This window comes from Desmodus rotundus, chromosome 13 (assembly GCF_022682495.2).
Source record: "Desmodus rotundus isolate HL8 chromosome 13, HLdesRot8A.1, whole genome shotgun sequence".
In the NCBI taxonomy this organism is placed as follows: Eukaryota; Metazoa; Chordata; class Mammalia; order Chiroptera; family Phyllostomidae; genus Desmodus; species Desmodus rotundus.
In genome coordinates this window covers 50,701,583-50,845,761 of record NC_071399.1, presented here as the reverse complement: position 1 = coordinate 50,845,761, position 144,179 = coordinate 50,701,583, and the positions used below count along the sequence as shown (strand labels likewise).

The window sequence follows — 144,179 nt, the reverse complement described above, 5'->3', positions numbered from 1 at the left end:
CGGCTATGGGCGCGCGGGCGTGCGCACGCGCGCTTTCAAGTGGAAGGGTTTGTGTGTGTGTGTGTGTGTGTGTGTGTGCACGAGAACGCGCGCGCGCGCCCACAGGGTGGGGGGATCGAGAGGGGAGGGGAAGGGAGGCCGAGATGCTCGTAGGGACCGAGGCGAAATTCTTCACACCAGGAAATCAGTCAGCCTGGGGAAGAAGAATCGAACGTGCGTCTAGCCTTGGGAAGCTGCCCGCGGGGCGGCGGCACGGGAGGGGACATCAGCGCCGCGTGCGCGGACTCTCGTTCCAAGCGGGGCTGAGCTGAGCGGAGCGCGCAGCCACGGATGCAGCAGAGGCGGCGCCCGCAGCCCACTGTCGCGCTGCCCCCTCTAGGGAGGGGCTGAGCAGCTCACTCCCGCCCCGGCTGTCCGAACTCTTCCGCTGGGTGAGGGGCAACAGAAATCTGGACCCCACGGTTACCACTGCAATCTTGGAGGCTCCGATACCCGTGAAGGGCCGAGAGGAGGATCCTTGTGCACGTGGCCGACCACTGGCTGGAGCTGGCCTGTGCAAGGGCTGCGGGCGTGGAGTGGTGGTGGAATCCGGCCGAACGCGGCCCACCGCCTGGCCTGGGTAGAGAATGCGGGGCCGGGGAGCACGCGGGAGTAGGTCCTTGGTGGATGCGGTCGGTTTGCACGGTCGGGAAGCTGGGGATGCTTCTCACTCCAGGTGGAATTGGCCTTTTTTCCTTCTTGGCGGCCACTTTTCCTCCAAGTTATCCACATCCCAGGTAAAAGTGCTGGCCTCCTTTGTTCGGATTTAACTAACTGTGCAGGCATCTGAGCAGTGCCTCTTTGAAGTCAGGCTCCTTCAAGAAGAGGCTAGTGCGGTCACCCTGACCACTTGAGCCCCTTAAACTCCCTAGTCCCTCATTCATCCAAGCCACATTATATACCTCAGAAATAAAATTTTCAAGCACATTTACATACCCTTGCTCCTTAGGAATACACTGCCCTAGTAGTATCCTTTTCCATTCCTATTTTAAATACCGAGTGCAATTTTATTCACCCAAGAATTTCTTGAAGGGTCGGTTATAAGGTCTGGGTAATACTTGAAATAGCCTACAGGTTAGGAATCCTCTGAGGAGGGATTATGTTTTGTATATTCTTGCATGCAATTAGCACAGTAGCACGTATTTTGTGTGTTTTCTATAAATGTTGAATAAATGACATTGTTTTCCAGCTTCACATATCCTAGAGGCCAAGACTTGGGTCCTGGGAAACTCATTACTACCCCACCATGCTTGCATGATTTTAACTTATGCCATTTCCCTGTGTGTGCGGCTATTTTCCCCTCTGGAGGCCAGAGCCCCAGTCTAAAGAAAGACAACAGAGACTACTGATCCATTGTGCAACCTTTCCAGAGGGTGCAAGCAGAGAGCACTCTGCAGGGAAGCCAGTGGGATACCCTGGCTATGAGAGGCTAAAATATGGTTTATTTCTGTCCTGGAGGAATCTAATCTTTCAAAACATGAATGTCAGCATTCATTAGCAGTTTATTATGTCCCTTCTAAATTAGAAGGACAGGAAGACAGTTTTAAGAGAAATGCAACTTTCTAAAAGCTTATCAGGTACAAGTTTTTCTCTTGTAAAGAGCCTTACTTGATGGCCATTCACCAAAAGATGCAGGGTCACTCTAGACTACTAATTCTGCTCTAGCACAAAACCCCGCATTTTTCAGCCTTGGCATTTCTACAATCATACTTTTAAAAGCAAAAGTCCTCAATTTTACATCTAATGCTAAATTTCAATTCTTTTGAACTTAGGCTCTTCTATGAGCTGCTTCTGTCTCCACTCATGATATCACAGCTTTGAAATATAACTGAAATAAACTGGAAATTAAAATGGATCTATTTGGGTGCTGCCTGTGTTCTCTAGTAGGGGTCCCTTTAAATGACTTCTCTTTTGTCACTCAATTTACAATCTTCTTAGAAGCCATTTGCTGTGATATGGAATTAATGTGCTTTTTTATTTTGAAATCTTATATATTTAATTTTTTTACTTGAAGCTCTAGAACTTACAAGAGGAGCAAAAAAACTCTAATAACCAAAATGGACTCAACGGCCAACTGTTAAAATGGGTATGCATCACAATCTTTTGGAATAATTTCAAAGCTTTATTTTCCTTAGGAAGTTCCAATTAGGATTTCAACAGCATTCTACGTGCTTTTCTCACTTGGGGGATTGAAAAATGAAACAAAGCCATATCTTCTCTGATGACCACCAAAGGGAGCAGTCTTGTCTTTGTAAAAATAAATGCATTTATTTATAAGAAGCCAACATTTGAAAATAAAAATGTAGGGTTATAGCCATCTTAATTTATGTTAATTTAAAAGATAGACAACAGAAAGAATAGCAATATAAGATATATAGTATTGCTGACCCACTTAAAGGTAAAAGTTTGAAGGCCCAGCTAAGATTAAAATAGTATAAACCATACAAACTCTTCATGTTACTTAAACACTAAATATAATAAAATGTACTGCTAAAAGATTTGTTTTAGTATGTTGTTATCAGTTGAGAATCAGTAGCACAATTATAAAGGTCCTATTTTTCTTCCTAAAAAGGGAGTGCTCCTTAGTGTAACTGCTCTGTTCAATTTCCAGCAGCGCCATAAACTAGTCAAACATTAACTTTCGTAAAAACACAGTATTAGGAAAAAATAGGGTATGTGGAGAAACACTTTAAACTGATCTAACCACAACTAACTATTTTATTTATTTATATATAAAAATATCTAATCTATTTTATTTATTTGTATATAGGTATATTATTTATTTGTATAAATATATATATATTCTACCTCTGAAGCTTTCTACCTCTGAAGACTAGTAAATTTAAGCTGTGAGGTGTACCATGAATTCCAAAGTCAACGCCTCATGCTGGGAGCAAATGGCCCCAAAGTCTTTGAAGTGACAAGGCAGGGACCGTTAACTGAAGTGCTGTTGTAGATTTTAGTGGCTGTGAGCATGCATAAAGATACAGGTAATTTCCCCCATAATTAGGTCTCAGGTAACTTAGGCCATTAGAGTTTTAAGTGATAAAAAAAAATGCCTCAACCTGCACGTGGACACAAAATGCCAACTCAGCGCAGAGTATAACACAAGATCAGGGAGAAGTCTTGAGTTATCCTGTTTGTAAGTCAAGCTTTGATACATAGCTTTATTCCAGATATTACTTAGGGAAACAACTCTGACTGGAGATCAAGCATCTTTAGGGAAATCAAAAATAAAAGAAAAGAGCTTATAGCTTATTCTAAGCAAAAGTAGACAAATTGTCTTAGTTACCAGTGCTGACGGTTGGGGTGCAAGTGGATATATAATACCAATGGTTCTTTATAGTTTATGGACTTAAGGGTTTTCTGAAAGCTGAGGGAAGCTATAGATCATTTCCTCAGGAAACTGAACATATGAATATACAAAAAATTTTGAATATAACTTGAAGGAGTTAAGGGAACCTCTTTTGAAGCTCTGGTCAAGAACCGTGCTTAACGTAGATCCTTCACACATTGACGTCTATGGCCAAAGGGAAACGAGTTGGTAGGTCTACTAATGTCCTCACTTCTATTTTTAACCTAAAGAAGATGCCTAAGCAAATCAGCAAACTTAACAGGTTATTTATGAAGTACCTGCTTCATAATCAGTTCTGTTCCTAATGCTGTGGTTATTACCAATGAAGTATAAAACGCAATCTATCTCAGTCTTGAAGGAGCCTAAAACCTAGCTGTCACTGTTCTAGGAAACGAAACAGTGAACATAAGCATAATTTACCACTTGACCAGGTACAACAAACTTCTATTTGAATTACCAATACTACTTAATGAAGCCATTTGTTAAATAAATAAACCATTCAGTTGAGAATTGATTATTAGTGGCTAATGTATATATGCATATTTTCATATTCATATTCCCTAGTAATAATAACTTCGATTATCACATGCTGTATAAGGTAGAAAGCCACTCTGTTTCTATATTCTGAATTTTAGATTGGGGATAGAAAGAAAAATACTGATAAGAAAAAATGGACCATGTTGTCAATGGCAGCTGTGGATTATCACTGAGGATCCCTGGGCAGAGTGGAATCGATTAGAATATCCCAGTTTATATTCAACTGATTACAGAAATAGTAAACCAGCAGTCTATTCTTAGGTAATTTTAGCATAATATTTTATTATTACTCTTTGAAAATTTTAATGTTGACCCCCTCAGATTTTTTCACTTATTAACACAGAATTATTTTTGTTACTGTAACTTTTAAAAATACAAGTCCTTTACTTAATTCATAACAAAATTATAAAGAGTGGACAAACAATAATTGAAGGAAACAAGAGGTTTTCAGTGCTTAAAGGTAGTGTTACCATCAACTTCCCCCTCACTCATTGGGTGGAATGGCCATAAAGCCAGTCAGATCATTAGAGCTATTGAAAGCCCAAATATTGATGTATTGAACACTTTACACAGCCTGCCTCCTCAAGGGCCCCAGGAAAACCAGGACTGTCAGTCTCACGTTTTTACCTTTCCAGAGGCAGTCGTAGTGTCATATAAAAATAGCACTGGGCACCAAGTCATAAGGGCTGAGTTCGAATCCCAGCCTAGCCAACAATTTGCTGAGACCTTAGTTAACTTCCTTTCCAAGCTTCGGGTTGGCCCTCCTGTGTAATGTAGATAGTAACTTTTAAAATTAACAGTGAAAAAGGGTTCCTCATGCTGTAGAAGGTCAGTAACTCTTTGTGTACTCTTGCCTCTAAATCAAATGTGTGTGGCAGATAATTGGAACACGTACATGAATTGGAAGCTCCTATAGAAATTCTGGAAGTCTTTGTTAGATTATAACTGAAAGAATGTTAAACTGATTTGATGATTCCTGGGAGTCCTTTCCAAGGATATTTTAAGAAAACCACAGATAACCAAAAGTTGCCCAAAACAGACACATGCAGGAAACTGTGGCTTCCATTATTGTGGAGGTGCTGTAATTCTATAAATTCTACTGCTGTTGCAAAACCCAAGCTTTTGTGTTCATTTCTTTTTGATTAGTCCATGTTTTTTTTAAATCACACATATTCTGCCTCCCCAGTGGTGCCTTGCCCTGCTAATTTAGCTATGCAAACATTTATTTTAAAGATTAATACCAACCTTAAAATTTTAAAAAAATACATAGCTCACTGTTTTCTCCCCCCTTGATTGTAAAAGCTGTGTGTTTGCTAATGGGTAGGGGGGGATAGTCAATACAGAAATGTATAAACAAGAAAAACTTTCTGTAACATTACTTCTCAGGGACCAACCACCATTACTATTTTGTTATATACCCTTCCAGACTTTTTTTTAAGCTAATGCTTATTTTTTTAGATGTCACTCAAGTCGAAGTTCAGCCATTTAAATGCTAGCATTTTAATAAAAACAGTTAAAACACTTTCACAACAAGGTCCCTAAGTGATTTGATTTCTTTTTCCTTTCATACTCTTTCTGTCCAAGATGGAATCTTTGCTTAACAAGTCCTTTAAATGGGATTTTAGCTAGTCATCCTTGAAACTTGGCCTTTTTATTTCCCCACTTTCACAACTTCTTACAATGAGTACATTTTAATGACCCTTTTAAACTTAATCTCACCTTCAGCTGATGTGTTCTGGAGTCACAAGCCCTGCTCCTTGGCCTCTGGCCATTCTGTGGATGCTTTGCATTACTTAACCTCCACCCCCAAGATGAGGTCCAGCTCTGACCTTGAATCTGGCACTACATTTCCTGATGGAGCAGAAAAGATTCTTGATTTTCAATAAGTAACCAGAGTGTTTACTGGAGTAACCATCTACTGGTTCTGCAGAAAGTTAGCCTGGAGGTAAATTATTTGAGTTCATGTTTTATGTCAATTGCTGCAGGCAAAATCAGGGAATTTTGTTTTATTTTGCTTTTAAAAGTCCATAAACAGCCCTTCACAATGCAAATGCTGGCGATAATTCCAATAGATTTTCCTACTTTTGCAACTGAGCATGTTCACTATTTTACCCAAGAAGCTATCATTATCAATGAAATGTATAGCAATGTTTATAATGTTGCCAATTTGCTAGTTGTACAGAAGGCTGTTGGTTCCCAGAGTAAAACAACCCCAAACCAGCCTATCTCACTTTGTAAATCTAAGAAACCAGCCTCTCTGATACTGTTTTTAAAACAAAAGCTAAAGAATTGACAGTAGGAAAGAAGGAAAAAATAAAATGAGGTGAGATTAATTATCTATAGTAGTTCTCTGAAGAATATATACCCTACATTGTAAATTGTGAAAGTTTTAAGTAAATAAGGTACCATCTTGTATGTGCAACTTATATAAGAAAATAATGAGATAATAAAATGCAACATATGAAAGATGCTATAATCTTGGAAATTGTTTACAGTACTTGGCATAACAATATGCACTAGAGAGCTTTGGAGACTTGATGGCATGCCTCTAGCATTAATCAAAGAAGAGAGCCATTATATTTAGCAAACCAGAGAATTTCGGCAACAAGAAAGATGTTCTTTTCTTGCCCATAATCGCTTATCTTGATTCTATCCTGTGCTGGATGCTACAAGTTTCTCTATGTAGGTCCACCTTTGGCTGAGAAGTAACCTTGGGCAGAAGGAGTACCAAAGTCTTTATTGAGAGATACCAAGTTTACAGCATTGGATCTGAGGTGAGAGCAGAAACAGAAAATTTGAAACTGGGAGACAGGATGAAACCAGTGGTCCAGACCAAGTTCATGGGTGTTGAGTAGCCATGGAATACCCCACATGCAATATCTGATTTGGTTGAAGCTGAAAGAGATGGCTGCTCTCCACTTCCATTTCTTTTGATTTCATTCTCAAAAATCAGCCTTTAAATTAATATGATAAAACCATATTTGACCAGAATAATGAAGAAAAATGATTAATTTAATGACTTTATGGCAATTCTGCCGAAATACAGTATGTTGTATATCTTTTAACCCAATCTGCATAAATCAGAATCACTGTAATAAATATAAATATTTAATAGTAAAACATAGAGCATAGAAAAGTAAAAATATGGTGAGACTTAAAATAAGATTGAGCTGGACTTTAATCACAAGTCTATTGCTCTCTGAGTGAACTGGATAACTTTTTTTAAACGTTTTTTTATCCTCACTTGTGGACATGCTTATTAATTTTAGAGAGAGAGGGAGAGAAAGAGAGATGTAAGAGAGAAACATTGATTGGCTGCCTCTCACATGCACCTGACCAGGTCCCACCATCTAGGCATGTGCCCTGACTGGGAATCTATATTTATGTAAATACAGTTGACAATTGACCCTTGAACAACACAAGGGTCAAGGGTGCAGTCAAATATCTCTGCGTGACTTAAGTTGGCTCTCCACATATGTGGATTCCCAAACTTAGATAGAAAATACTGTTTTAATATACAGCTGGTTGAATATGTACATGTGAAATCCAGGGATATGGAGAGCCAACTGTATATTTATTGAAAAAAATCCATGTATAGGTAGACTCATACAGTTCAAACTTGTGTTGTTTAAGGGTCTACAATATGTATATTGGTTCTTTTCTCAGAAGGACCCTAATACACCCTGTGCCTCCACCACATGGACTTTGAGTTCACACATCTGCTTTCTCTAATTTCTTTATGATGTCAGTTATCTCTTGTTTCTGTCAGTGTGACTGACTGTAGAGTCTTCTCTCATCAAAAGAATGCATTAGATAGAATTGAGAACATCTATTTTTCACTACAAATCACTCTTTTTATTTACTTTCCATGTCAAGGCCGTATTCTGAATAGATAAAGTATTATTGGAATTCAGTTATTTAAATATATTCATATACAAAGAACAGCCCAACAGAAAAGCCACATATTTGACTTTCCTCCTTCTTGCTCAACTTCCCACCCCCCATATCACACCATATTTACTTCTAAATTAGTTCCCTGTGATTTCAACTAGCATGAAATCACAGGGAACTCCTCAGGGCCAGACCACTCCTACATTTTAGAAACTGCACAACTATAAAGCAAGCCCCAAACCATGAAGATTTCATCAAAGGTATGCATCCTGTGTGACCTAACCTGAAACATTCATTGCGTTTCCTATTATAATAATCACAACACAAGTTTTTTGGAATAAGTGAACTCAAGTTCTTTTTTATATTAAAGATATTCTTATAGTCAAGTTTTCACATGCAAAAGATTCAGTCTATATATTTGTATTTCTTAATCTGTTGCATACAATGGATTTAATTAAAGTATACTTTCCTGACAAAGAAATCGATTATGTCCTAATTGAGTTCCTAAGAAAGACGGTGGAATTGTCCTCTTTGAAACTCTTTGTAAATAGGTCTAGTTAAAAGTATTTATACACAGTACTTTTTAAAGCCAGACATTGATGATCAATAAAATGCTCTTTAGTCAGGTGATTCTCTCATACTGTAATAGAAAATACAGACCAGGGTATTCATACATTTCGATAAGTATTAGTCCATGACAATGATAGAAGATGAAATGATAAGAAAAGGAAATTGGCCTTTAGCAGCTACTTTAGTAAGACATCTCCAGTTTATATTTCCAGAATATAAAATGGAGACAACAGGAGAGAAGAAACAAGATTTTATTTTGACTGTGGCAAAAGATCTTGTGTTAAAGATGTTTTTATTGTGGCGGGGTAAGTTTAGGGGGGAACAAGCCAGATATTCTAGGCTACCTGCTATGGATTGAATGTTTGTGTTCTCCCCAACCCCCCTGAATTCATGTCTTGAAATCCTAACTCCCAATGTGATGGTATTGGTATTAGGAGGTGGGGCCTTTGGGAGGTAATTGGGTCATAAGGGTGGAGCCTTCATGAATGGGACTAGAGGCCATACAAGAAGAGAGTTTCCTTTGTGCGCTGTAAGGATACAAGAAGATGGCCATCTGTAAGCCAGGAAGAGAGCCTTTACCAGACCCTGGATCTGCCAGCACCTTAATCTTGGACTTCCCAGCCTTCAGAACGGTGACAAATAAATGTTTGTTGCTTAATCTACCCAGTCTATTATATTCTGTTATATTAGCCTGAACTAAGATGCTACATAAAAAGTTACTGTAGTTGTTGTTGTTTTCTTTTACCCTAACTTTGGCAAAGGGGCCATGTAGGAATCTGTTCTTAGGCTAGGAGACTATTAAAATTCTAGGAAATCATTAAAGTTTTGTTAACAACAGTGCATAATTATGTGAATGTGTATAGGTTTTACATGTATACCCTTGTCATTAATACAGTTAACTAGAATCTTATTTAATTCTTAAAATGAAAATGTCAATAATGACTTTGGGTTTGGCTTATACTTCTCTAATGCCACTTTCACTCTCTTTTCAGATTTCATGTTATACATGACACAAAATAAATGCCTTGAACTTTTCCATGAATCTCACATCAATCATTTTTTTAGCATACTGACAATACTATAAAAGAAATGTATGCTACACATATGCAGAACCACAACCCACAACTAAACCTTCACCGTGACACTCCTTAAGAAGACGCTATTTGCTCAGAATGACCTTTGAACAAAATCCTTCTAATGACTGCATTATTCTCAACACCAGTGGAATTGACTTCTAAATTCTACAACTGGAATAAGAGGCGGGGTATGAGGGACAATGGTTCCAAATTAAAGTCATGCTGTATATTTACTTTTTAATTTATTTTACAGGTTTATTTTTCAGCCCATGATCATGGTGCTTTGTTTTAGACTGTTCATTTATTCATGTGAATTGAAGATGCAAAACACATCTTAGAGTTAGAAAAACTGGGTTAAAATCATGGGTATCCCACTTCCTATCTTACTTTGAGTAAATTACTTTACCAACTCCTGTCCAGCTTTTTCACCTCTAAATTAGACATAATGGTGAGGCTATTTTCACAAAGTTATTACAAAGATTAAATTAAGTGGCTCACATAAAAATTTTGTAAAATCTAAAGCATTATACAAATGCTAAAATAATTGGGGGTTTTACTACAGTTATTATTACTTAAAATATTAATATTTTAAAGCTAAATATAGTGTCACAGTGATCCACTAGAATAAAATGAAGAATCTGTTTGCAAACTGAGTTGCTGTTCATCTCGTGCCAATGGCAATGGTTCCCCCATCAGGGACTCAGCAAAGTATAGAGCATATGGTAAGGTGTTCTGTACATCTTGTTTGACTCAGCTGCCCCGTGTGCTATTTATTCCCTTCTTTTTACGCAACTTCAGTTCTTTTCAACCCTCCTGTACCTTTCTTCTTGTTTTACATTATATAGGTTACTTTTGCACAATAAACAAATACCCTAAGATCTAAGAAAATTGGTAGGCCTTTTACAAAGATACTAGTGATCATCACACAATATTGTCTATCTTTTTTAAAATAAATTTTTAAATATATAATCTTTATTATATTTTTCCATTACCATTTAGTCCCCTTATACCCCTTTCCCCCAGGCAATCACCACCCTGGTCTATCTTGAGTGTTTTCTCATCTTTTTATCATTCATATCTGCCTAGTTTAAAATCACAGGGCAGGGACTCTGTCTAATTCTATTTGTAAATTAAGGAGAGAGCATTGCTGTTCAATAAATGCCAAGAAACAACAGCATCCATTGAGGTAAATAGGTAAGTTATTATTTCTGTCTATTGCAAGGTAGAAATAAAATGGGTACTTTACAATTTTCAAAGCATTCTCATATTGATTACCTCATTTGTCTATCACAGTGACACTGTTGGGGAGCCACGTAGGGCAGTGTTACTGTTAGCCTCCTTGTATGAAAGCAGATAATGAGACTAGCAGGTTAAATGCCTGTCTGAGGCCCCTCCACAAGCCAGCAGCACAGCTAGAGAGGAATTTGTACCTGCAGAATCTCTGCCCCGTGCTCTTCTCAACTGATGCCACAGGAGTGCCATAGCAGTAACTGTGATGGCTCTGTGAACATGCCAAGAAGCATGTCTCTTTTCTTTCTTTTTTACCTCAGCACTTACCCTGACCCTGGCCCACAGTACATGCTTAAAAAATAGTTGTTTAACCAATTAATTAATAGTATGGATATCCTATTAGAATATTCTATCAGGACTAAAAAATTAATTGCTGAATTCATGGCCTGATATTCTTGCCTTCTAGTCTGCTGCTCTACCCATGAAAACCATTGTATATTGCTGCTTTTTTGTTTCATTTAGTAAAACTTGTGATGCCAATTTTCAACATCACTTTCCAGTCATATCACTGTTCCAAGAAGTCGCTATTTCCATTCAGTAGCTCAGACACATTACCACTTCTCTATTAAACTCAACTATAACCTACAAAATGTAGTAAATGGAAGAGCCTTAAAAAGTTCAAGCTTAACCTTTTCATTAAGAATATGTGTGATGTGTTTACTGCTAAAATCTTCTGGGTTGTCCAGAATTCAGATACTAATATCAGGACACACATGACTTGCAACTGAGAGCCTGCTATTAATGTCCTCTGTTCGTGCTAATGCATGAGAGTTCAGAGATGTTTGTGTGCTATATTGAGCTTTGAAAAGTCTTGGGCACACAAGCTGGATTGTGCAATAAGAGAGATGGGGAATAGTAGAGGGGAATTAAGGGAGGGGTGTGTGAATGGCTATGTGTTTCTCAGTGGCTACTTCCCTTAGATGTGGCAGGAAACAGGCAGTAATCTTACTAGCTGCACAGGATCTGAGCTGAAGGAGTTGCTTACGAGTTAGTTGCTAGGAGTGCCCTACAGCCCTCAATGTTGCCAGAGTCAAATGACAGTGCGTATCTTTGATATGTGCAGTAGTTTAGGAACCAGATCAACATCCTCAACGTCCTTTTTAGGTATGCTATCATTTTGCAGATGTATTTCGCTTTTTTAGTAGCATTTTAGCTAATTATCTTTTCAAAATTGTTCATCAAGGAAGTCAGTGGTTAATCTCAACTGAGTCTTATTCCTTAGAATCGTAATTAATTCATGAGACTACCGCCAACCCTTTGTCACCCACACAGCCTCTGTCAAACACACATATTGTTGAATTATAGCTAACACTGTGTCCTTAGTTTAATTTTTTATTTTCCAGAAAAAAAAATAAAAAACAAAACATCAATCAAGCTATTTCTCTGGGAAGAAAACCTTATTTAAAATGAAAACCTTATGATAACATAGTCTAACAACATTTTGACTATCTGACACTGGATTCATTAATGCATCCAGTATCAACTTATAGTAGTTTAGTTGTATTATCCCTTCAACAAAACCATCTGAGAGTTTAAGTACTTTTCCAACTTTTCAAATCAAGTGAGAGGTCTGAGAGACATGCAGAGAAAATGACAAAGGAATGTGAATCCCAACTCCCTACCCCATGACCATTAAATCTTCTTTATGTTTATTTTACTTAATCTTTAATCTCCATATTGTACTAATTAGGCACATACTAACTGGTATGTCTGAACAGGGCAAAAGAATATACACACTCACATGCAAATTGACACTAGCTAAATGAACAAATTCCAATATCTAAATATCAACCTGTCCTGTTTATAACAGAGCATAGAAAAATGCTTGTTAGGTTTTACTCAAGTAGTGGAATTTGTTTTCATTAATAGGAGTGAACAAATGAAAGGCCTAGAAGTAACATAATTCCTTGCCCTTGGTGCTCTACAGTATATTTCACCATACTTAATAATGTTTTCTACAGTGCTACTTTTGTTAAATTTTAAATATACTAATAGATGCTTATAAAAAGAGATTCTGTTGTTATTTCTCTTACAATTATGTTTGAAAATAATCAACAACTAATTTTTGTTGTTACAAATCCAGATTTTTATGTATGTTGTTTAGGAGTTTACCTATGTTCTGAGTTAATTTTTAACCCGATATTGAGCATCTCCTACATTTCAGACATTGTGATAGAATATACCAAGCACTTTCTGTGGGGCATGCATTAATTAGCCTCACTTTTGATAGATGACAAAGCCTGCTTCAGAAAGGTTAAATAAGTTCCTAAGGTAAGAAAACTAAGAAATGCTAATATCTATCTAACAATCCAGATCTGTCCTTCTCCAAGGCCTATGCTTTTTACAGTATATCATCTGGCCAATCATATTCTAAAACCAACAAGTTTTATATAGATATATATACTTGCAGAAATACGTGCACACAAGCAGAGGAGGAGTCTTTTATTTTATGGAACTATTTTACTCACTGATTTGTGAGAGAGAGAGCTTGATTTCTTGTTCCACTTATTTATGCATCCATTGGTTGATTCTTGTATGTGTCCTGACCGGGGATCAAACCTGCAATCCTGGCATATCAGGACAATGCTCTAACCAACTGAGCTACTGGGCCAGGGCTCAGAGTAGAATTCTTTCCTTTTCAAAATAGTCCTGGCATCCAGGAAACAATTGCATTGGAAAGACATGAATATCAGTAATGAGCTCCTGACATTTTACTGTATACCAGCCTTGGCTTTAACCTTTGGGCCAACTTTGATGAATCATCCTTGCTCTTAGTAAAGTAAATATGGTTTGTGAAGGAGACAATTTCTCATTTTCTGCACTTCTAAACAGTTGTGTCATAGATATAAAAACTAGCAGTAGATTTCATAAGCTAGCTACTTCTATAATGAGAGAAACCCTAATTATTCACTAGGCAAGGACTGCATTTAAGGATACAATAATAGACGGCAGAAATGACAATTGAAATTCTGAATACGTTGGAACCACAGCGTGTTTCAGACCAATTAAAGTTGACAACCAAGTGAAGCAAACACACATGGATAAATATAGAAAATTCAACTTGTTGTTTCAGTGATTTCCCCTCCTCTTCTCTTTACAAGTTTTTTTTTTCCTTCTGAATATTCTAGTTTACTTTGCTTATCTTTTTCTGCTTGGTTTCTGAGTTTCAATCAAATTGAATGCCAAGAGATATCAAATTTTAATTCACAATAGAATATCTTGGCACTCTTATGTAGTTAGTGTTCTGATGTTGGGAAACTATCACTAACGAGAAATACTAGCTTTTGTAGACAATATATAATTTTCATAATCTTAAACCAAGACTGGAAAAATAGATACTGTGTCAAACATTTCAGCAATATGTTTACCTCTCTGTATTAAATTAGTATTGGCAGCTGAGTAGGAGATTACAAGGTATAGCTACTTTAACCTTCAACAGTAAAGAGTGCTTGCTGAATTGACTCCATGTGCCTCTAAAGTTCAAAATGCTTAAAAATGTAAGTTTGATGCTAACGGCCAGAAAATACAATAACACAGCACCACTTATGTTGGAGGAGAGTTAGGACTAAATATATGGCTAATGTAAATTATGGAGTTTATTTTTCTGAAGTCCTTGAGGAAAGATTCGTGTAAGGCATGCCTGACTCTAGGAGATTCATTTGATACAAACATGAATGAGATACCACCACATGAGTACCTACCATGGATCATGCATTGTACTGGATGCTTACATTGTCTAGTAGTCATTGTTAGCACCATTATACACACGATAAAAATGATATTCAGAATGTTAATTACTATAGCCAGGGTCTTATGCTTATTGCAGGGGCTGGAACCCCAAAGCTCATACCAGTGTTCTTATGATTTCAGGGTCCTACTTATGTCAGTTATACATTTGTTCTTTCTCATGTCAAAAGACAAAATATTAGTTCATAAATGTATTATAATGTCTGGGTGGGGAAGATGCTAGAGAACAACTAAGTGTAATCCCAACACAAACACAGTTTCATTTAAGCACAAGTGCATTCTGGTCTGAAGTTGATTTTTAACCTACATCTTTTTTGAAGAGACAGCATCTGTAGTGGTAGGGGGCCAAATGGGGGGTCGGGGGAGAGAATCACAGCTGCCTAGTGGCACTGAAAAAAAGGAGCAAGTTAAATGCTTTCTGCTCTCAGACAAGATTAATAATCCTTAACTACTTTTCTATTTAATAAATTGTGACAGAGTTACTCAATGTGGGTTCAGAAAAGGACATAATGATTGGGCTCCTTGTAAGTAATGTCTTTTAAAAATGGAGGCTGGATTTATATTACTGTCAAAACAAATAGGTTTGGGGATGAGGGGAATGTTTTCTCACTGGACTCACTTGTGAAAAGTAAACAGTGCCATCTACCGGGCATTAATTTTTCTCTGTTACTTGGTTTGCAGATGATCATAACTGCTGTGCATGTTCAATACCTATACACAATATAAATATGAAGGGATCTTTTTGTTACCTGTCGTGAAGACTTCAAGACAGTTTTTTTAAATGGCTGTGTTTATTTCTTTATGAATACATTCTAAGTTGCTTCACTATTTCTATTAATAGAAATATTTATTTAATAAAACAAAATAATTGCCTTCATAGAAATCTCTCTTGATATTTTTTTTAAAAATCACTCTAGAAAGTTAAATTGCCATACATGTGAGCATCACCAAGTGAAAATTGAGGGAAACTTCAACAGGTTTGTGAAATAATTCATCTGTCCAGCTCTGCTAACTACTCTCCTCTCCATCCTTAATCTGATCCACCTCAGAGGCTAACTAATGTATTTCCTTCTTTACAAAGAGGAGGAAGAAAAGAGAAACACTTTTTTATTGAGTAGGCCATGACCTACGTAGAATATGTAAATGCTTACTTCATGCTTCCCACATAATGGAAAAGAGGGCTGGGCTTTCTACCAGTCGGTGTACATCCTTTCACTGCTTTGTGACCTGTGTTCACACCCCCCCCGACATGCTCTCAAATTGTCATCCTGCAACCTCCTACATGAGCATCATCTGGGAACATGTGAATGACACAGGTTCCCTGTAGGCCTGAACCTGAGACATGCTGAATGGTAAACCTCTGCTCTGGGGCTCAGATATCTTCATTTAACAGGCTATTCTCATGGACATTGGAGTTTGGTAATCACTGTCTAGATCCTCGGGATTCTTTATTCTGTAGCTTCTGTGGTGTCTAAGATCAAACTGCAGGTGTGGAGGGCTCCAATGAGCCATCGAGGCCTTCCTGGGAGGACAGCTCTAGAGCCATGTGTGCTTGCACAGCAGCACCATCGGTGGCACGTTGAACAGTTGTACATTCCTGGGACCCCTCTCAGTGATTTTGATCTACTGCGTAGCACCCCAAACCATCGTTGTCTTGTCATTCATATTCAGTCCCTTCCCAGACCAAATCCTTCTGACCTGGTGATTTTAGAAGCCTACCTGCTTAGTTCTATCAAGCTTTCATTGGTTCTCCATGATTTTCTCTTTGTACAGAACTGAACCTGAGGCAATTCCATTTTCTTGTAAGTGAATTTTTTGTTCTGCTCCCAAGAGTCTTCCACGGCCATAAGACGCATCCTCTTCTACTCATTGTTGGCTTACCTTTGCCAGTGGGTCTCAACTCTAGCTACACATTGGAAATATCTGGGCAACTTTGTAAAATGCTGATGCCCAAGGCTCTTAAGCAAGTCTTATTTAATTGGTGTGGAGCAGGGCCAGGATTCTATGTTGTTGTTGTTGTTGTTTTTTTAATCTCTGATAATTCTAATGTGCAAACAAAATTAAAACCCTCCACATTTTTGTGCTCAGCTAAGAAGTTACTATTTTGCCTTTCTCCTCAAATCACAAATTTTGTCTTGAGATTTAACTATTAAAAATTAATATAGGAAAACATAGACATTGAGCCCTGGCTGGTATGGTTTAGTGGATTACATGCGGGCCTGTGAACTAAATGGTTGCTGGTTCAATTCCCAGTCATGGCACATGCCTGGGTTGTGGGCCAGGTCCTGAGTAGGGGGTGCATGAAAGGCAATCACACAATGATTCTCTCCTTCTCTTTCTCCCTCCCTTCCCCTCTCTCCAAAAATAAATAAATAAAATCCTTAAAAAAACATAGACATTAACAAAAAATAAAGAAGACAGTGATAGAGACTACTGAAACTTTAATATAACTGTATGAATACAGTGTAGGGGGGTCTTATACTCTACCCTACTTCTATCACCTTACAGGGGTAACTAGAATCCTCAGATATTTCAAAGGTTTCAAATCTAGGGGTCCCCAAATGTATTTAATAACTACCTAGTTAGTGTATGAATTATGAATTGATATGACATGAAAAACTCTGATAAAACAAGACCTTGGGAGTCTTCACCAATGTTCTGTCTTCTCAAGCATTTCTCCCAACCTTTAAGGCTGGAGAAATTAAGGAGACAAGAGGTGTAATTTGCTTTGAGGAGAGGATTGCTTTGAATGGAATTTAGAAACAGAACTCCCACGCAAATGCACTGCCCAGTAAATGAGGTTGCCAGCTATCACATCGAACCCAATTTACTGCCCACTCATGCACTGTTTCCAGGATTTTAAATGTCAATTGCCATTGAACACAACAGCATGGTGTATTTCTCTTCCCATCACTATGTTTTGCATGGCACATAAGTGTCTAGGGGATATGTGAATGGCTAGTAAATATATGTGTGTAATTGGTTTCATGAAAATAAAATGATTCACATTAGGATAAAATTCCCTCCCTTCATCTATTTGAAATTGCTTTGTTAATTGTATGCCACAATATCAGATCCCTAATATTTCTGTCAGTAATCAATGGGAATGACAATGGCATAAAATATACATGTCTACTACGTATTTTATCAGGAAAAGCTAGCTGATCTAGAATATACAATCAGTTTATACACTGATTTTGAATACATTTAAAAAATGAGAGTTTTTATTTGTCAGTTTCACTAGATGGGCTTTTATGGATATATAGGGAACTCTGAAGATTATTGTAAAAGAACTCATAACCTATTGAGGGATGAGCCTGAGAGAAGTAGTAGCATTGAACTTGGAATTGCCAGGAAACCATGTCAACCTCCCCAAAACACACTCTTTGTTGTAGGCTGAGAACAGCCATTTCTACTGCTGTCCCACCTTCCTTGCTTTTTCTATTCCCTTATAGTGTTAACAGAGTTGCCAGGTTTAGGGTTTTTTAGTCTTTTAAGGATTCAGAGATGTGTAAATGAAAAATCAAAAATATTTGAGAAGTCAGAAAGCCAGAATTAGAGGCAGAATACATAGATGTGTGATTCTTGAAAGACCTCCAATCATGTTGCCTTCTTTTAGTCTGCAGACCGAAGTTTTAGGTTTATTATTTTTCTCGTGTGTCAAAGTTGACCCAACAGCACCTAGTAGTTCTTTAGAGATAAAGTGGAATGCAGTAACACAGTAGCATCATACACCTTTAAGTATGAAATTTTGTTCTTTTAGAATTGTTGGGTAATATTGGGTAAATGCTAGGTAACAGATTTTCCCCCCAACGGAGAGTAAAGGACTTTCTCACTATCTTGAAAATTAACAGAGAAAATCAATAGAATAGAAAATTGTCAAAACATCATGGTCCCCTGCTGCCACAATAAGGACAAGATAAAATCTGGGCAGTAGAAGGTGAACAAAAGCCAAATTTGTGACAATTAGTGACAGCAGTGACTTCAAAATTTTGAAGTACTACTGATCAATTGACAAAAGAAGAGTCAGGGTGAGGAGAAGAAAGGAGGGGAATAAATCTCTTTTTTTTTACATTGCTTTACTATAGAAGACTGTTTTTAAAACCCTTGAATGAGAAACCAGAAGGCACTGCTCATTGGATTTTAGAGTTTCCATGGTTACAAACTGGTTAGGAAGTAAATTGTTCCTTCAGCCTCTTATAAGATAATGGCAATTGACTTCTCCTCTACAAGTATTTTAAGGAAGTCCAAGGAAACTTATTATAATGGGCAAAAAAGTTCTTAGTAGAGGATTTAGTAGAGGATTAGGGCCATGTGCACACAATTTCAAGGGGCTGCGTTTATACAGTAGGCTTACTATTTTAGCATGTATGACTCTCAAGCTACAGATATAACCATATAAGAAATATTCATTTATTTTCTATAACTCAGTTTCTAACTCTGGACTTCTCATCATTCCAGCTTCAAGGAAAATTTATCCTCTGTCTTTCTTGGAAAGGTCTCCATGCCAAATGTGTTGTTGCTTTGGGATTTTACATAACACTAAGGAACTCTGGAGGAGAGTTGGGTTTGAACCAACTCAGGAGGCTCCTGTTAAAGTGAAAGGACTCCAGCAGAAAGAGGAGCAGCTGGGAGGAGGTGGTAAGAGGTCATCTGGAATGTATCTCATTAGAGAATGGTGCCGACTAGAGGTCCCTGACTGGAAAGTGTTTAAATAAGATGCAAATATAACCTAAAAAACAGAGAGAGTTTATATTTGACAGAACTACAAACAGCAGAAGCTAAGTAAATAGGCCTTTGTTTGCTCTTTACCTCTCAGCCTTCCTCCTCCCCATTTCGGTGGTGTTGGGAGCTGGAGTTTAAAAGATATCAGTAGAAATAGCCTGCACTTCCTATTCTTGGTACCCAAACAAAGTCAGAAGTCAGACCTTAGATGATACAAGAGAAGAAGCTTTAACTGAAACAAGAAATTCAAGTCAGATATGCTTCCTTAGAGGTGAAACTGTAGCTATGCTTGAAAATGATCAGAAATGCTATGAATCTGAGATGTTACGGAGTGGTGGAGAGTATACATCCACCAGAACACGTGAAAACAGTGGTTTCCTGATTGTCCTACTGAATTCACACCTATTGTCTCTTTCCACATGTGTTGTCTCTTCCACTCTGATGGCTCTCTGATGCTTCCATGTTCTCCTTTCTGGCCAGTCATAGCCAACTCTTGAAGTCTTTCTGCACCAAGATCTTCTTCTCCTTTGGATAGTTCCTGAAAACTGCATCTAACTGCTGCTCAAGGAGTTCCTGGGAAAGCCCTTCTCTTCCCTCCACTTTTTTCATACTCTGCTTGCTTCTGCAAACATTTTCTCCCTTATGCATCCTCTATAGGCAGTGTTGAGTTCTTCTACAGGCTTAGTTTTATGTTTAGAAAGCTAGAAAAGATAGAGACTACTTTCTTCATCTCAAGTCAATAGCACAGAGCTAGTTATTGACTTGAATATGGAAAGAACTGAGGGAAAATAAGTAGATGAGAAAAATATAAATAATATATCAAATATTATCCAGCTGTTTCTGATTTCTGGTGGAATTTAGTAAGCCTGATCCAATTGAATTCTGCTATTGGATGCAGAAGATGAATGTACTTAAGCTAATCACACCATATTTCATACTTTGATGCACCTGCTTCTTCCCCCTGTGCTTTATAGGGGTCGTACAGGAGAAACTGCAGAGCACGGTGGTTGAGAACACCTGGGTCCAAACCCTGGCTAAGCCATTACGTTACTACGTGACCATACACACATTTCCCCGATGTGAAATGGGAATGATGATACTAATAGCGCCTACCTCATAAGGAAGTTATGAAGATAGAGTTAATGCCTATTAAATGCTTATGAGAAGGTATAAGACATAGCAAGTATGAAAAGAGTGCTTGCTAATGATAATTTGCTTGTTCTCACCATGATTCTAGAATCATGGAGATTCTATAATCTCCATGGCAAATATTTGCTACATGTGCAGCATTCCCTGCTTCAAGCAGCTACCCAGGTGAGGTCATCCTCTTAAGATTTCCCTGCTTCTTCAGAAAACTTACTATCTTAATAATTTAATAATTAGCCTTGTAGTTATTTAATATCTGCCTTCCCTGCTCAGTTATAAGCTTGATTACTTCAGGAACTACATCTGTCTGCGCTGGGTCTCAGCAGTGTGCATTGGTGACTGCTCCATAGGTATTTCAGCTAAATAATCTGTGGAAATGTTAGGCATGGTGGGAGGTTTAGGCCAGAAGGTGTGGCCGCACAGGTCAGACACCCGTCTAGCTGCTCAGTATGAAGAGCCAAGGATTTGGGGAGGGTAAGAAGACCTACACTGTCCGTGCAGCCCATGCAACTGTCCAGGGTTTTCTGATTCAGAGGCAGCTTGATGTTGTGTCTGACCTGCTGTCGTTTTGGGGGTTGTAGGATATATTCTGGAAGGTTTTGTTCAAGCACTTGTCAAAGTAAAACTTACCAGGCCATTTCTTCTTACTTTCAAGAGGCATGATAAAATGGCATCAACTCATTAGCAGCTTTTAGAGCTATAAACAATAAAAACATCTGAACTCAGTTTTTGGCTGTAAGACAAATTCAAAATTATAAATTAGTATCTCTTCATATTTATTTAGTATAGTTTAAGGCTTTAAAAAGAAAAGGTGTAGATTGCTTTTTTAAAGGCCTTGTGGCTTGCTCCCAAGTAATAGTGTCCAGTTTAACTTGGATGAAGGGGTTGGTTGACTGAGGGTTGCTTGCGGGAGAGGGAGTTACTTTAATGATTACAGATAACACTGTTCTTGCTGACTTCATGTTTTGAAATCATTTTGATGGAATTATCTTACACAATAATATTTATATAACACTATTTGAAGAAACATGGCATAGTTGTGATTTCATGTCCAAACACCCCAGAGGAGCCAGAAACAACAGATGAACCAATGGTGACAGTTCTCAGAGATGTTCCTCTTCTGCCCCTCCACCAAGCAGCCTGCACAACTCCGCCCAGCCTGTGAATCTCCGTGTATCTGATTCAAACACTCTCCTTTACTTCTTCCCCAGTTAGACCTGCATGCTGTGGTTGCTCCTGCATACAATGGCTCTACTTTGAAATATCCAATCTCTTCCTTTTCTTTCCATCTAAGTCCTGTCCATCAACCCAAAGATAGTCCATGTTTTTCTTCCTTTTCAAGTGTGTTATATGCGATGGGATTTCCTTATACTTAACCTTTTAACATTGCTGAACTGATGCATCTATTCATGTGGTACTGCCACAAGGTATGAGACAAAGGAGAGAAAAGAACATACTCATATATTGCACATTATATTATGTTACAGAGAGACGCAGTTAGATGTACAATTGTTGAATAAATGATCTAGAACTTTGGAATACTTAATTACATCAAGGTAAATATTTGCATGGTGCCCTAGCAAATATCTGGCACTTCTTAGGTGTTCAATAAATATTAGCATTCTACTTGCAATCTGAGATGTTGAGTTTAGTTTTAAAATAAACCAACAAACCAAATAAATGACATCCCGGCATATTTTGAATTGGGCCTTATCTATTGCAACTTCTGTATTTACCACCACAGTCCACATTGAAAGACAGCTATTCAAAATGATGAAGCAAAAACACCCTAATTGTTAAGAAAGAACAGTTAAAATGTTTTTGTTGTACTAACATTGTCTCATTGTTATTTTTATTTTTTAAAAAATGTCATATTTTTAATTAATTTTTTATTGTTTTCAATTACAGTTGTTCCCCTATTTCCTCCATTACTCTCCCCTGCCCTACATACCTTTCATTCTCAATTCTCCCACTCCATAACGTTTGTCCATGAGGCCTTATACATGTTCCTTGACTTCACCCTTCCTCTTCTTTCCACCACTTCCCCCGTCTCCCTGCCCCTCTGGTCACTGTCAGTTTGTTCTTTACTTCAATGTCTCTGGTTATATTTAGCTTGCTTGTTTTGTTAATTAGGTTACGCTTATAGGTGAGGTCATTGAAAGTTACTTATCTTTCAATGCCTGGCTTCTTTCACTTACCATAATAAACTCCAGTTCCATTCCTGTTGTTGCAAAGGGTAGGACTTCCTTCTTTCTTCCTGTTGTGTAGTGTTCCATTGTGTAAATGTACCACAGTTTTTTGATCCACTCATTTACTGATGGGCACTTGTACTGTTACCAGCAATTGACTATTGTAAATAACGCTGCTTGAACATTGGGGTGCATAGGTTCTTTTGAATTGGTGTTTCAGGATTCTTAGAGTACAGTCCCAGCAGTGGAATTTCAGGGCTAAAAGGCAGTTCCATTTTTAATTTTTTGAGGAAATTCCATACCGTTTTCTACCATGGCTTCATGAGTCAGCATTCCCACCAACAATGTTCTAGGGTTCCCTTTTCTCCACAAACTCGCCAGCACTTGTTGTTTGTTGATTTGTTTATGTTGGCCAGTCTGACCAGTGTGAAGTGGTATCTCATTGTGGCTTTAATTTGCATCTCCCTGGTGGCTAGTGATGCTGAGCATCCTTTCATATGTCTCTGGGTCCTCTGTATGTCTTCCTTGGAGAAGTATATGTTCAAGTCCTTTGCCCATTTTTTAATTGGGTTGCCTGTCTCCCTGGAGTGGAGTCGTGTGAGTTCTTTATATATTTTGGAGATCAAATCCTTGTCTGAGGTATCATTGACAAATATGTTTTCCCCTACAGTCAGTTTCCTTTTAATTTTGCTGATGTTTGCTTTAGCTGTGCAGAAGTTTTTTTTATTTTGATGAGATTCCATTTGTTTACTCTTTCCTTTATATCCCTCACTCTAGAGGACATAGTGGTGCAAATATTGCTGGATGGAATATCTGAAATTTTCCTGCCTATATTCTCCTCTAAGACTTTTATGGTGTCATGACTTATATTTAAATCTTTTATCCATCCTGAGTTTATTTTTGTGTATAATGTAAGTTGGTGTTCAAGTTTCATTTTTCTGCATGTAGCTGTCCAGATCTCCCAACACCATTTGTTGAAGAGGCTATTTTTATTCCATTTTATGCTCCTGCCCCCTTTGTTGAATATTAATTGACTGTAGAGACCTGGGTTTATTTCTGGGCTCTCTGTTCCATTGGTCTATGTATCTGTTCTTGTGCCAGTACCAGGCTGTTTTGATTACTGTGGACTTGTAATATAGTTTTCTATCAGGTATTGTGATCCCTCCTACCTTGTTCTTCTTTATCAAAATTACTGAGGCTATTTGTGGTTATTTATGGTTCCATATAAATTTTTGAGATATTTTGTTCTATATGTGTGAAATATGTCATTAGTATTTTAATAGGAATTATGTTGAATCTATAATTTGTTTTGGGTAGTATGGACATTTTGATTATGTTAATTCTTTCAATCAATGAACATAGTATATACTTCCATTTATTTGTGTCTTCCTCAATTTCTTTCTTCAGTATTCTGTAGTTTTCTAAGTACAGGTCTTTCACCTCCTTGGTTAGATTTCTTCCTAGATATTTGATTTTTCTTGTTGCTATAGCAAATGGAACTTTTTTCCTAAATTCTGTTTCTGATATTTTGTTGTTAGTGTACAAAAATGCCTTCTGTTTCTGAATATTGACTTTGTATTCTGCCATTTTTCTAAATTCACTTATCAGGTTGAGTAGTTTTTTGATGGAGTCTACAGGATTTTCTATGTACCCTCTCATGTCCTCTGCAAACAATGAGTTTTACTTTCCACCTTTCCAATTTGGATGCTTTTACTTTCTTTTTCTTGTCTGGCAGCTGTGGCTAGAACTTCCAATACTATGTTGAATAGAAGTGGTGAAAGAGGACATCTTTGTCTTGTTCCTGATCTTAGTGGGAAAGCATTTAGTTTTTGCTTATTGAGTATGATGTTGGCTATATGTTTCTCCTATGTGGCCTTTATTGTGTTGAGGTATGCTCCTGCTACTCCCACTTTGCTGAGTGTTTTCTCATAAATGGGTGCTGTATCTTACCAAATACTTTTTATGCATCTATTGACATGATCATGTGATTTTTGTCCTTCCCTTTTTTATGTGATATATTACGTTTATGGATTTGCTAATATCATACCATTCTTCCATCCATGGGATGAATCCCACTTGATCATGGTGTATGATCTTTTTAACGTATTGCTGGATGCGGTTTGTCTATATTTTGTTGTGGATTTAGTGTCTATGTTCATCAGCAATATTGGCCTGTAGTTTCCTTTCTTTGTTGTGTCTGTATCTGGTTTTGGGATTAGGATGATGCTGGCTTCATAAAAAGAGTTTGGTCGCCTTCTTTTTTCTTGGATTTTTTAGAATAGTTTGTGAAGGATATGAGTTAGCTCTTCCTTAATTATTTTGTGAACTTCTGTGAAACCATCCAGTTCAGGACTTTTGTGTGCCAGGAATTTTTTGATTACTGTTGCAATTTCACTATCTATTATCTGTCTATTCAGGCTTTCTGCTTCTTCTTGATTCAGCTTTGGAAGACTATATGTTTCTAGAAATTTGTCCATTTCACCCAAGTTTTCAAATTTCTTGGCATGTATTTCTTCATAGTAATTTCTTACAATCCTTTGTATTTCTGTGGTATCTGTTGTAATCTCTTCTCTTTCAATTCTGATTTTATTTGGGTCCTCTCTCTCTTTTTTCTTGATGAGTCTGCTTAAAGGCTTGTCAGTTTTGTTTATCTTTTTAAAGAAACAGCTCCTGGATTTATTGATCCTTTGAACTGTTCTTTTAGTCACCATGTCATTTAATTCTGCTCTAATGTTGGTTATTTCCTTCCTTCTACTTGCTCTGGGCCATGTTTGTCATGGTTTCTCTAGTTCTTGTAGATGTAGGGTAAGGTTGTTTATTTGAAATATTTCTATCTTTTTTTAGGTAGGTTTGTATCACTATGAACTTCCCTCTCAGAACTACCTCAGGACATTCCGATAGGTTTGGGACTGTTGTGTGTTCATTTTCATTTGTTTCCAGAAACTTTTTGATTGGTTCTTTGTTCTCATTGTCAACCCATTTATTGTTTAATATCATCTTATACAGTTTCCATGAATTAGACTATTATTGAGTTTCTTTCTTGAGGTTAGTTTCAAGTTTCAATCTCATGCGGACCAAGAAAATGCTTGATATGGTTTCAATTTTCTTGAATTTGTTGAGGCTTGTTTTGTGTCCTATCATGTGGTCTATCTTTGAAGTAGTTCCACGTGCATTTGAAAAGAATGTGTATTTTGCTTCTTTGGGATGAAAGGGTCTATACATATATCAGTTAAGTCCATTTGATCTAGTGCATCGTTCAGTACAACAATATCCATGTTGATATTTTGTTTGGAAGATCTATCCATTTTTAACAGTGGGATGTTAAAATCCCCTACTTTCAAAGTGTTCCTGTCTATATCTTTCCTGAAGTCCTCCAAGATTTTCCTTACATATTTGGGTCCTCCTATGTTGGATGCATACATGTTCATAATGTTTATGTCTTCTTGATGGATTCTTTCCTTGAGTATTATAAAGTGTCCTTCTGCATCTCTTTTTATCACCTTTGTTTTGAAGTCTATTTTGTATTACATAAGTATTGCTATCTTGGCTTTTTTTTTTCCTGCCCATTTGCTTGGAGTATTATTTTCCAACTTCACTTTCAGTCTGTGTAGATCTTTTTTCCTGAGCGGGTCTCTTGTAGGCAGCATATGTGTAGGTCATGTTTTCTTATCTATTCAGCTACCCTATGTCTTTTGATTGGAGTATTTAATCTATTAACATTTAAGGTTATCATTGATAGGTACTTGTTCATTGCCATTTTTCCCCTTTGTACCTGTGTTCCTCTCTCTCTACTCTTTTTCTGTATCTTCTTAAAGCAGTCCCTTTAGGATATCCTGTCATGCTGGTTTGGTGGAGGTGTATTCTTTGAGCCTTCATTTGTCTAGGAAACTCCTTATTTCACCTTCCATTTTAAATGAAAGCTTTGCTGGATAGAGTGCCTCGGTTGCAGGTCTTTGGTTTTCATTACTTGATACATTTCTTGCCATTCCCTTCTGGCTTGTAATGTTTCTGTTGAGAAGTCAACTGCTAGCCTTATTGGGGCTCCCTTGTATGTTACTTCCTGTTTCTCCCTTGCTGCCTTTAAGATTCTCTCTTTGTCTTGGGATTTTGTCATTTTGATTATGATGTGTCTTGGAGTGGGCCTCTTTGGGTTCATCTTGATTGGGATCCTCTGTGCTTCCTGAACTTGTGTGATTTTTTTCTCTCATCAAGTTAGGGAAGTTTTCCATCATTACTTTTTCAAACAGGTTTTCTATCCCTTGCTTCTCTTCTTCCAGTTCTGGTATCCTTCTTATATAGATATTATTATGTTTCATGTTGTCCTGCCCAATTAACTTCCCTTAACTCCTCTTTGCTCTTTTTGAGTCTTTTTTTCCCTTTTCTTACTTTTTCTGGGAATTTTTTTCCACCTTGTCATCCCGTTCACTGGTTCCATCCTCTTCTTCATCTAGCCTGCTTTTGATTCCTCCTACTGTGTTCTTCAATTCAGAAATTGCATACTTCATTTCCTCCTCATTCTTGTTGATAGTTTTATGTCCTTTTTCATGCTGATATAATTCACAGTAAATTCCTTGTAGCTTTCCTGCAATTATTGGTAATTCTCACTGAGCTCATTGAGCTTCCTTATAAGCATTGTTTTGATCTCAATATCTAATAGTTTAGTCACCTCTATCTCATTTAGCACTCTTTCTGAGGAGCCCTCCTTTCCGTTCAATTGGGGATTGTTTCTTCTTATTCCAGTTTTGGGGAGCATCTTCTTGCTTGCTTCTGCTTCTTAACTTGATCTGTTTTAACTCCCTGAGTTTGTGGTATGAACTTCTGTGGCAGACCTATGTGATTCAGTGGTGCAGTCTCCTTAATCTCCTGAACTTGTTGCTCTTGAGATGCCCTGTATGCCATTTATGTTGGCTCTCTGAATGTACTTGGGTTTTAATTGTTGTTGAATAGTTCTTTGGTGGGTCCTTCCCTCCAGCCGGTTGACTTAAGGTCACTCTGCCCACCACATCTTGTATGCTGTTGTGCAGGCCCTGCCAGACAAAACCCCAAAGCCCAGGAAACAAACCCACACCTACAAAAATAACTACCACATGCTATCCCACTATCAACAGCAAATGAATTAGTATTTATGAAGATATAAAGAGATCAAGACTAGTATAAGAAAGGAGAGTGAATATGAGATGACTGACTGAAAGAAAAATGACTTTGAAAGAGTAGAGGCAGGAGCACTAACAAGAGTTGGTAATTGGAGCAATGTGAAGAGAGAAAATAAAATTTACATCATAAATAAAAAAAGGGAATGAAGAAGGCAAATGGAGTAAGAGAAGGGAAACATATAGTAATGTGTTTAAACAGAAAATGAAATGAAATGAAATGAAATAAAACAAAGTGAAGAGAGAAAGAAAAGGAAAAAGATAATTAATAATAATTCCACTGCTGCAATTATATCCTAAGAGTCCTGAAACACCAATTGAAAAGAACCTATGCATACCAATGTTTATAGCAGCATCAGTAAAAGAGTGGATCAAAAAACTATGGTACATTTACACAATGTAGTACTATGCAGCAGAATGAAAGAAGGAGCTCCTACCCTTCGCAACAGCATGGATGGAACTGGAGAGTATTATGCTAAGTGAAATGAGCCAGATGGTGAAAGACAAATACCATATGATCTCACCTTTAACTGGAACCTATTCAACAAAACAAACAAGCAAACAAAATATAACCAGAGACATTGAAATAAAGAACAAACTGACAGTAAGCAGAGGGAAGGGGGAGGGGAATTATGTGGAAAGAAGGAGAAGTGTCATCAGGAAACATGTGTATGGGACCCATAGACAAAGCCAAAGAGGGGAAGGATTGAGGGTGGGAGGTTGGAATGGGTGTGGCAGGGTAAAGTGGTGGTGGGAAAATGGAGTCAACTGTACTTAAACAACAATAAAAAATGCAAAAAATTTCACATAAAAAATAGGAACTAAATTGGAAAGAAAGATCCACCGCACTACTATCAACAACAAATGAGCTAAAATTAATGTAGGTTGGGTGGGGAAAGAGGGAAAGAAAGAAAGAAAGAAAGAAAGAAAGAAAGAAAGAAAGAAAGAAAGAAAGGAAGGAAGGAAGGAAGGAAGGAAGGAAGGGAGGAAGGAAGGGAGGAAGAAAGAGCTTAAGATATGTCTATGTGAATGGTTAGTGATTTTGAGATGACAGAGGGAGAAGAAATACTAAGAATAAGGACCAAAACCAGGTTAAGACAGGAAAAAAATAAAATTTGAGATGAAATAAAGAGTAGAAGAGGGGAACGGTAAAATATGGGATTTGACATACAAAATTTGTGAAGATCTAGAGATGAAATTGAAAAAATGCAACAACAACTACCCTATCCACAACCAATGAGCAAAGATTGCTAAAGGTGGAGAGAGAACATGTGTATTTTAAGAGTGAGAAAAAGAATGGGAGATGATCATTGACAAGATCATTAGTTTTGAGAGTCTGGATGGGGGAGAAATAGCGAGAATGTGGAATAGAAACAAGTTGTAGCAAGAGAGAAAACAAAGTTTAAAATGAAATTAAGAGGTAAAATGGGTAAGAGAAGGGAGGAGCAAAATACATGAATTGAAATAAACTATAGTATAAAATCTAGTGACAACATGCACAAACTTGAAAGACAAGAAATGAATGGTAAAAAGCTAGTCAGGCAAGAATATATCACAAATCATGGAGAATAACACAACAGATTTTATCTCAGTTGTATTAGTATTTATCACTATTTTTCTTTCTGGATCCTCCTCTGTTGATGACAGATGTGACCCCGTCCTACCTTAGGCAGTGTGTTGAGGACTACAAGGGATCTACTGTGTTTGGCTGACTCCTTCAGTGGTTAATCTAGTCACTCTGCATGCAGCAGTCAGGTTTAAGCACCATAGGGTGGGGCAGAATCCCTCCTGGGGTTGGTGCTATTATTTCCCCTAAAGCTGCTGGTGCTGGTGGTGAGTGGTCTGCCTGAGTTAGATGGCTGCTGCAGTATGGGAGCTGACTCAGCACTGGGATCCTGGGGGCTACTCTCTTAGTTCTCTCCCCAAAGCCTCCCCAGTCTCTGCTCAAGTGTCTGTAGTCCACTCTGCCCGTACCTTTGCCGGACCCCAGGGTAAGTGGCTGCAAATGAAAGTTTATGCATTGGCCCTTTAAACATCTCTTTGTATCTATAGACGTCAGTCTCTGGCAGAGAGCAACCCTGCCACTTTTTACACCTGGATGTTATCTGTGTACTTTTTGGGCTCTGGTGTTCTAGGCTGGGTATCCCATCTTATGGTTTAGACCCAACACTTCTCAGGGGGATCCAACCAGCAGCTTAAATATCTCTCCGACACTTCAACTGCTGCCTTAGGAGCCCAGACAGTCCTCTTGCATTTCCACCACAGTCCCTACCAGTCACATTGTGCTGAAGCTGATTCTTCTGTCTATCCGTGGTGATAAGGCTTCTCTCTCACTATTTTTCAGTTGTTTGTGCTGGGTGATTTCTCCACAGTTTAGTTGTAATTCCAGATTGGTCCTTGGAGGAGGTTAGTGTAACTTCCACTCACTCCTCTGCCATCTTGGAGGATCTAAAATAAATATCATAGTAATGTGATTTAGAAACTAAGATTTTCAGTATAAAAGAAAAAAACCCACCTATGAAATTTAAGATGTTAAGTAAAACTTGACCTAATCTTTGAGTTGAAAATACAGTATGAATTCATAATTTATTTTTAGTCAAAAATATTGATATCTTTTACTTCAGCCCACTGAAAAGCCCTAGAAACAAGACAACCCCAGTATCAATAGACATCCTTCATGCTCAGCTTATTTTCCTTAAATATCATTTCCTAATAAAGTAATAGAAGCTCCATAGTAAAATAGCAGGTTTCAGATCTGAGACAGGAAATGTAGAAGATAAGGCTGAGACAACTTGTCACTCTTGAAATTAAATAAACTATGAAAAACTCAGGGTTGTGACAAGGGATATAAAAGCTAACTTGCAGAAGCTCCGACCGGCCAAAGATGGGCTATTTAAATGTTAATAATAATACTGCCATTGATTATAACATTAAATATATAAAAATGTATGAGTTTATTATAATGCTTTAAAAATACCTTGGAACCCTGGTCAGGGAGCTCAGCTGGTTGGAGCATTGTCCTGTACACTAAAGGGTTGCAGGTTCAATCACAAGTGGGGGCACATAACTAGGTTGTGGGTTCCATCCCTGGTTGGGGTACCTACGGGAGGCAACCAATTGATGTTTCCCTCTCACATCGATGTTTCCTTCTCTCACTATCTCCTTCCCTTCCTTTCTCTCTAAAATCAATAAACATATCTTTGAGTGAGAATTTATTTAAAAGGGTAACTTGAATTATAATTATGAGTGTTAGAGGTTGTTACATGTAGACCCATAGAAGAAAACTAATGTGAACCCTGAGAAGGAATTTACATATGATCCTTGAGAATGAATTACTAAGATGGACTCAGACTCCCTATGGTTAATTGAGCCTAAATTCAAAAATTAGAGACTTAGCAGCCACTTGCTGATGGGGTCTCTAATGTATTCTCTATACCAGGAAGAACCACAGGCTGAACCCTCAGATTCCCACACTATGTCCTGCCTATATTTAGGCAGTCTGTGTCAGCCCTGCAGAGAAGTTCTTGTTCTGCCATTGTCTTCTATCATTCTACAACCAGATTGTGACCAGCATGGACCAATCCAAACTATACAATTTAGAAATCTCATTTATATGAAATGAGCTGTTGTGGAAACTATGGGTAGGAAGATTTTCTATAAAAAAAATGGCTTCTCCTTTGTCTCTGTAGAGCACACTTCCATTTCTACTGGTGGCTGCATCTCCCAGGTTTACAAACTCTTATTTGAATAAAGCTTCTCCTTTTCACTCCAGTGCTTTTTGGATTCATTTACATAGGGCATCACCTCATTATTCAGAAATTAAAATGAAATAATCTAGTATGTATCTTGGTTTTCTTGTATCAACCACATATATATATGGTTAACCAAAAGAGTTGGTGAAGCAAAATTTTTGTTTATATAAGAATCTAGCAAATAAACAAGTTTCTCATTTCTAAAATGGAAACATTTATAATCTATTACATAGTGTCTCAGAATAAAGGGTCAATAAATGTTAGCTTTTATAATTACTCTTTTGAAGAGTATAATTTCTTTCTTCCTTCACCCCAGAATATATTTATTGATTTGAGAGAGAGAGGCAGAGAGAAACATTGATCGGTTGCCTCCAGTTAGCACCCCAACCTGGAATCAAACCCTTAACATACGTATGTGGCTGACCAAGAATCGAACCTGTAACTTTTCGTTGGACAGGATTATGCTCCAACCAAATTACCCATCTGGCCAGGGTTATAATTTCTCTTTTTGAAGATGTTATAGAGAGAACACACATGCTATTGAGAATATTATTAAAATTTATTTTCCTAATTACACAATGTTTGATTTCAAATTATAATATTCACTATCTGAAACCAATTTTTGTTAACAAATAATATATCCCATATTCCACTTCATATGGTTCAAGAGGAGTCAATAACAAAGATTTATTAAATGACATTAAAGAATGGTTCCAAGGCCAGGCAAAAAAATTTAACCATTTGTATGCTAACATAATATCTCAGTTTGGGAATGAGTTCAGTAGGAGTGAGCAACATGATGTGACTACTATAAAAGTTCTTGTAAACTTAAGTCTCATTAAAAAAATAAAACCAAGTCCCACATATAGGATTAAATAAGTAGGTCTTTTCCACAGGTATCAGACCATATCTTGAAGTATCTCTTTCTGTTCTGCATCTTTCCTAGGACTCAAGGCAGAGTACATAAAGGCAGAGTCATGACTAGGAAGGTGAAGGGACTCAAACTAATGTCACATGAGTTGTCATAGAAGAACTGGGGATTTGTAGCCCAGAGAAAAGAGTACTTGGGGTAAGTGTGGTTTAAATGTTCCCAGCCCTTTGAGATAAAGCTCATAGGCACTTTTTAAAAACATAATTAGAACATATTGTTCATAATGTTTTATAATCTACTTTCTTAAACTTATTCAATGAATTCATACTGTTGGTAATAAGCATATTAGTAAGCTCTTTTACCCCACTATTCAATAAGGTATATTTGGCCTTTCATTTTTTATTCACTCCACTCTGGGGTCCACCATATTAAATAGTGCTGCATTTTAAATTCAGATTCAAAGAATGGTTATAATTTCAAGGACTCTGGTATTCTTTGAACTCATTTGCCTAAAAGTAGTATATTAGCATTTACAATAGTTAATATCACAGAATACACTTTGTCCCTTTGGTAAATGGAATGTTAAACCATGTTACTGGATTATTTATTTATTGGCAACTCAGTGCTTTTTCATTTTTCTATGTAGCTTATTTCTAAGACATCCCTGGTTAAAGCAGCCCTAATTGCACTAAACCATATCTGAAATTAAAGCATCTGGGAAACACACTAATGAAAGCTCAAAACTCCCTTTGTACAGGAAAATTAGCACTCTCTAGGGCCTAATAAGCAGGGTTAACAATACCTCTGATGTTAAACTCTGAAAAGTACTCAAAACCCTGTGTCATCAGCTAATCGAATATTATAATTCTAAGAGAAAAAGTAAGGGATATTTAAAGTGATTAAAATACAGGCTATTTTCGGTGGTGTAAAGAATAATAAATAAACACAGGTTTTCTGAAAATAATTTTGCTACAGATGTAATTAGGAAAGATATAAAGTGTGTCATTGGGAAAATTATATTAGAATTATAGTTAAACTCTAATTATGCATAACACATATAGTAATGATAAAAACAAAGTGAAATTGCTTAAAATTATCCTAAATATTCAGTAAATTTATGATTAATGTATATTATATTCAGAGAAATGTTATGATTTCAATTTTTAATAAGGATTTTCTTTCCTATTCCCATTCAGTCCCACTTGTTTAGTTGTATTTTCATGTAATTTATTACAGTTTTCTTTCTTAAAGGATAAAACTTTTTACATAATTTTTCAATACATAAAACTTTTTAACAGCATGGTTCAATCAAAGTATTTATAATTGAAGAATACAAAAGAATATTTCTAAGGCTTTTTAAACACATTTACTCTCATTAGAGCTACCTAAAATATCATGTTATTTTCTAGAACAACATTTTTGTTAAGTTTTGGTTTTTTAAATACGCACATATTTTGGTTTAAAATCATACACGTAGATTTTGGAAGTAGTCATGGAATAACTAATTTTCATATTCTTTTATAAGTGAGAAATGAATTGTATGTTATTTGATATGCTCTCATGTCGATCAAATAATCCCATGCCAGACTGGCTCCTATAAAGCCTAATTTTAAAAGCTTAAAATGATTTTAACTTATTTTAAACAAGAATTCTAAGTTATCTACATTGTAAACAAACATTTATTTTAATTTGGATATCATGATACAGATTTTTTAGTACTTCTAAGCTGTGGCATTGCAGAGAAATTGAGACATTTTAAATGTTTAGCTTTACAATAGCTGTAACCATTGAACTTGGTTCTGAAGGCTGAGTTGGAGACTCTGTAGGAGAGAGAACTTTCAGCAGAGAAAATAATATGTGAAAATACATGCTTACAGAAGAGTCAGAATTTTATTATGGTTGGAGTACAGAGTTTATTGTTAAACAGAACAGGAAAAAATGGGGGTGAACAAGCATTCAAAGTTTTTTTTTTTTCCCTTTAGTAAGGAATCCCATGCTGAGTTTTTAGTCAAAGAAGGTAACTCAAGCAATAGTACTAACAGTAGGATTAGAGTTAGGAGAGACTAAAGATAGGAATGTTAGGGGATACTGAAAATAATGGCTCATTATCTTAGACACTAATTCATTCAACATACATCAGAGAACCTCTTGGGCATTCCAGGTATCGACTAGCTGATGGAGATGCAAAAGGGAATAAAACAGATGACAGCTAGTGGTGGAGGGGTAGGGGTGGGGAGGGTAAGTGGCGAAGGGATTGAGCAAAAAGGAAAAAGGACTCATTGACATGGACAACAGTGACATGATTGCTGGGGGAGGGGGTTATAAGGAAACTAAATGGTAATGCAAAAAATATAATAAAGATTGTATATTAAAAAAAGAAACTTTCAGAGTCTGATGAGTGCAAACTATCATGAGAACCTGCTTCTCAGCCCACCTTAAATCTCACCCCTTCTTTGAAGTTCCCACCGCTGTTTGAAATTAATTGTTCCTTAATTTGTGCTTCCACAGGACTTAGCTTATGCTCCAATTGCAGTTGTAGTTGTAGTTGACTCTACTGACAACAAAAGTGATCTCATGGATGGAAACAATTATGCCATATTTATTTTTGCAGCTATTTAACACAGAGAAGGTGGAATATGAAAATTGTTTCTTTGCTCTCAGCTCACTGTTTGTGGCTCCGACCCGCCCAGTCAGGTCCTATTTTAGACTATCTCACAAAATGAAAGTCAATATTGAAGTTATCTGTCCATTGCTGGGCTCCACTTCCATAAGTGTACAACATTTTGTGGCAGTTTTAATTGTTTATTCAGGGTGGGGCAAAAGTTGGTTTGTTGTTGTGAGTACATGAAACACAGTTTATTCTTGTATTATTATGGATTGATTATTGTATTATTTTTCATACAAACAACTGTAAACATACACTTGTATATGAGCTTCAAATTTTGAAATTGAATGTTTAGAAGTTCAATGTTTACAGATGTTTAGCAACTTTAATGTTTACAAGTGTTTTGAGTTCAAGAACAAAAAGTTATATTTATTTTTGCCTACCATAAAATCATTGTCATAACACCAAAATTTGTTTTTCATAATTGCTACTCATTTTATATTTGAATGTTGCTATAGTAAGGGCATCACAAAGATATTATAAAATATTACTAGGAGTAAATACACTTAAAGTTACTGTAAATCATCTGATACCATGAAGACAATGCTACGACTTTGATATTTCAAAATGTTCTCTTATAGATCCACTTTTTTGTGTGAGTTAATTACTCTAGATCTCCAACAGACTGTTGTTCTAGTGTTCTTGAACTGTAGTTGGGATAGTCAATGATTAGAAGGAAAAATTGCTAATTACAAAAATGGAAAATACGGCAAAATGGCCTGAGAGAACCAGGAAGATTTTGTGAGGTTGTGAGCATGTGCCCCATGATTTAGTCCTGTCCCTGTCTGTCATCTAGTTGGAGTAAGAGCAACCAAAATGTCTTCTCCAAATAGCACCCATATTGCCTGGTTGCATGAGTCTCCTACTAAATCTGTCTAAAAACCACATGCCCTCAACACAGTTGAAAAAATATCCGAAATTTAAATTGGGGTTTCAGAATGAAGATTTATTTAATAAATTTACCATGTAGCAATATGGTAGTTCCTAAGAATACTAATATCAAAAAAGATTAATGCAAAATGGTGATTGATTTATTATATTTGAAGACTAATAGTGTGTGTTTATTGTTGTACTAAAAGATATAATGAAGTTTGTGCCTTTTGGCTTGCTTTTCTAATTTAAACCAAATAGTGTCAAAATTATACTAAATGATACAGTGATTAGATTTCCAAGGTGCTAAGTTTGTTCTTTCCTCCCTCCCTCCCTCCCTTCCTTTCTTTCTTTCTTTTCTTTCTTCCTTTCTTTCTTTCTCTCTCTCTCTTTCCTTCCTCCCTCTCCCTCCCCCTCTTTCTTTCTTCCTCCTGCTGGTAGTGCAATTGATCTGAAATGAAGAACAGAGATATAGTAATAGTCATTTCTGGAAAATAAAGATTTCTTTTTTATTATATTTTTCCATTACTATTTAGTCCCCTTCTACCCCCTTCCCCTGGCAATCACCACATTGTTGTCCATTTCCATGAGTCCTGTTTTTGTTTTGCTTAATTCCTCCACCCCCTATCCTCCCACCCCACTATAGCTGTCATCCTGCTCTCACTAAGTCTGTTTCTATTTTGCTTGTTAGTTCAGTTTCTTCATTAGAGTCCACCTAGGAGTGAAATCATATGGTATTTGTCTTTCTCTGACTAGATTATTTCACCTAGCATAATGTTCTCCATGTCTATCCATACCGTTGCAAAGGGTAAAACTTTCTTCTTTTTTATGGCTGAGTAGTATTCTATTATGTAAATGTCCCATAGTTGTTTTATCCATTCATCTGCTGATAGATACCTGGACTGCTTCCATATCTTGGCAATTATAAATAAGACTGCTATGAACATAGGGGTGCTCATGTTCTTTCGAATTAATGTTTTGGGTTCCTTCAGATATATTTCCAGAAGTGGAATTGCGGGGTCAAACAGCAGATCCATTTTTAATTTTTTGAGGTTATCTCCATACTGCTTTCCACAGTGGCTGCACCAATATGCATTCCCACGAACAGTGCAAAAGGGTTCCCCTTTCTCCACATCCTTGCCAACACTTGTTTGATTTACTGATGATAGCCTTTCTGACAGTTGTGAAATGATATCTCATTGTAGTTTTAATTTGCATTTCTCTGATTATTAGTGATGCTGAGCATCTTTTCATATGTCTATTGGCCATCTGTATGTCTTCTTTGGAGAAGTGTCTGTTCAGGTCCTTTGCCCATTTTTTAATTGAGTTGTTTGTTTTTTCAATTCCTGGTCAGGGCACATGCCTAGGTTGCGGGTTTGGTCCCCCAGCTGGGGTGCATACAAGAGTTGATATTTCTTTTTCTCATATCAATGCTTCTTTCCCTTTCTCTCTCTCCCCCCTTTCCTTTCTCTCTCTAAAAATCAATATGCCAGTCCTTGGGCAGATGAGAATAAAACAAACCAAAACCAAAAAGCCTTGCAGGCACATTGGCACAGAAAAAAAGCCTCTAAGCAATTTCTTCTTCTCCCTGCCAAGGCCTTTTCTCACATCTGACTTGAAGAGGACCACGAGGTTACATAGTGCACAACAATCAGTTCTTGCTCAGGGGGAGCTCTCTCCACATGTCATTTTTTTCAGCATATAAAAAGGATGGTATGGGAACTGCCCAGGAAGGGCTCACAGAGACAAAGCAGCCCAAGTTGACCTGAAATAGGTCACCTGATGTTACCTTATGAGACCTGATGGAAAACGGTCACAGTCTTCAAGGATGTGTCCAGCCAACTTCAGCATCTAAGAAGCCTCTCACGGCAAGGTTTCCCAATCCCTGAGCCCAGGAAATACAGGAAAGAACAAGACAACATCTTTCACTATCTAGTACCTCTTGCCAAGTGAAGTGGTTATGATGCTGTTACTAGATTGTGGGTGCCTGGTAACAGGAGTTCCAAGATCTGCTGTGGTCAGCTATCAAGGAAGTGACTTCACATTTTGAAGTTACTTTTCTGAGCCACCTTCTTGAATCACAGTAATCCAAATAGTTTTCTGGGCTTTTGACTGCTCTCTATTCTCATCCATGGAAGGCCATATTTTTGCTTAGTGTCACCAACACTTCTTATTCCACAGCCACTTGGGAAGGTCTGGGGTAGCCAAGATTCCAGTTTTAAAACAGAAATGTTCAGACTCAACCCTACATGAACTCTTTAATAAGCCACCGCCTTTCATGGCTTGTCAGTCTCCTGACTTCCCAATAGAGATTATTTTAGCATGTACTGTTTTTCTATTCTTTTTTTATTGCTTTTTCTATTACAGTTGTCCCAGTTTTTTCCCTTTCCCCTCCCTCCACCCAGCCCAACCCTCTCTTCCACAGTCAATCCCCTCTCCATTGTCCATGTCCATGAGTCATTCATACATGTTCTTTGACTAATCCCTTTTCCTTCTTTCCACCACTCCTCCCTTGCCGCCACCCCTCCTACAGCTCTCAGTCTGTTCCATGTATCCATTTACACAATGGAAACTATGCAGCATAAATAAAGAAGGAAGTCTCATCTTTTGTGACAGCATGGGTGGAACTAGAGACTATTATGCTAACTGAAATAAGCTTGTCAGCAAAAGACAAATACCATATGACTTCATTTACAACTAGAGAACTAGCATGTACTTTTTAGGGATATCCACAATCGTATGTGAACTAATACCTATAAAACTGAAGGATTGCTGTCACATGTAGGTATTTCCTACTACCTCTATTTTTTTCTTCTTGTTACTTATTGTATATGCTCCTATTAAGATCCTACCTGTCATCCTTATACAAGGGTGGGCAAAAAGTAGGTCTACACTTGTTTGTAGAGAAATAATACAATTATTAATATATAATAATATAAGAAAAAACTTTGTGTTTTGTGTACTCACAACTATACTTACTTTTGCCCACCACTGTAGTTACTACAATATTAATGACTATATTTCATATATTGTACTTTACATCCGCATTACTGTTTTATAACTACCAATCTGTACTTCTCAATTCCTTTAGCTTTTTCACCCAGGTCCCACTCTGGCCATCCGTCGTTCTGTTCTCCTTATCTATGTTTATATTTCTGCTTTGTTTGATCATTTATGTTATTCTTTAGATTCCACATATATATGAAATCATATGGTATTTGTCTTTCTCTGACTGACTTATTTCTTTTAGCATAATACCCATAAGAAGTGCTGTCACAAAATGATAAGACTTTGCTCTTTTTTATGGCTGAGTAACATTCCATTGTGTGTGTGTGTATATCTACATACACCACAGCTTTTTCTGTCCACTCATCTATTGATAGGTACTCAGGTTTCTTCCCTTGCTTGGCCACTGTAAATAATACTGCAGTGAATATAAGGGGTGCATATATTCTTTTGAATTAGTACTTCACATTTCTTCTGATGTATACTTAGAAGTGAAATTGCTGGGTCATAAAGAATTATCATTTTTAATTTTTTGAGGAATCTCCATACTGTTTACCACAGTGGCTGCACCAATCTGCATTCCCATCAACAGTGCACTAGGGTTCCCTTCCCCTCACATTCTCACCAACACTCGGTTGTTTGTTGTTTTATCGATGATAGCCATTCTGACAGGTGTGAAGTGATACCTCATTGTGGTTTTAACTTGCATCTCTGTGATAATTAGTGATGTTGAGCATCTTTTCATATGTCTATTGGCCATCTGTATGTTCTTCTTGGAGAAGTGTCTATTCAGGTCTTTTAGCCATTTTTTAAATTGGATTGTTTCTCTTTTGGTGTAAGTTATCTAAGTTCTCTATAAATGTTAGATATTAACACCTAATTAGATGTATCCTTGGCAAATATGCTCACCCATTCAGTGGGGTGTCTTTTCATTATGTTTATGGTTTCCTTTGTTGTGTAAAAACTTTTTAGTGGGTAATCCCATTTGTTTATTTTTTCTCTTGTTTTTCTTACCAGAGAAGATATGTCAGGAAAAAAATTCCCAGGAGAATTGCCTGAGATTTTACTGCTTGTATTTTATTCTAGAATATTTATGGTATTGAGTCTTACATTTAAGTCTTTAATCCATTTTGAGTTTTTTTCTTATTTATGGTGTAAGAAAGTGGTCTAGCTCTGACTCCACTCCAAGAACACAAAGAATCCAATTAAAAAATGGGCAAAGAACTTCAAAAGACACTTCTGTTGAAGGACATACAGAGGGCCCAGAGACACATGAAAGATGCTTAGCATCAGTAACCATCCGAGAGATGCAAATTAAAACCACAATGAGATACCACTTTAAACCAGTGAGAATGGCCATCATAAACAAATCAACAAACAAGTGTTGGAGAGGATGTGGAGAAAAGGGAACCCTAGTGCACTGTTGGTGGGAATGCAGACTGGTGCAGCCACTATGGAAAACATTATGGAATTTCCTCAGAAAACTAAACATGGAAGTGTCTTTTGACCCAGCAATTCCACTGCTTGGATTATATCCTAAGAACTCTGTAACACCAATTCAAAAGAACCTACGCACCCCAATATTCATAACAGCACAATTTACAATAACCAAGTGCTGGAAGCAACCTAAGTGTCCATCAGTAAATAAATGAATCAAAAAACTGTGGTACACTTACACGATGGAATATTACACAGCAGAAAGAAAGAAGGAGCTCCTACCCTAAATGACAGCATGGATGGAACTAGAGAGCATTATGCTAAGTGAAATAAGTCAGGCAGTGAAAGACAAATACCATATGATCTCACCTATAAGTGGAATCTAATCAACAAAACAAACAAGCAAGCAAAATATAACCAGAGAAAGTGAAATTAAGAACAAACTGACAGTAACCAGAGGAGAGGTTGGAGGGGATAATAGAGGGAAAAGGGGGAAGGGTTTTCAGGAACATGTATAAAGGACCCATGGACAGGACTAAAGGGAGGGAGGAGTGAGGGTGGGGAGTGGGGATGTCTTGGGGGTAGTGGTGGAGGGAAAATTGAGACAACTGTACTTGAACAACAATAAAAAGATAAAAGAGTGAAACGCAAAAAAAAAAAAAAAACTGAAAGAAGGAAAGAAAGTAGTCTAGGTTCATCTTTTTGCATGAGTCTAACAAATTTTTACTATACCATTTATTGAATAAACTGTCTACCTTATTGTATGTTCTTGACTCCATTGTCAAATATTAATTGACCATATAGGCATGGGCTCTCTATTCTATTCCATTGATCTATACGTCTGTTTTTAAGCTAGTACCATGCTGTTTTAATTACTATGTCCTTGTAATATAGTTTGATATCAGGTAGCATGATTTCTCCCACTTTGTTCTTCTTTCTCAAGATTGCTGTGGCTATTCATGGTCTTTTGTATTTCTATACATAACTTGGTATTACTGGTTCTAGTTCTGTAAAATATGTCATTAGTATTTTGATAGAAATTGCATTGAATTTATAGATTGCTTTGTGTGGTATGGACATTTTAACACTCTTAGTTCTTCTCATCTGTGAGCATGGTATGTGCATTCACCTATTTGTATCTTCTTTAATTTCCTTCTTTAGTGTCTTATAACTTTTTGAGTACAAGTTTTTTACCTGCTTGGTTAAGTTTATTCCTAGGTATTTTATTTTCTTTTTTGATGCAATTATAAATGGAATTGTCTTCTCAGTTTCCCTTTCTGATAGTTCATTATTGGTGTGTACAAGTGCAACCAATTTCTGAATATTTATTTTGTATCTTACTACTTTACTGAATTCATTTTCAGTTCTAGTTGTTTTTTGGTGGAATCTTTAGGGTTCTCCACATAAAGTATCATGTCATCTGCAAGTGATGACTGTTTTACTTCTTCCTTAATTTGAATGACTTTTCTTTCTTTTTTTTTTTTTTGTCTGATTGCTGTGGTTAGGATTTCCAGTACTATGTTGAAAAAGAGTGGTGAAAGTGGATATCCTTTTCTTGTTACTGATCTTAAGGAAAATGCTTTTAGTTTTTTTCCCATTGAGTATGATGTTAGCTGTGGGTTTGTCATATATGACTCTATTATATTATGTTCCCTCTATTTCAACTTTGTTGAAAGTTTTAATAGAATATGTGTGCTATATTTTGTCAAAAGATTTTCTTCATCTACTGATATGATCCTATGATTTTTAGCCTTCACTTCATTTATATGGTGTATAATCGTATATCATGTTAATTGATTTGTGGATATTGCACCATTTTTTGCATCCCAGGAATAAATCCTACTTGATCATGGTGTATGATCCTTTACTGTATTGCTGAATTTGATTTACTAATATTTTTGAGGATTTTTGCATCTTTGTTAATCAGGGATATTGGCCTATAATTTTCTTTTGTTGTAGTGTCTTCATCTGGTTTAGGAATTAGGATAATGCTGGTTTCATAAAATGAGCTTGGGAATCTTTCCTCCTCTCGAATTTCATGGCATTGTTTGAGAAGAATAGGTTTTAGTTTTTCTTTGAATGTGTAATAAAGTTTACCTGCAAAGTCATTCACTCCAGGACTTTTGTTTGTTGGAAGTTTTTTGATTACTGCTTCATTTCATTAGTTGTACTTATTGTATTCAGATTTTCTGTTTTTCTTCATTCACTTTTGGTAGATTGTATGTTCTAGTGATTATTCATTTTTTCCAGATTTTCCTATTTGTTGGCACATAGTTGTGTGTAATATTTTCTTATAATTTTTTGTATTTCTGTGGTTATTATTTCTTGTTATTAAAGTTGTTATTTCTTTTTCATTTCTGATTTTATTTATTTGGGTTCCCTCTTTTTTTTTCTTTATGAGTCTGGTTAAATGTTTGTCAATCTTGTTTATCTATCCAAAGAACCAGCTCTTAGTTTCATTGATTTTTTGTATTTTTAGACTGTGTTACATTTAGTTCAGCTCTGATTTTTATTATTTCCTCCCTAATACTCACTTGGGGTTTTCTAGTTCCTTTAACTATAAGTTTAGATTGTTCATTTGAATTTTTTTGTTTCTCAAAGTAGACTTTTAATGGCATGAATTTCAATCTTAGAATTGCTTTTGCTATTCCTCCTAGATTTTGGGCAGTTGTGTTCTCATTTTCATTTGTTTCAAAGTATTTTTTTGATTTCTTCCTTGGTCTCCTTGTTAACCAATTCATTGTTTAATAACATGTTATTTAGCCTTTATGTCTTTGTACATTTTTCAGTTTTCTTCTTGTGAGTAATTCTTAGTTCCATACCATTATGGTCAGAGATGTTTGATATTATTTGAATCTTCTTAAATTTATTTAGAACTGTTCTGTGTCCTAATATGTGGTCTATTGTAGAAAATGTTCCAAGTGCACTTGGAAGCAGTTAAATGCTGCTGCATTGGGAAATGCTCTGAAGATATTAGTTAAACTCATCTAATCTAGCATGTCATTTAAGAATGCTATTCCTTTTTGATTTTCTGTTTATATTATATATCCATTCATGTCAATGGAGTACTAAAATCTGCTACTATGATTTTATTTCTGTCACTCTCTCCCTTTATGTCTATAAAGAATTGCTTTATATATTTAGGTGCCTCTATATTGTGTGCATAAATGTTTACAAAGTTTATATTCTCTTGGATCAACCTATTTATCATTATGTAGTACCCTTTGTTGTCTCTTATTATTACTTCGTTTTAAAGTCTACTTTATCCAACATGAGTATTATACATCAGATTTTTTATTTTCATGAAATATTTTTTTCCAACCCTCTATATTTAGTCTGTGTGTCTTTTGTTCTGAATTGGGTCTCTTGTAGACAGCTTATATATGTGGGTCATATTTTCTTATCTATTCAGCTATCCTATGTCTTTTGATTGGAGCATTTAAATCATGTATATTTAAAGTGATTATTTATAGGTATGTATTTATTTCCATTTTATTTTCTATAACTGTGCTCCACTTTTTTCTTTCTATATCTTAAAGAAGACCCTTTAACATTTCTTACAATATTGTTTTGGTGGTAATAAATTTCTTTAGCCACTTCTTGTCTGGAAAGCTCTCTATTTCTTCTTTAATTTTAAATGCTAGTCTTGCTGGGTAAAGTAGTCTTGGTTGTAGGTCCTTCCTTTTCATCACTTTGAACATTTTGTGCTAATCCCTTCTGGCCTGTAATGTTTCTATTGAAAAATCAGCTGACAGTCTTATGGGAGCTCTCTTGTAGGCAACTGTCTTTCTCTCTCTGCTTTTAAGATTTTTACTTTGTCTTTAACCTTTGCTCTATTAATATGATGTGTCTTGGTGTGGGCCTCTTTGGGTTCATCTTGTTGGGATTATCTTCATTTCCTGGTCTTGTGTGTCATTTTCCTTCACCAGGTTGGGGAATTATTCAGTCATTATTTCTTCCAATAGTTTCTTGATCCTTTGCTCGCTCTAGTCTCCTTTTGGTAGCCCTATAATGCAAATGTTATTATGCTTCATGTTGTCCCAAAGGACTCTAATACTCTTCTCATTTTTTAAATTCCCTTTTCTTTTTGCTGCTCTGATAGGGTCTAGTCTATTCTGCTACCTTATCTTCCAAATCACTGATTCAATCTTCTACTTTATGCAACCTACTCTTTATTCCTCCTAGTGTATTCTACATTTCACAAACTGTGTTCTTCCTAACCAGTTATTTTTCTATGGTTTGTATGTCCTTTTTCATGCTGTTGAAGTTCTCACTAAATTCTTTAGTGAGAAAAGACATCCTATTAGGCATCCTAAATGGCATCCTATTAGCCATTGTTTTGAACTCTATAAACTGGCAGATTGGTTACCTCCATTTCATTTAGCTCAAAAAGAGGAGAAAACTGGAGAGTTCTCCTGTTCTTTCATTTGGGGTATGTTTCTTTTTCTTCCCATTTTGGCTGCCTATTTGTGTTTGTTTCTGTGTACTAGATAATCTGCTATGTCTCCCAGTCTTATTAGGGTGGCCTTGTGTTGTAGATCTTTGGGACTCAGTGGCACAGTATCTTTAATTACCTAGCTGTGAGTTCCAGGAATTTCCCTTGTGTGGGTTATGTGAGCCTTCCTTTTGTAATTGGGTCTTGACTGCTATTTGCCTATTTGTGAGTGGAGTCAATGCTCAGGCCAGTTGACTGTGAGGATCGACCCTGACCACAATGTATGAACTGCTGTGCAGGGGCTGACCATAGAAAACACAATTTGCTTCAGCAGTGTCTAGTGCCTGCTGATATCTCCCTTTCTATGTGTCACTTGTGGAGCTAATTAGAACTGGTTCTGACACTGTCTGAAGCTTGCCTCTTGGTGTGTTTGTTGTGGGTGTCATGAGAAGGACTATGGTGAAGGTCAATGTCAGACATGGTGGCTGCATGTGGGCAACCTTTTTGGAACTACAAAGCAGTCTGCAGTTTGTGGCTGCCTTTTCTGGGCCTGGGTATATGTGCGAAGGACAAAGTTGCTCACTAAGGCTTTCTTCCACCAGGTCCAACCCTAGGATAGGTCAGCAAAAGGCTCAAGATACCCTGATGTCCACCTCTGCCTTCCTCTATCTGCTGGCTGCCTGTTAGTATCAATCACTGAAAGAGCCTCTGATGGTACTGGAGTTGCATGAGGTAGGTTCTTAATGAGTCAGCAAGTAGAGGTAAGTGTTCGCCAGGCTGATACAGGTTCAAACTCTGTGCCAGTGCTAGGTCTGGGGCCACTCAGCAAAAATCCCAGAGTAGCCCTGACCATTTTGTCTCAGTGGGTTGGGTATCATCCTACAAGGTGAAAGGTCATTGGCTCAATTCCCAGGCAGGGCACATGCCTGGGTTGAGGGCCGGGTCCCCACTTGGGCATGTGCAGGAGGCAATCGATCGATGTCTGTCTTGCACATCGATGTTTCTCTCCCTCTCTATTCCCTCCTCTCTAAAAATAAATACAATCTTTAAAAAAGTCCCAGTGGATTCTAAAGTTAGCTGCCACCTGCCAAGTGGCCTCAGATTTTTGAGGTGAAGCGGGATCTCAGGGAGTCATCAGAGTGAGGCCAGCAGAGTTTATCAAGCCCCAAAAGACCAAGATTTGGATGTGTGAAGGAAGGGCTCTGCATTAGTCAGGTGTGCAAGAAAAAATGGCCCCTGTCTTAGAGCCACACAACTCAGCCTCTCCTGAATTCTGCCAGGACCTCCGGAAAGCCTGAGTTAGGCAGGGTGGGGCCACCACGAGTTGGGAGGGTGGGACTGCTAGGAGTTGGAGGGTGAAACTACTGGAACTCCTGTGATGACAAGGTACTGGTCAGGCTTATGGTAAGTTGGGGAGAATGGCCCCTTCTCCACAGCCACAGGACTCACTCAGTGGCACTCCCTGAATCTGCCTGGACCTCTATATCTTGGACCCAGGCAGCTGACTCCTCTACAGAGTGTGAGCTTCACAGGGTGGGGACACAGTAATTTTGGAGAGTGGGTCTCTTGTATTCTTCCAGGCTGATGCCTTATGTAGGGTAGTACTCCACCCAAGAAAGATGGTACCTGCAGTGTGGGAGAGGGACTCAGCACAAGGACTCTGCAGTTGTCTCTTTAGCTCTCTTCCTGTCACCACAAACCCAGCCTCTCGTCACATGACTATTCCAGTTGCCCTTTCTCTGCCAGAGCCCAGGATAAATGGCTGCAAATGAGATTTTGTGCACTGTCCCTTTAAAAAGTCACCTGAGTCCCCAGCAGATACCTGTCTGGCCGTGGTGGACAGAATCCCTGCAGATTTTTCACAGCCAGATATTATGTGAGCACATCTTCCTGGCTCTGGTGCTCTGGGCTGGGGAGACTAGCTTGGGGTTTAGATGCCATGCTTTTCAGAGTGAAATCCCCACAGCTATGATAGCTCCCTGGACTCTCAGCTGCTGCCCAGGGAAACAGGGCCAGCCCTTTTCATGTCTCTGCCTTTCCTACCAGTGTCAACGTGGCTTCTTCTGTAAATCCTTTGTTATATGACTTCTGTTCAGCTAGTCTTCAGTTGGTTATTTGGGTTGACTTTTCTATATTTTAGTAGTAATTCCAGTTTGGTCCCAGGGGGTGATGTTAACTTCCACCTACACCACCACTGTCGTGGATCCCTATATCTTATTTAAAAATAAACTTTCAAAAGTATAACTCAAGTGTTAACTTTTGTGTAAAAATATTTTAAAACCTATTATAAACTTAAAGTTTTAAAATCTTAAGTTTTTCTTTTATGAGCTGTAAATAAAATTATAAAGTATAACCATAACAAATCTTTTAAATGTACAAATTATATTTAAATATTTTTATATAATACACATTTGGTTTGGCCTTGTATTCAGCTGAGTATAGAGGGTTTATTCCACAATTTAGTTTTAACTGTTTTTATTCATAGCTGTGTTTCTGAGTCATGGACCAAAGCTGATTGTGTTGTAGCATAAGCCATTTAAAGTATTAGCCATAATAAGCCATGTTAATGCATAATAAGACTATTAATATTAGACATGATAAGATTATTAATATCAGGTTTTGTATCAGCTTTAATTTTACTGAATCTCAGGCACATAGAAATATGATAAAGTAAACTTGTAATATCATTTTAATGTTGATTTGAAATCATTAAATTTTAAAACTATGCATTTAGTAAAGTACAGCATAAAGAATATGGTCAATAATATTGAGATAACTACATAAAGTATAAGATTGTCTAATCACTATGCTGTACACCTAAAACTAATATAAAATAATACTTAATGTAAACTGTAATTAAAAAAGGAAATTTATTTTCTTAAAAAATAAAAACCATGTATTTAGTAATTAATATTTTATTTTTGCTCCTAAAAAATGTGACTCAATGGAGCCATGAGAAGGAGCACTTTTATCTTAAAAGGCACAAGTTAAATTCTTATTTGTTGTCATGGACACACTATGTGCCTTTCAGTGAAAAAAATACATGTTTGTATTGTTTAATTAAGTTAGGCTTACACAATGTTATTTTAGTCACAGACAAGTAATAGAGAATTTAAAGACAGAAATGGGAACAAAAAATTATGTTTTGCAACACTAAAAATATGTTATCTAATAACGAAGAAAAATGATTGCTACCTTCTGGATGAAAGAGAAAACTAAGAAATATATCTGAGGCATTGAACGTATAACAACATTATTGTAAATGTCAATATTTATGGGCTGCTGTGAAAGCAGTAGTAAAAAAACAAGTTCTTATAAAGTTTAAAACAGACAACCATTTAAATATCTTAACAATCTAAATTATTGTAAATTCAAGGGTTTCTTCTAAATTTTTACTTTATGTGATAGTGAAGGCAACAGTTTTTAAACAGGCATTTATGAGTACAATACATCATATACATGAAAAATATTCAGAGTCATCCGTTATTCTGTAAGCATTCCTATTGCCTAACTACTATCAATTGTAAGGTTGGAAGGCACTTTATCAACAATGACTGATTTCAAAAAAGGGAAAATATATCTGTCATTAAGGCAGACCTCTGAGTGTGGAAGCCTATTGGTATTGGTATAGTATATAAACATAGAATCACTGTGTTGTATACCTGAAATAAATATAATATTTTATGTCAATTATAAATTAATAAAAATAAATAAAATTCCAAAATAAAAATATGGTTGATTTCCCAACATTCTGTCCTGTAATTTTTGTGGGAATACTCTGTGTTCTACTCTGTCCGATGGCCATGTTAATCTTTCATTGCAATGCATTTTCTTAGATCAGCTGCAGCTTTTTCTAGTTGTTGAATGTCCCATTGCCATTGCCTTTTGTTTGACTGAAGCTTGTTCACCTGACAATGCAAACGCTTAAGAATTGCACTGTATCTCTTATGTTGTACCTATAAAAAGAAGAACACACATCAACAGGGCTTGAGAAGGATAAATAGTAAATAGCCAGAAAAAAAGTTTTTGATTAACCTAAAGAGGTAAGCACTTGATTAGGAATTATTCACAGTAAAGGATAATAATAAAATAAACAGTATTATAACTATTTGACACATTACATGTTACTGTGCTTTAACATATAATTAAATTCTCATAACACCTTATTATGGGGATACTATGACACCCATTTTTGTATTAGGAAACAAAAGAGTAAAGGGATTAAGTAATTTGACCAAAGTTTCACATCTAGCAAGTGATGATGTTTGGGATTTTAACCCAAGTGAAGCATCTGTGACAGAGTGCCTTTTACTTATCAAGCAGTTACCAGTTAAGAGCAATGATTTTATTTCTGTATCTAGTGGTTCAATGAAACATAGACCCATTGACCTAAAAGGTCTAGGACATGTCCATTTCCCTGTCATTAAATAGATCAGTGTTTGAGCCAGACACTGAAGCACAGTGAAAAGTGCAAGGCACATGGTGTGAGGGCACATGAAAGTAAAAAAGTCAACATTCCTAAGATTAGTCCTTTGTATAGTACTGAGACTATACAAAGAACTTTTTAAAAAGCTTTATTGAGGTCTAATTCATATACCATACAATCCATCCTTTAAATGTACCATTTAATGGTTTTTATTATAGTCACAAGGTTGTGCAGCCATAACCACAATCAATTTCAGAACATTTTCATTAGCCGAAAATGAAACCTAGTACCCATTGGTAGTGACTCCCCATTTCCCCAGCCCCACCCTTAGCACTAGGCAACTATTAATCTACTTTCTCTTTATATGTTTAGATTTGCCTATTCTGTTAATTTCATAAAGTGTATCATATGTGATCTTTTGTGACTGGCTTCTTTCACTTGATTTTAAGGGTCATCCATGCTTTAGCATGTATCAATATTCCATTCCCTTTTATTGCCAAGTAATATTTCATTGTATGATATACATTTTATTTATCCATTTTATCAGTTGATGAACAGTTGAGTTGCTTCCACTTTTTGGTTATTATGGATAATGCTGCCATAAACATTCATGTACAAATTTTATTGTGGACATGTTTTCACTTCTTGGGGGTATAAGAGGCCTGCCCAGAAAGTATCCACCCACATAATGTGAAAAATGGAGACATTTATTGAAGAAGATACCAGATACAGGAAACATTGTACATAGGACAATAATGCCTCAGTCCCCTTCAAAGTAGGTACCTTGGGACCTCACACAGTTCTTCTAATTGCAATCAGCTGCCCTGTCATATTTTCCTGAATCTCATCAGTGGTCTCATCTCTCCCTTTTTAAAGGTGATTTTAGTTTTGAGAAAAGTCAGAAGTCACAGGGCACCAAATCTGGGCTGTAAGGGGGCTGAGTCAAATGGGTGACTTGATGTTTCACCAAAAAAGTCTGCATGAGATGTGATGCATGGGTGGGCTCATTGTCATGATGAAGCTTCCAATCACCCATAGCTGCAGTCTTCTGAATCATCCAAATGGTTCCCATGGAGGAATGTTCAAGCTTAATGCAAAATTTGATGCAGATTTGTTGCTCTACTTGCTCAGTCATTTCTAATGCAATGTCCACACAGTACACATGCTCACTCAACAGTGTCTACTGTCCCCAGTGACTAATACAGTGAAGTCATCATTGTTTATGCATATGCATTCCAGTCTACTCTCCTTAGCTGCCAGGTTACATCAACGTCACACAAACCAGTCTTGTTATATTACAATGGATGGACTTTTCCTGGACAGACCTGTATACGTAGGAGTGAAATTACTGACTCATATGGTAATTCTATATTTAACCATTTGAGTAACTGACAGACTGTTTTCCATTTCTATATCCCCATGATCAATGTGTGAGGGTTTGAATTTCTTCACATCCTTGAAAATATTATTACCACCTGTCTTCACATCATAGTGGGTGTGAAGTAGTATTTCATTGTAGTAAAACACTCACTTTTAAATGAACTGGTAGAATAATAGTGCTGAAGTTACCTCTTCATTCTTATATCTATTTGAGGGAATGCTCTAGCAAGTCAAGAAGGTAGTCCTAAGTCAATTCAAATAAAGATCAATTTGTCAAAACACCATGTCACCAAATTTATCAAAGTAACATGTCAAAAATAATTTTGTAGCCTAAGAGGAATGTAGGGAGACAAGACTCTAGGTTTCTTGGGCCTTAAGATTCTGTCCCCGACCTGTCTCCCCTTTTACCTACCCCTCAGCTGTCATTGGGACCCAGATTATACCACACTTTGAATGTCATCTTTCTCCCCCCAGCAAAATGTCTCATTTTTCTTTCTCAGCTCCTCCCTTTGTTAAAGGCTTCCTTACCTTTATTATGGCATAAATCATTTTGACAGTATGGTAAAGACTATGGACTCCTATGAATGATGTTTTTAAGTGCACAGAATGTGGGGGGAAGGGAGGTATAAGGGGAATAAATGGTAATGGAATACAATAAAAATTTAAAACATAAATCCATAAAATAAAATACAGAGGATTACAAAGAAGATAAATTATACTGAAGCACAGTTCTGCAGCAGAGCAGGGTAACTGGGATGAAGATACTAAGCATTTCAACATAGTGTTATAAAAACAAAGTGAAAACTTGTCAATTAACACCACATAAATTGCTATAAACTTTGTACATCTTCATAAGTTTTCAATTTTTGGTAATTCTGCAAGTTCTGAAAATTCATTCAAATTGGTGATCTTGGCTTGCTGATGATATCTTGGCAAAATACAAAATGACTTTTAAAAGATTAAAAATAAATATGGGATAAATTGAAATATATTAAATGATAAAGCTGTATTCGATTTTTTATACATTGAATATATTCAAGAGGGTGTATATCCATTTATATATGTATATATTACATATACATATATGTTATAATGATTGGAACAAATTTTTGGTTAATCAATAAATTTGGTTAGTGGTATATTAACCTGCTTCTGAAATTATTCTTCAAAAGTTAAAGTATGAAATGAATATACAACAGATCAGAACAGAGATGTGCAAGTTCCCCAGCGCTGGTGCTAAGTATCTTACTTATATATCTTGTTTATGTCTCTCTCTCCAACTAGAATGCAAATTCCATGAGGGCAGGGATTTTTATCAATTTATTTTGTTCACCATCTATAGTTAGAAATAAAAAGGATAATTGACACGTTGTTCAAACTCAATAAATGTGTTGAATAAATTAATGAGACAATTTTTTAAAATCAAAGGGCTGCAACCCTGTTTTGAGAAAAACATTATGTAAAATATATTGCTTAATCTTTATTGTTCACAATTCTTCATGTATGTAACAAACACTCACACAAGGTCATTGTTTTACCATGGAGAATATACCTCACTTAAAAGACTTAGTGCTCACTTGTTGCCATTTGTTTTGTCATATGAATATGACATGAATATGTCATGTAACCTCTTTTTCTTCAGCTGTTTAAACACTATGGTTAAATATCTTAATGAAAGTATAACTATACAGATTTTTTTAAGTGCAGGTCAATGACTTTTGACAAATTTATACACCCCACGTTGTGTGTGTGACAGTAGTTCACTCTCTTTATTGCTGACTAATATTCCATCATATGAGCGTACCACAATTTGCTTATCCATTCTGCTTTTGAGGGACATTTGTGATGTTTCTATCTTGGGATTATTATTAACAAGGCTTCTACATTCATATGCAAGTTTTTTTCAAAGACATGTCATGTTTCTTAAGTAAACAGCCAGTGAGGGAACTGCTGGTCAGGTGTATGCTAACATTTAAAAAAACTGCCAAGCCGCTTTCCAAAACAGTCACACTATTTTACAATCTCAACAAAAATGCACAAGAATTTTGGCTGCTCCACACACTTGGCAACATTTGGTAATATCATTTGTTGTATTTTTAAAAATTCTATTGAGTGCGAAATGTTACCTTTTCATTTATTATGGCTTTCTTCTTCATTTCTTTGATTGTTAAACATGCCAAGCATCTTTTCATGTACTTATTGGCCATCTTATGTCTTCTTCTATGAAATTTCTATTTACATATTTTACCCACTTTTAGAAATGATTGTAGGAGTTCATTATATACAAGTCCTGCGTATAAGTTCTTTCTAAGATATACATGTTGCAAATACTTTTACTCCTTCTATAATTTTGTCTTTTAATTTTCTTAAAATTTTTTTCAATTACAGTTTACATTGATTATTATTTATATTAGTTTCTTTATAGCATAGTGGTTACACAATTATAATTTAATGAAGTGATCCTCCTTATAAGTCTAGTATCCACCTGATACCATACATAGTTATTACAGTATTATTGACTATATTCCCTGTCCTGTACTTTGCAGCCCTGTGATTATTTTGTATCTACCAATTTGTATTTCTTAATCCTTTCACCTTTTTCACCCAGCTGTCCCATCCTTCCCCATCTGGAAACCTTCAGTTTGTTCTCTGTATCTATGAGTCTGTTTCTGTTTTGTTTATTTATTTTGTTTTTAGGATCCACAAATAAGTAAATCATATGGTATTTTTCTTTCTTTGACTTATTTCACTTAGCATAATATCCTTTAGGTCCACCCATGTTATTGTAAATGGTAAAGTTTCATTCTTTTTCTGGTGGAGTAATATTCTATTGTATATACAGTATGCACTACTCTTCTTTATCCATTTATCTATTGATGGGCACTTCGTTGTCTTTTCATTTGCTTGATGGTGTCTTTTGAAGAATAAAAGTCTCAAAGTTTGAAATCCAACATGTCATTCTTTCCCTTTATTGTTAGTACATTCTGCATCCTAAGAAATCTTTGCTTGACCTAACATAATGAAGATATTCCCTTATGGTTTCTTCTAAAAGTTTAAGTTTTAGCTTTTCTGTTTAGATGTCTGATCCATTTCAAAGAGTTGTGTGTGTGTTGTGAAGTAGGCAGAGGGGTCCATTGTTTCCATACAGATATTTGGTTGTTCCAGCATCACTATGATAAGACTTTCCTTCCTCATTGAATTATCTTGAAATCTTTGTAAAACTGTCAAAGTGTGATTGATTTTTAAACTTTATTCTGTTCCATTGGTCCATTTATCTTTCACCAATACACACTTTCTTGATAACACTAGCTTCATAATAAATCTTACTATAAGGCAGGGTAAATATTACAACTTTATTCTTCTTTTTCAAGATTGTTTTGGCTAAGTAGACCCTCTGCATTTGCATATAAATTTTAAATGTTTGTCAGTATCTACAAAAAATACCTACTGCTATGTTTTTTATAATCATTTTTATTGTTACTCTATTACAGTTGTCCCAATTTTACCCCCTTTGCCCTCCTCCACCCATCCCACCCCCTGCTCCTACAGTCAATTCCCACACTGTTGTCCATGTCTGTGGGTCATTCATGTTCTTTGTCTAGTATCTTCCCCTTCTTTCCACCATTATTCCCCTCTCCCCTCCCCTCTGTTCACTTGATCTCACCTAAAAGAGGAATCTAATGAATAAACTAATGAACAAAATAGAACCACAGGCATGGAACCATGGAACCTACTGGGATTTTTATGAAATGGTGTTGAAACTATATCATTCTATGGGAAAATTAACATTTTAAAAATATTGAGTTTTATAGAATATGAATATAGTATATCACTCCATTTATTTAGTATTATTTAATTTTTAGTAATATTTTTATTATAGAAGTAAAAGTTTACATATTTTTTCATAAATTTTTTGGCAAGGATTCCTTGTTTTTAGTGTTAATAAAAAGCATTTTGCTTTATTTATTTCACTTTCCAGTTGTTTATTGCTACCACATAGAAACTATATAGAAATATAATTGATTTTTGTATTTTGACTTTTTATCATTAGACCTTTCTTACTAAATTCACTTAGTGGCTTATTAGGGTTTTTTATGTTCCTTAAGACTATAGAAAAATATTTTCGTCTTGTCTTATAGCACTGAGTACAACTTTCAATATAATGTTTTAGAGGAGATGGGATAAGAAATCTTTGCTTTGTTCCCAACCCTAGGGAAAAAGCATTCAGTATTTCACCAATAAATATGATGTTGTTAGATATAAGTTTTTTATATCTGCCCTTCATCAGGCTGAGAATGTTCCCTTCTATTCTTAATTTGCTCAGAGCTGTTAGTATGAATTAGTGTTGAATTTTTCTAATGCTGTTTCTGCAACTATTACATTAATTATACCTTTTTATGTCCTTCATTCTGTTAACGTGGCCAATAACATTGTATGCTTTTTGAAAGTTGAACCAACCTCGCATTCCTGGTATAAATTCTGCTTAGTAACAAGGAATTAGACTTTTTATATACAGCTGAATTCAATGTAAAAATATTTTGTTAGGCAATTTTTATTTATGTTCTTGATAGACATTAGACTGTAATTTGCTAATGTTCCTGTTCACTTTTTTGTACCAGGGTTATGATGGCCTCGTAACATGAGTTGGAATGAGTATCATCTTCCACTTTCTGAAATAGTTTGTACAGGCTGGGTATTATTTCTTCTTTAAATGTGTGATAGAATTCACCAGTGAAGCAGTGCTAGTCTGAAGTTTTCCTTATGAAGATGGTTTTAATTATGAATTCAATTTCAATGATTCCTACCCCACACCATTTATAAAGCTTAATTTGAAATGGATCATAGGCTTAAACATAAAAATAATTTTTTTCTTGTGTTAGTTATATGTGTTTTTCGAGGAGTATGTCCATTTCACCTAAGTCATAAAATTTACTGACATAAAGTTATTCATAATAGGCCTTTATCACCCCCTTAAGTCCACAGACCTCATTATCCTTTCTTTTCTTGATCATTGTTGCCATGGTTTATCTATTTTACTAGCCTTTTCAACTTTTGCTTTGTTGATTTTCTCTGTTTTTGTTTTCTATTTCATTGATTTCTGCTAGTTATTATTTCATTTCTTCCACTTGCTTTTGGCTGAATTCATTCTTCTTTTTCTAGTCCCTTATGGTGGAAGCTTAGATAATTGCTTTTAAACCTATTTTCTTTTCTAATATAGGCACTTAAATGTGTACATTTTTCTTTAAATACTATTTTTGCTATATCCCACAATTTTTCATGTGTGTGCTTTCATTATCATTCATTTTCAAATACTTTAAAATCAGTCTTGTGATTTCTCCTTTGACTTATGGGTTATTTAGAATTGTAATGCCCAATTTTTTAAATTTTATGTATTATCTGGCTATATTTATTTTTCTTGTTTAAAATTAATTTTCAGTTACAATTGGCATACAGTATTATTTAGTTTCAGAGTGAACACTAATTTAAAGTATGGCCTCTGGGAGATAATCATGTGTCAATGTAGGTCCAACATTAGTTGAAACAAATATATCACTCTGGTGGGAGATGTTGACAGTGGCAGAGGCTTGGTGGAGGCTGTTGGGGAGCAGGAGGCATATAGAACTCTCTGTACTTTCCATTTAATTTTGCTGTGAACTTAAATAATAGTCAATTTATTATTCTAACCATTGTTTTTGACTTTTTTTTTCTGGCTGCTTTTAAGATTATTTTTTCTTTATATTTGGTTTTCAGTAGCTTGACAATTTCCTTATATGTGCCCCCCTCCCCCTATATCTTGCTTAGGGTTTGCAAAGTTGTGTCTATGAGTTATTTTTGTCAAGTTTGGAGAAATTTTGTACAATATTTCTTTAAATACTTTTCTAGACATTCTATATACGAGGAGGGACCCCCCCCCCAAAAAAGGAATTATCTTCTGAAGGGCAGGCCCCTTATAGTACAGGCTTCCTCCACTAGATGAGTGTTCTAGGAACCCATGTGTATCAGTGTGCCATTTGGCATTGTTGTGAGAGTCTGTTCAGCTTCGGGGAATTTTTTTTGAAGACTCTTTCAGTATGTTTGTACATTTCATGATGGGTGATTTACAAGACCATTTGCCCACACCACGCTAAGAGTTTAGCAGTTTTCAACCCAAAATGCCATGACCCTCATGCTCCCCGCTCCCTCCAAGCAACTTTATTTTGTTTCCCTGGATGATAAAAGTCCTCAAAGACAAATGTTTTGCAGATGTGGGAGAGGTGGAACAAAAAAATGGCAGAAGCACTAAAAGGCATCAAAATTGATGAGTACAAAAACTTTTTTGAGCAGTGGAAAAGAGTCTTGATAGATGTATTATATCAAGTGGAGAGTACTTTGAAGATGACTGAAGTTTCAATATGAAAGAATAAATATACACATTTTTATAAATAAATTCCTGGTTTTTAGAGCCCCCCCTTGTAAAATAAACATAAGAAGCTTCTGAGAAGTGGAACAAAAAAGGAAAGCTGTCCTGGGACCTCAGGACCCAAGGCATGATGCAGTGATAGATTCCCTGGGTGATTTTGCCTCAGGTATCCCAGAGTTGATACTGGAGAAGATAGCTACCTGGAAATGCCCACTGCTGCAGACAAATTAGCTCCAAGAAAAGCCTACTCTCTCTGGCCAAAGAACTAGGAAAAGGGTAGCCTAGCAAGATAGAAAAGTTTTAGATGGTAACTTCTAAAGTGAAGCACTACAGAAAAAAGAAAAAAAAAAAACAAAACTATGGCACCATCACCACACAAACCAGCAAAGGATGAGAGAAATGTCTAAACGTCCGCCATTGCTAGGCTATAACTATGTGCCTCAATTCCTGTGGGGGTGGTGTCAGAGAAGGCTAAATGGGGAGCCAAGACATTTCACTGCTACTGGGCAATAACAAACCACACACTGTTGGGTCAGTGGAGCCCATTTGGGAAGACTGGCCTTCTACCCCCATCTAGTGATTATAAGGCATCCTTTCCGTCTCACTGAAAGAATGTCAGAGGAGATCTAATGGAGAGTCAGGATTTTCACCACCATTTAGTACTACCAAGGGCGTATCTACATGGTATTAGTGGAGGCCACATTGGGGGCAGTAATGAGGTGCCCCTGCCCTTCCCACCCAGAGGGTTATTAGCACTGGTCTAGTGGGCAGCCAGAACTCCCACACCTGGCCAGCAGTAACAAGAAGTCCCTCCTCCATCCATGAGGGTCAATAGAGACTTAGTAGAAAATCTGAATTTCCACTACCACCTACAAGTAACAATCCAGACTTAAAAATAATGTTAGGTAGGGTAGGTAGTAAACTAAGGCAGGGAGGAGGAGGGAAACATGCCTCAACCATTGACTCAGCAGTCCTGAGCCTGGTCTGACAAGTTTCCCAGGCTTTCCAAACATGGCAAGCAGGGATAGTGTAGGAGGAGGGGAGCCTTGAGACTCTGTGCTGGGAAAGGGGTCCTCTGTACCAATTTCACTAAGACAAACAGCTTTTACTAGTTGAGAAAGAAAGCCTTTGAGGTTGTACATTATCCCCAGAGTTTAGAAGGGGAAGGAGGAAGGAGAACCTAAAAGTTGATTAAGGTATATAATCCTTGAATCCCAATAGTCAGGGCACTCAGATTAGCTGAGCCCATTTGTAGCCTCAGCTCAAATGTATAGAACAAACTGACTAACAAACTTACTAACAACTTTATTTCCTCTGTATGTGGGACTAGCCAGGTGCTTGTTTGCAGCTTTGTACTTGACTGTGTTTCATAAATGAACTTAGTATCTCATTTCTACTGTATGTGTTATCTCTTGCTTGACTTCATCTCTCATGAGTGAAGCAAGAACCAAGGAACAAGCTCAGTGGGGGATGAGCGGTTCCTGACTTGGGTCTCTTCCCAGTAACAATAATACCCAACATGTCCAGATTTCAACAGAAAATCATTCATGAAACCAAGAACCAGGTTCAATAGCGAAATGCAGGGGAACAGGAAAGAATCAGTGAATGGAAGAACACTAGAAATTACTCACTTTAAGCAACAAAAAATAGACTGGAAAAAAAACGAACAGAGCCTAAGGTACCTGTGAGACTAAAACAAAAAAGATCTACTGTTTGTGTCATTAGAGTCCTGGAAGGAGCAAAGAAAGAGGGCAGAGCTAAAAAAGTATTGAGATAAATATAAGAGCTGAAAATTTCCCAAATTTGTCAAAAGACATAAACCTACAGAATCAAATAGCTAAGAGTATTCCAAACAGGACTAATCTAAAGAAATTCATGCCAAAACACATCACAGTAAAAGTTCTGAAAATGGAAGATGGGAAATCTTGAAAGCAGCAAGAAACAGATACCATATCTTTAGGGAGAAAAACAATTCGAATGCCTGGAGATTTCTGATTAGAAATCATGGAGGCCAGAAAGAAGTGGCAACACATTTTTGAACTGTAGAAAGAACTGTCAACCCAGAATTCTATATCCAGCAAAAACATCCTTCAGGAATGGAGAGGAAATGGACATTCTCAGATTAAAAAAACTAAAAGATTTTGCCAACAGCAGATCTACCCTAAAAGAATAAATTTAGAAGTTTTCTAAAGAGAAGGAACTGATAAAAGAAGGAATCTTAAAACATCAGAAAGGAAAAGAATGTGGTAGACCAAATATATAGGAAAACACAATAGATAAATGGAGCAGTCATAGCTAAAGTGTATGAAGCTTCTTTTTAAGGCAGTAAACACATTTCTAAAATTGACTGGTGATGGTTACATTACCTGTGAATATACTAAAAACCATTAAATTATGTACTTTAAATGGGTATAATGTATTGTAAGTGAATTATATCTCAATAAAGCTGTTTTTAAAAATCAGAATAGTGGTAGCCTGAGTAAAGGGACACAAGATAACTTTCTGCTCATGATGCAAAAGTTTTATATCTTAGTCTAGCTTATGGTAACATGGGTTTACATATACATTAGTCAAAATTAATCAAGCCAAACCCTTACAATTTGTGTCCTTGCTCTTATGACTACTTTAACTCAATAAAGTATATTAGCATAAAAATTATTAAGTAATCTCAAATTTCTTTGCAAAGTGCTTTTACCAACTTATACTCATATCAATAGTATATTAGAATTCAGGTGCTCCACATCTTACCAATTGTAATATTGAGAATCTGACAGGATAAATATGGGACTACATTGTGTTTAAATTATCAATCCCTTATTGATAATGAGATTACTTATATTTTCCATTGTTTTTTGGATATCCTTATTTTTAAAAAAATTGATACCATTTACTCAGTGTTCTGCTGGCTCTCTGGCATTTTATTATCTCTAAATAATACATATATATGTTACACATACATTCTCTAAAAATGGGTCTTGTCTTCTTTATTGTTATGGTGCATTTCAATAATTGAGAAATTTATGATACAAAGTGATATTTAATTATGCAGTTTGTGTGTTTGTCTTTTAAAGGAAATAACTCTCTGACACAAATGATTAAGTTTGTCTCCTATATTGTCTTCGGTCCTCCTAGAAGTATGCTATGAGGTATAAATCCAATTTTATTTTAACATTTTCTTGAGTTTTCTTTATTTATATGGCTAACCTATTTTGTTTGCATCCTATTTGATGGGTTATCTCTTGATAATTTTTTTATGTTTCACTAATCATTTTTCTGTATCTATTCCACTTATATACTTTCTTACTATGTATAGTTTTTGTTTTTGTTTTTTAATTTTTATTGTTACAGAGGGCCCAGAGACATATGAAAAGATGCTCAGCATCACTAGCCACCAGAGAGATGCAAAATAAAACCACAATGAGGTACCTTCTCACACCAGTCAGAGTGGCCAACATAAACAAATCCACAAACAAATGTTGCAGAGGATGCAGAGAAAAGGGAACCCTAGTGCACTGTTGGTGGGAATGCAGACTGGTGCGGCCACTGTGGAAAACAGTATGGAATTTCCTCAGAAAACTAAAAATATGTATAGTTTTATAATAAATTTTTATGTCTAGAAGGGTAAAAAATACTTATTTAGATTACTAGTAAAATGTAAGATAAAATGATGGTATTTCATAAAGAGAATGTTTTATAAACATAAGGGCTTTAATTTTCAAATTCTTCAGATGCTTTTTAATTGTATCAAATTAATCACATGCAAGTTAAAGATGTGACTTTTTAATTTCCAAATTAATGTCTTACGGGTTAAAACTATTTCTTTGCCCTTAGCAACATATTCTTTTCCATTTTCATTTCCATTCATCTAAACAATAATGGCTATAGGAGTCTACTAATGGTATTCAAATATATTCTCATTTTTAATTTTTCATATAATTTTTTAATTGGACTCAATAACTACAAATGTGAAGGGGTAATAGTAATGACTTCCATTGTCTTACCCTATTTTGAGGAGCTTCTGATGTCTGTCTTGAAATGGTCATCATTTTTGATTCAATAGCCTGTTTTCTAGCCATTAATCAGTCACCAGGTTGTTGGTAGAATGAGACCTTGTAGAATTTTTGGCCAGATTTAAATATGAGTGATTGCTTGCTTTGTCTAAGTATATTCATATTTGAATATCTTTGAATGGGAAAGTTATCTCTAATTATCTATTAATGATTTGGACTTATCCTATCCTTTATATAGTTCTTTATTGTTCCTAGCTGTTTGGAGGATTGAGAGTTAACTGTAGAAAGTCTGAATATAGTATAAGTTTAAGAAACGATCCCATCAAGCACTGAAATCCAGGTAACTAAGACTTACCTCTATTTCTTTTCTTAATTTTTCATGTGTCTTATTTTCTACCTGAAGAAAACAAGTATTTTCGATGATAGATTTTTTTATAGTTGTAATTTCATCCTTTAGCTTTGTAATGTCTTCCTGTATGTTTATAAAATTTAAAATATAAAGTCAAACAATGAACAATAAATATAAATCCAAGATTTTCAGTGTTTTTATAATTTAAGAAGACTAGTCATGATATTTAATTTTGATAAATAGAATTAGAATATTACTCTACAGGTACAAATAATTTAAAAAACCTATTATGTATTATCCAAACAAACCATAGATTTAAAAATTTAGAACTAAAATCCAAATGAAAATAAGACATAAAGGATAGTGGCATCATGGTAATTGTCTCTAGCAAGACATAATAAATATTTTAAGTTTGTCTCTTCCACTCTCTTCAAAGAATAGTAAAAGAAATAGATGTGTAAACTGCAATTATTAATTCATATTGTTTGCATAACAGTATTAAGCATTCTAAATTGACTAGTCTTGGTCTGAATCCAATCACTGAGAAACTAGGGTTTCAATATTTCTGTGAGTCACACTTTCTGCAACAAATGGATTAACTGTTCACCATGATTTTATTTGACTATGTATTTTTATTAAACCACATGGAGGCTGGGGATGTCTTCTTTACACACTTGCACATCTGGCACAGTTGTTACATAACTCATGCACTTATTCAAGTTTTTTAAAGTAATGAAAATATTAGTTTCTGCATCTAGTTAGAGCAGCCATGATATTTTATTAAGTTAATGATAAATTTATCACTTAATAAATGTAAATTTAAAAAGAATAGAAAAATGTTTAATAAGTAATATTTCAAACCTGTACTTGTTTCTTCCAGTTTCCTTCTGGATTCTGGAGATCTTGCCTTAGTTCCTCTTTCATTGTCTTTAGTTTTTTAACAAGATCTTGTTTTTCATGGAGTTCAGTCATAAATGACCATTTGCTTTCTTCCTCCCTCAAACTGTCCTTATGCACTTTTATTTTTGCATAGTATTCATTATATCTTATCAGGTGTTCCTCAAAATTATCTTGGGCTGCTTCTATGTCAAATTTAAGTTTTACATTTTCTGTATGTAAGAATTTGATTTGCGTTTCCAGGTTTTCACACTGAAGTTTGCTATTCTGTATGGCAGCATCTTGCCGATAAATAAGCCTTTCTGTTTCTTTAGTTTCTGCAGAAACAGATGCTATTTGTTTTTCCAGCTCATGAAGTTCATTCTGTAAAATATTTCAACATTATTATCAATTCATGGTATTCAACATGGGAGAAAAAGTCATTTTTCAATCCATTGTTCATGCAGGAAATCACAACATGAGAAAATATTTACCAGCTATAAAAAAAATGGATGTAAAATGGAAGGAAACATTCAATAACATAACAAAATTATGTTATAATTTCAGTGGGAGCCCAGTTATATATTTCTCATTTTTAATAGTTTATTTTTATTGTATTTTTCCATTACCATTTATCCCCCCCTGTGTACAAGAGTCCTTTTTCTTTTTGCCAGATCCTTCCACCCCATAACACCATCCCCCAGAGCTGTCAGCATGCTCTCTATTTATGAGTCTCTATTTTGCTCGTTCAGTTTGTTCATTAGATTCCACATGTAGGTGAGATCATATGGTATTTGTCTTTCTCTGACTGGATTATTTCACTTAGCATAATATTCTCCAGGTCCATCTATGTTGTTGCAAAGGATAAAATTTTCTTTTTTATGATATTTCTCATTTTTTACTGTTCATATAATTTTAAATATTAAAATTCTATCATTTGTCTTAACATCTTATATGTAAAAGATACTTTACAATCATTTAAATAATATATTTACATCAAAATACACACTGAAGAGAGACAACATGATAAAATGATAAAGCCCTAGGTTAAAAAATTCAAAAGACCTATGTTCTAGAGCCCTTACTGTTATTCACAAGTTGTTACCATCACACACAGCAAACTTAATTACCCTACCCAAACCTAATTTTTCTTCATTTGTAAAATGAGTATAAAAATGCTTACCTTACCTCTCTGGGCATTTGGCAGTTCTAACAAACACTTCCTTTTTAAAATCTTAAAAAGATTTTTTTCAAATACAGTTTACATTCAGTATTATTTTATATTAGTTTCAGGTGACACAATCATGTACTTTACAAAGTGTTTCCTTGATGTTTTCAGTACCCAACTGGTGCCATATATAGTTATTCCAATATTATTGACTATATTTTATATGCTGTACTTTACATCCCATGACATTTTGTAACAACATTTACATTACATTACATTTTGTAACTACCAATCTGTACTTCTCAATTTCTTGATCTTTTTTCACCTAGCCCTCCAAACTACCCCCCCACCCTGGCAATTATCAGTCTGTTCTCTGTGTCTATGAGTCTGTTTCTTGCTTCCACACTGCTACTCTTCTCTGATTCTCCCCTGATATCTCTGAGCATTCCTTTTCAGTCACAATGGTTCCTTCAAATGCAGGTCTTCCTTAGAGTGCGGTCATCATAATTTCCTCCTTTCATTATCCATACTTGAGCTACATATATGCTGATGATTCACAGAACTTAAGTAACTTTGAGTCCTACACCAAGCTGCTACTAGCCATTTCAAATTCATCATGTCCAAAAATCAAACTAATCCTCCCCTCATTTCCATCCCATTCTTCCCTGTAACAATTATGTATTGTCAGAATGGTAAAACCTCAGTGACTTAAAAAATAAGTGTTTATTGCTCATATGACTGGAAACAGCTGAAGGTGGTGAGACATTGACCTTAGTTGGATTTGCTCAAATGTCTGGAGGTTGGATGGCGTTTAGATAATTTAGTTTGGCTGACTTGGCCAGCTGGGGCGTCTTGCCTTTGCATCACATGTATCTTATCTTCTACTGGGCCAGGCCAGGCATGTTCTTCTCATGATGATATCAGATGCAGAAAAACTGAAGCCCAATATGGAAGAGGTTTTTCAAGCTTCTGTTTTAATAACATCTGCTAATATCCCAGCTGGTCACATGATGAAATTCACAGTCAAAGGTTAGATGTATGCCCATCCACTATGGGAGAGAATAACAATGATACATGGCAAACACAATGATGAAGAATGGGACCAAAATGCAAATTACCATACCCCTATTTTCACAAGTTAACTAATGGTACTATTTGCGGGGCCATACTTATGTCCCTGCTTCTCCTTATTATCTAAATCTGACTGACATTAAAACAACTCTTCAGGCCACCTTCCATCTTTTTTTTTCTATCTAGTATGGTTTTACTCTGAACACTTTTATAATTTGGGAGGGAGTTACTGCACTAAAAAGCAGACCCAGTCTATCCTTTTCCTGGCACAGACAAGAGAGGGAAGCACACTGAAAAATACAACATGCTGATGAATCTCAGTATTTATCTCCACTTCTGATATTTCAAATACCCACTTGACATTTCTGTTTCTATAACTAATAGACATATTAACTATACATGTTCAGAAAAGAACATTTAATTTACACACTCAACACATTCTTTCCCCAGTCTTCTTAATTTCAATAAACTGTACCACTTTCCACCTGAATACTCAAAAATCTAGAAGTCATTCTTGATTCTTCCCTTTACCTTACCCCCAACACCTATTTACAAGTAAATCTTGATGGTTTGGCCTCCAAAATAAAATCCCAAGTTCACTGCTGACCATTTTTTTAGCAGACCTTAGCTTCTAACCAATCTTCCTGTTTTCATTCTTCCCCCTGTACCTCAACTAAGCTCCATTAAAAATCAAATCACATGAATTATTTCCCTGATTAAGATCCTCTAATGGTTTTCCATTTCATTAATAATCAAATTCAAATTGTTACTGTGGTTTACAAGGTCATATATGCTCTAGCCTCTATCTACATTTCCACATTTCTTATATTTTTCTCCCCATCTTCCAGCCCCCTTTCCGTTTATTAAATATGCCTAGCTCCCTCCCACCTAAGGGCATTTGTACTTGTTGTCTCTACTTTAGAATTCCCTACCCCTAGCTATTACCTGTTAGTGTCTTTGTCTTTCACAATTCAGCTTTATTATTAATCCTCAGAATAGTCTACCCTGAATCAAAATATAAATTAACCACCCACACTCTTCCCCAAGTTACTCTCTACACATTATTCTATTGTATTTGTTTTTTAACATATCAATTGAATTAATTTTTGTTTATTTCTTTATTGCTTGCCTCCCCTTAGTAGAAAGTAAGCTCCATGGGTATAATGACCTTGTCTATATCTTCTTTATCACAATCTTCCCAGTGTTTAAAATAGTACCTGGCACAAAGCAGTGCTCAGTAAATATTATTACATGAGTGACTAGTGATGCAAATGGGATTGTCAGGAAAGGGACACATGCCATGCCAAACAGATCAAGCTGTTGACCCTATTGATTAATATGAGAAGTCATGGCATTTCCACTGATTTGGTCATCATTTCTTCTCTTTCCTGGACTAATGTAATTGACTGCTTACTTTTCTCCCCAGCTTGAGACAGTTCCTCCTACAATCCATTCCCCCTTCAATCTCTTCCACTAGAATTACATTCTTTGTTGTTGTTGCTGTTCTTCCCCTTCACATTTCCTCCGGCCTCTCTCTTTTTCCTTCCTTCTCTCCCTCTCTTCCTTCTTCTTCCTCTTCCTCCTTTCCCTCCCTCTCTTCCTCTCCTTTTTTATTTACAGATTTAATCAAGTATACTTGATGTAAATAAACTGAAGATATTTAAACTTTACAGTTTGATGAATTCTGACATACATTTATACTCATGAAACCATCATAATGAACATAATCCACAAAAGTTTCTTCCTGCTGCTTTACAATCCATCCTTCCCTCCTCATCTCTGTTTCCAGATAACAATTCACCTGCTTTCAGTCACTAAACATTAGCTTACATTTTTGAGAATTTAATATAAACAGAATTATACAAACTATACTTGTTAAAATCTCACTCCTTTCACTATGCGTAACTGAGATTCACCTATGTCGTTGGATATCTCAGTAGCTCTTCCTTTTTATTGCTGAGTAGTTTTCCTCATGTGAATATATCACATTTTGCCTAACCATTCATCTGATGGGCATTTGGGTTGTTTCCAGACTTCCAATGGGCATACACTTTCATTTTTCTTATGTAAACAAATACCTAGAAATTGAATAACTGGGTAATATGGTAGATATATTTTAACCTCTTAAAAAACTGTAAACTGTTATTCCAGGTGGTTATACCATTTTACATTCCAAATAACAGCATCTGAGAGTTCTGTTCTTTCATATCTGTACCAACACTTGGTATGATCAGTCTCGTTTTTTTATAATTTATTTTTATCTTATTTTTTTCATCACCATTTATTCCCCATATACCCTCTTCCACCTCCATCCACCCCCTCTCCCCTGAAATCACCACACTGTTGTCCATGTTCATGAGTTCTTTCCCACTTTCTTCTTTTTGGCTTAATCTTTCCACCCCTAGTTTCCCTTCAGAGCTGTCAGCCTGCTCTCTATCTATCAGTCTGTCTCTATTTTCTTGTTAGTGTAGTCTATTCATTAGATCCCACATATGAGTGAAATCATATGGTACTTGTCTTTCTCTGGCTTACTTCACTTAGCATGATGTTCTCCAGGTCCATTCATGCTGACACAAAGGGTAAAATTTTCTTCTTCTTTATGATCAAGTAGTATTCCATTGTGTTAATATGCCATAGCTGTTTTATCCACTCATTTACTGATGGCCACTTCCATATCTTGGCTATTATAAATAACAATGCAATGAATATAGGGGTTCATATATTCTTTTGAATTAGTGTTTTGGGTTTCTTTGGATAAATTCCCACAGGAAAGTGGAATCGCTGGGTCATAAGGCAATTCCATTTTAATTTTTTGAGGTAATTCCATACTGCTTCCCACAGTGGCTGCATGAACCTGCATTCCCACCAACAGTACACAAGGGATCCCCTTTCTCCACATCCTTTCCAATCCTTGTTGTTTGTTGATTTATTGATGATAGCCATTCTGATAGGTGTGAGGTGATATCTCATTGTGGCTTTAATTTGTATTTCTCTGATTAGTGATATTGAATGTTTTTTCATATGTCTATTGGCCATTCGTATGTCCTCTTTAGAGAAATGTCTATTCAGGTCTTTTGCCCATTTTTTAATTGGATTGTTTGGTTTTTTGGTGTTGAGATTTATAAGTTCTTTATAAATTTTTGGATATCAACCCCTTATCATATGTTTAGGAGAATATGTTTTCCCATTCAGTGGGTTTTCTTTTCATTTTGTTGATGGTTTCCTTTGTTGTATGTAGAAATACAATTAATTTTGATAATTAATCTTATATCTTATAAGCTTTCTAAACTAATTTATTATTCCTAACAGCTTTTTAAAAAATAGATTCCTTGGGATTTTCTAAAGATTAATCATGCTTGTGAGTAAAAACAGTTTTACTTCCTCCTTTCCAATCTGGATGCCTTTTATTTCCTTTCCCTGCATGACTGCACCAGCTTGAACCACCAGTACTAAAGAATACACAGAAGTGGTAAGAGCACACAATCTTGCTTTGTTCCTGATCTTATGAGAAAAACATTGTCTTTCACCATTGTAAAGTTGGCTGTAGGATTTATGTAGATGCATTTTTTTAGATGGAGGAATTTCTCTTATCCCTAATTTGCTGAGAGTTTTTATCATAAATGGCTGTTGTACTATAAGTGCTTTTTACACATTTAGAATTTCCTTCTAAAACATAAATTTAATCACTTGCTCTCTTGCTTAAAGACTATCAAAACCTTCCCATAACCTTTAAAGTAAAGCCCAAGTTTCATTACGTGGCATACATCTCTCACACTTCTAAAATACACTCTATGCTATACCACCACTGAACTACTTATAGTTTTGTGAATGTACCAATGCTATTTCAGGTCTCTGTGAATTTTCTCAGGTTATTTTTGCTGGAATACTGTGCTCCTCACCTCTCAACCCTTAAACCTGTCCCGCACACCCAATCATTAAAGTGAACTCCGACCTTTAAAACTCAACTGAAGATAACTTTCTCTGTGATCACAACTTCAGTGTTAAATTCATGCCTCTATTAGTGCACTGACACCCTACATATAATTATTTGTTTTACTTCTTTGTCTCCCTCTTCAAACAATAATGAACAACTTAAAAAGTAGACCATGTTCAGCAATATGCTTAATAGAAAGAAGGCCCTCAATATAAGTGAAATAACATCTGTGAAACTCTTTGAAGACTGAGAAGTACTGTAGAAAATTTCTTTATAGAAACTGAAGACATTATTTTTATATTATACTCTATTGTAAACATGAATTCCTTTCTAACAGTGACTAATGCAATGAAAATATGTATAAGAAATACATATTACCATTATAGTATAATTATTATCAGATCTCTGTTGATGCATTAATATATTCTTAAAGCCAATATCAAAATCCAGTCCTGCCCTGGCTGGTGTGGCTCAATGGACTGAGTGCCAGCCTGCGAACCAAAGTGTTGCTGGTTCAATCCCCAGTCAGGACACATGCCTGGGTTACAGGCCAGGTCCCCAGTAGGGGGTACACAAGAGGCAATCACACAGTGATGTTTCCGTCCCTCTCTTTATCCCACCCTTCCCCTCCATCTAAAAATAAATAAAACCTTAAAAAAAAAAAAGAAAAACTCAGTCCTATACTGTCCACTGGGGCTCCAGCAAGGATACCTTACATAATATTTTCAAGTATTGATTCATTAATGATCATGAAAAACTTATAGACAGTTCCTATTATTACCTCCATTTAAAAAATGAAAAGACAGAAGCATGGAGAAATTAAATCACAGAGCTGGAAGTAGTAAATCTTGTCTTTCAAGCTAGGTAAGTCAGCTGTAAAACCTCTTCTTTTCATTTCTATGATATATTTAATAAAAAACCTTTACAAACCACATAGTAAATGTACTGTTTCAATTTTGCTTTTTAAAGCTATATTAATATATTATGCTAAATATATATTAACATATTAAGCTATATTAACATATTATTCATATATATATTATGCTATGTGCAAAAACCAAATATGGCTTCCAGATCCCCTATAGTGGAATTATAAATATATTATGAAATGTAAGAAACACAGAAATGTTCCTTACCTATTTGAAATGTACACTGACAGCTAGTAATTCACAAGCTATAGCTTTTAAAATACTGGCTTAAAAACTTAACCTTCCCTAAATTTCAGCATTGTAGGAAAACCTATCAAATAGAAGTGACTTTAAAATAATTCTGTGTGACACATTGGGTATTATATGCTCATACCACAGTTGCAATGACATTATTGATTATTTGTATATTGGGTGTGTAGAATGTTCCACAAAACTGGAGTACTCATATGGATTTCACTCAGGGATAGCAGAATAATTAAGAAAGAGGTAAATATAAAAATATGGGTATTAAATTGAGTCCCAAAATTAAATACCCTCAATAACTTTCTTATTACCAATTAAATCTAATTTTGAAGAAAATACTCATTTAGAAGACAGTATAAAAATAAGTTACCTGTAAATGATACAGTATTTTTTTGTGTTTTTCTATTTCTGATGTTTGTGATTGTTGTTGCTTTGCAACTTGTTCTACAGCATCAGTTAATGAAGATGTGTCTTGTTTAGCCAGAGCTAGAGAAAGGAATAACATACATAATAAAAATTTAAAAGCAAACAAGTCATGTTTCTTTACTCAGTCATAAAAAATGTGACATTTTTTCATAAATAAATTTAGGGTTGGTAATTTTCCCTTTCTGGCTATAAACAAAACCAAATCAAATGCCATAATACTAGAGAATTCAAAATAGCATACTGCAATGTTAATACCTGTTTTGTTATGAAACAGTATAAATATTTTGACTATACCAATTGTTTTTATCCAGACCACCAGCACATATACTATAACAATACTACCACCATAACAACAATATAGCAATTATAATTGATGAATTTTCATTACAGACCTGCATTTTCAGGTTGTTATGCCTTTTCTAAACATTGAATAAGTTTCTTCCTGGAGAAATTTAGCAGCTTCCCAATATTCTAATTTTCTTATTTATTTTTTATTATTTCTAGTATTTTATTTATTTTCTAATTTATAATTTTAACACAATTATCCTATCATGTACTTTTTTTGTTACTGATTATCTTTTCATTATTTATTTCTAAAGATTGCTTTGTCACCTTCTTCAGGAGCTTGTTGATTCTTCCTTTCTTTGTTGCCTGACATTCTTCTGTGCCTTTTCCCCCTTATTATTTCACCTTCTTTACTCCTACAAAATAATCAGTGTTGATAATATTTCAGTTTTCATTTTTCTTTTCATACACCCTGGTGATCCCAAAAGAAAATTAATCGCCAAATACCTCATAGGAATGGCAATGACATTTCATCATTAGTTTCAAGACTTAAATTACAGTAGTTAAGTAAAAGAGTTTTGGAGGAAAGTAGAACTGTATTTGAATCTTGGTTCTCCTGCTTTTTAGCTGTTATAATCTTGAGCAAGTTTCTTAACTTCTTTGTTCACCAGTGTACTCATTTGTAAAACCTCACAGGACTATTGTAATAATTAAAGTAATATATATAACACAGTTGGCACAGTAACTGACATACTTAATGAGTAATTAATTACTATGGATTAGTAGCTGGTAATTCCACTACTGCAATGAAATGGATTCTAAAACTATAGCCAGAATCAGGCAGAAACAGTACCAAATTGGATTAGCAATTTCTGCCTTGGGTATAGGTTGTAGAAAATACAGCCCTCCTGTCAGTGCTATTCTGGCCTGAGTAAGCCCTATGCAACTTTAAAATCATATGTTAACCTCTACTATATCTAGGAGTAACTGATAAGATGAAGGGGTAGATATTTTTCTCCTTTCAAAGATGGAGAAAGAGTTTCTTCCTCTACCAACACAGCAATTGAAAGCTAAATTGGCATAGTTAAAGACAATAGTATTTTTAGGAACAAGAGTATGTGAATTTTCTTGTCCATTCCTATGCATAAGAGATCATATAAATTTGCGTGATTAATAAAAAAAATTTAATGTTGTTAAATACTTCTCAAATTGTCACCTCCTATTTAACATTTGAACATATGAATTTTTTAGATTTAAATGACATTCTTTAAAAAAATCTTAGTCAAATTTTATAGAACTTCTGAATATTTCCAATCATAAAAAAGTCACAATAAACTTTGCATGCCAAAACAAGTGAAATATTACCATAACAGTAAGGCATGTATAAGGAAGCTTCTATAATGAAATCTACAAAACCACTAAATATCTTTCCTAAAGATTCGTAAGTATATGCAAAATACTTATATACTAGTTACATGTGTTTCCCAAAAACAAAACCGTAAAAGGCTGAAACCTGATATATAAGCAAAAAGAAAAGAACAACAAAGTTAAATTGTTTCCTAAGGCAGGAGACTCAAATCTATCCAGAAATATATTACCAAAAGAAAGAAATCTTGAGAACTTTACTCAGCACAGGGTCATAACCACCCCTGAAAATTTATGATTCTTTCTCATTTCTTCATGTCCCTTCCTTCCTCCAAATCTCACTTCAAATTTGCCTCCTTTATGATGTCTTCCCTGATACTGAGCCCATTCATTCTGTTCATGCCATTAACCTATGACCTTTCTGCTTAACATACAAACTACCTCAGATTAATGCTAATAAATCCAAATCTCATTTTTCTCTCTAGCTTTTTTGTATGAGTTTTATGATTATGATTCTATCCTTAATTCTACCTAATGATCTTGAAAATGAATATTTATACTTTCAGTTAGTTCTCTCAGTTGATTACAATGGTAAACAATTAGACTTCCAGTCACGATGGCAGTGTAAGTAAATGTAGTGCTCACCTCCTCCAACCACCATGTTAAATTTACATCTAAACTACAGTACAACTATCATTCAGAACCACCTGAAATCTAGCTGAATGGAAGTCCCACAACTAGGGATTTAAAGAAGCAGCACAGCAAGACTGGAAAAAGGGGCAGAGATGCAGAATGAGTTGGTCCCACAACCACATGAGGTAGATTAAAATTGGGAGGGATATTTTGGCTGTGGAGGACCCCCTGAGGAGTGAGGGACCCCAGCTGTACACCATGCCCCCCAGCCCCATCCTCCAGCCTGAGGTTCCAGTGGCAGGAAGATAAGTCTCCATAATTTCTGGCTGTAAATACCAGTGGGGATTGAGGCTGAGGCAGGCAGAGAGCTTCTAGAGTCTCAGACAGTTCCTCTTAAAAGGGCTCATACATGGACTTACTTGGACGCACTCCTTCCGAGATCCAATGCTGGGGCAGCAGCTTGAAAGGCACCAGGGACATATGGGGAGAAATTGAACTGTCTGGCATCAGGGTGAGAGCTGGGAGGCAGCTTCTGTCAGACAGAAGTACCAGCAGAAGCCCTTTTTCCTTTACTGAGTCCTTCTGCTGTCCACAGAGCCAGACAGGTAGGCACCGTATCTGAGTTTGCATCAGCTAGGCTCACACTACTCTCCTCACCATGGTGGTTTCCTGAGATCCCACCTAACCCAACCTAAAGGCCCTCCTAAACTGTTTCTAGTAGCTTTTCCGCATGAATGGTCTGTCTTGGCTTATGCTTCAAAATTCCCTAAAATCTCTCAAACAAGTAGCATCTGGCCTCAGTGCACCTCACAATAAATGGCCCCATGGCCAGCATTAGTACCAACAAGCCTTGATTCACACAGTGTGGCCTTGCCTGGGTACCTCCAAGCTTCCATCTGCAGGTTGCTTTGTAGCTCATGCCAAGTGGCCCCAGAGAGAATATAGGTGGCAGCTGACCTTGGCCTGCAAAACCCTGGGGACCCCAGAGTCAGTGCTCCCAGCAGACAGCTTCAGATCACATTGAAGCACCACCCAATCACCTCCAGAAGTGACATTCAAGAAGTGGACTCAGCAGGCACCAGAGCCCTGTCCTGCTCTGTGGGATGGGCCCTTGCACTGCTGATCCTCCACAGTGGTCAGAGGTCAGTAGTCAGTGGTCACAGCCAGTCCTTGCAGCTAATCCAGCCTTGGGGTAAATCCTTCCCATTGATATGCCAACAGCAATCAAAGCTCAGCTACAACGGGAAGGTATACACAGCTCACATGGCGGGGGTAGTGCACCTGGAATGCCCAACTGGGGTGATCGTGAAGGCTGTGCCATTGGCCCTTCAGAACATTTACAATAGTAGGCTACTCTACCAAGCCCAGGAGATGTAGCAGCTCTACCAAATAAACACAGGGAGGTGGCCAAAATGAGGAGGCAAAGAAAGATGAAAATAAAAGAACAGAACAAAACTCCAGAAAAAGAACTAAACAAAACAGAGATAAGCAATGTACTAGATGCAAAGTTCAAAACAGATTATAAGGATGCTCAATGAACTTAGTGAGATCTTCAACAACATAAAAAAGGACATGAAAACCATAAAAAAGAACCAGTCAGAAATGTAGAATATACTAACTGAAATGAAGAATAATTTACAGTGAATCAACAGTACAGTAGATGAAATTAAGAGTCAAGTCAGTGATTTGAAATATAAGGAAGCAAAAAATATCTAATTAGAGCAGCAAAAAAGAAGAAAGAATCCCCCCAAAATGAGGATAATGTAAAGGAGCCTCTGGGACAACTTCAAGCATACTAACATTTGCATCATTAAAGTGTCAGAATGAGAAAAGACACAGTAAGAAATTGAAAACCTGCCCTGACCAGTTGGCTCAGATGGTTGGGCATCATCCCACAAAGTAAAAGGTCACCAGTTCCATTCTCGATCAGGGTACATGCCTGGGTTTCAGGTTTGGTTCCAAGTTGGGGTGTATATGAAAAGCAACCAATTGAGTTTCTCTCCCTTTCTTTCATTCTCCCTTGCCCTCTCTCTAAAAATAAATAAATAAAATCTTTTAAAAAATAAATTAAAAACCTATTTGATAAAATAATGACAGAAAACATCCCCAACCTGGTGAAGGAAATAGTCATCTAAGTCCAGGAAGCACAAAGACTCCCAAGCAAGATAAACCCAAAGAGGCCCACACTAAGACACATCATAATTAAAATGCAAAATGTTAAAGACAGAGAAAATCTTAACAACGGCAAGAGAAAAGCAGTTATCTACAAGGGAGTTCTCATAAGGCTGTCAGCTGATTTTTCAACAAACCTTTGCAAGCCAAAAGGGATTGACATGAAAGTTTCAAAGTGATGAAAAGCAGGGGCCTACAACCAAGATTACTCTACCTAGCAAAGCTATCATTTAGAATTGAAGGACATATGAAGAGCTTCCCAGACAAGAAAACACTCAAGGAGTTCATTACCACCAAAATAGTATTACATGAAATGGTAAAGGGTCTTCTTTAAAAGAAAGGGAAAAAAGATAAAAAATATGAACAATAAAATGGTGTTAAATGCATATCTATCAACAATTGAATAGGAAAAAAAACAAAATAAGCAAACAAGCAGAATAGAAACATTCTCATAGATACAGAGAACATTTCGATGGTTGCCAGACAGAAGGGGGCTTATGGGGATGAGTGAAAAAGGTGAAAGGATTAAGAAGTACATATTGGCAGTTACAGAATACTCATGGGGTTATAAAGTACAGCAGAGGGAATACGGTCAATAATATTCTAATAATTATGTATTATGTCAGATAGGTACAAGATTTATTAGGAAGACAACTTAGTAAGTTATATAATGTCTAATCGCTAGGCTGTACACCTGAAACTAATATAATAATGTACTGTATTTTTTAGACTATAAGACACACTTCCCCCCCAAACTTGAGAGGAAAATGAGGGTGCATCGTATAGTCCAAATGTAGCTTACCTGGCTCGCTATGGGACAGGAGGGGACTGGCAGTGGAGCGGATTTTTTTTTCCCCTATTTTCCTCTTCTAAAACCTAGGTACATCTTATGGTCCACTCGTCTTATAGTCCGAAAAATACAGTATGTCAATACAATTGAAAAACATAAATGACTTAAATTTTTAACAAAGATAAACAATTATACAGCTCTTACTTTGTGTCAGACATTGTTCTAAGTGCTTTAGATAAAAAAAAACAACAACAAAAGCAAATCTTAAATAGTGGTTATTTTGTGCGCATGTATAAGAACTTCACCTCATATCAGACAAAATAGAATTCAAAAGAAGGGCCATAAAGAGAGACCCAGAAGGTCACTTCATAATACTCAAAGGAAGAATCCACCAAGAAGACATAAACATTGTAAATATATATGCACCCAACATAGGAGCACCCGAATACATATAGAAAATCTTGGAGGACTTCAAGAAAGATATTGACAGCAACATAATTATAGTAGGGGACTTTAACACCCCACTGTCAAAAATGGACAGGTCTTCCAAACAAAATATCAAGAATATCAAAATATTGTGTCACTTAACAATACCCTAGATGAAATGGACTTAACTGATATATATAGAGTTTTTCATCCCAAAGAAGCAAAATACGCAAAAGACAGAAACATTTCAAACAAACAACCTAACCCTACGCCTACAAGAACTTGGGGAAAAAAAACAAAGATAGCCCTGAGCAAGTAGAAGGAAGGAAATAACCAAGATCAGAGCAGAGTTAAATGACATAAAGCCTAAAAGCACAATCCTAAGGATCAATGAATCCAGGAGCTCGTTCTTTGAAAAGATAAAATTGACAAGCCTTGAAGCAGGCTCATCAAGAAAAAAAGAGAGAGGATCCAAATAAGCACAATCAGAAATGAAAGAGAAGAGATAACAACTGATACCAAAGAAATACAAAGGATTGTAAGAAATTATGCGAAGAACTATATGCCAAGAAATTCAAAAACCTAGGTGAAATGGACACATTTCTAGAAAAATATAATTTTAAATAGGTTTCCGGGAAGATGGTGGCGAGATAGGCGGGAGTGGAGTCCACTTCCCCTCAACACCAGTGAAATACCTAGCTGATCTGAGGAGCAGAGCGAACAGCCAACGGTATTCCAGCATATATGAAGATCGAAGACCAAAGATAGAGGACATTGAAAGATCTGACGGTAAGAAGAGTGCTTAAGGATAATAAGGTCCCCGGGACCAGCGCGGGGACCAGGGCGGCTGAAGCCCCGGCCCGGGCGCAGGGTCTGCTGCAGGATTCTTGGGAGAGAACCAGGTTGAGCTGTGTGAGCAGCCAGGTACTTATTTGGACCAGGGGGGCTTGAATAGGAAGAATTTCTCAAAAAGAAAAAGAAAACACAGGCACTTAGCGGCTAATTAGAGAACTCTGGGCAGCCCCTTCCCCCTCAGCCCCTGGACTGTGAACGCCGGATAAGCAGTCCCTGCACTCACCTGAAGCCAGGTTGCCAAGACCCAGATTAGTGGACTGGGGACCCACACCTGAAACCTTGGGTGGGTGCGCACTGGGAGCAGAGGCTAGCTGCCCCACCCACAGGCCCAAAGTGGCTGGAACGGCTGGGAGCACACAACTCAGTCCCAGAGCAGAACCGCCGGCTCCACAGGACTCAGGCCCAAAGCAGTAGATGGACTGATCAAGGGCCTGGCTGCCTGCGAGGGACCACACCTGCAACTCCTACCTAGCCCCTGCTCACAGAGCCCTGCAGGGCCTACTGGCTCTCTAGGACTAAGGCCGAACACCCAGCAGAGGGGAGCTGCAGGGCTGGGGGAGACTGCATTCCCTGGAAAGACTTGATCCAGTAGGTGGCTGAACTACCCCATAGCAGCACTGAGAGTCCCTAGCATCTAAGACAGCAAAGAGCAAGAAGGGGGAGTGAGTTGCCCCTAATTGGTGCAACTCAAGGACAGCACAACTGGTGAACTAAAGGCCTAGTGGGGAGCAGAAGGACTCTGAGAAACTGGACTGGAGGCTGAACAACAGCGAAGAGTGTGGCTCAGGAAGGGAGAAAAGTGAAACCAATCCTTCCAACCACCCCCTCCTGTTCTACAGACAGGAAGACCAGCAGAACTAACCTGACTGGTTTAAAGCCAGCAGAAGACTTTTTTTTTTCTTTCCTCCTTTCCCCCTGAATTCCTTCTTCCTTTCTGTCCTTCTGTCTTTTTTTATTCTTTCTTCCTTACATCCTTTACCTTTTTTATTACTTCTTCCTGCCTTCTTTTATTTATTCTTTTGTTTTAATTTTTGTTAAAATTCCTTATCTTGCCTCCGATCTTTCTTTATTCCTTCTTCCTGCCTTCTTTTCATTTTCTATTCTCTTTTTCCCTCCTTCCCTTCATCTTTTTTTTTCTTTTTTCCCTCCTTTCTCTTTTTCCCACAGGTGAGACAACAAAACCTGGAGTGCTAAAAAGACCAGAGTTAGACCGTATTACACACATAAACATCAGCTCAAGACCAGTGAGCACAGGAGATTAAGGAGACAGCACGACTGAATCCCATTGGCATTCTACCAAAGAAGTTCATACCATAAACCCAGGGAGTCAGTATACATCAATTTAAGAAGCAGAGGCTAACAAGAAGAGTCTCACAAACAATGGGAAGACAAAGAAACAATTCCCAAATGAAAGGAAAGGAGGAAGCCCCAGAAAGAATGCTAACTGAAAAAGAAGCAACTTAACTATCAGATACTGAGTTCAAAGCAATGGTTATCAGGAAGCTCACTGAGCTCTCTGAGCTCAAAAAGAACTACCATAAACTACAGGGAAACTACAATGAACTCACTGCAAACTATATCAACATGAAAAAGGAAATAGAAATGATCAACAAGGGCCAAGAGGAAATGAAGAACACAATTTCTGAATTGAAGAACACAGTAGAAGGAATGAAAAGCAGACTTGATGAACCAGAGGATCGGATCAGCGAGCTGGAGGACAAAGTAGAAAAAAACACCCAGAAGGAGCAAGAAAAGGAAAAGAGGCTCAAAAAGAATGAAGAGGTAATAAGGGAAATACAGGACAACAGAAATGTAACAATATCCGTATAATAGGAATACCAGAAGGAGAAGAAGAAGAGCAAGGGATAGAAAACCTGTTTGAAAAATAATGATGGAAAATTTCCCTAATCTGATGAGAGAAAAAGTCACACAAATCCAGGAAACACAGAGAGTCCCAAGCAAGAGGAACCCAAAGAGGCCCACTGCAAGCCACATCATAATTTAAATGGCAAAATTCCAAGACAAAGAGAGGATCTGAAAGGCACCAAGGGAGAAACAGGAAGTAACATACAGGGGAGCCCCAATAAAGTTAGCAACTGACTTCTCAATGGAAACGCTCCAAACCAGAAGAGACTGGCAAAAAATATTCCAAGTAATGAGAACCAAGAGCCTGCAACCCACACTACTTTACCCAGCAAGGCTCTGAATCAAGATAGAAGGCCAAATAAAGAGTTTCCCAGACAAAAGAAGTCTAAAAGAATACACTTCCACCAAACCAGCTCTGCAAGAGATGCTAAAGGCACTGCTTTAAGGAAAGGAAGGAAAAGAGAAAGAGAGAGGAACACAGGTAGGAAAAAATGGCAATGAATAACTACCTATCGATAATAACCTTAAACGTAAATGGATTAAATGCTCCAATCAAAAGACATACAATAGCTGAATGGATAAGAAAACATGACCTACACATATGCTGCCTACAAGAGACCCATCTCAGGACAAAAGATTTATACAGACTGAAAGTGAAGGGCTGGAAACAAATTTTCCAAGCAAACAGACAGGAAACAAAAAGCAAGGGTAGCAATACTCATATCAGACAAAATAGACTTCCAAAGAAGGGCCATAAAGAGAGACCCAGAAGGTCACTTCATAATATTCAAAGGAAGAATCCACCAAGAAGACATAAACATTGTAAATATATATGCACCCAACATAGGAGCACCCAAATACATAAAGAAAATCTTGGAGGACTTCAAGAAAGATATTGACAGCAACACAATTATAGTAGGGGACTCTAACACCCCACTGTCAAAAATGGACAGGTCTTCCAAACAAAATATCAACAAGGATATTGTGTCACTTAACAATACCCTAGAGGAAATGGACTTCACTGATATATATAGAGAGCTTTTCATCCCAAAGAAGCAAAATACACATTTTTTTCAAGTGTACATGGAACTTTTCCAAAGATAGTCCACATGATAGGACGTAAAGCAAGCCTCAACATTCAAGAAAATTGAAATCATACCAAGCATTTTCATTGACCACAAGGGACTGAAACTAGAAACCAACCCCAAAGGAAAAAACCCAAAACACTCAAAATCATGGAGACTGAATAGCTGCTATTAAACAATGAATGGGTCAAGAACGAGATTAGGGAAGATATTAAAAAGTTTCTAGAAACAAATGAAAATGAACTCACAACAACCAAAAACCGATGGGACACAGCAAAGGCAGTCCTGAAAGGGAAGTTCATAGCAATACAGGCCTACCTTAAAAAGACAGAAACATTTCAAACAAACAACCTAACCCTACGCCTACAAGAACTTGAGCAACAACAACAAAGACAGCCCAGAGCAAGTAGAAGGAAGGAAATAACCAAATCAGAGCAGAGTTAAATGACATAGTGACTAAAAGCACAATTCCAAGGATCAATACATCCAGGAGCTGGTTATTTGAAAAGATAAAAAAAAAAAATCGACAAGCCTTTAAGTAGGCTCATCAAGAAAAAAAGAGAGAGGATCCAAATAAACACAATTAGAAATGAAAGAGGAGAGATTACAACTGATACCACAGAAATACAAAGGATTATAAGAAATTACTATGAAGAACTGTATGCCAAGAAATTTGAAAACATAGGTGAAATGGACACATTTCTAGAAAAATATAATCTTCCAAAACTGAATGAAGAAGAAGCAGAAAACCTGAACAGACCAAGAGCAGAGGAAATTGAAGCAGTCATCAAAAAACTCCCAACACACAAAAGCCCTGGACCAGATTGTTTCACAGGAGAATTCTACAAAGCATTTAAGGAAGAGCTAACCCCTATCCTTCACAGACTATTCGAAAAAATCCAAACTGATGGAAGACTCCCAAACTCTTTTTATGAAGCCAGCATCATCCTAATCCCAAAGCCAGATAAAGACACAATGAATAAAGAAAATTTCAGGCCAATATCGCTGATGAACATAGACGCTAAAATTCTCAACAAAATATTGGCAAACCGCATCCAGCAATACATTAAGAAGATCATCCACCATGACCAAGTGGGATTCATCCCAGGGATGCAAGGATGGTACAATATTCCCAAATCAATAAACATAATACATCACATCAACAACAGCAAAGACAAAAATCACATGATCATATCAATAGATGCAGAAAAAGCATTTGATAAGATACAGCACCCATTTCTGATAAAAACACTCAGCAAAGTGGGAATAAAGGGAGCATTCCTCAACATAATAAAGGCCATATATGAGAAACCTACAGTCAACATCATACTCAGTGGACAAAAACTTAGAGCTTTCCCACTAAGATCAGGAACAAGACAAGGATGCCCTCTCTCACCACTCCTATTCAACATAGTACTGGAAGTCCTAGCCACAGCAATCAGACAAGAAAAAGAAATAAAAGGCATCCAAATTGGAAAGGAGGAAATGAAACTCTCACTGTTTGCAGATGACATGATAGTGTACATGGAAAATCCTACAGACTCCACCAAAAAACTACTCGACCTAATAAATGAATTTGGCAAAACAGTGGGGTACTAACTCAATATTCAGAAGTCAAAGGCATTCCTGTATACCAACAACGATACTGCAGAAAGAGAAATCAGGAAAAAAATCCCATTTGATATAGCAACAAGAAAAATAAAGTACCTAGGAATCAACCTAACCAAAGAGGTAAAAGACCTGTACTCAGAAAACTACACAACACTGAAGAAAGAAATTAAGGAAGACACAAACAAATGGAAGCATGTACCATGCTCATGGATTGGAAGAATTAACATCATCAAAATGGCCATACTACACAAAGCAATCTATAGATTCAATGCAATCCCTATTACAGTACCCATGACATATATCACAGATATAGAACAAACATTTCAGTAATTTATATGGAACCATAAACGACCCCAAATAGCTGCAGCAATTTTGAGAAAGAAGAACAAAGCAGGAGGGATCACAGTACCTGATATCCAACTGTATTACAAGGCCACTGTCATCAAAACAGCCTGGTACTGGCATAAAAACAGGCACATAGACCAATGGAACTGAACAGAGAGCCCAGAAATAAACTCAAGTCTATACGGTCAATTAATATTTGACAAAGGAGGCAGGAGCATAAAATGGAGCAAAAACAGCCTCTTCAACAGATGGTGTTGGGAGATCTGGGCAGCTACATGCAAAAAAATGAAACTCGATCACCAACTTATGCCATACACAAAAATAAACTCAAGATGGATAAAAGACTTAAATATAAGTTGTAACACCATAAAAGTCCTGGAGGAAAACATTGGCAGGAAAATCTCAGACATTCCACGCAGCAACATCCTCACAGACATGTCCCCTAAAGCAAGGGACATATAGGAAAGAATAAACAAATGGGACCTCATCAAAATAAAAAGCTTCTGCATGGCTAAAGAAAACAGCACCAAATTACAAAGAGAACCAAGAGTATGGGAAAACATATTTGCCAATGATACCTCAGACAAGGGCCTGATCTCCAAAATATACAAAGAACTCACAGGACTCCACTCCAGGAAGACAAACAAACCAATTAAAAATGGGCAAAGGACTTGAACAGACACTTCTCCAAGGAAGACATACAGGGGGCCCAGAGACATAGGAAAAGATGCTCAGCATCACTAGCCATCAGAGAGATGCAAATTAAAACCACAATGAGCTACCATCTCACACTAGTCAGAGTGGCCAACATAAACAAATCAACAAACAAATATTGGAGAGGAAGTGGAGAAAAGGGAACCCTAGTGCACTGTTGGTGGGAATGCAGACTGGTGGGGCCACTGTGGAAAACACTATGGAATTTCCTCAGAAAATAAAAACTGGAAGTGCCCTTTGACCCAGCAATTCCGCTGCTGGGATTATACCCTAAGAACCCTGAAACACCAATCCAAAAGAACCTATGCACCCCAATGTTCATAGCAGCACAATTTACAATAGCCAAGTACTGGAAGCAACCTAAGTGCCCATCAGCAAATGAGCGGATCCAAAAACAGTGGTACATTTACACAATTGAATTCTATGCAGCAGAGAGAAAGAAGGAGTTTATACCCTTGCAACAGCATGGATGGAACTGGAGAGCATTATTCTAAGTGAATTAAGCCAGACGGTGAGGGACAAATACCATATGATGTCACCTTTAACTGGAATATAATTAACATAATAAAAAAGCAAACAAAATATAACCAGAGACATTGAAGTTAAGAACAATCTAAAGATAGCCTGGGGGGAGTGGGGAGGGGAAAGTGAGGAGAGGGGATTACAGGAACTACTATAATAGACACAGGGACAAAATCAAGGGGGAGGGTAGAGGTGGGGGAGGGAGGTGGGTTCAGCTGCGGTGGGGTGGAGGGATGGGAAGAAAATGCAGATGACTGTAATTGAATAACAATAAAAATTTTTAAAAAGAACTTCACAAATATTAACTTTCAAATAATAACTCATTTAATCCTATGAGTTAGATAGTATTATTATAATTTTTATTTTACAGAGAAGTACAGTAATCACAAAGAAATCAAGAAATTTACCCAAAGTCACACAGCTTTTAGAGATTTTATTTGAATTCAGGTATTTTTGTCTCCAAGTTTTATGTTCTTGACCAGATGTTAGACTACCAAGAGTATAAATTTTTTAAAGAAAGAGTAATATCTTATATACCACTCTAGAATCTAACTACTTTTATATTCTTATATTACTAGAATATCACTTTAATTAACCCTCTCCTTTTCATTCCCACATTTCTTTTTAGGGTAACTATTTCAGTAAAGTCTACCAATGAAACTGCTTCAGTTCCCATAGATCTCCAGTGGCCTCAACACCACAATTTGTATGACTGAAGAGGCGACTCCATTGAGTCATATTCTTGTTAAGTTCCTTATATTCTGGTGGGTCCCGTTTCTCTCTCCTCCAAATCATAGTGTCATCACCACAATCTGCCTAAAACACTGTGGGCATTATTCCTATTATACCCCGCATCTCTGTTAACCTTACTCGCTAGAAGTCTAACCGCAGGTCATTCCTCATCATGAAGACCATCCTAATTAAGCTCAAAATGTCCCTTGATTTGATATGTTACCCACTCCCCAATTATTTCATATCCTTCCATTGTGACCCCTGGAGTTCTTAGTCCATTTGCAGCAAAATCAGCTACATCTTCAAGTTCTTCAGTGGACTCTTCCTTCACCCTTTTTTCCCAGTTATAACTGAAATTCTCAAAGATAGGGCTTTCTTATCCTCAAGCCATTAAGTCTGGAGGTGAGGCATTTTTCCTGTTCTCCATTACTACTGCCAAACTATGATCCTCTACTTTTCCTAAACTACTGTTTCTTTGAAGTTCATGCCATAAGGCTACTATATAAGCTTTACCCTTCCTTGCTGTTATCAGTTGGCTTCCAGATCTCTACTCCTCACTGTTATATTGTAGCATCTAATTTATTGTGTCTCTATTGCTACTCCTCTTCTATTTCTTTGGGATTTCAACATCCACACAATGGTACTTCTCATATCTTGTCCTCTTAGTTCTCTAAAGTATTCTCTCATCCATCCTCCCCACACATCCACAGATTATACCTCATTCATAATCTCAAATTCAAACTCTTCAGTTTCAGCTCATTCCTCCTAGTATTTTGGCCATAAGAGCTGTTCAATCACATTGACTCTTCTACATGTTCACACTCTCTTGGCTTATCATATATTCAATTCACTCCTTACCTAGCTTAGATTCCTTCACATTCATCCTCACTTCTATTATAGCACTCTCACTGTCCTACTTCCCTAGAAAAATCCTAGCCAACTGCTTTACACATCCTCTAGTAGCTGAAATGCCTAAAAAGAGAAGAAAAAACCTATTCTGTGGTCTCATTTTAAATTAAAAACTATTTGTGTCAAGTGGACCACTGATGCTGGCCATTAGAACTCACCAAGTTTCACAGGTATTTATTTCATTCCTTCTCCTCTGTCTTAAAACTTCCCACATCTTTCCCATTCCTCTTTTATTTGATAACCCAGCTACTTATGTAACTCAGATAGTAGGAAAAATCAGAAAGGATGGTAAACCTCCCCATCTACCAGTCTTTCTGCACCTGTACCTATAGCTGGTCTACTCTTTTCTTGCAATGAGTAAAGTGTCCTCGTTCCTATCTAAGGCAAATCCTCCAATTTTGTACTCCTTTCTGTTCTACTCAAGAACATTACTACTTCAAACATTACAGCAACAGAATTTCTTTCTTAACTTAATCAAAGATATTATCCTGAACAACTCATCATAAATTCAACAATAATAATCACCCTTGCTTTACCCTATAACCTCCTTCAGCTATTTTTTGGTCTTCAGAGCCAAGAGGCTTGCTATCCTTGTAACATTTAAAGTTCTATATTGTACATCTGAAACTAATATAATATTGTATGCCAACTATAATTAAAAATAAATGTAAAAGAGATAGGCAAAGTTATGTTGCAATAATAACCTCAAAATCTCATTGGCTTAAAATAATGAAAGTTTATTTCTTATGGTGCTCTATGGCAAAATAAGGTTGGCAGGGAAGTACTTCCCATCTAAGGGAACTAAGGCTGATGGAGACTCAATCTTTCTTTAACATTTTTTATTGTTGATCAAATACAGTTGTTTCCATTTTCTCCCCACCACTCCCATCCACTACAGCCATCCCCACTTCCCACCCTTGATCCTACCCCCCTTTGGTTTTGTCCATGTGTCCTTTACAGATGCTCCTGAAAACCCTTCCCCCTTTTCCTTCCATTATCCCTTCCCCCCTCCTCTCTGGTTACTATCAGTATGTTTTTAACTTCAATGTCTCTGGTTATATTTTGCGTGCTTGTTTTGTTGATTAGGTTCCACTTAGAGGTGAGGTCATATGGTATTTGTCTTTCACTGCCTGGCTTATTTCATTTAGCATAATGCTCTCCAGTTCTATCCATGCTGTCACAAATGGTAGGAGCTTTCTTTCTTTCTTTCTTTCTTTTCTTTCTTTTTTTCTTTCTCTCTCTCTCTCTCTTTCTTTCTTTCTTTCCTTCCTTCCTTTTTCTTTCTTCTTCTTTCTTTTTCTCCTTCCTTCCTTCCTTCCTTCCTTTCTTTCTTTCTTTCTTCCTTCCTTCCTTTCTTCCTTCCTTTCTTTCTTCTTTTTTTTCTGCATAGTATTCCATTGTATAAATGTACCACAGTTTTTGGATCCATTCATTTACTGATGGGCATTTAGGTTGCTTTCAGCCCTTGGCTATTGCAAATTGTGCTGCTATGAACACTGGGGTGCATAGGTTCTTTTGGATTGGTGTTTCAGGGTTCTTAGGGTATAATCCCAGCAGTGGATTTGTTGGGTCAAAATACACTTTCATTTCTAGTTTTCTGAGGAAATTCCATACTGTTTTCCATAGTGTCTACACCAGTCTGCATTCCCACCAACAGTGCACTAGGGTTCCCTTTTCTCCACATCCTCTCCAACACTTGTTTGTTGATTTGTTTATGATGGCCATTCTCACTGGTATAAAGTGGTATCTCATTGTGGTTTTAATTTGCATCTCTCAGATGGTTACTGATGCTGAGCATCTTTTCATATGTCTCTGGGCCCTCTGTATGTCCTCCTTAGATAAGTGTCTATTGAAGTTCTTTGTCCATTTTGTAATTGGTTTGTTTGTCTTCCTGGAGTGGAGTCATGTGAGTTCTTTATATATTTTGGAGATCAAACCCTTGTCTGAGGTATCCTTGGCAAATATGTTTCCCGCACCATTGGTTCTCTTCATTTTAATACTGTTTTCTTTAGCCGTGTAGAAGCTTTTTATATTGATGATATCCCATTTGCTTATTCTTTCCTTTATGTCCATTGCTCTAGGGGACATATCAGTGAAAATACTGCTGCATGGAATATCTGAGATTTTCCTCCTATGTTCTCCTCTAGGATTGTTATGGTGTCGTGACTTATATCTCAGTCTTTCATCCACCTTGAATTTAAAGGTTTTGTTTATTTATTTTTTATAGAGGGGAAGGGAGGGAGAAAGAGAGGGAGAGAAACATCAGTGTGCAGTTGCCTCTTGAGCAACCCCCACTGGGGACCTGACCCACAACCCAGGTGTGTGCCTTGACTAGGGATGGAATCAGTGACCTTTTGGTTTGCAGTCCCATACTCAGTCCACTGAGTCACACCAGCCAGGGCTTATCCACCTTGAATTTATTTTTGTGTATGGTGTAAGTTGGTGATCGAGGCTTTTTTTTTTTTTTCGCATGTAGCTGTCCAGATCTCCTAACACCATTTGTTGAAGATGCTATTTTTACTCCATTTTATGCTCCTGCCCCCTTTGTTGAATATTAATTGACCATAGACACTTGGGTTTACTTCTGGGTCTCTAATCTGTTCCATTGATCTATGTGTCTGTTCTTATGCCAGTACCAGGCTGTTTTGATTACAGTGGACTTATAATACAGTTTGATATCAGGTATTGTGATTCTCTCCTACTTTGTTCTTCTTCCTCAAAATTGCTGTGGCTATTCAGGGTTGTTTATGGTTCCATATAAATTTTGAAATGTTTTTTCTGTATCTGTGAAATATGTCATGGGTACTGTAATAGGGATTGCGTTGAATCTGTAAGTTGTTTTGCGCAGTATGGAAATTTTGGTGGTGTTAATTCTTCCAATCCATGAACATGGTACATGCTTCCATTTGTTTGTGTCTTCCTTAATTTCTTTCTTCAGTGTTGTATAGTTTTCTGAGTATAGGTCTTTTACCTCCTTGGCTAGGTTTCTTTCTAGGAGCTTTATTTTTCTTGTTGCTCTATCAAATCGGATATTTTTCCTGATTTCTGTTTCTGCTATTTTATTGTTGGTATATAAAAATGCCTTTGACTTCTGAATATTGAGTTAGTACCCCACTGTTTTGCCAAATTCACTTATTAGGTTGAGTAGTTTTTTGATGGAGTCCATAGGATTTTCTATGTACACTATCATGTCATCTGCAAACAATGACAGTTTTGCGTCTTCCTTTCCAATTTGGATGCCTTTTATTTCTTTTTCTTGATGGAGGCTCCATCTTTTTATGAGCTTCCACAATCAACATGGTAGAAGAAAGGAAACATGGCAAATTATGCTTTCAAAGCCTTCTGTTCAGCAATGACACACATAATCCCTACTTACACTCCATTGGCCAAAATCAGTTTTTGGTCACACCCAAGTTTAGATAATAAGGAAGTGATTTCCAGTACATACCAAGAGGAGTGGAATCAGAATACCAGTGAACAGTCTAATAACAACCACAACCCTATTGCTGCTCTTTTTCTATAGAGAGCCATATGCCTATCTCTGCCAGCTAGATTCAAGATGCTAGAATATTCACATTTTAGGCATTACAGCCTAAAACAAGTTCACTTGCAAGAGATTACAGATATGAGAGAACATCCTTATCCTATGTGTCCTGTTATCAACAAGGCCTTCATCGTATCTTTTCTAGGTTCTTCAGGAGTAGAACACAGACATATAATAATCCTTGTTTGCAGGAAAATAGCAGTTGGATGTAAGCTAGTATATGGGTTTTCCCCTGGAGACCTTGGTAGGTGTCGGAGTAAGCAAATATGACTATGTCCAAAAAAGCATACTCTTAACCACTGTACTTGACCATTAAAAAAATAGACTGTGCCCTGGCTGGTGTGGCTCAGTGGCTGAGTGTTGGCATGTGAATCAAAGTGTCACCAGTTTGATTCCCCGTCTAGGTAGGGCACATACCTCGGGTGCAGGCCAGGTCCCTGGTAGGGGCCACATGAGAGACGACCATGTATTGATGTTTCTCTCTCTCTCCCCCTCCTCCTCTCTAAAAAATAAATAAAATCTTTTTTTAAAAAAGATTGTTTTTTCTTCTAAGCCTTGTAACTTCTCTAATAAAAAGTGAAACTCATAGTTTTCATTCTTTCAATAAGAATTATTTGAAGACATCCTTGAAAGATCCTAACCACAATATTATAAACTCATTAGTAGCAATAAAATGCAAGCTTATGGGGAAAATATCACATATATCTAAGCTTACTTTTATTTTAGATGTCAACTACTACGTGGGTCACTGTCTACAACCCACCTCTCTGGAATCATGTCACATAATATTCCAAGTAAACAAATATGGTCAAGGAATCATGAAGGTGTATTAATTTAGAAAGCCATGAATATACGTCAATCTCATTTGGAAAGCACTTGCTTTATATTTCAATTTATCTCCCAATTTAAATAATAAAGTGTTTTATTATTCTCACTCACTCATGAGGTATTACATAAAGCCACACAGATGTGAGGAGAAATTAGAATTGTTAAGTAAATTAAGTTACTGTCTAGTCCATATCAGTCAAGCTCTCAAACTGGCTCTCTATCCCCACATCCTTTAAAAACTCACCCAATGGCCATTAAAGACTGTGAGTTGCCCCTCTTTGCATCTCCTTTTACTAAATTTGGTTTCCTGATTTTTTTCACTCTTCATTCCTTGTTTCATTTCTTGGCCATCGCTACAAACTTCTCAAGCTGGGCATTTGGCTGACCCCTGACTTCCCTTCATAACTATAATTTGCTTCTACCCTGAAGATTACCTGCTTCCAAGTACACTGGGTATATAGTATACATAATGCCCAGTGGGTCTAAGGTTGCATAATAGTCACAGGTTGGTGGACTGACATTCCTAACAGGTTTCACTTATCCCTCCTCATCACCATCTAGAACCAATCATAATCTTATCAGAAATTACTTCTTGCCTAGACTGGAACGCCATACCAATGACAAGACACTGCTAAGGTCATTCAGTCTCATGCTTTCATTTTAAATGGTGACTTTATGCTTTGTAGATTCTCTTTGCAAAGCTGCCAGCTGAAAATGTGATCAAAATGCTAAATTTACTGAGTACCAAAATAGATAGCCAGACTTCCTCATGAGAGATTTTTGGAGCTCTCCTCACTCTTAGTTTAAAAAAAGTTCTTTTCAAAGTATCTATGACCTCCACATTGCTACATTCAGTGAACAAGTTCAGTTCTTATCTTTTTTGACCTATCTGCATCATTTGACATATCTGATCATGCCCTCCTTCTTGAAACACCATACTTTTTGGTTTCTTTTGCTGGTTCCTCCTCACCTTTTTCATCTGTGTTAGAGTGTTCTGGTGTTCAGTCCTTAGGCCTCTTATTTTCCATATACTCACTCTGCAGGGGATGCTATCCAGTCCCATAGCTTTCAAATCCATTCATAGGCTTACAACTCCTAAGTTTACATGTCTAACTTGAACATCCTTCTTGAGCTCTAAACTGATACCATATTGCCTGATGTCTGCATTTGGATTTCTTGTAGGCATTTAACTTAACATGTGCCAAACTGAACTCTTGATTTCTCTGTCCACTGGTATCCATCATGTTCACAGAACCTGCTTCTTCACAGTCTTCTCCATCTCAATAAATTATTAGTTCATTTTTCTTGTTCAGGCCCAAACCCTGAAGACATTAACAGGGAGGTCTCTAATAGGGTGTAGGGCCAGGGGCAACTGAACCAGACTTGCTTAAGATAATCATAAATGAGACTTCATTGTTGGTTGTTCACAGGTCCTCTGGGAAATCCTCCCAAAGTATGTGGCTTACCACTACTGTCCCAATTGTTTTACCCAAAGGACCAGCCTGCATCTTGACTCTTTTCTTTCTCATACAAGATGCATGCAATTCTTTTAGCAAAGCTCATTGGTTCCACCTTTAAATTACATTGCAATCCAATCACTCCTTACCACTTCTAAATACTACCTTAGTAGAGAAGCCTTCCCTGGTAAGTCTCTCAAAAACCATGACCTTCCCTCCTGTATACTCCATTTCCTTAACCTTTTTCTAAATAGCATTTATTACCACTTGCATCTTATACATTTATTTCTTTTCTACCTTCTTTTTCTAATATAAGCTCCATAACGGCAGAGACCTAGAACAGTGCCTGACACATAATAAGTTTCTAATTGTACTCTATCTACACTCCAATTCAGTTCTACTGATAATGCTCCTAAAATCCTGTTCTGATCATGTCAACACTGCAACCAATCCTTCAACTCTCTCTTAGATGGCATCTTCTGTAAGATGTCTTTCTTGATCTCGCTGAGTATATGTGATTTCTCTCTTTCTCTCATACAGTTGTTTCTATATCTTTATTATATCATGATTTATAAGAGTAGAGTTCCCAAAATAATATACAGTTTATTCTTGAATCTAGGTTGTGCCACATACTAGTTTATTAGGTTAAATTCTTTACAACCCAGACCTCGGATTCCTTATCTGTAAGTTGGGAACAACAAGAGTACTTGGCCTTGTTAGGATTATTGTGAGTACTAAATGAAATAATACATGTTGTAAAGCATTTAGAAAAGAAGTTCTGCCATATAACACATTTTTATTATTATTTCCATTATTTTATACTATATTTCTTCATTAGACTGTAAGCTCCAGAAAGGCAAATACAAAGTCTTACTCATTTTTGTTTTCTATAGTATTTGATAAACAAACTTAAAAAAGGAAGAAAATTAAGTTTATACTATAAAAAATAAAGTAACTGGTCCTTCTTGATCTATATTCCTAAAGCTACATAAATTGAAGAACTCCTGGGATGATCTTTGTTTAAACCTCCTATTCATGTAAAAATATCTCCTTTAAAATTGGGAAAGTTTTAGGGTTTTTTTCTGGATTTCCATTGTATAATAGACAAAGTATAAAAATGAAAACAAACTGCTTCCATCTACTGATCATTCATTATAATTGCATAAAACAAAACGAGTTGAGAGACTAGATGTTATCAATTTTCATTTGAACCAGATATGTGGATACATATTAAATGCAAGGCATAATGGAAAATATAAAAATGAATTAAGTGACTGATTCTAAAACAAATAAACTTATAATACCTAAAGTACTTGATAGTAAATATCCAAGTATTAAATATAAAACAAAACTGTTAAAAAAAACCACTTTCAACTAAAAACGCTTTACAGAAAACAATGCAATGGAAATACTATAATAAATCACCATTCTTCTATACTAACTATAGTTAACATTTATTGGGTATTATCTAACCAGTACTCTTTTAAGTGCTTTTACATGGATTATCTTTTTTTCCTCTCTGAGCAACCCTACAGACTAGATTTTATTTTTACATATATTTTGTAGATGAGAAAACTATGACTTGGAGAAATTAGGAAATATGCCAAAGGTCATATATCAAACAAATAGGAAGGATGGAATTTGAAGCAATTAGGATCCAAATTACTATTTACTAGGTACTTAATATGTAATAAAATACTATGGTAAGCATGATTTGTGCATGATCTCATTTGAATTCCAAAGACAAGCCCCTGTACTTGGCCCTTGGGAGGAGATTTTAAAAAGGCCATGGTTCCAGCTTTTGGTAACTCATCTGATACCTCCCTCCAAGTTAATGAGCAAAATAAAGCAAGTCTGTCAAACTCCACTGGGAATTTTGAGAGCTTTTGGCTTAGAAGAATTAAGAGGAGGAAACTGTATGTGTGCACCATGTCACATAAGCACCATTTTCCATTTTTAATGGAAAAAGCTGGTGTGTGAACTTACAAGGTAGTTTAAGTAATTAAGTTCATAATTTCATCCTATCCCCCCAGAGTAGATATTTCAGTTAAAAAAAGCAAGGAAAGAAAAATATAGATAATTTTCACATAAGTGTGAAATTGTTTTGTTTCGTTTTCTAAGGGGGAGGGGAAATTTAATATTAAAGCTGACATTCGATTGGGTAAGCTAAAAAATTAACCTGGGGAAAGATGAGATACAAGTTTTTCCTGGTATCAAGGGAATTTATTATTATGGTGTATATTTATAATAAGCATGATAAAATCAGATTTGGGCGGTTCAATTTTAACAAATAAATTAAAGAGGCATAATGAGGAAAATGTGACATACTACACAAATGAGTAATAATCAAAAATACATACTTCAAGGTAAAAAAGACTGTCTTTTCAACCAATGTTTTCATTAAGCTGTAACATCATCAGAATCACCCAAAAGGAATTAAGTAATTAAATCATTTAAAACTTGCATACCTATTATATATCAATGTTTTAAACCTGCTGAAACTACGGATTGTTCTCTTTTTTGGCTAGGAAATGAGATTAAAGTGTCAGAATGCTAAAAACAGAAAGAAACCAGAGAATTTGTAATATTCCTTAACTTCCTATCATGTACAACATTCATATATTATCCATGCTGCCTATAGCTTTCTCCTAAAGGTGGGATGTCTCTGAATGTACAGATAATACCGGACTACCAAAATATCTCATTTTGGGATGTATACATACAAGGATTAGTGTGTAGCTTGAATCCAAGCTTTTAGAGACCATTCAGGCATCTGTTTGAAAAAATATATAGGCCTTTGGTGAAATATAGTCATAACCTATCTGTTTTTGTCATTCAGGACAGTAAAGGGAAAGGTCTTTTAAAAAAACTCTATAAATAAATAAACATGATTCTAAATAAATAAATAAATAAATAAATAAAATAAGAGGAGCATGTAATGGGTTCAAGGGTGATCCCCCCCAAAAAAAATAGGTCTATGTCCTAACTCCCAGAACCTGTGAATGTGATCTTATTTGGAAAGGGTCTTTGTAGATTAAGGTAAGGATCTCAAGATGAGATTTTTCTGGATTTAGAGTGGGCACTCTTTTCATTGACAGGTGAGAGACTGAATATGCAGTGACCAGACCACCCATAAAAGTAGAACTCTGATCCATAATCTGAACCGAACAACCCAGAAAACCATCATCCACCCACATATTATCTACAGTAACCAAACCAGGAACCATCTGTAAAGTTAATCTGTAAATCAGACTTTTAGGATTTTAGACTACTATCTCTAATAACAATTGAGGAAAACAAACAATAAACCCTGTAACAATTGGTCCAAAATGGCCAGTATTTGATTAATAACTGACAACTTCCCTAAGTTTTGTCCCCACTTACACCTTGGGACCAACCAGAGAAACAAATGTGCATAACATGTCATCCTACTTCTAGTTAGACCACCTACAACTTCCCCATGCCAACAGCCTCCAATCAGGGCACACCTGAAGATTTCCCTTTTTTCCATGATAGAGCTTTCCCATTCCTATGCCTGCCTTGGTGGCTGACTCCCTTGCTCTAGCTAGCTCAGCATAAATAGTCTTTGTTCTCATATGGTTGTCCTTTATTTCCACACAGACATTCTTATTTGAGAAAGATAGAGGGAGATCTGAGACTCAGACACAGAGGAGTAGACCATGTAAGGATGAAGCCGGAGAGCCCCAAGTCATCGAACCACCAGAAGCTGGAAGACGCATGGAAACCTTTGAAGGGAACATGGTTCTGACAAAACCTTGATTTGAGACTTCTGCCTCCATAGCCATGAGAGAATACATCTTTGTCATTTTAAGCCATACAATTTGTGCTAATTTGTTATGGCAACTTTAGAAAAACAACAGAGCTTTTAAACAAAAATATTTGCATGTTATATATCCTTTTCTGGAAGTACCTGTAAGCCTTAATGTAAATGGCTTAAAAGCAACTGTTCAGATTTTTTAAATTCCTCTTGTGTTCCTGAGAAGATTTACATAGTGATATGAGAAAGTGTGGGATTTTCCCAATGGTTCCCCTTAACAGGCACTATCTCTGCCCTCAAAATGCTCTAAGTCACTGTGAGGAGATAAACACATAGTCAAATACTTAAAACGTAGGAAGTATAATAAATACAGAATAAGTCTAATTACACTTAACTTCTAACCAATTAACTCATTCTATTTCTTTTATAAATCATAAGATGCTAATTCCCATATCATGCTGAATACTGGTTAGGAAGCTACTTTCTAGTGACTCTGCCCACTTCTGATCCTACCAGTTGATTTGTACAATCTACCAATGAGTCATATATGTATGTTCCTGAGCCTGCTTATATCAATTGTACTTGTTACTATGCTTTCATAACTTAATTGAATGTTATGTAAACCCATGAAATAGTGTGGAAATACAACAAAATCTTGGAATAGCTTAACTGATGGTTTGGAGATATAGTTTATGTAAGAGATACAATGTAAAACTCTTACCAGCAGGTCATATACAAAAGAATGGCCTTGGAATTTCTCAATCCAGTGGCAAATGAGAAAACAGTTGTTTTAGGTTAAAACAAAATATTTAATGTACTTATGTTATACTTTTTCGTGACTCTCTGGCTTAACTGACTTTTCGTTTTAACAGATGTATTTAAATTATATGCGAACAAGTTTACCCTTATATTTCCATGTTTAATCCATTTTTAAAAATTTATTATTTGGCTATGGGTCCAGGTAGCTCTATGAAAGGGCTTCTTCTGTATGAACAAAATGCTAAAAAAGAAGCAATTAATTGTACTTGACGAGGAGATGGGAATTCAAGGAAGGTTATGTTTGAGCTTGAAGAGTCTTGAAGAAGAAAGTTAAATAATATATGAAGATAAGGTTGTTCTAACTTGAAGAAATAGCATTATGTAAAGGATGAAATCATGTGGCCCTCCCAAGGAACAGCCTTGAGTTTGAGTGGCTTGGGAATAGGGAACTTGCTTTTGCAAACCTAAACAGGCATTTGACTCATCTGTAGAGATTAAAACAAAACAAAGCAAAACATGCCCAGGCTTGACTCCTAGAGATTCTTTTTCAAATGTATTTGTGGAGTGGTGCCTCTGGATTTATTTTTTTTCTAAAATTCTACTTGTCATTCTGAAGTGCAGAGAACCACTGGAGTTGAGTGACTGGATATGAGGTAAGAGAGTGTTACAAGGTGAGTGTTAGGACAAGATGGTGAAAGAAAATGGTATATCAATAATATAGAATGGCAAACTCTCCCTTCCCTGACAGCTTTCCTACATTGAAATATTTACTTTTTACTGCCATTACTGTAACATGAAAGAAAGTGAATTCCCATGATTGTCTATTAAGACAGGGATAAATGTGTTAAACTGGCTTTCTAACTAAAATACCTCTATTTTCCTTAAGGTGATATTTAACATAAAACAAGCTGAGAGCAGAGAGTGCACCTTCTGATCAAGTATACCATCTACCACTCAGGGATCTTAACAAATGTCCAACAAAAATAATGAAAATACAAATTTTGACAAAAACATCTACTAGGAATACTAAACAGTAGGCTCATATTCTGAGTTGGTGATCCCATTGTCTAATCAAATAGAATAGAAGCACTAGCCTCCTTGAAGTGCTGTTCTAAACTCCCAGATAGTCAAGAAAACTATTTCTCCTTCAGGTAAAGGTTCTTCAGCCTTTACCATCTGAGCAACTATAAAAGGGAACTCTTCCTGCTATCATGACCAATTTCACTAAAAATATCCTTTCTCCTACTGGTGGAAGGTGGAATATATTCTCCCTTTACCTTAGTATTGACCTTTTACATAATGTCCATTTAATTTTTTTAAGTGAATGTTACACTCTTTGAGGGCTGATAAAGGACACTAATTTGCACCTTTATCACCATTTTAATGTGACTTCTAATTTTTTACTATTGGCATATATTCTTAAAAGGGCATACGGGACATCTGTCAACGCAAGTGAAGGAACTGTACGGTGTTGGTACAGTCAGCAAGACAGGCAGAATCAGGAGAAAAAAAGGGAAGGAAGGTTCGACCAACTCGTCTTTGGAAATAAAAACGGTGGAAAAAGAAAACCTTGGATGTAACGAACTGCCAAGTGCTAAGGCAATGCGGTTCTCAGGCCTGTGCTCTGGTGACTGCACCAAGCGTCCCAACCACACTGCCGGGACAGCGAACCGTCCCCCGGAAGGTCGAGCGGCCCGGCTTCCCCTCGCAGGAGGGAGTCAGCGCCTTGTGCCAGGGTGTCTCCGCCGCCCGCGCCCCTCCTGGCCTCGCCTGCCCGCACGCCTCCCCCGCACCCCCCCCCCGCTGACCGCCAGCTTAGGCGCGACGCCCCTCTGGACTCTGGTTCCTGTTCCTCTTCCCACCACTGGGCCGCCGGGAACGGGCTCCCAGGGCCGCCCCGACCCGGAAATGCTGAGGCGGCCGCGGCGCTCCGCTCTTCCCGGGATTCTCTGGTGCTGGGGTCCGCATTCGCGGGTGAGCGTCCGACGCCCCTCAGCTCCTTCCCCGTCACTCTGGCCTTACGCGGACTGCAGGGCCCTAGCTAGGCCCTGCCCACGTCTTCTGCGTGGAGGTGGGCGAGGTGGAGGAGGTGGGCGGGGCGGACCTGCGTCCCGGCCGCCCACCGAGGCTCAGGGGCCAGGGTTTGGACTCCAGGTGACGGGCTGGCGGCTTCCGGGTTTCTCCGGGACTCAGAGATGGGGGGGAGTGGAGCAAATCCAACAGCTGGCCGCCGACAGAGTCCAAAGGCGAAGGTAGGGCACTCGGAGGCGAGGACACGTGTGCCGCCTGAGGTGTGCGTGAGACCGTGGAAAGTCCCTAAGGGGTGGGGCGAGGCCGGGGGAGGTGCCTGGGCAGGTGGAGATCCGCGCCCAGCGCCGGCCCGGCCGTGACAGACGCGTTCCGTGGAACTTCACGGTCATCCTCACTTCTCTTAATGTTTTTCTAAACTGACCAGATGAATTCGGGCGGGAGTCCTGGATGGTAGGGAGTGGAGGTTGGGAGTGGCGCCCCAAGGAAGTCTTGTGCAAAAGGGGGCCCCGGAAGCGAGTCACCAGACGCCGACCGACTGCCTGGTGGGAGGACCGGGTGAGCTGAGAAATCCTCGCGACGGGAAGGAGTAGGAAAGCAGGTAGGAGGCACGTCTCCTGCAAATCGCAGTCGGTTTGGGGTGACTGCCATACCTGGAGTATTGTGTAAATACTGGAGAGAAGTGTGTAGGTCATCTCCTCTTTTACCTCTTAAAAACACGATTTTAAAGTGCAGCTCCGTTTAACCTACTGATTTTAAGGCTCCGTACTTCTTATGAAGGGATGTGACCTAACCTATCAGAATTAATAATATATAACTTAAATTGATACCATGTGATTAATGAACCGGACTTTAAGTCACCAAGGAATTCCCTATATGAAAACAAAAACAAAAAAATCAGAGGAACTGTTGTTTTGCTGGGAAGATGTACATGTACTTTCAGAAAATAAATGAACAGATGGCTTTGCTTTAATTGTCATGATTCTTCTATGACAGTGAACTAGCTCTTCTGGGAGAGGTCTAGAGTAACTGTTTTGCTTACGTATTTAGATCAATGCAATTCTTTTTTTTACCCCAGCCACAAATATCTGTTGTAACTATAAGAAGATCAATATAATTTTACATTCTTATTTATGCTAATATTTCTTTACAGGTGATTGAGGGGTGCACAAAAGCCTTCTCTGAAGAGCTGTGTACCCTTAAGGAAGGATGGCAGAAGCAGTGTTGATCGACCTTTTTGGTTTGAAATTGAACTCTCAGAAAAACGATCATCAGACATTAATGAAGACATTGAATGCTCTTTGGTACCACCATGCTGCCAAGGCCAAGTTCCTTTGCATAATGTGTTGCAGCAACATCAACTGTGAAAAGAACAGTGACCATGATAATTATGAATTAGAAACAAGCAATGGATTATCCGCTCTCTTGAGAGAATTTGAGACTGTTAGCAATTCCAGTATGGCTGTGTCTTTGTATACCATTAAACAAAAAATTGATGAAAAAAATCTGAGCAGTATTAAGATAATTGTACCCATGCACCGGAAGACGTTAATGAAGGCTTTCATTGATCAACTCTTCACTGATGTTTACAATTTTGAGTTTGAAGATTTAGAGATAACTTTGAAGGGAGGTCTTTCGAAACAGGCTTCTTTGGTAAACATCATCACAGCTCAAGAACTAGAAGCAATACAGAATGAAATAGAAACATATTTGAGAAGTCTGCCAGCACTGAAAGGAGAATTAACCATAATCACATCTCCTTTGATTTCAGGTATATTACATGCCATCTGTTGTTTTCATCATGCATGTGAAAAACCAGTCGTTCTTTAAAAGTTGTTCACTTCTTTTTTTCCTTCTTATGTAGACTGTGTGGGCTTATGTGCTCATTAGCATCAGTTGCAACATGGGAATGTCATGGATGGTCTTGTAGTGTTAGGGATGTCAAGGGATATCAACGGGTAGCCCCTTCAAAGCCCCCTGCATAAATAAATTTGTTTTATTTAAATTCAGCTTTAAGACAAATTCCCAGGCCTCCTTTAAAATGAGATTTATAACCCTAAGCATTTCCTATTTAGCAATTCTGAAGCCTCAACTCACTGGCGTCATTACAGAACAGTGAAATTTAAAACAATCTTCTTGAATAAATGATATTTACTATGAACTATATGCTATTGGGAATAACAAAAACAAATAGGACAGAAAATACCCTTTGAAGAGCAAAACTCCATAGGAAAGGTAGAACAAAGCAGTAGGTAATGAGAACACATGGAGGTGCAAAGTTCTATAGAATTAGGTGCCAGATAAATGCAGGTTGAGGTGATCAGGTAAAGTCTTACAAACAGATAGGGTTTGTGATGCTTTTTATAATGCTTTGTGTAGTATATTTTTACTCTTCACTATTTATCTTCAACAGATATTTTCATACATGGATTTACTACAAGGACAGGTGGGATATCTTACCTACCAACTCTCAGCTCTTTAAATCTCTTCAGTAGTTCCAAAAGGAGAGATCCTAAGGTAGTTGTTCAAGAAAATCTGCGTAGGTTGGGGTGTGCTGCAGGATTTAATGTGAAGAACTTTTACCGAATAAAGGTAAAATTATGTTTCATATTTTGGAAGATATAAAGTATATTCTTAACTCTGCTAATGACTAACGGACCTTAAGCAAGCTATTTAACTTTTTTCATCTGGTGTTTTATCTAAAACTTTAGGATGATGATTATAGTTGTTTTTCTTTGACCCATATGCCATAGCCTAAAAAATCAAGAATATATGTAAATATATATATATTCATTCACCTGGAGTTCCTCACATCTAAAAGTACAGTTAAATCTCAGAGAGTATAGTACCACTGCCCTTTTTGACATAGAAGGAAGATTCCTGAATTGTGGAAAAGAAAGGCCATTATTTTCTAAGTTAACACCAGGAGGATCTTAGGGTACAATTGATGAGATAGTACTTTGTTTGTTACAGAATTCTAACTTCACTTGAGTCCAGGAAAAGTAAAAATATCATTGACTTAGTAATTACTTTCTTTCAATGAATTAGTTCATTGTGGAAAGTACTTCATATAGAGACTTACCCATCTCTAGTAGGAGGTGTTCATGATGGGCAGTGTTGAATTTTTAAATGTTAAATTCTGCTTTCTTTAAATAAAATATGCAGAAATTATAATACCAAAAGTGAAATGATAAGTAAATTTGGTACTTTATCTTATATAGAAGTGATATATTTAATGAACTCTAGTAATCTTAAACTGGTTATATAATTTTGTACAAAATGAATATTTTCAGAAAAGCTTATGGTGTGAGAAATCCTACTTTCAAAACATTTTTATTACACATCTTTGCTATTAGACTGATCATGCCAATGACGTCTGGGTTATGGGAAGGAAGGAGCCTGAATCTTATGATGGAATCACCACAAATCAGAGAGGAGTCACAATAGCAGCTCTTGGTGCTGATTGTATACCAATAATTTTTGCAGATCCTGTCAAAAAAGCATGTGGGGTTGCTCACTCTGGTAAGTAAACTTAATTAAGTTTTTAGGATTTTGCCATTTTGTAGCACAAGGAAAATTACAATTTCTTTCTGGTAAGCATGGCAAACAAACAGTTAATTACATGGTGATAAGTATAAAGATAGGGTTAAATTCAGCATACTACTATTATAGAGCAGATAAAAGGAGTACCTAAATCAAATTATGTGAATCAGAGTAGAACTCCCCCAGAAAAAGTGGTATCTAAGCTGATTCCTGAGGAATTTATAGGGGTAGGCTAGGTGCCAGTGTTTCTTAGCAGGAGTGCTAGTAATTTGGGGCAAGATAATCTTACATGGCAGAGATTGCTTGGGTTTTGAAATTCCTATTTGTTGTGATTTTTAAAATTTAAAAAAGCCTTCATGCTTTTCAAACACTCCCCAGGGTGTGGTGCTGCTACTGAGAAGCCTAGAAGTCTAGGCAATCAGGAAGAGGAAGGTTAGGCATGTTGCAGAAAGGTGTTCATTAAGGTGTAACAGCATGTGTAAAGGTATGGAGGTAAGAAAAAGTGAGAGATGTTTGGAAAATTGCATTTAGTTTAATATATTAAGAACAAAGAAGGGTTTTTAGATTATATATTAAGGTTATGGAATTTTGTTTTTCTGGAAGTATTTTAAAATACTATTTTAGATTATCCAGTGGTTATATGTCTAGGTGAAATGAGGGATGATCTTTTGGATTTCCTCCTACTTGTAAATTTATGACTACTTTTCTTTTTAGGCCATAGATAAATAAGAAAGTGGCTAACGTAATGGAATTAGACAAATAGAGATAGAAGTTGTCTAATTCAGGATTGCTATTTGACATTGCCAAAACTTATTTAAAATTTGAATCTTAGTTCCTAGATATAAAAAGGGAATGTTATTTGTTACTTCTTAGATATTGAAATAATTTTTAAAATATCAAAGATAAAGCTATCAAAATGAAACTATTAAAAAACAACAAAGTTAGACGTCTCACACTTCCTGATTTCAAAACTTATTATAAAGCTACAGTTCCCAACAACATAGAATAGAGAGCCCAAAAATAAACTCATGCATATATGGTCAAATGATTTTTATCCAGGTATCTATGGAGAAAGAACAATCTCTTTAACAAATGATGCTGGGAAAAGTGGATATTTCCATGCAAAAAAAAATAGATGGTGGACCACTATCTTATATCACATATAAAAGTTAACTTAAAAATGGATCAAAGAGGTAAATGAAAGAGCTAAAGCTATAAACTCGTAGAAGAAAACAAGTATAAATTCTTGTGATCTTGGACCAGGCAATGGTTTTTTAGATATGGCAATAAAAGTGCATGCAACAAAATTACAAATAAACTGGATTTTATCAAAATTAAAAATTGTATCATAGCTCACAGAATGGGAAAAATATTTGCAATTCATATCTGACACGGGGTTAATATACATAATATATAAAGAACTCCTACGACTCAACAACAACATTAAAAACCAAATAACCTGTTTAAAAAATAAGCAAAGTACTTGAATAGACATTTCTCCAAAGACAATATGCAAATGACTAACAAGCATGTGAAAAGATGCTTAGTATCACTAATAATTAGGAAAATACAAATCAGAGCCACATGAGATATCACCACACACCTATTAGGGAAGGGATTAACCAAAGAACATATATATATGACCTGTGGACATGGATAACAGAGTGGGGATTGCCTGAAGGAGTGGAGTAGGGCCTGGGTGGAGGGGGGTAAAGGGAGGAAATTGGGACAACTGTAATAACATAAACAATAAAATACAATTAAAAAAAAGTTTTGGTGAGGATGTAGAGAAATTGGAACCTTGATGCACTATTGGTGGGAATGTAAAATGGTGCACTAATGGAAAATGGTATGGTGTTTCTTCAAAAATTTAAAATTCAAATTACCATATTATCCAGCAGTTCCATTTCTGAGTATGTATCCAAATTAATTGAAAACAGGATCTCAGTAAGATACTTGCACATTCATCCTATTAGTAGCATTATTTACAATAGCCAAGATGTTGAAGTAAGTCAAGTGTCCATTGATGGATTAGTGGATAAGCAATGTGTGGTATATGCATAATATGTAATGTTATTCAGCTTTTAAAAAGAAGGAAATCCTGACACATGCTACAATATGAATGAACCTTAAGGACATTATGGTAAGTGAAATAAGCCAGTCACAAAAAGAAAAATACTACATGATTCCACTTACATGAGGTAACTGGAGTAGTCAAATTCATAGAAACAGGAAGTAGAATGGTAGTTACTAGGTATCAGGGGGAGGTTGAAAGGGAGATTTATTGTTTAAAACTTGTATAGAGTTTCAATTTTGCAAGGTGAAAAAGTTGTAGAGATTTGTGCAACAATGTAGACTTAACCTAATAATCGTACACTTTAAAATGGTAATTTTATTTTTTTTCACAATTTTTAAAGATGTGAGGGAAAAGTGAGGGGGAGAGGAAGTGAAGACTAAGAAGGCATAATGCCAGTGGAAACTAAAAGTATAGGACATTTTTAAAAGGAAATGGAAGGGGTACCCTCCCCCAATCAATGTCTCTTCTACGTATACCTCATTTAAAAACCAGTATTTTAATTAGTTAATTGATCATTTAGCTTAATTAATTTTATAATTCATTTACTATTTCTGAACTTGAAAAAATATAAACTGACTGTGTTTATTTTTAACTTAGATAAAAAGTAAGGTGAAATTTTGTTATGTTTTAACTGTCCTTATCTCTCTTTCTTCCTGTTTATCAGGTTGGAGAGGTACTTTGTTAGGTGTTGCTATGGCTACTGTGAATGCTATGATAACAGAATATGGATGTAGTTTGGAAGATATTATTGTCATACTGGGACCTTCAGTAGGACCTTGCTGTTTTACTCTTCCAAAGGAATCAGCAAAGGCATTTCATAATCTTGATCCTGAATGTGTGCGGCTATTTGACTCATCAGATCCCTATGTTGACATTCGTAAAGCCACCAGGTATGTGTGGTTTTATTCCAGAACTGCAAGTTTCTTATTGCTTCTGAAATTCAAATTAATTTAGAGAACAACTAGTAAGCCAAAGAAAAATTCAGGTGGCAGATATTTAAATAGCAGACATACACATATATACAAAAACTCATTTTAAATATGAAATATGTTCTTATCTAAGTTTAAATAATAGTCATTTTCCTAGCTGCTGTATCTAATTGATTTAAAAGTGAAGGTTAAACTTGATATAGAAAAATTGACATGTGCTTTATAGCTAATCCTCAGCTAAATTCTCTTAAATATGATAAACTAGGAAGCTGATATTTTAAAATCATTGGTATTTTTTAAATATAGGAATATATTTCTTAGCAAAAATATTAGATAATATAAACACATAGTCACTTTCAAGATTTTTATGGTCCCTTACAGTTTTGAGTTTATGAAGTTTTGCTGTTACTAGCTGTTAAAAATTATTTGTGCTTTCAACAAAGGAAAATTAATGATTGATTTGAATCATGTATATATTTCACTCAGCAAAACCTTGCCTAGATTCTGCCTCATTTAGACATTAGTAGAAAGGATTGAAATGGATTCTTAAATGTTACTTTTGGTTATATTTTGCTTGCTTGTTTGTGTTGTTGATTAGGTTCTACTTATAGGTGAGATCATATGGTATTTGTCTTTCACTATCTGGCTTATTTCACTTAGCATCATGCTCTCTAGATCTATCTAAGCTGTTGCTTGAACAATAAAAAAAAGAAAGAAAAACATAAATGTTATTTTTAGAATAAGTATCACTAATTTATAGTCATATTTTATATCATAAAGTCTTTATGGAGAAGCAACTTTTCTGGAAAAATTTGGAGAAAGAAGATGGGAGGGTCAAATGACTAAAAAGCATGTTCTGTACGAATCAAATGAATGTTGTCTACAAATATCCTGGTAACTTTACAGTTTCTTCTAAAATAAGTACTTGATTTCAATTATAAAATTCTATATCCAGATCATGTCTACATATAATATGAAAGTTTGGATAGTTCATATAGGAGATAAATAGTGATAAAATCTATAATTTCCTGATATGTCCAAGTTCTGTAACTAAATAACAACTTGCATTGTTCCAAGCATATCTTTCTACAAATTCTTTCACACCAATATCCATATTTATTTCATATTGCTTTAGCTGTTGGTAAAATAAACTTGTTACCTTTTGAAAAATCTTTGTCCTAAGGATTCTTCTGGAAAAGGGAGGAATTCTACCACAGAATATTCAGGACCAGAAGCAAGATCTCAACCTCTGTACATCCTGCCATCCTGACAAGTACTTCTCCCATGTCCGAGATGGTCTTAATTTTGGTACACAGATTGGCTTCATATCAATTAGAGAATGAGGTAAAGTAAGTCCCTCTCCCCAGTATTCCTCTCCCTCTCGCCTCTCTCCTTCTCCTTCTTACCACCATTTCCTCCCCTTATTTTTAAAAATAATTATATTTAACTTTACTCCTTTATTACTATAGAAAGAATTAAATTTCTACTTTTTAGTGAAGCAACAGTGGTGGATAAGTTAATTTTCAGTGACATACTCTAATATAAATACCGTTGCTTTTCCTAATTAATGAAAAACAATAAGGCAGGCATATGTTAAAAGTATTAAAATAAAATAATTTATTCTTTAAAAAATATTCTGTATGTATGACCTTTATATCTTTCATGTAGTTGACATCTGTACATTTCCTATCATAATAATCCCTTTGTGTGTGTTTGCTCTTGTATTTTTTTTAATTTCGTTATTGTTGCTCAATTACAGTTGTCTCCAATTTTCCCCCATTACTCTCTCCTGCCCTGCCCACATGCTCCTCCACATACATCCTCCCCGCAACACTGTCCTTGTCCATGGGTCCTTTATACTTGTTCCTTGACTTGACCCTTCCTCTTCTTTCCCCCATTACCCCTCTCCCCCCTTGCCTCTGGTAACTGTCAGTTTGTTCTTTATTTCCATGCCTCTGGTTCTGTTTTGTTCGCTTGTTTGTTTTGTTGATTAAGTTCTACTTATAGGTGAGATCATGTGGTATTTGTCTTTCACTGCCTGACTTATTTCACTTAGCATAATACTTTCCAGTTCCATCCATGGAAAAATGGTAAGAGTTCTTTCTTTCTTTCTGCTGTGTAACATATCATTGTGAAATGTACCATAGATTTTTGATTCACTTGTTTCCTAATGCACACTTAGGCTGTTTCCATTACTTGGCCTTATGGTTGCTATGAACATTGGGGTACATAGGTTCTTTTGAATTAATTTTTCAGGACTATTAGCATATAATCCCAGCACTGGAATTGCAGGGTCAAAAAACAGTTCATCTTTAGTTTTTTCAGGAAATTCCATGCTGTTTTCCACAATGGCTGCACCAGTCTGCATTCCTACCAACAATGTACTAGGATTACCTTTTCTCCACAACCTCTCCAGCACTTGTTTGTTGATTTGTTAATGATGGCCATACTGACCAGTGTGAACCAGTATCTCACTGTGGCTTTAATTTGCATCTCTCTGATGGCTAGTGATATTGAGCATCCTTTGATATGTCTCTGGGCCCTCCATATTTCTTCTTTGTCTTCTTTGGAGAAGTGTTTGTTCAGATCCTTTGCCCATTTTTAATTGGATTGTTTGTCTTTGTGGTGCGGAGTCATACAAGTTCCTTATGTATTTTGTAGATAAAGTCCTTGTCCGAGGTATCATTGTCAAGTATGTTCTCCTATACTGTCTGTTCCCTTTTCATTTTGCTGATGCTTTCTTTAGCCGTACAGAAGCCTTTTAGTTTCATGTAGTCCCATTTGTTTCTTCTTTCCTTTATATCCCTTGCTCTAGGGGACATATCAGTGAAAATATTGCTGCGTGGAATATCTTAGATTTTCCTGCCTATGTTTTCCTCTAGGACTTTTATGGTGTTATGACTTATATTTAAGTCTATTATCCACCTTGAATTTATTTTTGTGTACGGCATAAGTTGGTGATCAAGTTTCATTTTTTGGCACGTAGCTGTCCAGATCTCCCAACACCATTTGTTGAAGAGGCTATTTTTGCTCCATTTTATGCTCCTGCCTCCTTTGTCAAATATTAATTGACCATAGAGACTTGGGTTTATTTCTGGGCTCTCTATTCTGTTCCATTGATCTATGTGTCTCTTTTCATGCCAGTACCAGGCTGTTTTGATTACAGCAGCCTTGTAATATAGTTTGATAGCGGGACTTGTGGTCCCTCCTACTTTGTTCTTCTTTCTCAAAATTACTGAGGCTATACAGGGTCATTTATGACTCCTTAGAAGTTTTTGAAATATTTTTTCTATATCTGTGAAATGTTATTGGTATTTTAATAAGGATTGCATTAAATCTATAAATTGCTTTGGGTAGTATGAACATTTTAATGATTTTAATACTTTCACTCCATATATGCTTCCCTTTATTTGTGTCTTCCTTAATTTCTTTCTTCATTGTTGTGTAGTTTTCTGAGCACTTTTATCTCCTTGGTTAGGTTTCTTCCTAGGTACTTTATTTTTCTTGTTGCTATATCAAATGGGATATTTCTTCTGATTTCTGTTTCTGCTATTTCATTGTTGGTGTACAAAAATGCCTTCTGTTTCTGAATATTGACTTTGTATTCTGCGGTTTGCCAAAGTCACTTATTAGGTTGAGTAGTTTTTTGGTGGGATCTATAGGATTTTCTATGTACACTCTCATGTCATCTGCAAACAAAAAGAGTTTTGCTTCTTCCTTCCCGATTTGGTTGTCTTTTATTTCTTTTTCTTGTTTGATTACTGTGGCTAGGACTGCCAGTACATTGTTGAATAGAAGTGGTGAAAGTGGACATCCTTGTCTTGTTCCTGATCTTAGTGGGAAAGCTCTAAGTTTTTGCCCACTGAGTATGATGTTGGCTGTAGGTTTCCCATATATGGCTTTTATTGTATTGAGGAATGTCCCTCTATTCCCACTTTGCTGAGTGTTTTTATCAAAAACTATGGTATATTTACACAATGGAATTCTACGCAGCAGAGAGAAAGAAGGAGCTTATACCCTTTGCAACAGCATGGATGAAACTGGAGAGCATTATGCTAAGTGAAATAAGCCAGGCGCTGAGGGACAAATACCATATGATCTCACCTTTAACTGGAACATAGTCAACAAAAGAAAAAAGCAAACAAAATATAACCAGAGACATTGAAGTTAAGAACAATCTAACAATAGCCAGGGTGGGGGGGGCGGGGACAGTGGGAAGAGGGGATTGCAGGAACTACTATAAAGGACACATGGACAAAACCAAGGGGGATGGTGGAGGTGGGGGAGGGAGGTGGGTTCAGCTGGGGTGGGGTGGAGGGATGGGGAGAAAAGACATACAACTGTAATTGAATAACAATAAAAATTTTTTAAAAAATAAATAAATGGGTACTGTACCTTATCAAATGCCTTTTCTGCATCTATTGATATGATCATGTGATTTTTGTCTTTACTGTTGTTGATGTGATGTATTATGTTTATTGATTTGCGAATATTGTACCATCCTTGCATCCCTGGGATGAATCCCATTTGGTCTTGGTGTATGATCTTTTTAATGTATTGCTGGATGCGGTTTGCCAATATTTTGTTGAGAATTTTAGCGTCTGTGTTAATCAGCGATATTGGCTTCTAGTTTTCTTTCTTTGTTGTATCTTTATCTGGTTTGGGGATTAGGATGATGCTGGCTTCATAAAAAGAGTTTGGGAGTCGTCCCTCTTCTTGGATTTTTTACAATAGTCTGAGAAGGGTAGGGGTTAGCTCTTCGTTAAGTGTTTTGTAAAATTCTACTGTGAAACCATCCAATCCAGGCCTTTCATGTGCCAGGAGTTTTTTTGATTTCTGTTTCACTAGCTGTTATTGGTCTGTTCAGACTTTCCACTTCCTCTTGATTCAGTGTTGGAAGATTACATGTTTCTAGAAATTTGTCCATTTCACCAAGTTTTCAAATTTCTTGGCATATATTTCTTCATAGTAATTTCTTACAATTCTTTGTATTTCTGTGGTATCTGTTGTAATCTCTCCTCTTTCATTTTTGATTTTATTTATTTGGATCCTCTCTCTTTTCTTCTTGATGAGCCTGCTTCAAGGCTTGTCAGTTTTGTTTATCATTTTAAAGAACCAGCTCCTGTATTTATTGACCCTTTGAATTATTCTTTTAGTCTCCATGACATTTAATTCTGCTCTGATCTTGGTTATTTCCTTCCTTCTACTTGTTGAGGAATATGTTTGTTGTTGTTCTTCTAGTTCTTACAGATGTAGAGTTAGGTGGTTTATTTGAAATGTTTCTATCTTTTTTAGGTAGGCCTGTATCACTATGAACTTCCCTCTCAGGACTGCCTCAGGACAGTCCCATAGGTTTTGGGCTGTTATGAGTTCATTTTCATTTGTTTCCAGAAACTTCTCGATTTCTTCCTTGATCTCATTGTGACCCCATTCATTGTTTAATAACATGTTATACAGTCTCCATGAATTAGACTGTTTTTGAGTTTTTCCCTTGAGGTTGGTTTCTAGTTTCAAGCCATTTTGGTCCAAGATAATGCTTGATATAATTTCAGTTTTCTTGAATTTGTTGAGCCTTGTTTTGTGACCCATCATATGGTCTGTCTTTAAAATGCTGCATGTGCATTTGAAAAGAATGTGTATTTTGCTTCATTGAGATAAAAGTTTTTGTATATATCAATTAAGTTCATTTGATCTGTTGTGTCATTCAATTCAACAATATCCTTGTTAGTATTTTGTTTGCAAGATCTATGCATTGTTGACAGTGGGGTGTTAGAATCCCTTGCTGTAAGTACGCTGCTGTCAATATCTTTTTTGAAGTCCTCCAAGATTTTCCTTATGTATTTGGGTGCTCCTATGTTGGATGCATATATGTTTACAATGTTTATGTCTTCTTGATGGATTCTTCCCTTGAGTTTATGAAGTGTCCTTCTGTGTCTCTTTTTGTGTCCTTGTTTTTTGAAGTCTCTTATGTCTGATATAAGTATTGCTACCCTGGCTTTTTTTCCCTATTTACTTGGAATATTTTTTTCCAACCCTTCACCTTCAGTCTGTGTAGGTCTTTTGTTCTGAGATGGGTTTCTTGTAGGCAGCATATGTGTGGGTCATGTTTTCTTATCCATTCAAATATCCTATGTCTTTTTTTGATCATAATATCCCTTTTTAAAAGATTAATTTTGTTGGGGCAATATTGGTTAATAACATTATATAAGTTTCAGGTATACAACATTATAATACATGAAATGTATATTCCATTGTATGTTCATCACCCAAAGTCTGGTTTCCTCTGTCTCCAAGAAAAAATTTGACACCCTTTACCCTAATTTACACTATCCCTACCCCCTTCCCCTTTGGTAACCAGCCATACTGTTTGTTGTGTGTGCCCAGAAGTGAGCTTGTCAGGTCATAATTTCTTATACCTTTCTTAAAAGTTTGTTTTTGAGATGAAATCTTTGCATAAATATTCTAAATTCTAGAATAATAAATCCTTAGCCTTAGACTGGCTAAGTTTTCAAACTAGAATTCCAGTTGATTATCCTCAGCAGGAATTGGCCAGTTTTCTTTAAAGGATCAGATAGTAAATATTTTAGGCTTTGTGAGACATACAGTTTCTGTCTCAACTACTCAACTTTGCAGAACAAAAGCAGACAGGAATGATACAGAAACAAATGGGTATGGCTGGGTTTCAATAAAACTTTTTCAAAAACAAACGAGGGGCTGAGTTTGGCCTACAGTCTATCATGTGCTGACACCTGATCTACAGTCTACAGAGCAAATTGAATGCAATTTTATTAAATTATTTATTAGAGATTTTTTAGAGATATATAAAAATATTTTGTTACAGTGATTCAATACTGACCCTTTAGCATATATCTAATTTTCCTTAAGGTTACTTTTAACTGAATTAATATTCTCTTTAGTCTTCAAAATGTCTCTAACCCTTTAACATACAAAGACTTTAACAGACTAAATTATTCTTACCTTGATACTCTAATAGCATTAGTAAGGATCTCATATTTGATTTCTATTTATTTTCACAGGTACTTGACTGGATTTTTGCCTGCCTCCTTCCAAACTGACTACAAGAGAGAAATTTAGTTGTTTGATTTACTTAATACTGAAAGGATAATGTGGAGAATTCATGTTTAGGGTAAATTTTCACTATTAACTGACAAAAAGAATCAGTGTGATCTGGCTTTTACATTTTATATAGATGAGGATTATTCTTAAAGTTTCTTTTATTTGTTACATAAATCAAACTAGGTCTGCTCAGCTCAGTATTTATTGTGTACCCTCTACTTATAGTCATTTTGTGAAGCTTGTTTGAAATAAAAATGAGTAAGACTTTTTCCCTTTGAGTGTAATACAAGGGAGGAGATTAATTCTAATGCTTAAATTTAATTTTAATAGCAGTAGAAGAGTACAGAAGAAGAAAGGGTTAATACTATCTAGAAGCAGGATATATGGAGAAGATATTATAGAGAAAATGACAGATCACATGGGCCTGAAAGATGTACAAGTTTTTGAGAAATGAAAAACATTCATAACACATTGAGGGAACACTGTGAACTAGAACATGAAACCTAACATTTATAGCATGTTCTAGAGAGAGGAGGGTGTGGACAGGAGTTTCTGGAAAAACAAGTTGGAAACAGATTATTTGAGGTCTCAAATGCCATGTCAAAGAGTTTGGAGTTTATTTTCCAGGCAAAGAGTAGGCATGAGATGTAGGGGAGTGTTTTCATGTCTTTGACATCACATTGAGAAAGGTTGATAACTTTCCAATTTTTTACTGTGTATTATTTTGTTTGTAGTTTACAAATTTACAGAGTATTAGACAGTCACATTTCACTTTATATATGAAAATATTCAAAACCCAAATAAAATTTGTTTTGATTATCTATGGTGAAAAGTTGTCTTCTATTTACTGTGTGAAAAGTATTGATTCAGTAACTCAGAAACAAAATGACTAGATTGTTAAGCAATCATATTGTATGGGCCTCTACAGGATCTCTGTCATTTTTAAGCATTTGTATATAGGTTCCTGGGACTTTCAGGCTGCAACCACAATGATAATTTTTAATAAGTTTTGTTTTTAATCTAAATACTGTTACTTAGCTGCACATAGAAAATATCAGTTGTAATTTTATTAAGAAGAGAAATTAAGTTTGTACATCAAACAAAGGTTCATGACATGATTTTTTGGAGATACTAATTATAAAACTAAAACTCAGTTAATTGTAATTTTAAATCATGAAGAAGAATATCGTAGGGACTAAATGTACTATACTCCATTGCTTTATAAAACACATAGAAAAAAGATCTGTCTGCTAGGAGGTAGCATTTCTTCAAATAGCTCTGCTCTTTTTTTAATATAAAGTTGAACCAATCTGTATCTCTATTTACTTACATGGGGAAAAAGGAGAGCATTTAATGTTAATGAATGTGTTGCTCTTTAGATGTAACATATTGTAGTTCAAGTAGATAAAAGCATTCAGGAAGCCTCACCCACCTGAATCTCACTTCTACAGAATCCCCAGTAACTGCTTTTCTGTAAGTTGATTTGGGTGGGAGGGGTGGGTAGAGAAACTTACTCTGTATTACATGACAAAAACATAAATAATACCCATGGATTCAGAAGCTGGAAGATCTGATGGCAGTACCATCTGAATTACATCATTTTATATCTCAAAGTGGTATTTTTTTTCACTAAGTTGTCCTAAAGTTAAATTTTCAGTGTATCCGTTTTCATTTTTTATGTGAACTCTTTGAGAATGCCACTAGTATGGAAGTCCAGCACTTTTTTTAAAATTTATTTTTTATTGTATTTTTTCCATTACCATTTAGTCCCCTTATACTCCCTCTCTGCCCCCCCGCAATTACCGCAGTGTTGTCCATGTCTGTGAGCCAAGTCCAGCACTTTAAAGAAAGCACTGCTCAGTTATCTGTGTGTGTGTGTATCTCTGTATGTGTGCTAAATAATGTACAAGAAATATGTATCTTCTATGTGTGATATATAGCCTCTTGCTCTAGCTAATGTAAATTCAGATAAACACATTAGATGCAGTAGAATTACAGATTTCTCTCTAAAATTTTTGTAAGTTGTACATTAAAGAATGGGAGATGTGGTCCATATGCTTACCATATGTGTTTATGGGAACTCTGGCCCAGAGCGTGTATATTTCCACTGTAGGCAGCATTTCTAAACTTTTAATTTCAAAGACGATGCAGCTGCTGGAAGTAATGGCATTGTTCTGTACTAGGTTATTGCTTAATTAAGGAAAAGGAAAATTGCCAGTATTTTTTTCCTGACACATTTAGTTTGGACTTGATGATTACATGTTAATTGCGTTGAGACAAACTCTCTACATTCTCCTTAGATGTATTTTCTTTGTGGAGAAAGAAATGCTTATATGACATTCCCAATGTCTTTGTGCCAAGTGCCTGAGGTAAACTATGTCCTCTCTATATCTGGAGCAGTCAGGCACTTTTATTTAATTCTCAGAAAGCTGGGGTGTCCAGTTACTGTATTTTATTAAACAATTAAAATTTCCAGCAGACTCTATAGCTCAAAATACCACATTCCTTTCTAACAACAACAAAAGAAGAGTACTCTCATTTCATGAGAAACATTTGTGGAAAATAAGTTTGTTCATGGTGACAATTGAATTGTGAGTTTTTAATATCCTTGGTTTTCTTAATTCTTAGTTTTGCATCGCACATTGCTTTAGCTTAACATCTTGCCAGTATTTCCCTATTTTAATTTTCTTAAGCATATGTTTTAGAGTCGTATTTTCTTATCTACCTCCCATCATTTTTGTTTTTATAATTGATATTTTATATTCACAAGGTAATTTGATTCTTTTGAGTTGTCTACTTTTAAATGTGTATTTAGACTTGGCTAGAGAGTTACCTGTTAGAAAGACCCATGTTAGACATATGTTAGACCCATATGTCCTATGGGTCTCTCAAAACAACATCCTCCAAACTCAACTCTTCATTTTTTTCTCCAAAACCTGTTCCCCTCCGGTATGCTATCTCAGAGAATGAAATTATTCATGCAGCTGCCCCTCCAGAAACTCTAGAGTGCTTCTGAATGCCTTCATTTCCTTCACCCCTTCCCTTCCCACACTTCCCCACAATACAGATATTGACTGTAAATCTACAATCTGTTAGAGTTGTTATAGAAAAGAAGGGTTAGAGATAGGTTGGGTTAGTGGGAGATTTCTTCAACTTTTACTCTCCACATATACACTTGCAGACAAAGTGCTGTCCAGCTGACCATATGTCTTTATCTCAATTTCCACAGACATTCAGATTGTCATCTCTCACCTTGTTAGAGCAGCTTTCTAACTAGTCCTCCCTCATCAAATCCCTTTTTATACTGCCATTAGTGATTGCTCCAAAATACAAATCTGGTCATATAACATACCTAGAAATTATTTTATGGCTTTTTTACCATCTCCAAGATAAAGACCTACTCACTAAAGTGTATAACTGCTAGCCATGATTTCACCCCCGGTTACTTCTTCAATTTCCACCACTCCTCACTCTACACCATATATTCCAGCCATTCTATACTTTTTTTATTTCCTAGAATATGTCATTAAGCTAAGTCAGACCACAGAGAGGTTGGTTTGTGTTTAAAGACTGACTAGAACTCTGAGTTCAAGGCTACTTTCACTTAGGCTTTCCACTAAAGTAGCAAACAAGCAATTCCAAGGATATATGCAATATATACATCTAAGTGAATGGATACAACACTGTAGTGTCCTAGTTCCTCATGGAGATAAACCGAAGTTCCATTGTCAATGTGAAATATACACAGTGAGTAGTATGTCACAGCATATATGAAGCCCAATAGCTTTTGTTCCATCAGGCGGGGTGAGGGGCCATGTTAACGTTGAGAGGTCTATTTTCTACCACATAAGGCAAGTTCTACTACATCTAAAAACATGAACAATTTTTTTTCTGTGTCATTGGCTCCATGGTAGGTCCTGCCATGGTCCTCCACAGCCATATTTACTCTTGCCTCCAGGTTTTGTACCTAATGCTGGTTCTCTATGCACAGCAATTCTTAACCCTACTTCTCTTGAATAACACTTAACCTTTACGCCTTGGATCCAGGGTCACCTCTTCAGAATATTTCCTCAGTTGGTTGTCTCAGTAGCATCCCATGCATTATTTTGTATAGTCCTTAGTGTACTGATTTTTAAATCTCACCTTTAACTGGAACATAATCAACAGAAAAAAAAAAAGCAAACAAAATGTACCAGAGACATTGAAGTTAAGAACAATCTAACAATAGCCAGGGAGGAGTGGGGAGGGGACAGTGGGGAAAGGGGATTACAGGAACTACTATAAAGGACACATGGACAAAATCAAGGGGGAGGGTGGAGTTGGGGGAGGGAGGGGGGTTCAGCTGGGGTGGGGTGGAGAAAAGGCATACAACTGTAATTGAATAACAATAAAAATTAAAAAAGAAAACTGCCAAAAAAAAGAATAAGCAAATAAAATGTGTATATTTGAATGGCAAAAAAAAAAATGTTGGTCAGTTTACTGTCTACTACTAAACATGAGCTCCATCAAAGGAAGGGCCATGTCTTAACTATCTTCATATTTTTAGTTTATAGCAAGGATACTAATGCAATGTAATCATATATCTATAGAAGAAAAAATGAAGTCAGGACGTGGGGAAAGAAGTGATCCAATACAAAGTCTAGAAGGATAAAGTTAACAAACCACTTTTGGGTTTGTGTGTGTGTGTTGTCAATTTTTACCAGGTACTTTTATAGTTTCAATATTTTGTTGAATTTATGTAAATAATAATGACACATTGAAGTAATTCTGAGAAACTTTTTAATAGAGATATGTTTTAAGAGAGTCCGCCATGTTACTTTCCTATTATTAGACTTTCCATTATTAGACTTTCCTATTTCCAACTTGTGACAAGTTTTAGAATATTAACAAGTTTAATCTGATCTAAATTTAAAGCTTCTCCTCTCTCCAGCTTGGACTAGACAGACATTGAGGAATAAGGCTTGATTTGTCTCTATTTTCCCCATCATGCTCAACTTTTCCACCTGCTGTAGCCAGAGTTGTTATAGAAAAGAAGAGTTAGAGATAGGTTGGGTTAGTGGGAGACTTCTTCAACTTTTACCCTCCACATATACACTTTCAGACAAAGTGCTGTCCAGCTGACCCTTTAGCTCTCCTGATTTGATGGTACACTCTACACATGTATGACCCATGGAATGAACTAAGGTGGGGAATGATGGTGGGAGTGGAGTGCAGGGCAGAGGGGAATAAGGAGGGGTGAATGGGACAACTGTAATAGCATAATCAATAAAATATATTTAAAAAATAAAAACTCTTATTGAAAACCAAGCAGACTAACAAGATAGCAAAACAAAAACTAAACAAAAATACCCACGGATAGCATCTTTAACAAAAGTTGGTGACATGAAATTCTTCAAAATCCAAGAATCAAGGTGAATGTGACCACAACACCAACAGGAGCATGACCTATGCAAGATGAAAGACATGCTTTAAAAGTTACTAAAAGTAAAAGTGGTTACAAAATAAAACCAGAATGTCTAGGAAATAATGACAATAAAAATTAAAATCCATGGGATACAGATGAAAAAGTATTACAAGAAACATTTACTGCTTACTTACATTAAATGACCTTTACTGTTACTTATGTGGGTTGGCCAAAAATTTCTTTCACTTTTTTCCATAAGATGGCTCTAGCAGTGTGCTTAGTTTTCTTTAACTTCTTTTGAAACAATTTCAGGTTGCAATTTTAGATTGTATTGTGACAGCTGTCATATCAGCATGCATTTTAAAAAAACATCAAAATTGGTGAATTTTTGTAGCCATTTTAATATTGTAGAAGAAAATATGCAACATTTTCAACATATTATGCCTTATTATTTCAAAAAATGTAAAAATGCAACTGAAATGCAAAAAACAATTTGTGCAGAGTATGGAGCATGTGCTGTGATTAAGCAAATGTGTCAAAAGTGGTTTCTGAAGTTTCATGCTGAATATTTCTGTCTGGACAATGTTTCATAGTTGGGTAGACCAGTTGAAGTTGATAGCAATCAAATCGAGACATTAATTGAGAACAATCAACGTCACACCACACAGGAGGTAGCTGACATACTCAAAACATCCAATCAATAAAGTTATTGGTGAAAATGAATATGTCTTTTATTTTATGAAATAAAAATATGAACTTTTTGGTCAACCCAATACATTTTCTATTAAGGGTATTAAATACCTTTATCAAAAAAATTCAAAATAAAGTTTATTTATGAATATAAATAAAAAATGTTTATTTATGAAATGAAATACAAAAATATAAGAATAGTAACTAAAAGTAAGCAGAATAAATTGATAAAAATAAAGGGATTCATGAGCTAGAAAAGAGAAAAACAAAAAACTAATTAAAAAACTGGTTAAAGAGATCAATAATAATAAACAAACCATTAGTTAACCAAACTGGAGCAAGTACAAGAACACAAAATATAAAGAGGGAAGTAATTTGAAACAGAGAAAAAGAAAATGAAAGCAAGAGAGACTACTTTGTATAATTCTATACAAATACACTTAAAAACCCTGGACCATTGTCAAATCTGCTCTTGTCTACTCCTTTCCCTCAATAATTCCTTCAGTTCTGATTCATTTCTCCAAGGAATTACACCAAACTTTTGAAGATCTGATAAACCCTATGCGACTTAAATTGTTCCAGAGTATAGAAAAATAAAAAAATTTCCCAATTCTTTTTATAAAATATTCATATATTAATCCTAAAACCTAATAAAAATTATTTAAGAAATAAAATTACAAGTCAATCTCACTTCTGTATATCAAGGCAAAAAACATGTGAATTCACTTACATGTGGAATATAATTAACAAAAGAAACAGAAACAGATTCATAGATACACAGACTGTCAGAAGGGAGGAGGTTGGGAGACTGGGTGAAAAAGGTGAAGGAATTACAAAAACAAAACAAAAGAAAACAAAAAAGCTCATAGACACAGACAACGGTATGGTGATTACCAGAGGAAAGTGGGGTCGGGGGAGGTAGAAAAGGGTAAAGGCGGAATGAATGTGATGGAAGGAGACTTAACTTGGAGTGGTGAACACACAATACAGCATACAGCTGATGTATTATAGAATTGTACACCTGACACCTATATAATTTTATTAACCAATGTCACCCCCAATAAAGTCAATAAAAATAGAATAAATATTAAATTGAATAAAAAACATTTAGGAAATATGGTATAAGCTAATGGGATTCATTCTGGGAATGCCAGAAGTGTTAATTCAATATTAGAAAATTTATTTATATAATTTCTAAATTCATCATCCCAATAATTATAAAAAGAAAAATCATGTGACTATCTCCATAGATATCTAAAAGGCTTGACAAAATTCAACACATTCTTGACAAAAGAAAGCGGGGGAGTGGTGAAAATAAGGAGGGGGAAAGTAAGAAAGAAAAAGAGAAGAAAACCTCAATAAGCATCAATGGATATTGCCTTAACATGATTAACATGTAATCATAGTGAGGCAACCAAACATTGTTGCTTCTCAATGTGCTACAATAGGAAGTAAACAAAATCACCTTGAAATATTCCTTCTACAAATATAGAGTCTGAATCTAATCCAGCTCCAGAGCTAACTATCAATTTATAAGAAATATGGGAGAGGGAGGATTAAATTTAGGATACCATAAATTCGGAGTGAAAAAAAAAAAGTGATTCACTTTTCCCAACTGGGTAAGAGTTTTTGAAAGGTTGGGAAGGGGACTATTCAAGTTAAAAGAGACTTAGGAGACATTGCAATTCCAGGCAATGGGTGGACCTAGTTTGGATTACAATGAGAACAAACCAACTATAAAAACATGTTTTTGAGACATTTGGGGAAATATGAATATGGAATAGATATTAAATAATACCAAGGAATTTTTGTTAATGTTTTAGATTTTAATGACAATGAAGTTCTGGAAAAAATATCCATATTGATCTATATTGAACTACATAGGGATAAATTAATGTGTTATCTGTGAATTGCTACCAAATGCTTGGATGATGATAATAATAATGATAATAATAATAATAATAATAATAGGGACAGGTGATGCAAATGTGGCAAAATCTTGATAATTGTTGAATCTGCATGTTGGTTATCTGGAGAGTCCGTTGTACTATGTGTGGTTTCGGAGACTATAGCTCTACATGCAATCCTGGCCGCCTCGGATGAGAATAAGTCATCCCAGACACAATCTGTTATTCTGGCGGGAAGGGGGGTGGCCATTCCCTCTAATGGAGAATGCCCCAAGCCCTTCTCCAAAACAGCCTTTATTGGGCTCTGTATGTGCAGGGATATACAGCATACACACATAGTTTATCAAGCAACGTCCAAAGGCTACAGTTGTAGAAAACAAATATTATCTATAGATAACAGTTGAAGAAACACAGAGATTGTCTCAGGTCAGGGTCTGTGAGACATGCTGACACCAGATGGTTTAAAGGTGTATTTCATGAAGCAAATAGTTCACTCCTTATGCTTTGAATTTAATCCTCTGGTTTACACCAACAGGACTATATCAAAGCAAAGCAAGCTTCATAGGGTACAATGTATACTACAGGCCTGATCTTCCACAGGAGATCTCCCACACTTAGCTGCAAAATATCAGAAGATTCTTATGGCACCCCAGGGAGTCAAGATTTGAATCTCTAAACTCTGTTTTGACAACCCTCTTCCTGTTCTAAGTTAAGTATGTCTGACCTGTCTTATTGGAAGTTCATGGACATAAGTTTCATTAGCATTAATGAGGCTTTAGTATTTAATGTGGTATATGCACACTCAACATTTTTCTCTGATTGCTGAAAGCCACTGCTATTATTTATCAGAATATTTTTAAATGTGTATTAAAATCTACTCTGGCATTTTAAATAAGTGGTGTGATTTAGGTTTGGATTACATAACTGGCTTTCACGGAAGGTAAGCAGAGTTTTAACACTATCATTTTACTGCCTTCCTTTTCTTTTCTTTTGCAAATGCTTTGTGCTTCATACATATTTGTCCACTGGGTGGCAATATGTACTCAGGAATGTTTACTGTTTCTCTTTCCCTCAATCTAGCTGAATCCAAAATATATATTTTTTAATCTAGAATATAGCCATTTATCAAATCTTAAGGAACAGTATTGTCTGAATTCAAGCTGCTACCTAGAAGTGACTAAGGAGATTTTAATAATGTTAATACTTCCTACCATTTAGTCAACCACACTCTCTCCCAACTTGTTCACACATCATATATTTGCAAAATAGATGATCCCTCTTGGTCTCATTCCTCACCATTTTAGAGTTTTTCATACCTCACCCCTTAAACATATACCCTTTTAAAATTCCACTAAATTATTTTCCAACTCTAATATCCTATCTCTTATTTCAGTGGCTCTTGCCTTTTTTTAAAATTTTGTTTCTTAAATACCGTACCTCCTTCACAGTGAAATCAAGAGACATACCATTAAGCTCCTGCGTAATACCATATGCATTCTTCTGGTTTTGTATTACATCCTACAGAACTAGAGTAGATTTTGGATGTCCATATGATCTTGGGAACTCATATAGTTCCTTTTTACTTAAATTAATTCTGTCCCAAATGCAGAATGAATTAACAAGCAATTAACTAGCTCTATGTAAGATTTATCTTCAATTAAGAGGGAAAAAAAATCCAAGAAATGAAATTGAATATCACACATGATTATAACATGAAAAAACCCATAAAATATATATACATATTTTAAAAATTGGTCCTGACTGGTGTGGCTCAGTGGGTTGGGGGCATCACCACACAAACTGAAAGCTTGCCAGTTTGAATCACAGTCAGGGCACAAGCCTGGGCTGCAGGCTGTCCAGAGGTGTGTGAGAGGCAACCTATTGATGTTTTTCTCTTACACTGATATTTCTCACCCTCCCATTCTCTGTCTCTTCCCCTTACTTTAAAAATGAATAAATATAATCTTTTAAAAAATTGAAAACAAAATAGTAGTAGTAGTACTTGTGTTAGATGATGAAATTATGAAAGCTTGCTTACATTTCCCCTTTCAGCTTTTTTTGTATTTTCTCTATATTTTCTTTGTTATTTTTTGGTTTCATACATTACTTTTTGTTCATTTACAGTTGTCTGCATTTTCTCCCATCCAGTCCCTCCCACCCCATCCAAACCCATCTCCCTCCCTTGCTTCCACCCTCCCCCTTGGTTTTGTTTATGTGTCCTTTATAGTAGTTCCTAAAAACCCTTCTCCCCACAATCCCCTCCCCCCTCCACTCTGACTATTGTTAGATTGTTCTTAATTTCAGTGTCTCTAGTTATATTTTGATTGCTTTTTTCTTTTGTTGATTATGTTCCAGTTAAAGGTGAGATCATATGGTATTTGTCCCTCACCGCCTGGCTTATTTCGCTTAGCATAATGCTCTCAAGTTCCATCCATGAAGTGGATGCTGCATAGAATTCCATTGTGTAAATGTACCATAGTTTTTTGATCCACTCATTTGCTGATGGGCACTTAGGTTGCTTCCAGCACTTGGCTACTCTGAATTGTGCTGCTCTGAACATTGGGGTGCATAGGATCTTTTGGATTGGTGTTTCAGGGCCCTAGGGTATATGTATTTTCTCTATATTTTCTTTAATGATATATGCTTTTTTCAAGTGAAAGGTATATGTAACTGCATAAACTGTCTTTTATCTTTCTTCTTCCTAGATTGAAACATTCCTATTTCTTTACTATATCCTTCTGCTATCTAATTTTCTAAAAAGTACTTAATAATACCTTGACATTTACTTGAATCTCCACATGGTGCCGAGTGTGATGGGACGGTAGGATTATGCTTTAAAAAATGACAATAATTCTGTATTTTAGAATAGCATTTAAAGAGAATTGCAATTACCCTATGCAGCCCACACCCAATTTTCCCTATTACTAACATCTTACATTAATTTCGTATATTTGTTACAATTAATAAACTGATAGTTACATTATAGTGAACTGAAGTCTATACTTCATTCAGATTTCCTTTGTTTTCACCTAATGTCCTTTATCTGTTCCAGGATTCCACCCAGAACACCACACCACACGTAGTCGTCATGTCTCCCTAGGCTCCTTTGGACACTGACAGTTTCTCAAATTTTCCTTATTTTTATGACTTTAGCAGCTTTGATGAGTACTGGTCAGATATTTTATGGAATGCCCTTCAACTGGGATTTCTCTGATATTTTTTTCTAATTATTAGACTTGGGTTATAGATTTTGGGAGGGAGACCGCAGAAGTCAACGTGGCTTAGCACTGGTGATCACCTTGCTGAAGTCGGGTTCATCAGGTCTCTCCGCGGAAAGGTGACTCTTTCCATCCCTCTTCCCTGCACACCTCCGGGAGGGCAGAGTATCCACATAAATTAGTTGAAATGTTTCTGCACAGGATATTTGTCTACTTTCCTCCATTTTTCACTTATTTAATACTTCATCTCAGTATAGACTCATGGATATTTATTTTACACTTTGGATTATAATCCACATTGGCCATCTGGGACTTTTCTGTTGGGCTCTTTTGTCCCTTTGACATAACTCTATCATTACGAGTTTCTTTTTTTAAAGCACCTCCTCACTTTCTGGCACTAAATGTCCTCCATAATCATCTTGTATAATTCCTGCCTCTGTCCTAGAATTGGCACTTAACTCTTGAGTATAAATATCAATATTAAAAAGTATTGAATGTCTATTGCAGGCAAGGCCTTGTACTAGGAATACATTTTTTTAAAAGTTTCTTTTTATCTTGATCTTGTATTTTAGCTGAGATAGTTAGACAAATACATGATATCATAATTCCATATATTAAGCCTTATATTATACTAAAAATCATAGTAGTATTTGTTCCCTCTTAGATTCCCACCCAGGAGTACGGCCTGGATTTGAGGGAGGGGTCAAGTATGCTACAAGGGATCCTGGGGCTGGGTCAAACCAGGAGGAATGGCATCTGGAAAGCCATTATTAGAAACATGTAGTTGAGGAGGGGAGATGACAATTGGAAGGCAACCTAGTTCAGAACCAGAAAGATTCCTCCAGCTCTGAGTTCAAATTCAACTGCGAAAAGTCCCCCCTGGTAAACCGTCTTATGCTGTTGAGACAGGATAGTGAGAAGCTAGGAAAATTCCTTGGCAAGTGGAACAGGACAACTGAAAACAGGTAGCTGAGCACAATGGTTGAGCAATGTACAGCCAGGTGCAGGCGGTCACCAGGGCAGAAGGCCCTGAGTGCCTGGCAGGGGGCAAAAGAGGGAAAACAAGGACCTGGCCCCCAGGGTTATCTCTCTTCCCCTGGCCTTTCCTTCCTGGAGAGAACATGTGGGCCTCAGCTGTGTTTCAGCTCCAGGCCCAGAAAAGCAGCAAAACAGGTGGGTGATGCCAGAACCAACTGCAATGACTGAGGACCCCCTGCTCTGCCGCTGACCAGTCAGTGCAGACCATGACCCTGAAAGGGCACACCTGGAAAACTGATGAATATTCAGCTAAAATCCTCCCCTGAGACCTCCCCTAAGATTCCTGCCTGCAAGGGAGATAAAAGCCTCAAGACCAAGGAGCCAGTGTCACTGCTCTCCTTCTGGGGAGCAGCCCATCCGTTTCCTTTCCCTTCTCCCACTTCTTTCCTCACAAACAGGCGTCTCCTAAACTCTAAGGCAATGGGCAGCAGGCAGCTTGTCCCAGGCTGATCCCCTGAACCTGTCCCACAAATCCCTTTTTTCTGACTTCCCAGTGAGCTAAGGCAGCCCAGCCTGGGCTCTCCTGTTGCTTCTCCTATGTTAAGCCTTTCCTTGTTTCACTGTCTGCAGCTTTAATAAATGTATCCTCATAGTCATCTGGGCTCGTGAAATCTTTCCTACACCAAGTCAAGAACCCACACACTATAGCCGGTCAGGGCCAGACCCCTGTCTGGTAACACTGACTCTCCAAACAGTATTGGTCCCAGCTAATAATTTTTCAGAAAAATCATGTTTTTACATGTATTCAAAAAATCATGATCTTATAACTTTAAGGGATTTTGATGTAGCATCAGACTTAACTATCTCTTCCCCCCCTCCCTCTGCACAAATAAAAAGAAGCCTCAGTCAGTAATGTTAGTGCTGGGCATGACGTTAGAGATCACCTACTTAGAGATTCTACATCCATCAGTACAGAGACCCAGAGATCTGGTGACTTTCTTAAGATCACCCCACAGTTAATAGTGTGGAACTAGATTCCTACTCTTGGGGAGTGGGAGAGAATTCCCTCACTCTACCCTTCTTTAGTTCTTCTAGCTGAACTAGTTATAAAATAATAAAATTGACATAGGTCCAGATTAACAGGAGAAAAAAATTTTAATATGTGCACATGGGAGAGCCATGATAAGATGCTTAATTATAAGTTGAGGCTTGAAGAATTGATCACACTAAGCACCTCTTAATAGATTTTAGACAAATAATAAACTTGTGAGAAACTGACAAGACAAAGAAAGTGCTCACTAGAAAGGAATCTAAGCAGGCTTGGGTATACATTGGGAATCTAAACAAAGTTTGGGCTTGGGTAGTAGATAAGTAAAGACGTTGTAAACCCTGAGCAGTGTGGCTCTGTTGGTTGGGCATCATCCACAGAGCAAAAGGTCACTAGTTCGGTTCCCCATCAGGGCACATGCCTGGGTTGTGGATTCTATCCCTGGTCAGGGCATGTACAAGAGGCAACTGATCGGTGTTTCTCGCCCTGTCTTTCTCCCTTTCTCCCTTTCTCGCTAAAAACAAATAAATAAATCTTTAAAAAAGGCATTATAAGGTTTTTTAGTGCATTTTTTTAAACTCTGGGTTTTATAACTCTTGTGATAAGGTTGTCTCTCAGTCCTTTAGGAGTGGGGAGGGCATCTACTATCATGGAGACTTTTTTCCTGTTTTTAGTGAGACAGGAGAGTGAAAGAGCACTTCCTGCTCTTGCTGCTGCTTCTCAGGTGATTTTAGTTTAGAATCATCAAAATGCCATTGTGGGGCATCCTGGGGCAACCTGCCCTGGGCCCCAGCTCTACTACTCTCTTGACGAGAGCACTTACGAGAGCACTTCCACCACAGAGCTTTGCTTTATTTAATCATTGATTTACACATTCAACTAATTAATTAACTAATTCAGAAAAAAGTTTTGAATATCTGCTTCATGCCTGGCACAATGCTAGGAATCGAAAATAGAAATTGGGAGAGTTAAGCCACTTAAAGAATTGAACCTAAAATTGGATTAACTGCCACCAGGGGGCATAAGCCCTCAGCATGGCAAGGACAGCATGGGGAACCATTCAGTGTTGGCTATTAGACATTTTTTCAAAATCAGGTTGCAGAAGCTAGTCTGAATGTTCAATCCAAGCTTATAATTTTCTGTGAAAGTGCTACCAGTAGTCCGGCATCCCAGGCAGAAGTCTTTGGGTTATTTTTCTGTTTCATTTCATGTTTTACTTATCGAGTCACGTCCCTCACCTTTAGCCCCTTCATTAAAAAAACAAAACAAAAAAAACCCCTCCAATTTAGCCATGTCAGGGAAAAAAAAAAAAAACACCCTGAGATGTTCTCAGCCAACTGCAAGTTTGCTGTTGCTTCTGAGTCTGCTCCTGCTATTCTCTTCCCCTGAGGTTCCTCTCTTTTAAATGCTTTCATCTATGACTCACCAGTGTTCAGCAATAATGTGAATTGTCATTATGGTGATGGCAATATGTGAAATGCCAAACTATGTGCTATCTCCCCAAACCAGAGTCTGCTCTGTCCCTTTCTACCCTTCTGAGAGTAGAGAAGATGCACGTGGTAAAATGAGTATATGAACAAGTATATGGAAGGCATTTACCAGACTTAGTGGTGACCAAAGTATCAACCTTGGAGAGTGGTCAAGAAAGTAATTGGTCCTTGCGTTAGGTATGAAAGAAACTCAAATAGTTGAAGTAGACACAGAGTCAGAGGTGGTTTCACATGGTGAGATGAAATGACATGGTACTTCAAAGTCTGACGGTTTTAGCATGGGAAGAAGGCATGATGCACATAGGCAAATGGCCAAAGCTCCTATTAAAATAAAAGGCAGGGACCAGATTATGAGAGCCCTTGATAACATGCAACAAAGTTAAGACTTTATCTTTTAGGCATTAAAAGTCACTATGATATTTGAAAGGGGAACAACTTGAGTAGATTTGCATGTTAGAAAGATCATCCCAAGCTGTATGTGCCATGGATTGGAGAGAGGGGAGACCAGATACAAGGCGATCAGTTAGGAAATGACCAAGGAGCCTGGGTGGAGATGCTAAGTCCTGAAGCAAGGTAAAAAACAATGCTGAAGGAGAGACAGAGATGGATCTGCTCCTAATACCCTTGGAATTTTCTAAATGATGAGAGTCATAAAGGTGTCTTCCGTTATGTTAATCAGGTGACTTTTGTAAAGTTCCTAGGAAACCTAAAGATGGGGACTGGCTGTCAGGAGAACCACCCCTGTGACCAGAGGGCTAGAACTTCCAGTTCCACAGTCCCCCATCTGACCTTTTCAATTTATTAAATATATAATTAATGTGATCTAATTTTTATATCTTGTAAGACTTTTCTCAGAAGTTCAGCAATTATTAAAAGGCTTAAGACATGAGTCTTGCAAGTAAAGAATTTGTAGTCTAATCCAGGAAAAGAACTCAACACCCATTAAAGAGCCATTTTATTGGTAAATGATGTGTTACAAGGGTTCATAGGTATCCAGAAAGTGACTGTCATTTTGGGTAGGAGGAAGTAGAAAGGGCTGCCCTGAGGAGAAGCTAAATGGTAGCACAGCTCTGAAGAATGAACGGTGTCTGAAAAGTCAGGCAGTGGATGAAGGAAGCTGCATTAGGAAAGACAGCAAGTTGGAGATGACCTCAATGTGTGCAAGGAAGACTGAGGACAATGACCAGTCTAGATTAGTCTTTTGACTCAGCCAGGTGGGTTGTATGACTCCTGTTACTGCTCCCCTTACTCATCTCCTGTTCAGAATTCACTTTGTGATAATATTTCTGAGATACAGTAAGTTCTAGATGTGTGGTGTCTAGAATGTTCTCCATTCCTTTCCTGGCTTTTTTCAGTTTGCATCTCATTCTTAACTTTAGCTTTTCTGACCTTAGTCCTACATGTTTTGGGTAAATTTTAGTTTTCCCGAATCAACTTAGTTTCTATTTTTGGTCACATTCCCATTTGCCTGTGAGGTCCACATGCAGCCTTTTGAGGCAATGAAATTGAAATTCCCATTAGAGCTAACTGTATAATAGTGAGAAGTTCTTCTAGCATATTTTCAAGAGCTATGGACAAAATATACACATGGTACTGAAAAATCTATAATGTAATAAAGATATATAAGAGTGCTGCCTCCTACATAGTAGGAATTCAATATTTTTCTAAATGAATGAATTTTACATAATAACCTATTAATAAAGAAAATACACCTTTTGTGTTACTCACTTTTTACAAGCAATTTTTACTGCCAGAGCAAGAGGTACCACAGGCGGTTCAGGGGATGTGTTAGGTGCTGCTTCTTGGGATATGCTTTCCCCTGACTTCCCCTCCATCAAGTCAAACTTTGATTCCTGAGATCCCTGGTGAGGTGGGTGAGGGTCAGGGACCTGGTGTGTTTACCCACCTCTTTTCAGGGGGCCCTAGCTCAGGAATCTGTGTGAAGTGTATCAAAAGCACTAGTCCAAGTGGCTGATGTCTACATCAGTTATTTGTATACAAATAGGAGCTCTGAACACTTTGACCACAGTTTGTTCTTTAACATTGGTGAGCATTTCTTTTAAAATTTGTTTATACTGTGTGTTGAAAGAGCTACTGATGTCACTGACAGAGTAAAAGTAAAATTAAATTTCAACCAGCCTCACTCTGATGATTGATCATAAATTCTAAATTAGCAAAGTTCAAATTAATAAGATTTCATTATCAATGTTTATATACTTTCCTATGTATCCATATAGGGTTTACGTGCATGTGAATTAAGAGGCATAGAAATTTAGAACTGGAAGGAAACATTTTAAAATTCTATTTAAAGCCTGCATTTTGCAGAGAAGAAATCTGTGACTGATAAATTGTTCTTTTTCTTGTACCCAAGAGACTAGTTCTATATTTAAACACAATCCAGAAATAACCATCTTTACAGATATAATTTGCTGTGATTCCATGGCTCCACTGAGCATGTTAAATGTTATGTAATGCTCTTACTTCTATTAGTTGTCTTATCATCTTCTGTAAGTCTATGGGAACTTTGAAGACAGGTTTTGTTTTGTTTGTCTTTGTATCACCCACAGTACATGTCCCAGCCCATCCCCACATCTGACAGGGGTTGACCATGAGTCCCTCTGCAGGAAGCCATGATCCACACTGAGACAAAGAAAAGAGGCATCAAGCTCTTCCACAAGCAATGATTTGGAACAAAAGGAAAAAATAAACATACAACAGGAACAGAATAATACAATAAGAATTCAGAAAAGTGAAGAGAGTCTTTCAAACCCCTGGGACAACCTGAAATGCTCCAATATCTCAATTATAGCGGTGCCAGAAGGAGAAGAACAACAGCAAGAAATTGAAAACTTATTTGAAAAAATAATGAAGGAAAACTTCTCCAATGTGGTGAAGGAAATAGACTTCCAGGAAGTCCAGGAAGCTCACAGAGTCCCAAAGAAGTTGGATTCAAGGAAGCCCACACCAAGGCATATCATAATTACATTAGCCAAGGTGAAAGATAAGGAGAGAATCCTAAAAGAAGCCAGAGGAAAGGAGACAGTTACTTACAAAGGAGTGACCATTAAGCTATCAGCTGATTTCTCAGAAGAAACTTTACAGGCCAGGAGGGCCTGGAAAGAAGTATTCCAAGTCATGAAAGCCAAGGACCTACATTCAAGATTACTGTATCCAGCAAAGCCATCATTTAGAATGGAAGGGCAGATAAAGTGCTTCCCAGATAAGGTCAAGTTAAAGGTGTTCATCATCACCAAGCCCTTATTATATGAAATGTTCAAGGGACTTATCTAAGAAAAAAGAAGATAAAAAACTATGAACAGTAAAATGACAACAAACTCACAACTACCAACAAATGAACCTAAAAGAAAAGACAAACAATGAAAACAAAAACTAAGCAAACAAGTGGAACAGGAATAGAATCAGAGAAATGGACATCACATAGAGGGATTTCAGTGGGGACAGGGAAGAGAGGAATACGGGGGGAAAGTACAGGGAAGAAGAAGCATGGTTAGTAGGCATAAAATAGACTGGGAGAGATAAAAATGGTGTAGGAAACGGAGGACTCAAAGAAATTATATGAAGAACCCATGGACATGAACTAAGGGGAGGGGGGTAAGGGGAGAAAAAATTGGGAATAAAAAAATTGGGAAAACTGTAATAGCATAATCAATAAAAAATACTTTACAAAAAAGAAAACAACAACGACAACAAAAAACAATAGCAACTTCTTTTCCGTAGCACTTCTGCTAGTGGAGCTTTAGTTTTCTTGAGGAAAGCCTCAGAGAAAAACAAAATGGGAAACGTATGACCTTATGAATAGAAAATACAACCTTTCCTGTTTGGGTTTTACTCTTTATAGTACTTCAGTTCTAAGGTCTATAAATAGGAGTAGAAACTGACTTAAAGTCCAATCTACTTTTTTGAAAAAAAAATGTTTTCCACAGGATAAAATACTTGGATAAGAAACAAGATTTTCAGGACATCAGAGTTGTGGTCAGAAGGAAGAGCACCTTCAGTGAGTATAAAACCTTAATTAAAATAGATGTGACTGATTTCTGTTGTGTAAGAGATTATAACATTATTGAGTACTTTCATATACCAGCCACTGTGCTGACTGCTTTATACTCATAACCTCATTTAAAGTTTACAGCAACTGTATGATATGGAAAGTAAGAGATTTCTTAACTAACTGCTACTTAATTGACTTATAAATTTCACCACTTATCTCTATCTCCTCTGTAAAAAACTGGCTGACGCCCACACCATGTTGAACAATTGAGGCTGGTACATTTCTTTCAAATATTTCTTTCTACTTATCATATATGCAATCTGCAGGCACAATTTACATTGGTATTTATATCTTCCTGGGAACTTTTTAAAAATGCAAATTACGAGACCACACCTAGACTCCCATGGCTAGAAGTAGTGCTCATTGCTGTCTCTCCTTCAACTCACATCATGGTCCCATGGAGATTTCCCTATACCGTGTTGCCTGAGGAAAAAGGAATTTGGTCCTGGTTTACAGATATTTCTGCCCAAAAGCCTGTGCCAGGCATTCACAGGGGACCTAAACAACAATGGAAAAGGGAAACCTTCTTACTAAACAAAATTTCAAACAGTATATTTCATGGTAAACTTTGCCTGGGGAAAAATAACTTGTTTAGGAAATTGCCTTCAATTTTAATCATATGCCACTGAAAACATCACACAAATAACACATTTACATTAGTAAGTACTCTGCTGAGTTCAATTAAACAATTGATTCATTCAATAATTTGAAAGTATAGTCCACTTTGAGAATTAATAGCATAGCAAATGACATATATTCTTTAAGGGAACACAATCTCTATTAATTAGTTATGCCACAATAATGCTGTCTAGCAAGCCACCCAAAACTTAGTGGTATACAGTAGTATGTACGAGATATTTCTGGCTTATGCATCTAAAGGTCAATTAATATTTGGCTGACTTGTCTGGCTTTGGGACACATTGACACCACGTGTCTCTTATTCTCCTTTGACTAGTGCCTATTCAACACAGGCTCTTCATAAGGTAAAAGGCAGAAAGAAGTTCAAGAGAGTAAGCCCAATTGTACAAGCACAATTCAAACCTCTGCTCAGGTCATGTCTGACATCCTGTTAGCCGAAGCAAGGCACACTGCCAAAGCCTAAATTCAAGAGGTGAGGAAATACGTTCTTCTCTTTGAGAAGAAGAATGAGGGTGAGTGTTTGTCAAAGATCTGATCTACTATACCCTCTGAATTTAAAACCAGTAGTTTTTTCTTTACAAAAATGTTTCTCAGTATGTTTTCAAAGAACTACAGCTGTGCAAATAGTTGATTCAGAACTCTAAACAGAACTCTAAACAAATCAAAATTTAATGTGGTGATTGCAACAAAGCATTTGTAACACTAAGTTTGGTGTAATTATTCCTATCTTATAAGAAACCGAGACTCAGAGGGATTAAATTATTTATTCAATATTATACAACATAACTGAATCCAACATTTAGGGGGCGTGAGATTAAAATACTGAACTTTTCCTGTTATTCTATACAACCTTCCTCAGAAAATGAGCACAGAGGTGATGCAGTCCAATACATCACTGAATGGTGGAATCCTTATATCCTTAAGGCAGCAAAAGGCCAATACCTTGGTGAATTGAGGCCCATGATAATGCATGTATAATGGATTACATATTATTTCCTCTGTTTATAATTCTGCCCTTGTTACTGACTTAAATTGCCCATCAAAATACAACCTTTATAATATTAAGTAGTAAGGGAGATTTGCATACCTATCCTGGGCTAATACAGATCTGAGATGTCAAAGGATACCTTAGTCAGTTTTAAAAATATCTGAGTCTCAGGTCATAGCCTTTTAGTTGACTGAATTTTTGTTATGTAAACTATTTTGATAAAAAGGAAAAAACTGAATGGACCATTGGGTTCTTTGGTCCTGAAAAGTGGAAAGGACTGTGGGCAATAATAAGGAATTCTGAGGGCTCGAGTATGTATGTAATTCTGACTTTCACCTCTGTTAGTCACTATGAAGTTATTACTATAATATTCTACATAAATATTTCCAATATAAAATGGCTCTTCATAATTGTTCAGAAGAATCTCCATGAGCTAATGTTTGCAGAACCTTCACCATAACCCTATTATGGCAAATTATAGGTACAATATTGTTCCCATGTTTAAAATGATAAAATAGAGAAGTAAAAAATAGGCATTTCACTTGGGTAAATTAACAAGTCACTAGAAGAGTCAAGGAAATGCCAGGAGTCTAGCCTAGACAGTAGATTTTTGATTCTTGAAACAAAACTTTTAGGGAATGTTAAGGGAACAAAAAACAAATTTGAATACTAAAGCTTAATTTTGTGCAGCCTGTCAGAGAGAGATTTAACAAACACATTTAATGCTTAGGCAAGAACTAGAATAATTACAAATATTCAAAGGATTAGGAAGTTTGGTGAATCAGAACAATTTTTCTATGCCTTAATTTTACACTGGAGGATTTTGTTGTAGCTGTTGTTCTTTTCTTGTAGTATTGTGTCTGCTTTTTGGGTTCTGAATTTTGGTTCACTTCAGTTATACTTAGCATAATACTGAATGCCAGGATTTTGTTACTTCAGTTTTTCCTCTTTTTTCCCCCCCAACTCCCAAGCTTGTCAACTTGTCAGCACCAGAAGGATTCCTTCCATGGATGCTCAGTATTGAAAATCTGTCTTAATTTTGAGAGTTTCTTACACAAAGGTCAAGTCAAAGCTGCAGGCATTGCTTCTCTTCCTTGATAACTGAGCATTGGAGCTGAGTTGGACCTGTTTTTGAGGTAGCCTTAACTATTAAAGCTATTAGAAAGTACACTCAATAGATCCGTGATGGAATCTGGAAAATAATGACAAGGGAAAATATATATATATATCACTCTTAACTTCAGGTTTAGGTACTCAGAGAACATCTTATTTACAGTGAGCAGATATCCTTAGAGAGACAGTTTCAGGAGCTATTCCCACTTGTTTGCATTTGCTATAGAAATAAGGGCTCAAGTGCCTCTAACTCCTGAAAGAATATTTGTTTACACAGAAGGGAGGTGAGGTGATGGCATGAGGTTGTAAAATGACTTGTCTATGAAGATATATGAGCAGGCCACTTGTATAAGGAACAATATCTATTAGAAATTAATGTTATTTTCTTCTTATTTTTCTTTTTTGTCTTATTTATAAAGAGATTTATGGATGGAAAAATTTATTGGCCCTTTTCCTTTGGATCAGAAAGTAAGCATTCTCTTATCCTGGGATAAATTATTTGGGAAAGGGTAAATTAAAGAATTAAAACAATTTGAGATGGAAACACTCAGACTATTTCTATGCCAATAATGGATATTTACTTCATGGCTATGTTTGAAATTTTCCTCAGCCTGCTTCTAAGGGCTAGAATTGATCAAGTCAAGCATTTTCATGCATCAATTTCATACTTCAGCATCTGAATTTCACACAGTTGTGTCTAGCCAGAAGAACATAATTTGGCCCTTTACAAAAAATGTTGAAATAACAAAAGTTTCCAAGAACATTTCTGTTTTGTTTTTATTTTTGTAAAACTAAACTGCTTCAATTGTCAATTGCCAAATTAAATGACTGTAACCTTAATCATTCCCATGGTTTGAAAGGTTATTGTTGTAAAATTTTTTTTAAAAAGTCCTACCAAAATTTTATGTAACTTGCCCTAACAATTTTGGGAAATTAGATCCTTTCTTCTTTAAAATTCCTGCCATTTTTCTCCCCCATACACAAAATTGAATTACTTGTGTACCCTTTTAGTTTTCAGTCAAACTATTCGATTTCTTTCGAGCTGTTAATTCAATCATTACATCCTCTATTATAGGTATGACTCAACTAAATTTATTATTAAGACTTGTTTCTTTTATCTCTTTCCTTCCTTTGTTTTGGGGTTGGATTGGTATGCTAGTGCACTTGTTTTCTGGGAGGGAACCTTGTTGTTCTTTCAGAAAAAAGATTTTATTTACTTATTCTTAGAGAGAGTGTAAGGGAGGGAGAAAGAGAGGAGGAGAAACATCAATGTGTGAGAGAAACATGGATCCTGTTGTCTCCTGAACACCCCCTGACCGGGGACCAGACCCACAACCCAGGCATGTCTCATGACCAGGAATCAAACCAGTGACTTCGCTTTGAGGAATGATGCCCAACCATCTGAGCCAGACCAGTCAGGGCAACCTTGTTGTTCTCATGTTGAAGTTTCTTAATTTATTTCAATATCTCTAGATATAATTTAATTTTTTATGGTGGTTAGACTTTTGTTTCCTTTGAATCAATACCTATTCTGTGCCATTTTCTTTTTGTACTTTTTTCTACTCATTGTTCAGATGGTGTGGGGAACTGTTCCAAGCGTGGGAAATGTGGCTCAGCCCCCACTGGGAAAAGCCAGTAGGGAGCGAGGTTGGCGGGCAGGACCCACGTCCATGGATAAGTTCTCCAGTGGGAAATCAGGCCTGCATTGTACCTAGACTGCTATGCGACTTGCTCTTGCTAAAACTCCCTCACGCTGAGGCAAGCAAATGTTTACTGAGTATCTTTATCTTCCCAAAATCTGGGTTAGACCTTCCAAGTATGGAACCTAGCCTTTTGGACCACTTCTCCCTTTACATTGCAAATATCCTCCTTTGAGGTATTCAACGACACCCTCTCCTTTGTCTGCAAAAGATAACCACCCAAAACAAACCTTTGCATAGTAAAGGAGGACCTTCTTTGATGTAAGGGGCCTAGAAAAACAATAAAAGCCTGTCAAGGCAAGAGTTGGGGCGCTCCCCTCTTGAGGGAGTGGCCGAGCAGTCCCCTTTCCCCCACAGGATTTCTGTAGTCCCTGTGTATATGTATTTGAATATAGCAACCACAATGGATCCTGCTGGCCAGGATCCACGTCAAGATGGTATTGTTCTTCTATCTTAAGGAAAATATTTTTCAGGTGTGATTGAGGCTTCTTTTGTCCTATATTCGGTACAGATATGATTACTTGATGAAGTATACAAATGAAAGCTAGAAGTGAGGTGGATGAGCTGATTTTTCAAAGTACCCTTAGAATGCCAGTATCAGAGCCAGAACTTAATTGCTTCCTCTTTGATTACAGATCATAGACTTGTGTATTGGTTCTGTTGTCTCTCTGAGGGAGAACAGTGGCTGAGAAACAAAACAAACTAGTTTATTCCAGGACAGATTTGGCTCTGGGAGCTCTATCTCTTTCTCTTAAGTATCCTCTGAAAGTCCATTGGCACTCTGATGGAGAGACATTATTATTCTTCATCACTCATCCATTAATTAGTTAATCAATATGTATCTACTATGCCAGTTATGGTGGTAATACAGAGATAAATACAAATAAAAGTTTACATTTATTGAGAAACCTCTTCTAAGAATGTATTATATCCTTTTTCTAATTCTCAGAACCATCTTTCAAGAGAAGAATTGTTGTTTCCATTTTACAGGTGTATAAACTGAGACTCAGATAGATAAAATGACTTGCCCAAAGTTAAACAATCAGTAAATAGGTGAACTGAGATTTTAACTCGGGTCTGTGTGGCTACAAACTCCTTCGCTTTCCATTATGGCACATATGATGCTGCTCATCAACTCCTCCTTTTATGAATAAGACTTGATCTCTGCCTATAAAATATTTACATGTACACAAAACATCACATGTTAGATGAATGCATTTATATGAAATGTCCAGAATAGGCAAATATATAAAAACAGAAAGGAAATTAATGTTTTTCTATAGCTGAGGGCAAGGGGGTGGAAAATGATTGCTAATGAGTATAGGATTTCTTTTAGGGCTGATGAAAATGTTCAAAAGTCATGGCTATGACTGCACAACTCCATAAATATATTTAAAATTATTCAATTGTGCCCTGGATGGTGTAGCTCACTGGATTGAGCACGGGCTGCCAACCAAAGGGTTGCCAGTTCAATCCCCACTCTGGGCACATGCCTGGGTTGCAAGTCAGGTCCCCAGTGGGGGCCACGTGAGCCAATGTGTGTGGGAAACACACATTGATGTTTCTTTCCCTCTTTTTCTCCCTCCTTTCCCCTCTCTCTAAAAATAAATAAAATTTAAAAAAATTATTCAATCGCACACTTGTGAATTAATCTCAATAAAACTATTTTTTAAATAAGGTTAACAGTGTAGTTAACCTTATTTAAATTAGATTATATAAATTATATTGTATAAATTCAATTATATAATTTTCCTTAGACAGATCTATAAACAGTTAACATGATACCAGACAACATGAAAACAGATATGAACAATACACTCTGGAAACTCAGGGGAAAGTGCAGTTTTTAATTCCAGGGGACTGGAAGATGCCTTTGTGAAACAGATGGCATTGAGTTGAGTCTTAGAGCCAACTTAGAATGTCGCTAGACAGAAGAGACTGCAGGCTGAAAAACAGCATGAGCAAAGTCACAGGTACACACAAAAATGGAGGTTTTCTGGGAGAATGACAAGTCATGGTAAGTCATCCACTTGGAAATTGGTGAAAGGCAAGTGGGCGATATAAAGGGACATGATGTTGGAAAGGGATGCACCTATAAAATGCTGTGCTAAGGAGTTAAGCTTTATTCCATACATTCTAGAGAAGACTTTTTATGGTTGGAAAAAGTATATTCTATTTTCAGATTCTTTCTAGTTTTGTTGAAATATAATTAAAAAATAAAATTGTATTTAAAGTGTACAATGTGATGATTTCACATACATACACTTTGTGACATGATTATCACAAGTAGGTTAATTAATACATCCATCACTACATAGAGGGGTGGGAAAAAGTAGGTTTATCATTTTGAGGATGCAAAACTTGGAGTTTATTCTGACATTATTATTTATTAATTATTGTATTTTCACACAAACAACAGTAAACCTACTTTTGCCCACCCCCCTATAGCTACTATTTTTTTTCATTTGTGTGTGATTAAATGCTTAAAGTCTATGCTTTTCCCAAATTTCATGTACATAATATAGGATGATTAATTATAATCACTGTACTTTACATTATATCCCCAGAGCTTTTTTATCTAATAACTGAAGGCTTGAACACTTTAATCAACATTTCCCCATCTCCCCCACCTCCTGAATCCTGCCAGGTAACACTCATTCTAGAGAGAGTATATTTTAAAACTGGATCTGAGGTGAGAACCAAGATGGTGGCGTAGGTGGACACACTGCGCCTCCTGGCACAACCAGAGCTGATGGAAAATCGAACGGCAAGGAAGTCCAACACCAAAGGAAAAAAAAAACAACTTTCATCCAGACCGGTAGGAGGGGCGGAGACGGGCAGCCGGGATGGAGAGGACTCGCGTGGCCGTGGCGGGACCGAGACTGGTGGAGTGTGAGACAAATGGGGCAGGCAGTCTGACCACTGGCGGCCCCTGTGGCCCCACATTCATGCACAGATAAGCCAAGAGGGCTGGACTCAGAGTGGCAGAGAGCGGGGCAGGCAGAGCAGCAGGTAGCACCCTGTGGCCCCACATTCGCGCACAGATAAACCGGACAAACCAGTGGAGAGCGAAGCAGACCTTGCAACCCAGGGATCCAGTGCAGGGGAAATAAAGCCTCAAACCTCTGATTGGGAACGCCCATGGGGGTTGGGGCAGCAGCAGGAGAGACTCCTGGCCTCACAGGAGAGGTCATTGGAGAGACCCACAGGGGCCTGGGGCGTGCACGGGCCCACCCACTCGGGAGCCAGCACCAGGGGGGCCCAGTTTGATTGTGGGTGGAAGAGTGAAGGATTGAAGTCCAGTGGAGAGTGGAGTGGGTGCCATTGCTCCCTCTCGGCCCCTCCCCCACGTACAACATCACAGAGCAGCGACCAGCGTTACCCTACCCACCCTGGGAACACCTAAGGCTCTGCCCCTTTAAGTAACAGACGCGCCAAGACAAAAAAAAAAAAAAATGGCCCAAATGACAGAACACTTCAAAGCTCCAGAAAAAATACAACTAAGCGAGGAAGAGATAGCCAACCTATCGGATGCACAGTTCAAAACATTGGTTACCAAGACGCTCACAGAATTGGTTTAATTTGTTCGAAAAGTAGATGAAAAAATGAAGCCTATGCTAAGAGAAACAAACGAAAATGTACAGGGAACCAATAGTGATGTGAAGGAAACTGCAACTCAAATCAATGGTGTGGAGCAGAAGGAAGAAAGAAACATCCAACCAGAAAAGAATGAAGAAACAAGAATTTGGAAAAATGAGGAGAGGCTGAAGAACCTCCAGGACATCTTGAAACGTTCCAACATCCGAATTATAGGGGTACCAGAAGGAGAAGAGGAAGAACAAAAAATTGAAAACTTATTTGAACAAATAATGAAGGAGAACTTCCCTCATCTGGCAAAGGAAATAGACTTCCAGGAAGTCCAGGAAGCTCAGAGAGTCCCAAAGAAGTTGGACCCAAGGAGGAACACACCAAGGCACATCATCATTACATTACCCAAGATTAAAGAGAAGGAGAGAATCTCAGAAGCAGCAAGAGAAAAGGACACAGTTACCTACATAGGAGTTCCCCTAAGACTGTCAGCTGATTTCTCAAAAGAGACCTAACAGGCAAGAAGGGGCTGGAAAGAAGTATTCCAAGTCATGAAAGGCAAGGGCCTACATCCAAGATTACTCTATCCAGCAAAGCTATCATTTAGAATGGAAGGGCAGATAAAGTGCTTCTCATATAAGGTCAAGTTAAAGGAGTTCATCATCACCAAGCCCTTATTATATGAAATGTTTAAGGGATTTATCTAAGAAAAAGAAGATAAAACATATGAACAGTAAAAATGACAGCAAACTCACCGTTATTAACAACCACACCTAAAACAAAAACTAAAGCAAACTAAACAAACAACTAGAACAGGAACAGAACCACAGAAATGGAGATGACATGAAGGGTTATCAACAGGGAGTTGGAAGGTGAGAGAGGGGGCAAAGGTACAAAGAATAAGTAGCATAAATGATAGGTAGAAAATAGACAAGGGGAAGGTAAGAATAGTGTAGGAAATGTAGAAGACAAAGAACTTATAAGTATGACCCATGGACATGAACTATAGGGGGGGAATGTGGGAGGGAGGGGGTGGGCAGGATGGAGTGGAGTGAGGGGGGTGGGGAAATGGGACAACTGTAATAGCATAATCAATAAATATATTTAAGAAAAACTGGATCTGAGTTTCCATTTTTGTACATCAGAGATCTAGTTTCAGCAAAACACTATACATGAAATTAAATTAATGTTGCAAATTTAAATTTCCTAATTTTTTAATTTATGTTTAGTATATAATTATAAATTCCTTTTGGTTTCATAGTTGTATATTGTTTAAAGTATAAGGAATTTATACTTAGTTGTATGCTTTCATTAAAATAAAATAAATATTAGCCTAGGACAAGGATGTCAAACTCATTTTCACCGGGGGCCACATCAGCCTTGCAGTTGCCTTCACAGGGACAAAATAATTTTCGGACTGTATAAATGTTACTACTCCTTAACTGTTAAGGAGTTGAAATTACATTGGCCCTTTGAAGGCAACTGTGAGGCTAATGTGGCCCCGGTGAAAATGAGTTTGACACCCCTGGCCTAGGAGATAAAATATCACTCAATGGCTATTACAAATTTGACATGGGGAGCACCAGTAGGTACTAGGGGACACCCTGGGGGTCCTATTCTGCAGAGCTGAGAAGCTACACTGAAAATCTCAGCACCATCTATACATTGTAGTAGAGTCGTTATACAGAAATGAAATAAGATTTTATAGTTGGTAGGTGATTGGACCTATTAGAAGTGAAAATTCAGAGAGTTGAGCCCTTTCGAGTAGTCACTAGGCGTGAAGTCACTGTAGGGCCAGACCTTTGCTATGAGTTTTATTTCATCATTTCAAATTTTCTTTTGGTAATGTTGCTATAATTATCACTATGGGGAACAACGGCCACATTTTCAGCAACTTTTTCCCTTTATCCACTCATCTGATTTAACACTTTGACAGATTCATTTGACAGAAACAAATTGTCTGACCCTTCAATCTACTGCTAGAAATAAATAAGTGCATACATAAGGAAGAGAAAAGAAAAGGAAAAGAAAAAGAAAGACAGAATACAAGGAAGAAAAAGAAAGAGAAAGAAAGGAAAAGAGCTCCATTGAATTTTAACTAACAGGCATGGGGAAGCAGTAATCTTTTTTCTTCCTTTGTTTCAGAGAGACAACGGACATGCCCTTGAAGACAAGCTCAGAGTTCATTTTCTGGTGAAAAAGATATAGGAACTTGGAATGTGAAAAAAGAAATAAGTCTTTTCCCCCATCTCCTTCTGTATTTCAATTTTTTTAATTATTGTATCATGATGCCTTTCAAAATGATGCAAGAAGCAGAATTAACATATTTTGTCCAATGATACTTTGTTAGATTTTGAAAATTTCAACATAAGTACATTTTTACAATTCTTAAAAAGTTAAAAATTAAAACATAAATAAATCCAAATATTTATATGTTCCTATTGGCAACATTTAAATTGAAAGGGCATTACAAATTCAATAAAGAAGGAAGCAAAAGGAATGGGAAAGAAGAGGTATTTTGTTATTACTTCAGTCTTTACCAAAATGTTTGTTATCAGCAGTCATTATGTTACCATACAGCCATGTGGGGCTCTGCTGCCTGCCACCCATAAATTCCAGAGGTAAAGGTTTGGTGAAAAAGGAAATGAGTCTTTTTTTTTTTTTTTGAAGGCTCTATAATTTTGGAAGAATAACTCACTTCTTCCTCAAAACCCATTCCCTTTAAACCACCCAAAGACAAATAACCCCTGAACCCTTTGCCAGATCAGTTCAAGGCTTCAAGGCTGTGCCTGGAATTCCTTCTCTCAATTAAAAATACCATCCTTTGTGATACACAAGTGGCTGTAGCATGATTATTCAGGCAGCTTAGCTGGTTCCTGGTCACAGTCCAGCTCCAGGCGACTTTTGGAGTCTGTGCATGGTGGCTTCCTATTCACTGCATCCTACCCTTTCCTCTGGCCTCTGCCTGCTGGCCCAGTGCCTGCACCCTGTCCCTCTAGTCATCAGCTTGCTGGTGCATCCATGCACCTGGCCGAGCAGGGCAGCACAGAGCAGTGCCAGTCGCCAATGCTGCCATCTCTTGTGTGAGGCGGGGTGCAGGGCGTGTCACTTGGCCAGGCAGTTTTCAGGGCCTGTCCGCCCAGGAAAACTTGGCTACTGACCCCCAACCAGGCTAGCAAGGGGAAGGGGAAAAGGGTCGGGACTCCACATGCTCCGTTTAAATCTTCTGACCCCAAATCCTGCACACTGTGGGAGCATCCCACTTGCCAGCTAATCCAGATTAATGTCCATCACTCACATCAGCCCACGCTGTGTCTCTGCCCCTCCTCCTGCCGCCATGTTCCAGATGCAGGTAGGAGGGTTTCTAGCCATGCAGGAAGACACAGCAACTCTGCCCAGGGCAGGGTGTCACCATGCTCATCTCCATGAATCAGTTGTGTTGTGACCTTTTCAGCCCACGCATGCTCTGTGCAAGCTTAGTTAGGAGCTGTATTAGTTGTTTACCCTTCCCTGGGGGTATGGAAGTCTGTCACACAGTTTCATCTATAGTTTCAATCTGCTGCCTTGGGGTTTCCTGCAACCCCTCCCTCACTCTGGGGAGTGTAGTCTTTTGCCTCCCTCGGGGATCCTGCCCTTCTGCCCCGTGATCTGGCCAGATCCCCCCCTGTTACAGTAACGTTTGTTTCTTTTATCTTTATTGATATATCTGACTCCTTTTTGTTACTCTTTACCTCCCTCATTGCCTTCCTTTCTCCTCTTTATTCTTGTTCTCTATGTACAAAGTTTTTCTTTTATTGCTTCCTCTCCCCTCACTTTTCTCCTTTCCCCTCCCTTAATGAACCATACTTGAGACAAAAGGGTAATTTATAGTACTATTGTGTATTCAGTATGATTAAATATTATTTTTTCTTAAAATGGAAAAAATTAAATTTTTATGTATTTTTTCTTTTGAAGAAAACAAGGCGATTAAATTACTTTTTTTATGCATAACCTTTAGTGAGAATGATGGAACTGAGCATGAGGGGTGATGGAATTAGGTGTGTGCATGCACTCACTGACATCCTCTTTAAGAGAATTCTTTGAGGTTACCTGTTCCTATACCAGCGGCTTTTTTTTTTAATGTCCCCTTACTCCCTATTGTGGTCCTGGCATGTAATTCTCATCTGCAGTTGAGAGTATATCAACTTAGCATGAGTTTTGTTTGCATATACAAGCTAATTAAGTGCCTTTAACTCCAATTCTCAAAGCAACATCAAGTGTGCATGACTTGGCCTAATTGCTCCTGTCTTTGGTGAAATAATCAGGAATTGACAATAAGGTGTGAGCACCCCTTTCTGCAGTCCCAGCAACACTGCTGAGAAGCAGAAGTAGACATTCTTCATTCTCTCAGGATAATAATCACCTTCCATGTTCTGCTGGGACTCCCAGTTTGACCCTTTGGTTCCTTTCCATCATTTGAGACCTCAGATTACCTATCAACATATTCATATTAAAACTTTTGCCTATTCAGAAAATGGAATTATTATTTCCACTTACTGTTCTTACCGTCCCTGAAGAATGGGAAGTGAAACTACTCCTGTGATCACTGAACAAATCAACCTGGGAGCCAGAAGTGGTCCTCAGTTGCACTGTAGAACACTTGAACACTTACTATCTAAAGGAAGCAAAAGGAACATGTATAATTATTATCCTTCCAGTGCATTCTTTTTTAAAAAAATGTTTACCTGAGGATATGTTTACTGATTTTAGAGAGAGAGAAAGGAAGGGAGAGAGAAAGAGGGGGAGAAAGAAACATCAGTGAGTTGCCTCCTGTATACAGTCTGACAGGATTGAACCTGCAACAAGGTCTGTGACACTGAGTTTAGAATTCTAATGGGTAATTAACACGTTCTGTTCTATGACAAACCTACTATTCTGAAAGTAAACATTTGTTTCTCTCCCACTGTCAGGTTCAAAGACTGGGGATTTATGACTAGGAAATGGACAGCTATCAGTGTGCTGATTATTTGGTTCACCTAGGATATCCCCACACCACCTATCTTAAGTAAATTGAGTGTTTCCGGGAAATTCAAATCTAGTGGAACATAATCCTTTTAGGAAGACAGTGTCAGTTCTGAGGGTGTTACCAGCTGTAATTTCTAGTCCTCACACTAGTGTCCTGCTTTCCAAAGGCCTTGGCTTCATTTGTTGTGGTTTCTTTCTCTTCTTTCCTTCTATAGTGACTCAGTCTCATGTGTACTCATTCTAAATTCTAAGAAAGGGAGCTCAGTTTGGGCAAGGCACTTATCTTTGCGTAAATGTGTTTAATTAAGGGAGAAGAGGTAATGTGCTACAAATAGAGCAGCACAGGTTCAGAGTGAAAGAGCAGTTTTGAAGAAGGCGTGTGGACTCAGCAGATGCCAGAAAATGTGTCTACTTCAGGATTGTAGTTTTCCATATTCCACTAGTTAGAGACAGGACATTGGTGGCTTATTAAAAGAGCCTACCTAAATTTAACAGAGCTGCAATAATTAAAGGCCTTTTAGAACTGGAATTTTAGCTGGGTAAGAGTTGTATGCCTAAATACAGTCTGCATTCATTGACCAAAAATGAGCCAAACACTGCTTAAGTAAAGGAGTGAATGGCAGAGGTTCAACCTCTGGCAGTATGGAATTCTGAATTTTCCAGCATTCAGGAAGGCCATGAACCCTTAGATTTAGGAAACAGCATGGGTGCCATGCCAGAAAGTATGCTAGACAACATTATAGGGAGACTACAGAACACAAAGGATGAGAAGAAGATTTTTAAAAGTAACTAGAGAAAAAATGTTGATATCAAATAGTAACTCTTAAAAACCTGCATGCATTTGGAAATTTAACTATAAATTCAATTAAAAAAAGATATAGGGTAATCTAAGCTAGCTAATTCTTCTTAGGTGAGCTTTGGTTATTTGTGTCTTTCAAGGAGTTTGGTGTTTTCTTTACCTAATCCTTCTAGCTAGAGATTATTAATTTTATCATTTTTAATAAGTAATTTTTTGTTTCATTGATTTTTAAAAAATTTTATTTATTTTTTAGAGACAGGGGAAAGCAGTGAGAGAGAGAAGAGGGCAACATCAATGTGTGGTTGCCCCCCTCCACACACTCCCCACTGGGGACCAAGCCCACAAACCAGGCATGTGCCCCAGACTAGGAATCAAACCGGTGATCCCTTGGTTCTCAGGCTGGCATTCAATCTACTGAGCCACACCAGCCAAGGCTATTTCACTGATTTTTATTTTTGTTTTCTATTTCATTGATTTCTATTTTAATCTATTTTAATTTTATTTTTTATGCTTATTTTGGGCTTAATTTGCTCTTTCTACTTGTTGGGGATGCAAATTTAAATCTCTCATTTTAAGCCCTTCTAGTCTGCTAATGTAAGCATATTATGCTACAAGCACTTAATATGAATTTATGATGTCCCTAAGCACTCTTTAGGTGAATTCAACAGGTTGTGATATGTTGTGTTTTTCTTTTAATTCACCTTAATTTCTAATTTCATTCATGATTTGTTCTTGAATCTATGTGTTATTAGAAGTGTGTTGTTTCATTTCTGAATGTTTTGAGATTTTTCTGAATATATTTTTGTTTATTGATTTTTAAATTTACTTCCATTGTGTTAAGAGAATATACATTTTGTTATTTTAATCCTTTTATGTTTATTAAGACTTGGTTTTTGGTCAAGAATATGGTCTAATCTGGTGTTGTGGGTTATCTTGTGTTTCCCAAAGTGATATATTTAAGTCCTGGTATCTGCAAGAAACCCCTGGTATCTGCGAACATTACTTTAGTTGGATATAGAGTCTTTGCGGCTGTAACCAAGGTCATGCTAGTTTAGGGTGGACCTCAGTCCAATGTCGGTGAAAGAATACATTTCTGATGTTTTATGTCACCTAGTTTATGCTATTTTTTATGGCAGCCTTAGGAAACTACTACATCCAGTGAATGTTCCATGTATGTTTGTAAAATAATGGATATTTGGTTGAGGGTGGATGGAATCTTCTGTAAGTGTTAATTAGGTTAGTTCTGTTTAT

The 144,179-nt window shown here is 36.8% G+C and overlaps 3 protein-coding genes across 23 annotated transcripts in view; 1 reads left to right on the top strand and 2 right to left on the bottom strand.

Annotated features, from left to right (window-relative positions):
* Positions 1 to 157, bottom strand: part of ENOX1 (ecto-NOX disulfide-thiol exchanger 1) — a 609,204-nt gene extending 609,047 nt beyond the window's left edge. For 2 of the 3 annotated variants that reach the window (XM_053916761.1, XM_053916762.1), the window contains exon 1: positions 1 to 23. This exon is cut by the window's left edge and continues 263 nt beyond it. The gene's annotated coding sequence lies outside the window, so the exon portion shown is untranslated. The other variant, XM_045202239.3, reaches the window with a different exon arrangement.
* Positions 158 to 47,163: 47,006 nt separating this feature from the next.
* Positions 47,164 to 96,860, bottom strand: CCDC122 (coiled-coil domain containing 122). 11 transcript variants are annotated; one of them, XM_045202285.2, is made up of 7 exons: positions 96,448 to 96,498; positions 88,235 to 88,319; positions 70,576 to 70,664; positions 69,908 to 70,023; positions 62,178 to 62,576; positions 61,323 to 61,439; positions 47,164 to 48,707 (listed from the first exon to the last, which is right to left on the bottom strand). In XM_045202285.2, the coding sequence occupies exons 3-7, from the start codon at positions 70,619 to 70,621 to the stop codon at positions 48,558 to 48,560; spliced, it is 828 nt and encodes a 275-aa protein (XP_045058220.2). In that variant the 5' UTR covers positions 70,622 to 70,664; positions 88,235 to 88,319; positions 96,448 to 96,498; the 3' UTR covers positions 47,164 to 48,557. The 11 variants fall into 11 exon arrangements, with proteins under 11 accessions (XP_045058220.2, XP_053772300.1, XP_053772301.1 ...); XM_053916325.1 differs by lacking the exons at positions 70,576 to 70,664; positions 96,448 to 96,498 and adding an exon at positions 96,744 to 96,860 and having other exon boundaries at positions 88,235 to 92,875; XM_053916326.1 differs by lacking the exons at positions 70,576 to 70,664; positions 96,448 to 96,498 and adding an exon at positions 96,744 to 96,848.
* On the top strand, positions 96,481 to 111,112 carry LACC1 (laccase domain containing 1). Of its 9 annotated transcripts, none has more exons than XM_071220166.1 (8): positions 96,481 to 96,613; positions 97,095 to 97,268; positions 97,821 to 98,438; positions 99,081 to 99,259; positions 100,024 to 100,189; positions 102,952 to 103,177; positions 104,400 to 104,565; positions 110,254 to 110,345. In XM_071220166.1, exons 3-7 carry the CDS (start codon positions 97,877 to 97,879, stop codon positions 104,557 to 104,559), a joined length of 1,293 nt encoding a protein of 430 aa, XP_071076267.1. In that variant the 5' UTR covers positions 96,481 to 96,613; positions 97,095 to 97,268; positions 97,821 to 97,876; the 3' UTR covers positions 104,560 to 104,565; positions 110,254 to 110,345. The 9 variants fall into 9 exon arrangements, with proteins under 9 accessions (XP_071076267.1, XP_071076270.1, XP_071076268.1 ...); XM_071220168.1 differs by lacking the exon at positions 96,481 to 96,613 and adding an exon at positions 96,770 to 96,891 and having other exon boundaries at positions 97,095 to 97,225; XM_071220165.1 differs by lacking the exon at positions 96,481 to 96,613 and adding an exon at positions 96,770 to 96,891.
* The last annotated feature ends 33,067 nt before the right edge of the window (positions 111,113 to 144,179 follow it).

Coding starts and splice junctions, on each gene's coding strand:
- CCDC122 (XM_045202280.2), bottom strand. Junction 70,024..70,575: donor TCAACAAGCTCCTGAAGAAG/GTGACAAAGCAA, acceptor TCCTTTCTCTAG/CTCTGGCTAAACAAGACACA. Junction 62,577..69,907: donor AAATACTGTATCATTTACAG/GTAACTTATTTT, acceptor AATATTTTACAG/AATGAACTTCATGAGCTGGA.
- LACC1 (XM_053916319.2), top strand. CDS start 97,877: ATGGCAGAAGCAGTGTTGATCGACCTTTTTGGTTTGAAATTGAACTCT. Junction 99,260..100,023: donor AGAACTTTTACCGAATAAAG/GTAAAATTATGT, acceptor CTTTGCTATTAG/ACTGATCATGCCAATGACGT. Junction 103,178..104,399: donor GACATTCGTAAAGCCACCAG/GTATGTGTGGTT, acceptor CTTTGTCCTAAG/GATTCTTCTGGAAAAGGGAG.